The sequence below is a fragment of the Theropithecus gelada genome, chromosome 5 (genome assembly GCF_003255815.1).
Source record: "Theropithecus gelada isolate Dixy chromosome 5, Tgel_1.0, whole genome shotgun sequence".
Classification (NCBI taxonomy): Eukaryota; Metazoa; Chordata; class Mammalia; order Primates; family Cercopithecidae; genus Theropithecus; species Theropithecus gelada.
Genome location: NC_037672.1, coordinates 135,588,945 through 135,733,123, shown reverse-complemented (window position 1 = coordinate 135,733,123; position 144,179 = coordinate 135,588,945). Strand labels below are relative to the sequence as shown.

The 144,179-nt window shown below is 37.4% G+C and overlaps 1 long non-coding RNA gene and 1 other non-coding gene across 2 annotated transcripts; both read right to left on the bottom strand.

The window, feature by feature from the left end:
• Window positions 1-29,832: 29,832 nt before the first annotated feature.
• LOC112625453 lies at window positions 29,833-143,124 on the bottom strand. Its single transcript, XR_003119598.1, has 3 exons — window positions 142,988-143,124; window positions 93,555-93,656; window positions 29,833-30,123 (listed from the first exon to the last, which is right to left on the bottom strand). It is a non-coding gene; the product is annotated as an uncharacterized LOC112625453 (long non-coding RNA).
• Window positions 114,863-114,924, bottom strand: LOC112625587. Its single transcript, XR_003119671.1, has one exon. It is a non-coding gene; the product is annotated as a U7 small nuclear RNA (small nuclear RNA).
• Window positions 143,125-144,179: the final 1,055 nt, after the last annotated feature.

The following is a 144,179-nucleotide window of genomic DNA, read 5'->3' as shown; positions in this document are numbered from 1 at the left end:
CTTGCAATAGGAACATGTCTTTCCACTATTCTAGCTCCAATTATGGACACATTTCTTTTTTTTTTTTTTTTTTTTTTTTTGAGACGGAGTCTCGCTCTGTCACCCAGGCTGGAGTGCAGTGGCCGGATCTCAGCTCACTGCAAGCTCCGCCTCACGGGTTCACGCCATTCTCCTGCCTCAGCCTCCCGAGTAGCTGGGACTACAGGCGCCTGCCACCTCGCCCGGCTAAGTTTTTGTATTTTTAGTAGAGACGGGGTTTCACTGTGTTAGCCAGGATGGTCTCGATCTCCTGACCTCGTGATCCGCCCGTCTCGGCCTCCCAAAGTGCTGGGATTACAGGCTTGAGCCACCGCGCCCGGCCATGGACACATTTCTTATGACCTATGGCAGGCAGGTGGAAGGAAAAGCGGAGAGCGTCAGAGGTATAGACAGAGGGGAGGCATCAGAGGTATAGAATGGAGAGAACGGGATCTTCCATTGAGGAGGGAGTTGTTCTCTTTCCAGAATGACTCCTTCCTTAAAAAACTTTGAGGTTTTCAAGACATTTACTTGCAGCATAACACATTGCATATTCAACGAGACGAAACAAGAAAAAAAAATTTCCTTAAGGTAAAGTCCTGCAAGGGATTGACTTTTATACCAGAATCCTGACTTTGGTAGACACGGAGGATGCATCAGTTTTCTACCCCAAAACTTAGTGGCTTGTAAATAACTTAATTGCTCACATTTCTGAAATGTTTACTAGGATCAACAGGGTGTCCCTTCTGAATGTCTCACCAGCGTCATTGATGAGGCTGCTGTCAGTTGTCATGTTGACTGGGAGTTCGCTGGTGCCAGATAGTCTCGGTAACATGGCTGGGGCCTCAGGATAGGGGGCCAGGTTTTTCACAAGATCTCTCTCATGGCCCATCTCCAGGAGGCTAGTCTGAGCCTTTTTATATGTCAGTCTCAGGGCAGCAAAAGGGCAAGAGAGGAAGCTGCAAGGCTTTTTGAAGTTGAGGCTCTGAAGTTACACAATATCACTTCTGCTGCAACTATTAGTTATAGCAAGTCACAGGACAGGGTTAGCCTATATCAAGAGGAGGGAAAATAGTTCCATCTGGAGAAGAGTAACCAAGTCACCTTCCAGAGACATGGGCTTCTAGGAACTGGAGAAATTGATGCAGCCATCTTTGCAAACAATCTGTCAGAAAGGATTTCCCATAATCTATCAATATGTCTACAGGTAACAATACTTAGAATTTATTTATGGTTTTAAGAACAGGTCCTGCTAAGAATGACTGAACAGGCTATAAGAAAGACAACAACATTTACTGCATGTATATGGTGTATATATTTTGTGGTATAATGCAATATATAAGATATACAGTTTCTGTTGTCTGTCTCCCATTCCTCTCCTTTAAGAAATGGGATCACTGGTTTTAGGGAATATGGATAGTCCAATTTGGATTCAATTCTTTTCTCATGTCCCACATTTTTCTTGTCCTACACAGTTAAGCTGTTGGCAGAGCCATTTCAGAACCCTGTTTCTATAATATGATGTTTACTTAAGCACTTATTTGAATTCCATCTTTGAGTACCCAAAGTAATACCATAATGCAGTAGCATTGTAGTGTTAAAATCTAACCTGAGAGTTTTGTGTGGATGTTCTCTGTTGGGATCAGATTATTGTGCTCTGGCACAGCTTTCTTTTTTCATATTATGAAAAACAGGAGTGATTTTAAAAGATCCTGTGATGTGAAGAATCTCTTCCTGTTTGGAATCTGAGCTGCAAATAAATCCTGCCTCTGCCCAGAGCTGTGACAATTCCACTGTGTATCTGATATAATGCTTTGGGCTGCAAGTAACAGAGTACCTGGTTCAGATGGGCTTAGACAATAAGGACATTTATCATCTCCTGTAGCCTCAGGTTTGATTCATTTAAGAACTGAATGGTGGGCTAAGTTTCTGTCTCTCAAAGTGTTAGCTTTAATCTCTTGTTTTTATCTAGCAGGAGAGAGAGAGAGAGAGAGAAAACTTCTCCCCTAGCTGTGGTCTTCTTTCATTCGGTCATCTTAGGTCATGCATCGACTCCTAAAGTATCAACATGTCGCTGGGAATGCCCCAAGCTGATTGAATACTGCTGGAGCTGGGAATGTCAAGTTGCCCAGAATCGTGAATAGGCAGGGGATCTCTGAATAAAATGTGGGTTCTGGTAGGAAGGCAGAATAAGGAAAGGAAGCTGAGGAGGTAACAAAAAGTGTCTTGCATAGTAGGTAATTCTAGTAAACATCCTCTGGAGAAGAATAGCTCTGAATGATGTGGCAACTGTAGAAACTAAAATCAGAATGGGGATAATAATAATTATTAAAGGGCAAATCACCACATTATAAAAGATAATTCAAAAGATGAAAAAAAAAAACCCCTGATATTCCTGTATTCCACTTTTTTATTATGTAAAAATTTCCAACACATGTCTCCTCTGTCTTCTTTTTCTGTCTCTCAATATTACATATGCAGCCACAAATGCACACAGATGATGTGGTGGGTGATTAGATCCCTTTGAAGTGGTATGTGACTCCTCAACATTTCAGAGGATAGCCCTGACTTATTCTAAAGTGTTTTCCTTCTGAAAGAAGGCTATTGTTGGCGCCTACTGTAGCCCACCAATGAGGGTGGTTGGGGTTGAAGAGATGCAGTCAAGGGAGAATCTGAAGGTGGATTAACCTTTCTTGATCTCACCTCTTCCTCTCCCTTAACCTTTATAGGTACTTGAAGTTAAACTCCCAGAGAGCAGTGTCTGTTTGGTTTACTGTTGTATCATTAACAGCTAGAATAGCACCTGGCACAAAGTAGACACTCAATAAACCATTGCTGAACGAATTGTTGCAAACCCTCCCAGGAATAGCAGTGAAATGAGGCCAGAATTAGGAACATAAATCTTTCAACATGTACGAGCCGCAAGGGGACAGAATGGGAAGGAAACACTACCTGCTCAGTTGTTTGTTTGCAAAGTCAGGACTGCTTGGACTGCTTCCCCTCAGATTGCTAAGTTCTTGTTTATACTATTAAGAAATACAACTAAGCAGTTACTCCTTCAGAAAGTAAAACATCCCTAGTTAATGTCTAATGGTGGTGTGTTAAGGTGAAATTTAATTAGGGTTCATGGATTTTTGTCATGTTTCATGTAGCCTTTAGCCTTTCCTCCGGGAAACATATTAGACATGAAGTGAGTGTAAAGCACCCCTGTGTGCTTTGTTAGTTGGTGTTGATGTGAATGGCTGCCCTTTGATGCTAGTACTGTGGAATTTGGATATAAACATTTTGATAATGGCTAAATTCCCAGCATCTTCACAACCCTTTGATGCTTCAACATTAAGTGATTGAGCTCCCTTGGTACAGGGCAGAGATGGCAGATAGGTTGGCTGCTTCACTTTGTCGGAATGACTCCATTGGACGCCAGAGCCATTTCTTTTTTGGAGGGGGGCCAAGGGAAAGTCCACTGATTATTGTTGCTTGTATTAAGCCAACACCCCCAATTCCCGGGCTGCCTTAAAGGAGGTGTAGTTTCTTGGGATTGTTAATGGTGACAACCCAGAGCCTCTGTGTATGCGTCTGTCAGAGCAGGAAAGGCATTCCTTGTGAGAATTATCACAGCTGTCCTTAAGCAAGTAAGGGCAATTAGTGACAGATCTCTGCTGGGCTCATCATATACTTTTTTGAGTAATTTTTATAAAAATGCTACAAAGTAGGTGTTTATTTTACTTCCATCCTTGCCCTCCTGTAGTCTACTATTATCATTATTATTTTTTGAGGTGGCGTCTCACTCTGTTGCCCAGGCTGGAGTGCAGTGGTGTGAACTCGGCTCACTGCAAGCTCCACCTCCTGGGTTCACGTCATTCTCCTGCCTCAGCCTCCCGAGTAGCTGGGACTACAGGTGCCCACCACATTATGTCACTCCTCTGCCCAGAACCTTCCAGTAGCTTCTTGTCTATCAGAATAAAAGCCAAAGTCCTTGCTTTAGCCAACAAGTCATATGATTTTCCTCTTTCCTTTTTCATTTTTTGAGGGGGGCCAATGAAATCTCTGATTTCATCCTCCTTCCCTCCATTCATTGCTTGGTGAATCACACTGGCCCTGTGCAGTTTTCTCATCACTCCTGCCTCAGGGATTTTGTACTTTCTGTCCCATCTGTTTGAAGTGGTCTCTTCCAAGATGGCAACACAAGGAGCAGCCCACTTTCTTCAGGTATTTACTTGAAAGCCACCTTCTTGCTAAGGATTTTCTTAGTAATCCTAACTAAAATTTCACCACCTGCTCCAACACTCAACATTTCATATCCTCCTTTCCAGTTTTGATTTTTTTTGGGTATCAAATTTGCCCATTTGCTTTGTTAATTGTCTTTTCTATTAGAGTATAAGCTCCACAAAGGAAGGGATTTTTCTCTGTTTTGTCCCATCCCCACCCAGCAACTAGAAGAGTTTCTGGACCAGATGAGGCTTATAATAAATCTTTATTGAATGTGGAATGATTTCATTCTTTCAGTCATCAAATATTTATTCTGCATTTACCAAGATATGGGTATTATTCTGGACACATGGAACACTAAAATGAACCAGAAAGATAAGGACTGTAACCTGGTAGAACTTAAAATTAAGAGAGAAAATAATTAAGCAAGTGCCTGTTTAATACATGTAAACTGTAAACTTCATAGAAATTAACTAAATTCCTTAACATTCACTGTTCTGAAGTGTCATTGCAGGAATAAACACCCAGAAATTTTAAATTACAATGTTAACCCTCTTTTCTTTATGCTTTGCTAGAATTGACTTAAATACTCTTCTATGTAAATTACTAATTCACCTCTTTGTGCTTACTCACAATGCCCTTCATTGAGCCAGAATGTTGTTGCTGTTGGGATCTATTGAGATTGTTCTCTAAGGTATTAAGGATTATCATTAGATGAAGCTCATCAATCATTATTATAGTAGATAAGCTTCATTTGATCTGCCCTTCAAGAACATCAAAATAAGAATAACAACTATTTCATTTCACTTGTTCTAAATGAAAAAAAATACATTAGCTTATTATTTGCATAGGACAATGTGAAAATAAAATCTGCTAAGTGACTTATTTCATGGTTCACACTATAAGTTCTTTTTGAAAAGGTTAGGTTGCCTATTAAATTTTAAAAGTTTTAATAAATAGCTTTAAAAGAGTAATTATGTATTTTTAATTTTGATTTTTAAAATCAGAACGGATACTTAGCCGAATGCAGTGGCTCATGCCTGTAATACCAACATTTTGGGAGGCTGAGGCAAGTGGATCACTTGGGCCCAGGGGTACAAGACAAGCCTGGGCAATATAGTGAGACCCGTCCCTTAAAAAAAAAAAAACTAAAAAATATTACAAAAATATAAAAAAGAATGGATACTTGAAATAGGGATCTATTCAATTTTTAATGTTAACTCTCTCTTTTTTTTTTTAGATTGGAGATTTTCACAGAGAAAGTAAAGCTTTTTAAAAACTTATTTTTATGTATGTTTTAAGAAAAAAAAATACATCTCCCAAACAACAGCATCTAAATTTTAGACAGACATTGATTGGTGTCTCAGGAGATAATTATATATGTTATTATGTATATGTTGTTCTGCAAGTATGACGGAAATCTCTACATTTGGAAATACATTATATCACAAAGGAAGATTTGTCATCTCGATGGCTATTTGATGGTGTAGACTTGAGGTCATGGCTTTCTCACTGTCATGAGAAATAACAGATGCTATTGATAAAAGTTCTGCCAGGTTCATGCTATGCCTTATTGAATGCAAAAAGGCCTGACTCTTATCTGATCATTGTCCTTTTTGTACTTTGTGGTTTTTGATGAACATGCCTATGAATAGAAAATGATTATCTATCTCTTCATTTCTTTACTTATTTAATCGTTTCTATTTCAGTCTTGGTGAGGAGGGATCTTTTAGTGTATAAATGCTGTGAGCATTAGTAGGAGATAAACTTTTTTTTTTTCTTTTGGTAAATGTTGGTCTCTGAAGAAGAAAGACCTGTTGTTCTTTTCTCAGGTTGAAACTAGGAAGGGTCAAAAGGCTAGATTCAGGATGTTAAAAGAAAAACTTCAGTCAAATTAAATTTAAATACATTTAATTGAGCAATGAATGATTCATGAATTGGGCAGCCCCCAGAATCATAGCCAATTCAGAGAGACTCCAGGGATACCTCGTAGTTAGAACAAATTTAAAGACAAAGAAAGAAAACTGGTGTACAGAAATCAGCAGTGAGGTAGAGAAACAGCTGGATTGGTTACAGGTTGGCGTTTGCCTTAATTTGAACACGGTTTGAACACTTTGCAGTCTGTAAATGATCGAAGTATGGCCACTGGGATTGGCCAAGACTCAGCTATTGTTACAGGCACAAGTTCCTAAGTTAGGTTTTCAATCTTGTCTGATTATTAAGCGAGGTTACAATTTGTCCACAAGGACCTAAATATAGAAATATAAACTCTTTCTCAGGCCATATTTAGTTTGCTTTAGCAAGGATAAAGCCAGGACCCTGGAGGAGGGACAAGGAAGTGGGAAAAGAGGAAACCAATGGAACGAGACTTCCAATCGGCCCTCCTAGATTCTGTCCATACATGCAGAGCCTATGTCAATGACATTACATGGTGGTATACTTGTTACTACCCTGTCCTTAGGCTCCCAGTAAAGACATGGTAATCATATAACATGAAACTTAAGGGCCGGGGACTTTAGGAGGCTGAAGCAGGAGGATTGCTTGAGCCCAGGAGTTCAAGATCAGCCTGGGCAACATAGTGGGACATGACCTCTACAGAATTTTTTTTTTTTTTTTTTTTTTTAAATATCAAGACATAGTGGCATGTGCCTGTAGTTCCAGCTACTTGGGAGGCTGATGCGGAAGGATCACTTGACCCCCCTGAGGTCAAGGCTGCAGTGAGTTGTGATTATTCCACTACACTCCAGCCTGGGTGACAGAGTGAGACTTTATCTCAAAAAAAAAAAAAAAAAAAAAAAAAAGTTATGTATACTTCTTAAAAACCTGAAAGACAAGTGCAAATGCATTGGCCTAATCAGGGTAATAGCAAGTTTAAAATGATGACACAAATAAATGATAATTTTATATGATTTTTTCCCAAATCATAGTAGTTCCAGTAGTAGGAAAATTGTAAATGCTTAGGGATGGGTGAAATAGTCATCCCATGTTTCTTCATTGTCATTAGCACTAGCATCAAAAACATAAATGCCCAGATAAGTTCTATGGAGTGCTAGGTGAATACAGAGTGAGATATACAGCCCCGGCCTTCATGGTGCTATACAGATATGGGACTGCTGAGATCATCCCTTCTCTAGGTGAGAAAAAGCATAGTAGCATATTTTAATTTTTTTAAATTAGTCAGTTTGTAAGTATGTTGCTCTTAGAATGAAGGTCTCCAAAGTCTTCTGAATGAAACAGCATAATCTCTCATTAATGTAATCTTACACATTCAAAGAAAATGCAACACCAAATTTAAAACAATATTTTTTTAAAAGATAAGACATTCTGACTGGGCACATTGGCTCATGCTTGTAATCCCAGCACTTCGGGAGGCTTAGGCAGGCCAACTGCTTGAGCTCGGGAGTTCAAGACCATCCTGGGCCATATGGCAAGGGTCCTGTCTCTATTAAAAGTACAAAAAAAAAAAAAAAAAAAAAGACCGGAGTGGTGGTGAGCACCTTACCTACTCCAGAGTCTGAGGTGGGAGGATTGCTTAACCCTGGGGAGCCGAGGTTTCAGTAAGCCATGACTATGCCGCTGCATTCCAGCCTGGGTGACTGACCGAGACCCTGTCTAAAAAAAAAAAAAAAAAAAAAAAAAGATGACATTCTAAATTGAATTCTAAATCATTTCAAATGATCAACTCTGAATACAGAGAATGGAAAATCTGAATTATTACAAATGTTTAAAAATAAGAATAAATGCTCTTTGAGAGGAGGATCTATTTTGTCACACCTACTTTAGTTCCCCTGAAATTGGTCTTTTCTGCCTAATTTTGGTTTTGTTAGGTATTATTTCTGGTTGAATAAGGCAAAGACATAGCTGAATTCTGTGTAGGTAAATTGTTTCTGTGCTTCTTCATGTTAATTAAATTCATCTATATATTTTTTCATTACTTTATTGGAAATAAATTTAACCCATTATGTAACACTAAGCTATCTAATGGTATACACAGGATTCTCAACAAAATTTGAGATTATAATTACTTGGAGAATCTCAGGAGATCAGTCCTGCTAAAAACTTTTCCAAGCACATGTTTTCTAGAGTAGCCTATGTCCAACATTTTCATCACTGTGTACACATCTATGTATTTTTAATAACTTATAAATCTGAAGTCTGTAGTCATCCCGGTCCTGAAACAATTATTGATGTCCACGAAACTATCAATTACTACCTGAATAGCAGGATGACAACGTGCTGCTTACATTTAACTTGCTCTTATTGGCCTTGAAGATAGATGTTAATAGTTGTGTGTGTGTGTGTGTGTGTGTATATGTATATATTTCCATAACCCAACAGGAAGGGGACAGAAATCATTTTATACACCAAAAGCTTTGTTTGTCAGTCTTAATTGAGACATTGCTGGCAAGAATGCTTTCAACTTCTTCCCCGTAATACCTAGATAGAGCCAAACTTAGAAACCCTTCAACTCTCTGATGAGTAAGGTCGTTAAACAGATGAAAAATAAGAAAGCATCTGGAAATGATATCATCCCTGCCAAATGTTCACACTCAAGAAAGAGTAATTCATGTAACATCTCTGTATTTTCCTCTTGAGATACAAGAATGAAAGAGAAAACTCTATATGGCTCTAGGGATGTAGAGATCATAAGAATTTTACATAATGATATACACCCAATGGCAACATAGATGAGCATTCCTGAATCAGCTGCAGACCATATGTTTTCAATAAAGAGCATTTTCATAAATGAGTATCCTTGAGAAAACTTTAATTTCTATTTTGGAAAGACAATAAATTCATGTCTTGGAGGTGGGTGTTTTGAAGTGGAGATTTTACCCTCCCTCCCTAAGGAACTTCTATTTCATCTAGTCTCTAAGGGTTTTCTTAGAAAACACTGCATAAATGTCTTTCACCCCATTGCTGGATGTTTTCATTGAGAAACCAAGCTTATCCATCAATGGTTTAGTGATTTGAAATGAACCTGGAGGCACCTGCTTTAGAACACATCCGTATTTAATTTCTGAGTGACACACAGCTTTCCCCAAAGTGTAGAGATTTCTTTCTATACTTTCTACTCATTAGAATATTTGAGGCCTGATGCAGTGGCTCAAGCCTGTAATCCCAAGACTTTGGGAGGCCAAAGCAGGAGGATTGCTTGAGCCCAGGCGTTTGATACCAGCCTGGGCAATATAGCAAGATGACATCTTTGTTTATTTATTTTTAAAGAATATTTGAAAAGAGCTTTACTTAGTGGAGGTGCACAGGATTTGGAACCAGAAAAACCTAAGCAGAAATGCTGTTTTTACCATTTCCAGTTAATTATTGAGCCTCTGTTTTATGATCTCCAAAACAGATGTAGTAAGAAAACTTACTAAAAAGGGTTTTGTTACTGTAACACATTATCACCGTGTTTTTGTGTCCCACCCCGTCCTCCTAAGATCTAGTTTTTACAGGTGTTTTTCCTTCCTTTGTTAGTGCTCTGAAATTGTAAAGCATGTTTTCTTTTGGAAAAGCATTTCATAGTTAAGTTTATCTTAATAAGTGTGTTGGGTAGGTAAGTGTATTAGTCAAATATTGCCATAATAATGCTGTGTAACAAACCACCATAAAAATCTCAGTGGCACAGATGAAATCCTATTGTTCTCACCCATGAGATCAGCTGGCTAAAGCTGATTTATGATAGGCTCAGTTGGACTTGGATTAAGGTTAATGGTTGAGTCCTGGCTTGTGTGTATTCCTTCTTGTTTTTGGGCCAGCAGATTCCAGAGGTATGTTCTTCTCATGGACAAAGGCAGAGTACGAGAATGCAAGATCACTTGCATCACTGTACATTTGCTAACATCCTGTTGGCCACAGTAAGTCACGTGGTCAACACCAAACCAAGGGACAGTGACGTATATCTTACCTGCTATGTTGTAGGTAAGATGTGTACTGTTTATTTCAGGGGATGAAGGAATTGAGAAGAGTAATTCAATTTTTTGATTAAGGTCTTTAGGTTACTTGCTTCTTCTTAAAAAGAAAGATAATGCAGTTAGGAACAGCCTTTTTTTTTTTTTTTTAAAAGTTACAGTAGATCTAGGTATACATTTGTATTACAAGTTTAACATTTATTTTTCCTGTAAGCTGTAGGCACCACTTCTCCTCCAAAATTAGGCTGGAGTTTACAAATGAAACTTGAAATCTTGACAATATATGGATCTACTGATCATTATTTTGATGCCATTTCCCTTGGTGTTTTATCTTTAAACTTGTAGATCAACAAGAGTAGAGGATATGAATATTTGAATAATAGTAAATATTCAGCATTAGCAATTTCTATTAGATTTTGAGAGTCTCATTCCCATATGCTCTGTGGTAAACCTAATCAGTGGTAAACCAGTCTAGATCTCTGAAACATATCCTTCAGTGATTTCTCACATTCCTGAAAGCACACAATCACAGAATGTCAGAGTGGAAGGAAATTTACAGAGTGCCCAGGACAGTACCTTAGATTTTGTGAATGGCATGGTGCGTCCAGATGTCCGAAGGGCCTTGGAAGATGATGCAGCTGATGTGGCTCAGTGAGTCCTTAGAGTGAATGTCTGCTGCATACACATTGCTGCAAAAGCAACAGGAGTGAGGTGGATAGAGTTCACGGTCTTTAAAATTCTGTTAATATTAAAGATATTTTTTTCAAGTTTCAGGGTTGGCCTTCAAGACTTTTAATTCCAGAAAAGTAGAAATAGACAGCTGCTGGAATCCTAATCTGTACAGCAGTCACATCTTTGTGTGATATTCCTTGCCAGAAAGAAGTGGGACAAAGTATATACAAAGAATGAGAGGCAGCTTGAGAGAAGACAAATCAAGTACTTGCTAGCTTTCCCTTCTCTCTCTCTCTCTCTCTTTTTTAATTCTTGTTTTTAGAGATGGAGTCTCGCTCTGTCACCCAGGGTGGAGTGCAATGGCACGATCTCGGCTCACTGCAAGCTCTGCTTCCCGGGTTCACACCATTCTCCTGCCTCAGCCTCCTGAGTAGCTGGGACTACAGGCGCCTGCCACCACACCGGGCTAATTTTTTTTGTATTTTTAGTAGAGACGGGGTTTCACCGTGTTAGCCAGGATGGTCTCGATCTCCTGATCTCCTGATCCACCTGCCTCGGCCTCCCAAAGTGCTGGGATTACAGGCATGAGCCACCGCTCCTGGCCTAGCTTTCCTTTCTCTTATGCAGGTCAATGATTATTGATTGAATTGATTATGGGAAGATATATCTCAGGAACATAGAGATGAATAAGTGAAACACTAGTTTTGAGTCGGAAGTCTTGAATTTGAGGCCTACCTCTAAACGTTATTGCATATGTAATCTTAGGCAGTTCTTAAAATACCCTTACACTTTGAGCTGCACTTTCTCTAGATTTATTTATTTTTATCTTTATTTCTAATATTTGTTGTCTCTGCCTCTCTGTGTTTTCTTTCTGTACCCTTGATCATTTTTGTCTAGAGGTTACAACTTTTGTCCTTATTGATCCTCTTCCATTTTATTTTCAGATTTTCAAAATATTTATTGTTTCTACACTTATTTTTATCTTTCCTTATACTTTCTTGGTTTTATTTTTCTAATCCTTAAAGTTAGAAACTTTAGTTATTAATTTTTTCAACTTAGTTGTCTCTCTTTTTAAGTTAGTTATCTAGGTTATTAATTTTTGACCTTCTGTCTATTCTAAATATGTACTTTGGGCTTTAAATTTACATCTAGATATTACTTTCATTAATTCCACAAATTCTATGTTGTCTTTTTATTTTAAAAATTTTATTATTTTAGTTTTGAATAGCTAATACATGCATATAACCTAAAAATCAAAACTATAGAATAACTGTAGACTGAGGAATCTTGTGCCTGCCTTTCCTTACCCACCCTATTCCCAGACATTCTGTGGGTGATGACTTTTTTTAATTTTGCATGCATTCTTCCACTGTTTCTTTATATAAATACAAGAAAATATGAACACCTATTCTTGATTTTTCTCTTTCTTACACAAAAGGGAAAATATACTGTAAACTTCTTGCCCTTGTTCTAGACAGAGTACCTTATCTATAGAAAATTTCATACAAAGTTCCTAATCCTTATTATGGCTGCATAATATTCCATTGTGAGGAAGAGTGAAAACTTGTTTTACAGGTTTTCTATTGAGAGACCTGTGCTACTTTCTATCTTTTGCTACAGTAACTAGTACTGTAATGAATAATCTTGTACATAAGTCATTTTGTACATGAGCACATGCATAAGAAAAATTCCTAGAAATGGAATTATTGGGTCAGGTGGTAGATTTATATCTATTTTTATTAGTATCACCAAAATTGCCTCCATATGGGAATTGCTTTGTTTTAACATCATCAGAGTATGAGAGAGTCAGTTTCCCAACAGTTTCATCAACAAGGTGAATTTTTGGAATTTTTGAAAACTGAAATATACTTTTAACATTTGTTAAGATTTCTTATTTGTTCCTAAGGTATTTAGAAGTGTTTGGTTTCCCAATATACGTGGATATTTTGCTTGTTCACATGTTTATTGGTTATTGATTTCTAACTTAATTGCACTTTGGTCAGTAAACGTGGTCCATATTGTACCTTTTTAAAAAAATTGTTGAGACTTGCTTGTTACAGAATATACATTTTTTCAAGCACAAAAAACATTGACAAATATTAATCACAGTATGTTAAAAATGTATGTTCTGTAATTGTTGGGTTGGGAGTTATATCTCTGCCCAAATAGATCAAGCTTGTTACTTCTGTTATTAAAATCCTTTATATTTATATTGACTTTTTTGTCTGCTTGATTTCTCATTATTGTGAGGTGATTATTGAAATCTATCATAATAGTCGATTTATCAATTTCTTTGAGTAGTTCTATCATTTTTATATTTTGGGGCTATTTTATTAGATACATCTTTCTAGTTTTCAGTAGTTTCACATGAAAATTATAAACACACATAGCTAAGAACGTAAAAACTACAAGAAACGCAAAGAATAAACATTACTTTTCAATCATTCTGCCACTCCAAGGTAATCACTATTTATTTAACATGATGGCATGTTTCTCTTTCTTTATCTTTGTAATGATAAACACTTACATTGAAAGACCTATAAAAAAAGAGAATATTTTTGCTCTACCATTCCAGGTAGAGATGTTACAGGCCAGATGTTTAGTTCAACCCTAGTACAGTTGTGGAAGCTCTTTCTTATGACTCCATAGGATATCCAAGAGCTCTTTTGGTTTTATATTGATCCTACAGGATGGTGAAAAGAGATATCATTATAGACTAGAACTGATAGGAGTTGACGGATGGTGTAGTGGATGGGGGAATGTGAGAAATAGGAATCTGAGAAAATATCTAGATTTTTGCCAAGACCAGGACAAGGAAGCCAGAAGAACATGTATGTTGGGGGGTTGTAAATTAAGAAATCTGTTTGAGATTTATTAACCTTGAGATTGCTGTTGGATATGCAAGTGGAGATATCAAGCAGGCAGCTGGATGTGTGAATATTGGTTTCAAGAAAGAGATATGTATGGGGACATAATTTGGGGACTCATTAGTATGGTGATAATATTAAATCCATGGCACTAGATAAGATTGCCAGAAATAATGAATACTTAGTACATGGCAATTCAAAGTCAGATAAAGAATAAGGAACTAGCAAATAAGACTGACAAGAAGTCAATTAAGTAAGAGGTACATTAAAGTGATAGATACTAGAGAAGATCTCTCAATGAGAAGAAGTATAAATTGTGGTATAAATTTCTTGAACAAGGGGAGTGGGAATTAGGGTCTGGAACAAGGAAAGCAGGATTGGCTGTAGCCAGGAGGAAAGGTAGAACTCTAATTGCCAGAAGAGAAGAAGAATCAGTATAAGTATGATAGAGTTGTAGATTTGTTGGCAAGAAAATATGCCTTATAATTTCTGTTTTCTCTGTGAAATAGAAGGCAAAGTCAGATACTAATTTTAACTTAGAGGAAGGGAAGTTTGGAAGAGTGGTTGCCAGAGTTTTGATGACAGTGGAGAAGGATTATGCCAGTCCTTCTCCATTATGCCAGCCAGAAGAATTATGCCAATTAATACTCCAATTAGCAATACAAGAATGTCTATGACACCTACCCTTGCTAACATTGCATATTATAATTTAAAAATATAAACTTTCTGCTTGAATGAGAAAAAAACCCTGCATTTTAAAAATACCGTATTTCTTTGATTACTGGTAAGAGAAAATATTTTTATGAGTTTATTAATGATATAGATATGCTAATCTTTTTCAATTGTCTTTCAAGTCCTTTACCCATTATTCTATGGAGTTTTGAAATTTTTCTTATTGATTTACATGTGCTATTTAAAATGTGTATTAAATATATAAACTGTCTGTTATCTGTGTTTCAAATATTGTCACCCTTTGTTTTTTTGTTTTAACTTTGTTCAAGGTGCGTTTGGGGGCATACAAATGTCTTAAATTTTTGTGTATTTTAAGATCATGTATCATTTCCTTTCAGGGAGTTCTCTCCAATTGTTTGCTTAGACAAGGCACCCTCTTACTGACTACAGAAATATAGTCATCTGTATTTTCCCAAAATTCTTTTGTGGCTTTGTTTTTTATGAATAAATATTAAAACTTCCCTAGATTCATTTGAAGATAAAATGTGAGGTATTGTTTAACTTTGTTTTTTTTTTGGTCATAAATTGTCAAACAGCTATCTCAATATGAGTCATTGAATAATCCATTTCCCCCCACTGACTTAAAGTAATAAAAGCTAATATTTACTGAGTAATTATTGTGTGGCAGGCTTTGTGCAAGTGCGGTACAGACATTGTCTCATCTATCTTCAGAAAAACCCATGAGGTTGTACTGTTATTATTACCCCTGTTATAGATATGAAGACAGGCTGCAGCTCAGGGGTCTCCAAGATAACCTTCATGTTGAATGATATGCTAGAAGAGCCCACAAGCCTTTTAAAAGCTGTTATCCAAATGTTGATAGTTTATTCCAGCAAAAAGGTAGAGATTAAAATTGGCCAAGGAAAGGGACACATAGGGCAGGAACCAGAAGGCACCAGGTTTAAGCTTTCAGCTCTCCTCTTGCGGTGGAGTCATGTGGACAGTGTTTATTTTTCCTAGCAATGATCTGTGGCAATATGCATGGTGCGTTGACAACCAGAGATGCTCACTTGAGCCTTGGTGTCCAGCGTTTTTATTGGAGGTTGGTAATATAGATATAGCTGACTGCCCACATGGGTGATCTTAGTTCTAGCTCCCTCAGAGGTCAAGCTGATAGCACATAGCCCAAGTTCCCCACCATAAATAATCCTGAGACATGGACCAAGACCTCTGGGTAAGCAAAGATACTCTTAACAGGCAGAAAAAATCTTAGACATTAACTCCTAGGAGCTGGGCAAGGAGTACACTTTTCTTTGGGCAACCTTAATTCTTTAATCCATGGAGATCTAGAAAAGGGAAGGATGTTCCTCAGTGTTATGCAGCCAACATATAGAGGCAGCATTTAAACTTCAGCCTTTTCTAGGTCCAGAACCTGAGGTCTCAGCCACTGGGATTTAGCCACTGGGAGGAAAGAGGTGAGAACCATTTTACCTTTGGTAGGTGAAATAAATAATTAGGCATAGAATTAGATGTTTGAGGGTTTGACTGTCTTTTGAAAAATCATATTGCTACTTCATCATCATATGCCTGTATACCAGTGTTTTATCATTTGCTAAATTTTTGTAAATAATTACCTATCTCTCTAGATTTAATATTATGCTTATTGTTATTGGTGTCTATTCTTGTGCCATTTCATACTTCTGTAATGATTGTAACTTTATTGTATGCTGTAAAATCTGATAGAGTGAGTTGATGGCTAGACTTCTTTTTCTTCCCCTAAGTTTTCTCACCTACTGTCATTTACTTGTTTTCTAGCACTTCAGAATCATTTTGTTAAATTCCAAATAACTTCTTTGGAATTTTATTCTAATCGCACACCACTAATTGGTTGAACTCTGGGGAAGAATTTAGGTATTTATATTACTGAATCTTCCAGTCCAGGAACATAATCTTTATTTTCATTTATTTAAGACATTTAAACATTTTCCACAAGGTTTTATAGTTTCTAGTACATTTTTAATTAACTTCATTCCTTCATAATTCCTTTTTTGTGGATATTTTGAACTGTATTGGGAGCATGACTTTTAGCTGATGTCTAGAATGCATTCTCCCCTTCTTCCTTAACAGAACTCTTGATTTTTTTAAATAGCTGTACACATGGCTATTTTGGATAAAGACATTTCTTACCCTCCTTTGACATTCAGTGTGGCCATGTGACTAAATTTTGGCCAATGGGATATGAACAGAATGCCATATGTCACTTTTGGACAGTGATTCTTAAGCTTTGCTGTCTGGAATGCAGTGATTGTGAGATCCAGGAGCCAACCTGACCAGGCTCCCTAGGAATGGTAGAGTAGAAACCTGGAAGAAGCTAGCTCCCTAAGGATTTTGTGGCCTTGTCATCTACCTCCACACTCTTTATTTGAGAGCATAATCTTTGCATGTGTAAGCCACTGCCTATTACAGTTGCCTTATCATTTGCAGCCATATGCAAACCTAACAGCTACAGTGTTTTTTCTTTTTTTTGTTCAGGTCTTTAAGGTAATTTTACTGAATTATATACATTGAGCAATAATGCTGTGCACAAAGAAAATAATTTTTCTCTTTTCCTTTGCAGTGTTTATACTTCATTAGCTAGAAATTTCAGAACAGTGCTATATAAGGATGACAAAAGCAACATTTTTCTCTTATTCTTGACTGTAATGGGAATGCTGCTACAGTTTTACTATTAATTATGGTGTTGCCTGTGGTGATTTTTCAAATTTAAAATCGGGATAATGACATCTGTTTTACTTTGTAAAATTGTTATAAGGATCAAATGCACTAATAAATATCAAAATGCCAAGTAATTGTAAAAAGCTATACCGTATTTGTCTGGCATATAGCATGCACTCCACAAACTTTTTCAGTATTATTATTGTTGTTGATAATTAATAACCTCCTGTGTTTAATGGCATAAGAAACAGAACTATGTGTTCTATAAAATATCTCATTGGTGTCACTATACAGAAATAAGTGGGTCTAATGGACCATTGAATAAATTTTTATTTCTTAGTATTTAGGTCAAAAGTTAGAAAAGTGACATGCTTTTCATTACAAAGAGAAGTGACATATAGATTGAAATGTTGGGAAGAAATGATCATTTGAAAGTAGAGATAGTTCCCATGAAATGAGACATGCAGAAACATACATATAATTTAGTCATCAGGAAGCCCTCCTTCCACATGCTTCTCCTCTTTCTCCTCTGACAACTGTGTTAAAAAAGTGTCCCTTGTGGATATATATAAGTCATTTCATTTGTCCACATTTCCAGTCTGTTCTTGGAGCAATACCTTATATGTGTCTACTGTTTTCTGCGGAAGCCAGACACAAATTTATATCAAAAAATATTTTGCTGTAATTTAAAAAGTGCTCTTTTTTTCCAGATGTTCCATAGTAGAATTGCTTATTCTAAAATTAGTCCATTTCACTCCTTGTAATCAGTTCCAGAGGAGGACTGTGGAGAAATAAATTGAATCTGTTGACTTTAATATATTTTTGATGTTATCCATTGATCTATCACTTCTGGAATAGATGAAATGTATGATCTATAGCTTGACGTATAATATATGGAATATTATTTATATTTAGTAACTTTACATATTATTTTGCATTTCTTTTATTTTTTGTTACATAGGTATACATGTGCCACAGTGGTTTGCTACACCTATTAACCCATCATCTAGGTTTTAAGCCCCACATGCATTAGGTATTTGTCCTAATGCTCTCCCTCCCCTTGCCCCCCAGCTCCTGACACGCCCTGGTGTGTGTTGTTGCCCTCTCTGTGTCCATGTGTTCTCATTATTCAACTTCCACTTATGAGTGAGAACATGCAGTGTTTGGTTTTCTGTTGCTATGTTAGTTTGCTGAGAATGATGACTTCCAGCTTCATCCATGTCCCTGCAAAGGACATAAACTTATTCTTTTTTATGGCTGCATAGTATTCCATGGTGTACATGTACCACATTTTCTTTATCCAGTCTATCATTGATGGACATTTGGGTTGATTACATGTCTTTGCTATTGTAAACAGTGCTGCAATAAACATACACGTACATATGTCTTTATAGTAGAATGATTTATATTCCTTTGGGTATATACCCAGTAATGAGATTGTAGGGTCAAATGGTATTTCTGGTTCTAGATCCTTGAGGAATCGCCACACTGTCTTTCACAGTGATTGAACTAATTTACATTCCCACCAATGGTGTAAAAGTGTTCCTATTTCTCCAAAGCCTCACCAGCCTCAATTGTTTGTTGACTTTTTAATGATCACCATTCTGACTGGTGTGAGATGGTATCTCATTGTGGTTTTGATTTGCCTTTCTCTAATGACCAGTGATGATAGCTTTTTTTCATGTTTGTTGGCCACATAAATGTCTTCTTTTGAGAAGTGTCTGTTCATATCCTCTGCCCACTTTTTGATGGGGTATGTTTTTTTCTTGTAAATTTATTTAAGTTTCCTTATAGATTCTGGATATTAGACCTTTGTCAGATGGGTAGATTGCAAAAATTTTCCCCCATTCTATAGGTCATCTGTTCACTCTGATGATAGTTTCTTTTGCTATGCAGAAGCTCTTTAGTTTAATTAGATTCCATTTGTCACTTGTGGCTTTTGTTGCAATTGTTTTTGGTGTTTTCATCACGAAGTCTTTGCCCGTGCCTATGTCCTAAATAGTATTGCCTGGTTTTATTCTAGGGTTTTATGGTTTTGGGTTTTACATTTATGTATTTAATACATCTTGAGTTAATTTTTGCATAAGATGTAAGGAAGGGTTCAAGTTTCAGTTTTCTGCATAGGGCTAGCCAGTTTTCCCAGCACCATTTATTAAATAGGGAATCCTTTCCTCATTGCTTTTTTTTGTCAGGTTTGTTGAAGATCAGATGGTTGTAGATGTGTGCTGTTATTTCCGAAGTATCTGTTCTGTTCCATTGTTCTATATGTCTGTTTTGGTACCAGTACCATGCTGTTTTGGTTACCATAGCCTTGCAGTATAGTTTGAAATCAGGTAGCGTGATACCTCCAGTTTTGCTCTTTTTGCTTAGGATTGTCTTGGCTATACGGGCTCTTTTTAGGTTCCACATGAAATTTAAAGTAGTGTTTTTCTAATTCTGTGAAGAAAGTCTATGGTAGCTTGATAGGAATAGTTTGTATTTCTGTGGGGTCAGTGGTCATATCTCCTGTATCATTTTTTATTGTGCCTATTTGATTCTTCTCCCTTTTCTTCTTTGTTTACCTAGCAGTCTATTTTATTAATTTTTTCAAAAAATCAGCTCCTGGATTCATTGATTTTTTGAAGGGTTTTGTGTGTCTCTGTCTTCTTTAGTTCTGCTATGATCTTAGTTATTTCTTCTCTTCTTCTGGCTTTTGGATTTTTTTTGCTCTTGCTTCTCTAGTTCTTTTAATTATGATGTTAGGGTGTCAATCTGAGATCTTTCCAGCTTTCATAAGTGGGCATTTAGTGCTATAAATTTCCCTCTTAACACTACTTTAGCTGTGTCCCTGAGATTCTGGTACATGGTCTCTTTGTTCTTACTGGTTTCAAAGAACTTCTTGATATCTGCATTAATTTCATTATTTACCCGGGAGTCATTCAGGGACAGGTTGTTCAATTTCCATGTAGTTGTGTGGTTTTGAGTGAGTTTCTTAATTCTGAGTTCTAATTTGATTGCACAGTGGTCTGAGAGACTGTTTTTATGATTTCTATTCTTTTGCAATTACTGCGGAGTGTTTTACTTCCAAACATGTAGTTGATTTTAGAGGAAGAGACATGTGGCACTGTGAAGAATGTATATTCTGTTGATTTGTGGTGCAGAGTTCTGTAGATGTCTATTAAGTCCACTTGATCCAGAGTTAATTTCAAGTCCTGAATATCCTTGTTAATTTTCTGTTTTGTTGATCTGTCTAATATTGACAGTGAGGTGTTAAAGTCTCTCACTATTATTGTGTGGGAGTCTAAGTCTCTCTGTAGATCTCTAAGAACTTGTTTTATGAATCTGGGTGCTCCTGTATTGGGTGCATATATATTTAGGATAGTTAGCTCTTCTTGTTGTGTTGATCTCTTTACCATCATGTAATGCCTTTCTTTGTCTTTTTTGATCTTTGTTGGTTTAAAGTCTGTTTTATCAGAGACTAGGATTGCAACCCCTGCTTTTTTTGTTTGTTTGTTTTCCATTTGCTTGGTAAATTTTCCTCCATTCTTTTATTTTGAGCCTATGTGTATCTTTGCATGTGAGATGGGTTTCCTGAATACAGCACATTGATATGTCTTGACTCTTTATCCAATTTGCCAGTCTGTGTCTTTTAATTGGTGCATTTAGCCTATTTACATTTGAGGCTTTATTGTTATGTGTGAATTTGATCCTGTCATCATGATGCTAGCTGGTTATTTTGCATACCAGTTGATGCAGTTTCTTCATAGTGTCATTGGTCTTTATATTTTGGTATGTTTTTGCAGTGGCTGGTACTGGTTTTTCTTTTCTATAGTTAGTGCTTACTTCAGAAGCTCTTGCAGGGCAGGCCTGGTGGCGATGAAATCCCTTGGCATTTCTCATTCAGAAAGCATTTTATTTCTCCTTCACTTATGAAGCTTAGTTTGGCTGGATATAAAATTCTGGGTTGAAAATTGTTTTCTTTAAGAATGTTGAATATTGCCCCCACCATCTTCTGGCTTATAGGGTTTCTGCTGAAAGATATGCTGTTAGTCTGATGGGCTTCCCTTTGTAGGTGATCCAAACTTTCTGGCTGCTCCTAACATGTTTTCCTTCACTTCAACCTTGGAGAATCTGAAGATTATGTGTCTTGGGGTTGATCTTCTTTTGGGGTATCTTAGTGGTGTTCCCTGTGTTTCCTGAAATTGCATGTTCACCTGTCTTGGTAGGCTGGGGAAGTTCTCCTGGATAATATCCTGAAGTGTGTTTTCCAACTTGGTTCCATTCTCCTGGTCACTTTCAGGTACTCCAATCTATCATAGGTCTGATCTTTGACATAGTTTTACATTTCTTAGAGGCTTTGCTCATTCCTTTTCATTCTTTTTTCTCTACTCTTGTCTGCAGGCCTTATTTCAGCAAGGTGGGCTTCAAATTCTGATATCCTTTTTTTCTCCTTGGTCAATTCAGGTATTGATAGTTGTTTATGCTTCACAAAGTTCTCGTGCTGTGTTTTTCAGCTCCATCAGGTCATTTATATTCCTATCTAAACTGATTATTCTTGTTATCAGCTCCTGTAACCTTTTATCAAGGTTCCTAGCTTCTTCACATTGGTTTAGAACATGCTCCTTTAGCTCAGCGGAGCTTGTCATTACCAATCTTCTGAAGCCTACTTCTGTCAATTCGTCCATCTCATGCTCCTTCCAGTTCTGCACCCTTGCTGGGGCGGCATTGCGATCATTTGGAAGAGAAGAGGCATTCTGGCTTTTGGAATTCTCAGTGTTTTTGTGCTGGTTTTTCCTCATCTTCATGGATTTATCTACCTTTCATTTTGAGGCTGATGACCTTTGGATAGGGTTTTTGTGGGGGGTCTTTTTTGTTAATGTTGTTGTTGTTTTCTGTTTGTTAGTTTTTCTTCTAACAGTCAGGCCCCTCTTCTGCAGTTCTGCTGCAGTTTGCCAGAGGTCCACTCCAAACCCTGTTTGCCTGGGTATCACCAGTGAAGACTGCAGAACAGCAAAGATTGCTGCCTGCTCCTTTGGAAGCTTTATCCCACAGAGGCACCAGCGTGATGCCAGCCAGAGCTCTCCTCTCTAAGATGTCTGTTGGCTCCTGTTGGGAGGTCTGGTCAGAAGGCACGGGGTCAGGGACCCACTTGAGGAGGCAGCCTGTCCCTTAGCAGAGCTGGTACGCTGTGCTGGGAGAAACCCCTTTGTCAGGATAAGCCACTCTCTTCAGAGCCAGCAGGCAGGAACAATTAACTCCACTGAAGCTGTGACTACAGCCACCTCTCCCCACAGGTGCTCTCTCTGACGGAGATGAGAGTCTTGTCTGTAAGCCCCTGACTGGAGCTGCTGGATTTCCTGCAGAGATTCCCTGCCCATTGAAGAGTAATGTAGAGGAGCAATTCTGTCCAGTCCAAACTTCCCAGTCTCCTTAGCACTGTCAGGGGAAAACCACCTACTAAAGTCACAGTAATGGTGGTTGCCCCTGCCCCCACCAAACTCATTGACCCAGGCTGACTCCAGACTGCTGTGCTGACAGCAAGAATTTCAAGCCAGTGGTTCTTTGCTTGCTGGGCCCTGTAGGAGTGGGACCTGCTGAGTGAGACTGCTTGGCTCCCTGGCTTCAGCCCCCTTTCCAGGTTAGCGGATGGTTCTCCTGTCTCACTGGAGTTCCAGGTGCCACTGGAGTATGAAAAAACTCCTGTGGCTCAGTGCCTGCCCAAACAGCCACCCAGGTTTGTGCTTGAAACCCAGGGCCCTTGTGGTGTACACTCATGAGAGAATCTCCTAATCTGCAGATTACAAAAATCCGTGCGAAAAGCATAGTGCCCCAGGCAGGTAGCATAGTCCCTCACGCTTCCCTTGGGTGGAGAAGGGAGGTCCCCCAGCTCTGTGCACCTCCCAGATGTAGCAATGCCCCACCCTGCTTCTGCTTGCTGTCCGTGGGTTGCACTCACTGTCTAACCAGTTCCAATGAGATGAACTGGGTACCTCAGTTGGAAACGCAGAAAACACCCATCTTCTGCGTTGGTCTCCCTGGGAGCCACAGATCAGGGCTGTTTCTATTCAGCCATGTTGGCTCCTTTCCTGTTTTGCTTTTCTTAATGAGAAAAATACCTTAACTTTGTGTATATACAAGCACTTAATATATGCAAAAATTGAAATTAGAGATAATCTGGAAAATTAAAACAAATCAATCAATAAATTAAAACCCCATAAGCATTGCTTTATGTTAGCTATGTGAAGTCTTCTCTTTTCTATTTTTTAAATAATTACCTCAAAAAAGTTTCTCAAATAATTACCTGAAAACAATTGGTTTGTCATGAGATTCATCTAACTTCAACATTTACTGAAAAGCTATTAAACACCATGTACTGTGAGGTGATGATCATCATCATAATATAATAACCTGTATAGTCTTTTATAAAAATCCTTATTTTATATAATTTGATCATCATAACAATCATTTGATATAAGAAATATTGTCACATCCAAGGAAACTGAGGCACAAAGAACAAGAGTAAGGCATCACACATGAAGTAAAACTTACAACTCTGACTTGAACCCAGAATTTCTGACTATAAATTTTGAATGGTTCCCCCTAATCGTCGCTGCTCTTTGTCATTTGATTTAAAGCCTATTCTTTGAAAAATATGCGGTAACTAACACTTAGTAAATGCTAATTGTGTGTTGGATACTGTTCTAAGTGCAGTAGCTGTATTAGTTTATTTAATCCTTATTACCTCCTTTGATGGTAGGTGCTGACATCAGTCTCACTTGAGTGAACTGAGGTCCAGCGAGGTTGAGTAATTTGCCCAGGGTTAATATAGCTTAATATCTAGTGGAGCTAGGATCGAACCCAAGCATGTAACTAGAAAACCGCTTCTTTTAAACCATTAGGTACTGTGCCTCTTTTTTAGCAATGCACTCATTCCCTCCTTGTTAATGTTAATTTTGCCCGGTTGACCACTTCTTGTAGCAGGAAAAATGTTCATTAGAAACAAAAATCTATCTGAGTTTACCTGTCTTATATCTAGAGAAACCTGGAAAGTGACCCATCTCCTCTAGGTTTTAAATTCTGAAAAAAGACTACATACTGACTTTTTGGAGAGGTAATAAGTTTTCACGCACAAATGTAGACGTTTGCAAAACTGTTTGATTCTTCAAGTCGATCTGTTCTTTGCTACTGTGTTAATGGAAATAAACGGTTGGGACTGAATTTTACAGTCCACTTGCACACAGAAGCAATGTGTAGATTCAGCCCATATCCAACTATTCTTGGGCTTACTTTTATTGCTTTCTTTGGAAATGCCTCCAGTGTTTTCCAATTATTACACACCTTGATATCCAGCACTGACCAGAGCTTTGTAGGTGAAATTCTGCTCAGTCTCAGGAATCCTCTGAGCTTACAGCAAAATTACATTAGTTTTTTCTTCTTTCATCCTTCTGTTTCTGTATTGTAGTGCAAGCCCATATATCATCTGTTATCCTTTCTTTTCTCCAGGTCTTTTTTGTCATTACTGCCTTCTCGGTGTTTTGGATTATTTTACCTAAGATACATTGTTTGCTTTGTCTGAAGCAGAACATTATTTTCTTATTTCCTTCCTCGTTTCTCATGACCACTCCCAAATTTATAATTACTTTTAAGTATATGTTGTCATAGCCTTTTTCCACATCATAAAGAAATGTAACTTAAAACATTAACTATAACTGACTTATTGGGATAGGACTTAATTTGGTTTTGGTCAGAATTCAGTATTTTCTTTCTGTTTTTGTTTGTTTGTTTGTCTTTTGCTTTGAACAATTTGAATCATTCACTGACTATCTTTTGTTAACTAGAAACCTATTATGTACATGGCATGGTACCATGAGAAACAAACATGAATGATGGTCTCTCTTACTTACTACGTATATGACTGATCCTCAGCTTCCTCAAAAGGGCTGAGTAAAATGAGTATAGCAATACTTTAGGGAGATTAACCATGGCAAGGTGTATGGATTAAAAACAGGGAGAGACGAGAGACAAGGAACTTTGTTGGGATGCCATTTCAAGCAGTACAATTCGTAGGTAAGTAGTGACCTGGATTAGGGTACTGGCATTGAAAATAAAGGAGGAATGGGAAGTAAAATATAAATATGTCATGTTGGGAGAGTTCACTGAATTTTACAAAGGTCTATAGGAAGAAAAAGAAGTCAGAAAAGTTTGGTAGCTGCTTGGGTATGCAGTGATTCCTTTATAGTTTCCGTTAGGAATGAAGTGGGAGCATTTGGTTTTAGATATGTCGAATTTGGAAACATGGGGAGTTTTATGTAAATATAGATGTGCAGCAGTCCTTTGGGACTATAGAACCAGAACTTATGAGAGACATCAGGTTTAGTGGTGAGCACTCCAGCTGTGAGACTGGATGAGATTTCATAAATTACAGAAAAGAAAAGGGAAAAGCAAGCTACATTTTATAATAATACTTACAGTTATAAAAAGTAGTAGTTCAAAAAGATACTTGGTGAGTGTGTACTACGTATCTCATATTGTGTGAGATACTTTTACATATATTATCTCAAACTTCAAAGGAACCCTGAGAAACAGTCAGCATTATTCGAGATAAAGAACGGGAGGAGAAATGTTACATTATCTGCCAAATAAATCATTTATTCATAAAAAAATACATATTGAGTTCTTCCTGGGCTCCAGACACTGTGCTAGATACTGGGAATACAATGGTGGATAAACAGGCCTAGTTTTTGCTCTCTTGGAACTTTGCATCTATAATTAATCTGGTTATAATTTTTATGTAAACTGCTGAAATCAACAAACATGTTAGAAATATAAGAAAGAATAAAATACCAGTCTTTCAAGAGCTGCAGTTGAGAGAGGAACAGCAATGAGACTCTCAGAAAATTTTAGCAGTCGATGCTTATATGAACTAGTAACAATCATTTTGATACTTCATAAAATTACTGCATGTATTTACTGTAGTTTTATCTTTAATACCAGACCACTTCAACCTAATTATTTAGCTCATGAAGATATCTAGGAAAACATGGTATGATTTGCCACATTTAAAGGAAGCTATTATTGATTTAGTTAAAATCTTAAAAGACTGTGACAATACCATGTCCCTGGGGATTTGGATCTACTCATACATTGTTGGTGCCAGTGTAAAATGTTATTATCACTTTGGAAAATTTTCTGGCAGCTCTTTTTGTTTTTTTAATTAAACTTGTATTTACTTATGACCCAGCAATTTTATTCCTGGAAACTTACCCAGAAGAAACCAAAGCAAATATCCAGAAAAAGACTTATATTAGAGTGTGAAAAGAATAGTTTTAGGGTATCCCTAATAGCCCTAAACTAGCCATGGAAAGGAGACTGGATAAACAAAAGTGTTATATAAATACAATGATACAGTGGAATACTACTAAGCAATGTAACTGAATGCTCTTGTGATGCATAAAGCAACATTATGCTGAGTGAAAGAAGCCCTATGCAAAAATGAATACTGTGTAATTCCATTTATATGAAGTTCTATGTTAGTCAAAGGCAATGTGAGACAGTCAAAACAGCAGTTGTTCGTGTACATGGAGAGTAGAAATTGAGAGGCAGCGAGAGGGAGCTTGCTAGGGTAATGGATAGTGGTTTAGTTGCTGGGTTGCATGCATTCTCACAACTTCTCAAGTGGTACACTTCTGTTTTGTGTATTTCACAGGTAATAAATTGTTAATGTCACAAAAACCCCAATAAAAGTGGTATTGAAGGGTTTCAGGGTGATGGGCATTGGTATCTCTAATACAACCTACTTTTAGATGCATCCCCAATTAAGCCAGATTAATGGATAGAAAATGATAAAAACAATTAGAAAAATATGAAACCAAAACACATTCTAGGTAGTAAGTATGTAGATGAATACTATACAATTCTTTAAACTTCTCTGTAGGTTTGAAAATTTAATAATGAAATACTGGAGGGAAAAAAGACTGTGTAAGTGGTATAACTACTTTATTGTTCATCTCCTCATTCCCTCAGCAAATTAAATGCTTTCCTGTACCACATCCTGGTCTCATGAGCACTTCCTTAAAAGCTAGAATCTTTGCTTGTAGATAGCATGAGAATAGGCATTTGTTTTCATCCCATTTGAGCTATGGAAGAAATCTTGTTCTATCTCAGTAAATTTCATGGATGCATCAATTAAACCAGAGAGCGATAACTGTGGAAATACAAGATTATTTAAATAGGACAGAGATGCTGAGGATAAAACTCTGAAACTTGTGATCTTACTGAAGTCTTGGTTCTTAAGGATGACTTTGCTGTGCATTTATTTATGGCTTGTGTGTTGGAGGTGTAGACAAAGAGTATGTTGATCCAGTTAAGCAGAATCATAAAATAAAAAGAATGACCTACTAGGTATCTCTATCAGGGGAAAGGCAGACATATTTTAAATAGAGAGGATGGGGGGATTAGTTGAGAGTTATGGGCTACATTTAGAAAATGTTTTGTGTTAAAAATTGGGAGTAAAGGAGAGAGTATTATGGAAAGTAGTAGAAATAGAGCAGATTTTATAATGTTTTCGAATGTGTTGAATATTTCCTGATCTTACCTCTGCCATCCTGTCCCTTGGTGGTAGAGAGTAAGAACTGGCATCACTTTCATTTACAATTTTTCTCTCGTTTGAAAGTTATGAACAAATCGGGCTGAGTGAGGCTCCACATGGAGATGGATTGCATTTTTACAGTCAAAAGAGGAGGACATTCTAAAAAGTGAGAGCAATTTGAAAAAAGAGGAAGAGATGAGAGTCACAGGTTATGCTAATCAGAAAATAATTACACTTTTCTAGAAAAAGTTGTAATTTATATCAGAAACATTTGGGCAATGAAGTTATTTAGGTGCATTGATTGCAGACTGATGAACTAAGATGATTATGTTGAGAAGCTGACTTTTAATATACTCAAGAACTCTGAAAAGTTCCCTTATACTTATCACTATAAGCTTATAATATTATGAATATTTTACTTTATTTTTTGGAGCTATTCTAAATTTTGCAGCAGTATGTAGGATGCACAGTGAGATGGAGAGCCTCAAGCATGCAGGAAGCAATTATAAAAATTTATTTCTGAAAGCATGATGTTTGTACTAGCATGTTGACAGTATGAAGATGAAGTGAAGATGCAGGTGAAAATTGTCAAGGAAGTGATGAGACCAGATGATGAAATAAATAATTAAGGAAATGAAGAGTCAATGACAGCTTCCAGGTTTTGAGCATGCGGAGAGTGGGACAGTTGGGCAATATTAACTTCCTGAAGTATGTCATATTTGAACTGAGAGTTGAATTATGAAAATATATAGTTGGATGAAAGGAGGGTCAGGGGTAGAGGAGGTAGGCTGGTTCATCAAATACAAACATCATGTTATGAGTTTGGAGAATTAGGCAGAAGCAAGACTATGTAGAATTTTATACACCATGGTCTATTAGTCAGGGTTCTCTAGAGGTACAGAGTAATAGAATAGATGTATGTATGAAAGGGAGTTTACTAAGGAGTTATTATTGATTCACACAATCACAAGGTGAAGTCCCACAATAGGTCGTCTGCAAGCTGAGAAGCAAGAAAGCCAGTCCAAGTCCCCAAACCTCAAAAGTAGGGAAATCAACAGTGCAGTCTTCAGTCTGTAGCTGAAGGTCCAAGAGCCCTTGGCAAACCACTGTTGTAGGTTCGAGAGTCCAAAAGCTGAAGAATTTGGAGTCTGATGTTCAAAGGCAGGAAGCATCCAGCATTAGAGAAAGATGAAGGCTGGAAGACTCAGCCAGTCATGGCCCTTCCATGTTCATCTGCCTGCTTTTATCCTAGCTGCACTGGTAGCTGATTAGATGGTGCCCATGTGCTTCTTTGTCTTCAACTGACTCAAATGTTAATCTCCTTTGGCAACATCCTCACAAACACAACCAGGAACAATACTTTGCCTCCTTCAATCCAATCAACCTGACACTCAATATTAACCATCACAAGTGGTAAGAATTTTGGTATTTATCCCAAGGCACTGGGAATCCAATGAGGGGTTTACACAGAGGTTGATCTGATTGCCATTAGGCAAGGTTATTCTGGTTTCAATGTAGCCACTGGATTTTAGAGGTTGGGTGGAAGATGGTAATGTGGGGTGACAGGAAGGATATTACTGGGGTAGTCTTGCCTAGAGGTGATGATGGCTGGAACTAAAGCAGAGAGGGGTGGAAGAGATTGACAGTGGGTGATCATAGCATGAGGAAAGAAGAGAGTCTAATGATGAACTTTGAAGATCTAACAGTTAAAGACCAGGGAGATCAGAAAGAGCCTTCAAGAGTGACAGATAAATGGTCAGAGAGACAGGAGAACAACAGGCTGGTATGCCCTCAAAGGAGACAAGGAAGAAACAGTTGAGTATGTAGTCATGGAGACAAATGAAGAGAGGCTACATATGTTTCTGTACAGCCATTCATCTTGAGAAATGCTTCTAGAGAAAAAATTCTGGCCCTGGTACCATCACCACATCATGCCTCCGAGACAGCACACCCTGGCTGGCCCTCTGCCATTGGACACTAGATGCCCTTGCCACTTCTAGAATGGATTTGATCATTAACTCCAGATGCAATTCCCTGATGGTTGTATCTTATTGACAAAGGTTAGTTCATGTTCTTGTAACTTTACCTCCTAGAGTCAGAGAAAGCAGGTAGCTGGCCTTTTTTCTTTCTGTAATTAGTGGCAGGGTACAGCCTCTCACAAGACTCAACTGATGGCTAACTCTCAAATTTAGGAAGGAGAGGTCAGATGAAGTGTATAAAAATTGGAAATATCCACTATATTAATCTTAAAAATCATTTTATCTCAGAAGCTTTCCTTGGTCCTGGTTTTCATCTTGGCAGTTGATCTTGGAGTTGATTGCCTCCTCTGGTTAACACTGGGTCTCATATGCATCAGTGCTACTCCATTTATCCACAGGATATTTTACGTAGATTCCCACTTGCATCATGCGTTGTGTGAGGAGTTGGGTATGTGAAATAGAAAAGATGTAGTTCCTGTTCTCCAGAAGCTTGGAGTTTGAAGCAGGAGGTCCTACTGTGAATACAAAGGTTGAGTTTCAGGGTCACTCACTTGTCTTGGTCCCATTCAGGTCTCCAGAGGGGGCCCTAGGAATGGGTTCATATGGTCATACATTTAAAACTATTTTGCAAAAGTAGGCCAATTAGCCTGCATTTGGTTAAGAACTTTTGACATCTAATTCTGAATCCTCTGAAAATTCTCTTCCTCTTGGGTGGTGTTTAAATGGCTACTGGCATTTTTGCATTCAGCTAAGGGGGAGTTGAGTTGGGATACAATTTGTTTGGGTTTAGCAGGATATAGTTACCTGATTTGTAGATACTTCCGTAAATGGTTCAATTACAGCGAGTGAGGAAATCTGCTGAGAAGGGTCTGGTGAGGCCTTGGAGACTGCTCTGATCCCAGGATGACTCTTACCCTCAAAAGTCAGGAAACTGGGAGCTTTTAAGGTGAATTATTTTATTACTAAAAAACTATAGCTAATTGTCTCTTCCTTTCTCAGGAACCTCCCTTTGAAAGGTCATATCTGCCTGAAAGTCATTTTCCCAGGGTGCTATATACAGTAAAGATCAGGGAGAAAGACCCTGTTCCTGTCTCCCAAATCGTGGTGCTAACTCTGCTCAGTGGGAGGCGCTGGCATCTGAGGCCAGAGCCACTCACTCCCCATCATCTGGTGGCTTCCCTCCCTTCCCCCTGCACTGCTCCCTTCACAGTTTTAGAGACTGTGGACTACTTCAGTGGACAGTTTTGTCCTTTTTTGCATTTCTCTTTCTTTGCTTGGATAGGGCAAACATGGATTGTCTTTGGAGGCTGTGGTTAATGGGATGATTTGAATTTTAAAGTGGTTTGTGCCTTGCAACATGTTTTTAATGACATAAAGACACTTGAAAGAAACCAAAACACTATGTAGATTAAAAAAAAAATTGTTCAAAATAATTTATAAAGATCAAATACTCCATTTGAAATGCATTTTGGAAAAATGTTTTGTACTGATTCAAAAAACACTTCTTTCATCATCTTTAGATTTAAATTTTAGGGAGCTAAGAGGATATTCAGATAAAGATGGAATATCAAAAAACAAACAAACAAACAAACAAAAAAAACTGGACGGGTGCTGTGGCTCACGTCTGTAATCCCAGCACTTTAGGAGGCCAAGGTGGGCAGACTGCCTGAGCTCAGCAGTTCGAGACCACTCTGGGCAACATGGTAAAACCCTGTCTCTACTAAAGTACAAAAAAAACACAAAAAAACAAAACACAAAAATTAGCTAGGCATGGTGGTGCATGCCTGTAGTCTCAGCTACTCGGGAGGCTGAGGCATGAAAATCACTGAGCCTAGGAGGCGGAGGTTGCAGTGAGCCAAGATCGCGCCACTGTACTATAGCTTGGGCTACAGAGTGAGACTCCATCTCAACAAGAAAATAAAAATAAACTATTATATTTAAATAATCACATCCAAAGCAGTAATTGATTTATGGGAAGAGATACATTTTGGGTAGAGATAATAGATAGGGTTTTAGATTTTTGATAATCCAATTAATGGACAAGAATGAAGCATATGAAAACATCGGAAAAATATTTAGATTTCTTGGCATTTTGACATAAATATTGACATAAGTGGAAATAAAATAAACCTATGCACAGCTACAGTGAGACCATCAACTTCAAACTAGTTAAAAAGATTCAACAATCTGGAGTATTTAAGATTATTATTATTATTATGTATTTTATTCCACAGCCAAACTCAAAACAGTTTCACTTATACAGCAGCTTGGCCCAATTTCACAACAATCCTAAAAACGTACATTACCAATAATGAAGAGTGAAGCTGAAAGAAACTTTTCTAAACAATTGTTGCTTATTAAATTGTTTTAATTGTGCTAAAAATACATAACATAAAATTGAAGATCTTAACTATTTTTAAGTGTACAATCCAGTAGTGTTAAGTCTGTTCATATTACTGTGCAACTGATCCATATCATTGATTTTAATTATAAAATAAAAGTGAGAAAATATTGATTTTAGAATTTATGTTACAAAATAATTGTCATATGAAAGATAACCAAGGCTATTTGTATTGTTATAGGAAAATCTTAACAACTCTTAAGTGTAAGTATGCGGTAGTTCCTCCTATGTGACCCTGTGCCTAACACAGATGCCTGGGGTCTTTGCAACTGTACCGGGTCTCTTGTAATGGAGGGTACAATGATGGGTTCTAAGGACTTTGCCATGCTATCCTTAAACAATCAGAACTTCTTGTCTAGGAATCCCCCCAATATAGAAGATGCTTCTTTTGCTGTTTAGCTCTGAGAGTCCCTCGGCATTTGTTTCTTGATTTATTAGGCTCTCCTTTGACTTGCAAGCAAAATAAAGGTCTTATTTTATTTTCAAAGTTGATCTTTAGTTTGTCCTTCAAGAGCTTTTAAAATCTGTAACTTATTTTAATAGCTTTACTCTTTCAAAATACATGCTCATTTTTGTAGCTAATTGTTTTCATAATTTTGTGCTCTTGCTAAGCCCCACTTCCCTCTGCATGAAGTCCAGGAGATTTTGATCTTCCCAGTCTTTGGAGTCATGACTGTTTTATGCTTGTCCATTAAGGGTTTGCCATGACCCTGCACTGTGTTTGGAGGTAGCTTTTTATTTTCAGGTTTTGGTATAAGAAGGAACTGTTTACTCCTAGTGACATAAAAAAGGTGTTGGGTTCTTCCATCCTCACTTTTTCTTTTGTTTCTTTCTTTCCCACTTCCTTATTTTGTCAGGTAAATAAACTATAAGTGACTTTTCAAGGTCACATATAATTCATTTCAGAGTTAGGTGTAGCACTTAGTTTGCTGTCTCTTATGCTAACATTAGTTTCAGCATTTCTATCTATTCCTTCACTAAAATATTACAAACATACGCAAATTTCTTTCTATAGAGCTTAGTACTTACCCCAAGCTCACTATTAAGACTATATTAAAATCCTCAGCCTCTTTACATAAAATATACATTATTATAGAGAAACTCACCTTCAGTTTTAATAATCTCCTTACAATTAGATTCTAAAAAGGGCATGTAAGGTAAAAATCACATGAAGTTAAACTTACCAAATTACCCTTGAAAGTCCCTTAAATAGTCTATAACAAGTGAGATGCTCAAGAGACAGAGGAAAACTGAGCCAAGGTAGGGGTGAGAGCAGATTCACATTCCTCATCCCACACTCACTCTGGGGCAAATGCTCCCTGACAACGGGAATGATGCCTATGGCACTCTTCAAATAGATACTCAGCTATGATAGGTTTATATTCAAGTTAACAATACTTCTTTTTCTCCACTCAGTCTCTCCTGAATCAGACCACATTAAGGATAAAATTGGCATATGGTCCCAATTGAATCCTTAGGATTTTATGTAGCATCTAATTTGACTAGAATAGAAGTCTGTGTGAAAGAATAACTTGGCCAGGTTAACAAAGTTGAATTGCAATTATTTCTCCCAAATCCAAACAAAATGTCATTTTTTTTTTCTTCTCAATCATTTGGATAACTGTGATCTTAGAAACTGGTCTATGATTATTGGCATACCTGAATGTCAACTCTAGCTGTTTGCCATCTGAGCCTAGGCATATCTCCATTAATTCTAAACTCACAATTATCAATGTGTGTTAAAGAGGCATTTGGGCATTTGGGGGTATGTGTCAGCTATGAAAATTACTTTTGTGCTGAGATAGAAGTAATCATTGTATAATAACAAAATGAATACTTAAATGCTTATTTAAAATTTTTGTGTAATGTGGAAAGATTTCAACATTTGCCATTTTTTTTTTCTACAATGGTTGATTTGCTGCATTTATTCTTTATTTGTCTTCCCTGTGAATACATTTATTGCCAGTGTTTTTAGTTGTATTGTTAGCTTCATTGCATAATTAGTGGTATTCAGCTGCTGCTTTTTAGCCTGGAAGAACTGTAATTAGTTTTCATTCACTGGTGACATTTATGCAGTATCAGGGTCATTGTCAAAAGGTATAAAGACTGTAATTCTATTGCTAGGCTTTAAATCCCTAAAAATGTACAAATCTGTTTTATTCATCTCATATAATAAAAGAAGGTATGAGCTACAACTGATAGAATTTCATTCTGCTTGGAAGAAATGGATATTATAGGATTTGAATGAGTTATGTGTTTGGGTACAAAGTATTAAGATGTTTTCTGTCCCAAAGCAGGAAATTCTATTCCCACTACTTAGTGGGTTAATTTGGAATAACTCAAGTCAAGTTTAAGAGATCTGTTGTTTTAAGCCAGGGATAATGGTTCATGCCCGTAATTCCAGCACTTTGAGAGGCTGAGGCGGGAGGATGCTTGAGCCCAGGAGTTCAAGACCATCCTGGGCAATACAAAAATTAGCTGGGTCCTGGTGACACGCACACCTGTAGTCAAAGCTACTTGGGAGGTTGAGGCAGGAGTAGAAATGTGGGCTTGTACAATCTAAGTCAGCCTGAGTTCAAAACTCACTTCATTCACTAAATAGTCCTCAAAAGGTTAATTGTGAAGATTAAATTCAATAATGTTTGTAAAGCATTTAAGATAGCATTCATTACCAGCAAGTCTTTCACAAGTTTTTTATGGATAGTCAAAAGACTCTCTCCAGGAGGCTGGAGGTCAGAGGGCCTTATTATAGGGTCAGAGAGTTCTGGAATTCTAAAGAGGGAAAACACAGATTGAAGTCAGTATCAAATGAAAGAATGTATCTTGAAGAGTGTTTAATACTGGCTGAAGTAATATAGATCTAAATCAGTAGAGATATTCTTAAAATTTTGCCACAAGCCTTTGTGTTCCAGTTTCAGCCTTTTCCCTTCTTATTGCTACAAAAACTTTTGGCAGTGTGTGTATGTGGCAGTGGTGTTGTGTGTATGTGTGTGTGTGTTGCCTGGTGTATGACATGTGTATGTATGTGTGCATGTGTGTTTTCTGTGTGTGTTGTGTGGTATGGGGTACAGTATGAATGTATGACTGTGTGCTTAGGGTAAGGAGTTCTGAAATCATTGGGGACATCTTAGGAATCACTTTATCTTCAGTGGAGCAATGCTCTGCACATCTGTCCAACGAATCCAGTCATTCTGATAAATGAGGTTTCTTTCATTTAAGTCATCATCCAATTTTGGGACTATTACATATTGGCTTTATGAACCCAGTATAGTCACTCTTCAATGTAAGTTCACGTACCTGTGATGAATTCAGAGTTTGAAAACAAAAGTTCTGGCTGTGAAGCAACCTTGAAGAGAGCAAGAATTAGGAAAGAAGAATTAAAAATGCCAAATGCCGACAATCTGATAATATGAGTCTTACCTACACTTAGGAAGGTAGCCCTTGTTCAGTGTGCCAGGCAGTTACAAGACTTTTATATACATGACTTCATTTAATCTTCACAACAACTCTGTGGCAAAAACTTTTATTATCCCTATATCGTAGATGAGGAAACTAAGGCAACATAGAGAAGCATTGGAACTAGGCACATGATTTCTACTCTTCATTGACATTCCACACTAATGTATGTAGTGCTTGTGGGAAATTTTTTGCCCCCTTTCTGCTATGTTTGGACGGCCAGGGATGTTGATTTTTTAGCTTACCACTAGCCAATAAATGAGAATTAATCTGTAAGTCTTCTTCGTTACATATAATTTTTTAAAAATTAAAATATGATTTGTATTTTATTACCTAGCAATCTCTTGAGTTAATTACACTATTGAGATATTATTCTGGATGGCTTTTATATGGAAATAAAGAGAAATATGTAGTTTAAACAATTATTTGGATTATTAAAGCAAAATAATATAATCTGTTGTTGAGGAAAATGTGTTGAGATTTTGGATTGATTTATGAAAATCAAAATTGCTGAACAATTAATGTAATTCTATGTTAGCAGATCTTGAAGTCAAGGTACTTTGCTCTGAAAGCATTTCTTATATGTTTTTTTCTTTAATTTTAATGCTTTAATTATATACATTTAAAATATGTTGCCAGGAATGTAAAGGTTCTTGTTTTTCTTTCTAGCTGTGGGGGCCAGAGCTGTCAGAGTTGGGAATTTTTTTAATTAGGGAAGAGGAGTTTGGAAACAAGGGGGCAAAGTAACAGAGAAAAATAGACTAGAGCATAATTCTAGCTGCTACTCTTCAACTAATTGATGATTGACTAAAAGCTAGTGAATTAATTGTTTATTAAAATGACTCATCTTTAGTCAGATAAAATGTCTATAATTAAACATTGAAGGTCTTGCCAAAGCCCTTGAAGGAATTATCATGGGCTGAATACAGGTAGTCAGTGGGCCTCAACTACACACAGCATGAGTTGCCTTTCTTTCCTCTTTGTGTGTGGTTTTTTTTTTGCTTTTTTTTTTAGATGAAGTTTCGCTCTTGTTGCCCAGGCTGGAGTGTAATGGCGCGATCTCGGCTCACCACAATCTCTGCCTCCCGGGTTCAAGCAATTCTCCTGCCTCAGGTCCCCAAATAGTTAGGATTACAGGCATACGCCACCACGCCTGGCTAATTTTGTATTTTTCGTAGAGATGGGGTTTCACCATGTCGGTCAGACTGGTCTCGAACTCCTGACCTCAGGTGATCTGCCCACTTCAGCCTCCCAAAGTGCTGGGATTATAGGCATGAGCCACTGTGTCCGGCCCCTCTTTGCATTTTCTTTGGATAACATCAAACTACGGTTTTGTGTGCAGACAAGGAGTGATTAAAGTCAGACATTGGGTTGCAAGCATGGAAGGCGGTGTGGTACAGCAGGAAGTGCGCTAGACTTGATATAAGAATGCCTGAATCCTTATTCTTGCCGTATCACTTATTATTTGTGCTCCCTTGGGCAAATCAAGGCTTTCAAATGGGATAATACATGTGCTACCAACTCTACAGAACTGTTATAAAGGAAGAGAAAATAAAGTAAACTGCTATTTCAGAAGCACTTTGAAAAACTGTTAGAAACAGAAGAAATAGAGGGCATTGTGGTGGAGTAGGCATCGGGAGGGGAATGCCAATGGTAAAATGCAACAGAGACTGTCGCACGAATGAGATAAGAAGTTACTCTAGACCAGCAGCTTAGTCTTGACTGCACATCCCTGGGGGAGCATTTAAAATATACGAATACCTGCTCCCACGTCTAGGGTTTCTAATTTAAATATTCTGGGGCAGGCCCAGCCATATATAAATTATTTTCTCTCCAAATTCCCTAGGTGATTCTAAACAGCAGTCAAGGATAATATCCCTGCTGTCAGGTTTCTGAAACAAATTTTACAATTTTGATAAAATGAACACTTTCCCATTTTTAGTTTGAAAAATTAAATCTATCCTGTTACAAATAGGTTTAATGTAAATGAACTTCATGAAGATACAATGTTGACAAAAAAAGATACTTTAATCAGAAATATTGTCAAAGAAATAGAAAATATCTTTCATAGTTGGTAGTTCTAAAACCAAGTAAAACCACATTTGCCTAACTTTTAAGATAATTTTTCACATTAATGAGCCTTAGAAGCCAGTTTCATGGAGCTCCAATTACTGAAAGGGCTTCGAAAGTGTGATATCATACATCATGAGAAAATGCAATAACTCTGTTAAAAAGAGGTTTGAGGTAATAAAATTATCATAAACAACTTGATTCAGTCATGCAATGGAACATCTAGTGATTAAAAACTTCTATCCCTCTAGCTTCACAGTTTAAATTCAATTCACTTATATTTTTGCACTTTTGCTAATTGTATTATTTGAAAATTCAATGATATGTAAAATATAAAGGCAGCAATTTAAAACTAAATGTATATCTGCTCTAGGATATCTCAATTTGCTACTTAATTTGAATAAATTTGGGGACTGTTAGAAAGTTGCTAAGAAGAATTAGTTTAACACATTTGGGACTATTTTCCCTCAAACATAATGATGCTTAAAATAGAAAAGTGCTGGAAATTATGAAATTTTATGTTCTGGCCTCCCATGGACTCCAAAATGAAACTTCTCTGTAAATGACCATGACCTTGTTAACTGAGCAGGGAAATTCTTTGGATGGGACCACAGATTATCTTGCCCAGTTTGCAGCAGAAGAAACCAAGGCCAGGAAACACTAAGTGACATTCCCAAAGCCACACAGCTCATTAGTGGCAGAAGCTGAACAGATCTCTTAGCTCTCAGCCTTGTCTGTCTCATTCTAGAGAAGCTTGATAAATATTGATTGGATATCATCTGGGATGGACGTTGCACTTGGCAATGTATGGCTGGTTTTAATCTCATAAATGTACCAGAATCCTGGGAGAATCCTGATGTGTCTATACTTCTGGCAGCTGATGAGTTGAAATTTACCTAGCTATTATTTGGGGTCTTTTGAGTAGTCTTAAAGTATCTATACAATTTATAATTTAAATATTGGGGTGTGTTTAAGATTCCAGCAGCATTCTCTGAAGAAATGACTTTAGCTATCAATAACCTAATCAGCCTGAAGCCAGTAAAGGTTATGGTGAATGACAGTGCAAATGAAAGTTTGAAGCATCATATCATTAAAAAGGTTGTTCATATCAAATTTGACTCACTGCACATTTGATATCACTGATGATCTGATAATTGTAATACCAATGTCAACTAGAATAAAAGTTATGTCACTATCTTTATACTTCCAGATGTATTACCCTGTTGGTTCATATTTCACCTCTATTTGGCTTCCCAAACTCCCTACTCTCAAAGGAGGCTGCATGGCACTAGCCCTGCCGTAGTTATTATGATGCCCAATTTACTAAATTGAGAGAATAGATTATGTTGGTGGACAAGGATAGAAAAATAATAATCAAGCGTGAAATATGTGCTTTCCAATTCCGTGTGTACCTGTTTTATAATTACTAGTGGCTACATGGGACATTTTATGTCACCCAAAATGTGGCAAGAGAAATGTGAAAAGTATGAAAAAACTAGGACTACAGTATTTTCAATCTGAGTATTTGAAGATACATTGTTATTCTTTAAGAAATTGGACACATCTTATCAGCAAGTAGTGAATTTGTAGTGCCTTGATTCACAGATATCTAGGGAAAATTAATGCAATGGGTAAAAGGTGAGGCTAAGTAAAATACAAAGTCTATTCCAAATGACGTTTATCATTTGAGCCATCAAAGGTAATCCATTTTTATTTTCTAACATGGTTCCAATTCTTTTATTTTCAGAGATTGGCATCATAAGCACTACCGGCTTCAGTAGAGTGAGTTTCATACTCCTCTCAGAGCCTCAGGTACAGAAGAGTTGACAGTGGACTTTCAGGCTCTGCCTCAGGCTTGCATCTTGACAAAAGAGCTAGGTACACCAGGCTTTAAGGTTGCCATCTCCTGTGTATTTTTTTTTTTTTGCTGTGACAGAACTGTGACAATTTTAAATAAATTATTTGGAATTAGGGTTTTCCTCTGACAGAGATTGGGATGTAGGATGGCAGCATGGCTATGAAAGATCATTAGTAATTTTAGATAAGCTTTATTAATCACTCTATTTGTCTTCTGGCCCAGTCTCCAAAGACTTTTCTCTGAATCCCAGGGAAAGGAGGCTAATGAAGAAGGTGAGCCAGAGAAGGCATGTACATGTGCAACCAGGATCCGTGGTCTTGTGGTGGTATTGCCTAGTAACTGAGCTCAACCACTGGAACTCAGATGAATTACAGAACCACTATGTCCTCAACACAGAACGTATCTCTGCAGGCCAGAGTTCCTGGTTTCAGTCAGACTAACAGGCCCACCAAGAGAAGCAATAGCTGTCACGGGAATATAATCACATGTGCAGAGAGCTACTTGAGGGAACAATAGAGGAAATCGAGGATACAAATCAGGGAAGATGGTGGCCACAATCATGTGGTAAAATCAAGCAAAAGAACCTGGAAAGCCCCTTAATCTAGTTGCAGAAGGCTTTATAATGAATTTCCAGCTACTTTCACACTGTGCTGAGCCAAGGAGTAATTTTTACTGGGTCAGTTATGCTGTCCTGCTTGATGTGGCATTGGTAAATACAAGTTACAGGTTTATTTGTTTTTATTTTTCATTTCTTTGAGACAGAGTCTCACCCTGTCATCCAGGCTGGAGTGCAGTGGCATGATCTCAGCTCACTGCAACCTCTGCCTCCTAGGTTCAAACGATTCTCACGCCTCAGCCTCCTGAGTAGCTGGGATTACAGGCATGCACCACCACACCTGACTAATGTTTGTGTTCATAGTAGACATAGGATTTTGCCATGTTGGTCAGGCTGGTCTCGAACTCCTGGTCTCAAGTTATCCGCCTGCCTCAGCCTTCCAAAGTGCTGGGATTACAGGCATGATCCACCACACCAGGCCTATTTGTATACTAAAGGTAGTTCATTGTAGTTAGTTATAGAGTTATTAACAGGTAAAAGTTTTTGGATTTACAATTACTATCACCATTATTATTTGTCATCTCTTGACTGTAATACTTTCTTGTGGTAATGATCTGATAATAAAAAATAAAGTCGAATGATAGAAATCCATGAAGTAAAGCTGGACAATGGAAATCAATGAAACTCTCTTTTCAAATCTCTTTTCAAATAGTCTGGGTAAATATTTTCCAGTAGGCTCTACTTTGAAGTTCAGCCAGGATGTTCTTAAGTAAACCATTCTGGAATACTTTGCAGAGAGTTTGCTTTTAGATATTGTTTGATACCAAAGCATATTCTTACCATTTGCATATCAAGAGAGTTTTATTTTATTTTCAAATAGGAAGCAGCTTCTACAATCAGAACTTCATAGCACATGTTCAGTCAAAAATTCAACTAACACAAATTTCCTTAATATTTTACTTCCTTGAACAAAGATCATGACTCCTTTGTAGATTTTCAAACAGTACTGTGACCTCTTTTTAATGTTATTAGTTTCCCTTTCAAATAGCATTTTGAAGTTTGTTAACTTGTGAGTACCAGGGCCATTTGAGTGTCATGAGGCCGTTACTCTCCTGTGGACCACAAAGTAGCTCTTAGAGAGGGAGCGGTTAAGATTTGCCCTCATATCAAAGTGAGTCATGCAATTGATGTGGGAGCCCTGAGGTATGGTAGTTGCCTAGCTTTTGGTTGGTGGGCTCATTCTTCCTTCAGTGAGTAACTGATATAGTTTGAATACATATCCCCATCAAATCTCATGTTAAATTGTAATCTCCAATGTTGGAGGTGGGGCCTGGTGGGAGGTGTTTGGATCATGGGGGTGAATTCTTCACGAATGGCTTGGGCCATCCCCTTGGTGACAAGCTAGCTCTTGCTTTGAGTTCATGTGAGATCTGGTTGTTTAAAAGTGTGTAGTACCTTGCCACCACTCTCTCTAGCTTGCTCCTGTGTTTGACATGTGATGTACCTGTTCCCCCTTCACCTTCCGCCATGATTGAACACTCCCTGAGGTTTTCTCAGAAGCTAGGCAGATGCCATGGCCAGGCTTCCTGTAAAGCCTGCAGGACTATGAGCCAATTAAACCTCTTTTCTTTATAAATTACCCAGTCTCAGGTATTTCTTTATAGCAATGCAAGAATGAACTAATACAGTGACAAAACTCAAAATTCCAAAATTACAAATCTGCATGCTTCCCTTCTTTCTTCCAAAACATCTTCAAGCCAATAGATTTTAAGATTGTAAACAGGAACCTGTATCTAACTCCTTATAGGCACATAGGATGATACCCTTGAATAATTTTTAAAAGTACTTCTTAATCCCCCTGTCCATGATTTATTGTTTAAAGATTAAAATTTTACAAATGAAATCAAAGCTTTGTGGGGCCATTATAGACAATATCAGAGAGCTAAACCATCTGCTCAACTCTCAAATTTCAGAAACATTTAGGTAACGTGTTGTAGGAATACCCTGCTGGTGGAGTTCGTGACAAAGGCTTCCACTGATGCCTCCTACTAAACCAAATTTAGTGTGTTTTATGGCCCAGAAAATGATTCTGGTCAGGGAAACTGGTTGTGTAAATGCCTTAGAAATTAAAGGAACATTTCCCAATAGAAATGTTGCTCACAATGCAAATGTGCTCAGTAAAACCCAACACCAGCCCATCTTGGGAAACCTGTAAGATGTGCTTAAATAGTCACTTACTACCCAGCTCGAAAGTGTTGGATTAGCAAGTCTGCTTGAAACCAGAGTAACGATTACAAAGTGAACAATTTTGCAAAAATGAAAAGTACTTTGAAATAATCCGGCATTCAAAACATTTTATAATATTGTTGGCCTGGCGCAGTGGCTCACGCCGGTAATCCTAGAACTTTGGGAGGCCAAGGCAGACAGATTGCCTGAGCTCAGGAGTTTGAGACCAGCCTGGGCAACACGGTGAAACCTCGTCTGTACTAAAATACCAAAATTAGCCGGGTGTGGTGGCATTCGTCTGCAGTCCCTGCTACTTGGAAGGCTGAGGCAGGAGAATTGCTTGAACCCGGGAGGTGGAGGTTGCAGTGAGCCAAGATGGTGCCATTGCACTCCAACCTGGGCGACAACACAAGACTCCATCTCATATATATATGTATATATGTGTGTGTATATATATATTTATAGCAAATATTCATATATATATGTATATTTATAGCAAATATTAAATAGCAATATACAACATCTGCCATTTTGTGATCTTGATAGTTTACATATTCATATTCAGATAACCCCAGGCTTGATGCTTCTGTTTAATTCAATATGTGGAAACATATTCATTAATGAGGGAAATAGTAGCAATACAGGACAACACCTCCTAAGCACTTACCGCACACCTGACAGGGCCCTAACTGGTTCCCGTGTATTACTTTGTTTCCTCTTCAAAACAACCTTTAGAGGTAGGGGTTATTGTCACCCTCATTTTATCCTTGTGGAACCTGGGGCGTAGAGAATTTCAGTGAGGTAACCTGCTAAGGGTCACATAATTATTCCAGGCAGAGCTGAGTTCTCAATCTAGCCATTCCAACTCCAGCATCGGTGGTATTTACCATATCCCTTCATTCGTTAAGTGCCTACCTTATCCTCTGAGCTCACAGTCTAGTGGGGGTGAAAACAAACACTAAACAAATACATAAATAAATGTCAGGGGTTTGTAACTGTGATTTAAAAAAACTGGTAGGGCCGGGTGCGGTGGCTCACGCCTGTAATCCCAGCACTTTGGGAGGCTGAGGCGGGTGGATTGCCTGAGCTCAGGAGTTTGAGACCAGCCTGGACAACACGGTGAAACCCCATCTCTACTAAAATACAGAAAATTAGCCAAACGTGGTCGTGGGCGCCTGTAATCCCAGCTACTCAAGAGGCTGAGGCGGGAGAATCGCTTGAACCCAGGAGGCAGAGGTTGCTGTGAGCCAAGATCATGCCACTGCACTCCAGCCTGGGTGACACAGCAATACTCCATCTCAAAATAAATAAATAAAAGGTAAAGGGATAGCGAGTAAAGGAGTTATTTTATAATGGGTTGTCAGGGAAGTCCTCCCTGATAAGGTGAGATTTGTGCCAAGACTTGAATGAGGGAGCAAACTACGTGATATTTGGCAGAAGAGTAAAGACAGAGGCAGGGGGAACTGCAAGCAGAAACATTTGAGCTGCAGGAAGCCAGAGTGACTGGAGCCGAGTGGGCAAGAAGTCAGGGGCAGTGGAGGGGACAGAGAATGAGAGGGACTGGTGGCCAGGTCACCTGGTTATGGCATATTATAATTGGTACATGCACCCTTCACAAATGTTTTTAGAACATCATCACTAAGATGATAAGCTCAATGTCCATCATTCAAGATGATTGTGATGATTCAGTTGATTCAGTTGTGAAGACTCCCTGTCACAGCAAGGGATTACAAATATGAATCTCTTCAGCAGGAACTGGTTCCCTTAGTTGGATTTCAGTTCTGAGAGTCTGATGTTGAATAAACTTAACTCTGGAAAATTGTTCAGGGGTGACCAAACATCCTAGTTTGCCTGGAACTGTCCTAGTGTTAGCACCTAAAGTCCTATATCCTAGGAAACTCTTCAGTCCGGTACAAACTGGGATGGTTAGTCACTGTCCACAGTTTCTTAAAAGTGTTCCTTAGGAAACGAGGGAGAAAACAGTGGCATGCCATCTGGCCTTCTGCATTGAACCGATTCACTACTTGGTCATAGTTATACCTTTTATTCGTAGATAAACCATGAAAGTGAAAACAGAGAGACTTGCAAGTGACCTTATAAGTTTAAGAAAAATAATCTTAAGCTTCGTTCTCCATAACCAAAGCTCAAAATACCACTGAACGTGTGTATTTATAAACAAGATACTCCCAAAGACAATCTCAGATCATTCTAAAAAGTAAGACATGTTTCTGACCACATTTCCCAACTGCAACACTTTAAAACAAAAAAGAAAAGGAGGAAAATGAAGGTAACAGCTCATGTTTTAACAGGTAACAGAGAAAAATCGATGAATATCTCAATTAGTGCTACAAAGACATTTGCTTGAATTCAAAACTATTTCCGATATTTAAAAAACAAATTATGAATAGATCCAAGCTTCCATAGCAAACTAGCTTGCATTTATTGTAAACCAATACAAAGCAATTGAGATTTCACTATTGTAAAATTAGGCATTATATCCAAATAATCAACTATAACTAGCACTAAACTTTATGTTACAAATAATTTTTGACATGAAAAGTGTGAATGATATGATAGTAAGTAAAAAGTAGGATAGCAAATATATATGCAATAAGAATTTGACTGTACTAAAGAGCAAGAATAAACCAGTGACAAAAAACCCCAAAATTATTTTTCTGCTTTTTAAAAATTACACTTTTTAACATATTCCACGATGTGCCCCTATTGTTTTTGAAATTTGGAAGATAAAGTTAAGACAATTTTTTTTTGGAACAATTTTGGTTTTCTGATAGGTCTTCCAAAACTGTAAATTACTGCTAAGGAAATAAGAATGATCAAATTGCAGGTGAAAAATTTACGCTTACCCAAATGATCAAGGCAAGTGCTTCAAACGTGGAAGTAATGAAACACAGTAGTTTTGTTTTGATGTAGAATCGGAATGGAGGAAACAAAATCTCCCTTTAGTGGAGCAAGTCATAAGGAAGAGGGAGAATAAAATGTGGACATTCAAAGTTACTTCATAGTAAGCTTTCGGTCCCTCTTTTGGAGAAGTGGACACAGAAAGGCAAAAGAAGAAAGAACTTTGAAGAGCTAGAGAAACTCAATAGGTTATCCCATGGCTTGAAAAGTGGTGATTTGCTTCAGGAGAGTGGATTTGGGGTTCATCAGAGGTCTTTGTGATTCAATATTAAATGGCCCCTTTATTTCTTTGAATTGTTATTTGTTCTTTGTAGCCCTCTATATTTACATATTAGGGTAAACAGGGCATGGAGAACTATGTGGTCCTTATTTATAGCATTATACATTCTTTTTTCTATTACTTTCCTTGTTCTTTACTGAAATATAATTCCTCACTGAAACACTGTAACAAAAAGAATAAAATAATCACCATTTTAGATTACTTGTCTTTAGAATTTTATGCTCACTGTCTTATTGGATCCTCTTGATAATTTAGGAATGGCATTGAATTAGTATTATTTGAGCTTCCTAAAGATACATAGGCTGTGTCAGAGTAAACATCTTGCACATCTGAAATGGGATGGAACAAGACTTATGCCTCTCACGAAGGCCCATGGCCTCTAGGATTGTTCTATTTCCTACAGTGTACCACCTTGGAGATGTGATTCCCAGGGAAAGAATAGGCAATTAGAAGTTTCTATTTAAAACAAAACAGAGCAAATACCCACATTTCTTGCCCATACATAGGCAATATTAAAAAATAGATCACCTGTTTCAATGGAGTTAAACAGACATTAGATTGGGAGAACATGCCTACTTGGTCTATTCTGAGGAATTTACATATAATTTTGGAGTTGCAATATTATTTCAAAACTTTCAGAGCACAAATCTTTTTCTTGAATAATACTGCATCCTTCTTTTGATTTTCATTTATTCATTAAAAAATAAATGCTAAGGATTAGCCAGATGGCTTTCAAATCAACAGTGAACAGTCTCATGAAACTACAATTTTCCACCTTAGTTTCCCCAAAGGAAATTAAAGTTATAATCTTATAAAATATTCTACATAATTTAAATTCTTGGTTTAATATTGTCATTTTATGCCTTATGCTTACACCTGCATTTTAATAAATGCAACTCAGCGTGTACCTCCTGACATGTCTCTAGGGATATGCTTTTTATCCTTTTGTTATTTTGCATTGATTTAGAGTTACCTTTTCTCTGGTCATTTGTGGCGTCATAAGTTCTGTCTTTAAGTGATGGCAATAATACAGAGAAAATTTTCTGTTAAATGCCAAGCTATTATTTAAAAATGATAATAACAATTCTTCATGAGACTCTCTACAACACCTTCCTGAGAGGCCAGCAAGAGACATTTTAGATGATTCCTTTTTAGCAGCTTGGGGACATTAAGAGACTTGTAATTTGATGCCTTCCTATGTCCATAGGTGCAGATGAAACACGATGGTGTAATCAGTAATCCTTGACAATGATGACAAGGACGTGTGTTCTGCCTGGGATAATTTCCATGAATTCAAGGGCTGTCATTAAGTTTGGCCTGGGCATGACAACTTCATTCTTGAGGAAGCCATCCTGTACCCTGATATCACCATTTTCTCTTCCAAGAAACAGCTGTTACATTGAACAGAGATGACTTGTGGAATATAGTCAAGAAGTAGCTTCAATGTTCTCTCCCTCTATCCTTTTAAACGTAGTTTGTGAGTTTAGCGTTTTCATTTCTTTGTGAAAAGTTAGGCAAACTCCATGATGTTTCTGGTCACTGTTGAGTAATACAGTTTTGTCGTTACTTCAGATCACAGAAAACTGCCCCGGTTTAGTAATTTAACTGCCAGAAGCGTGTATTTGTAAAAACTTTGATCTTGTGTTAAAGTTGAGGTTTTTTTTCTTTCTGGCAGCTTGAGTCTGCTGTGAGTGGGGAGCCAGAAGTTGAAGTAGGGGTGGAAAAGATTTATTACCGAATCTAATACTCCTTCTACTCCTTCTCCAATTCACCGGCAGAGTTTTCTGGCTCTTCAAGGATTGGCGCTAGGAAGGAAGAAGAAGTAAGAAAGGCAGCAAAGATGTTACTTCACAGCTCCTTGTGAGGTGCTCTAGCATTTTGGCAGGTGTTTACAGCTGACAACTTGACAGATGGTCACAGCAGACTCTTTTGTGGGGGCTTTTGTGAATTTTCTGCAGTTCTCTGTAAGATCTCAAGCAGGGGTCAGGTTTCTCTTTGCAGTATGATGAGTAAATGTGTCTTCCTCTAGAAGCAAATGATCCCCCTTTTCACTTTGTGGCGCATCCCATGAATTCTATCTAGTGCCTGATGAATGTGTGATAATCAATGGATGACAGATAAAGAAACAGTACCATAAACTGAGTTGGTTAATCAATATAATGAAAGAGTTTATACTGACAGGATGTATGGGATAGAAGAAAGTACAGATCAACACAATGATAAATAATATTAATATTGTAAGTAGGCAGGAGTAGTAATGATGGAGTTGAAGTCATCTACAAGGCGCAAAGATAAAAAGGTAAATAAGAAAGAAGGGCATAGAGATAAAATTGTATTGTCAAGTGAAAAGAAAATATGTTTAGGATTGTCTGACAATCGAAAACTGTTGAAATGTAAAAGAGGAAGTTATACCAGCATATTGCATTTGTGGTTAGGTAGAAAACAATTTCACAAAAACTTATGACTTAATAGGCTTGAATAGCACGAAGTGTCTGCCCAAATACTACTAAGAATTTAGGCAGTCAATAATACAGGGAAGAAAAAAGTCAATGGACAGCATTACTCTTTTCAAGAGAAGCTTTATGTGCTTCTTTTAAAAGAATGGAAGTATGTTATAAACAGAAATTAAATGGTTGAAATAAGGTTTAATTTAAAGACAGTAAGACCATTAATATGCTCATTAAATACAATTTGGCTACTCGAAACCTGTTTAATGAGATTTACCAACCACTAAAACCATCATGTCTATCAGTTAAGAAGCCATTAAATATCAGTAATTTTGTTCGCTATGGAAAATACAGTTAAATTATTCCAAGAGAGTCAGAAAGCTACAAATAATAACAATGAGTAATATAATATTTTTGAGTGTTTATAGCAAGCTAGCCACTACTCTAACATTTTCCTGAGCACAATTTCCTTTAGTACTCACAGGTCATGTCACTGTGTCCTATTCATAGTTAGGAGAACTGAGGCCTGGGCAGTGTAATTAACTTACTTAGGGTCACACAACCAGGCAGTGGGTTGAAGCCTGAACTCAGGCAGTCTGACTCCAGAACCCACATTCCTAACCAATGAGTTACCCAATGGTACCTGTCATAAAAAATATCCAGCAGTCTTAGGGCAAATCTAATAGCAGCAGCCTTACCTGCTAAAGGCTGGTGATCTGATTTTCAGCCCAGACCTCCATGTGGTCTTTGTCACACTGGTGGCAGGAGTCAGATGATCTCTTGCAGAAAGTACTATGAGAGAGTCACCTGTCACAGGCCCTCGCTTTCACTTCTGCACAGTTTCAGCCAGATCAAGGACTGGAGACAGGAAAGCAGGGCTCCTGAAGTTTTGACCCTCCTAGCTCTTTCTTTGTCTCGGATTTTTAATTCTTTCATCACCTGCGGTCTCTCAGATCTACTTTCTCTTTGGTCACTACCCAAAGCTCTCTTTCTCACCATCCTGGATCACCTCGTTTTATATCTTCCATTTTGCTTGTGGCCTGGGGTGCAGGTAGGCAATGGTTTAGGGAAGAGCTTGTCTCAAATATTCACTGATTCCTGAGGGCAGAGTGTGTTTGCAGAAGGCTGAAAGTGTGCATGAGGACACCCTGAATGTTTTGCATCTGTGGTATTGTATTATGGTTAACATTTTGGGGTCAAATTGTGAATGGTGAAAGCTTAAAAAAAAACCCCAACTAATTCTGAAAGGGAATGTTGAGCTTACATAATTATTGCTTGTCAAAACCGCACTTAATAAATACAGCCCATAGCAGGATTTTATTATCTGCATCACAGTTAATAATTAATCCTCTAAACTTATTGTCTACCACTAATAAACACATACCAAGTTTATTACTCTCTCTAAATTCTTGCCCAATATGTCAACTTGTTTCCATCTTATTTCTTTTCTCTTACCCCTAATTTTTAAAAGTTGAAATCCATATTATTTCATACTACTCAATAATGCTTCTAGAAACTTTTTTTCCTAGAGTTTTTCTACCAATAGAAGTGTTGAATAATAAAATCATAATCATGTCTTTATCTTTCACTTGGCTAGATTTTGGATTATGCCCTTAGGTGAAGAATTGTATCTTTTGCACCTCAATACAGTGCCAATCACATTGCTACACTTTACAACTAAATAACAACCTTAGTACCAACATATATGAGATCTTATTAACCTTAGCTCTGAACTTATACTTTTAAGGAAATAATTATGCATACACACTAGACTATGTGGGAGTCGAAAATCTGGAAAAAATATAGCTAGACCTTTATGTAAGATACTCAACCAAACATATTCAGCTAAAATAAAATACCCGATTCTAGAAATACCATATAGTGGATGACAGCAGTAAGCTAAACCAGATGGCATGTATGACAATGTCCCCTGTTAGAGATTCTGAAGTCACCCTTTGGGAACCTATTTCATTGCCTAATACTGAAGTTGGAAAGAAGCTCCTTGCATCTGATCTTTATTTTCCTTTATGCAACCAAGTTTGTTTCTTCTTGGACTGTCTGTCTGGGAGGTGAAAACAGTTGATTCTTAAAATAACTCCTACATTGGTCAGAATAGTCTTATTAAGTCATGTTTATATTTCTTTCTTTAAGCTAAAAAACTTTTGTTATTCATAGTCGCTGATGGGCTAGTTTGCCACATGTATGAAGAGGGCCACACAATGCAGTACATGACGTAAACTTCACACCTGGGATCTGTGGATAAGTGAACAGGTTCCCAGTATTTTCTGTCACCTGGAATGTGCTGATTTAATTGATGAGATTTTCTACCCTGGCTTTCAATTTCCCAATTTTTAGAAATCCACAGCAGATGATATTAAAGAACCGAAACAATGGCGGTGATAGAACTAACATAGATGTTTCAAAGAGGAATAGTTTATTCTTTATGGCACAGACTGAAGCATGTTTTTAGTAGATCTAGTTGATTACCGACCCACAAGCTTTATGTTTGCTTTTGCAACTGTTCTATCCAATGTCAAAGCCACTAGACCCATGTAGCTTTTTAAGTTTAAAATAGATAAAAGTAAAAATAAAATAAAAAATTTGGTTCTTCAGTCATGGTAGCTACATTTGATTACATGAGGGTAATGGCTGACATACTGGATGGTACAGTTATGGCGCATTTCTAACATTGCAGGAAGTTCTGATGGAGGGTGCTCCTAGTGCAGAACAACCCTGGTCTTCTGCCTGCATGCTTGTAGTGACACAGAAAAGTACCTTTTAAAGATCTCTACAACCTAAGACCATGTCCTTAGGTTGTTCAGTACGTGGCAAAAGAATATTAGAGATGGGGAAATAATTTCTACCCCATACACATATTCTCAACAGTAGGACAGACTTAACACGAGAGGGACTTACAGAGCTTCTCTCTGGTCTCAGAAAATAGTCTTTTCCTGCGTGACTGCTTATCCATATGGTAATTCTCTTGTTAGGAATTAGGAAAGCCACTGAGTTTTTTACTTTGTTTGCCTTATATTTTCAACATCATTTTATAATAAGTACTTTCTCATATTATTTTTTATTTTTATTTTTCATGACAGGGTCTTGCTCTGTTGCCCAGGCTGGAGTGGAGTGATGCAATCTTGGCTCACTGCAGCGGCACGAAATCAGCTCACTGTAGCCTCCACCTCTCAGGTTCAAGCGATTTTGCTGCCTCAGGCTCCCAAATAGCTGGGATTACAGGCACGTGCCACCATGCCCAGCTAGTTTTTGTATTATTAATAGAGATGAGGTTTCACCATGTTGACCAGGCTGCTCTTGAACTCCTAGCCTCAAGTGATCCGCCCACCTTAGCCTCCCAAAGTGCTGAGATTACAGGTGTGAGCCAACATGCCTGGCCTGAAATTCTATTAGAGAACATTCACAACCTCCATAATAAAGTAGCTTGCTGTTATTTACAAGTCAACTGAACCAAGTTTTAATATTCATTTCTGTGATTTAAAATTCTACTTTCTTCATAACCCTTTAAATGTATGAAAAAGTGGGATTTTGTGGATTCTAAGGTAACATCATATTAGTAGAGAATGATTTTACTGTTTTTACTTTTGGGTTCCTATATGATATGGTTTGGTTCTGTGTTCCCACCCAAATATCATCTCGAATTGTAATCCCTAGGTGTTGAGGGAGGGACCTGGTAGGAGGTGATTGGATCACGGGAACAGTTTCCCCCATGCTGTTCTCACGATAGTCAGGGAGTTCTCATGAGATCTGGTTCTTTGATAAATATCTAGCAGTTTCCCTGGTGTGCTCTCTCTCTCTCTCTCTCTCTCTCTCTCTCTCTCCCCTACCACCTTGTGAAGAAGATTCTTACTTCCCCTTTACTTCTGCCATGATTGTAAGTTTCCTGAGGCTTCCCCAGCCATGCAGAACTGTGAGTCAATTAAACCTCTTTTCTTTATAAATTACAGAGTCAGGCAGTATCTTTATGGCAGTGTGAGAGCAGACTAATACACCATATATATGTATTAATCTCAATGCTTTATTGTAAAAGTAAGTGTTAAGATTATTTATAGGTGCTTTTCTCCTTCCCACATTTGGTGACAAGGCCCCTCACTGGTATCATGGCAGGCTCTGTACTAATCAAGATATTAAGATGAAAATTTCGTATTGATAATTAGAATAAAAAACGTAAGCAATTGTTTGTCAAGTGAGTTACATCTGAGATTGCTCTCCTTAAATTTTTTTTTTTAATTCAATCTTGGTTTCTATTGAATAACCCTATAGAATTAGTAAATTATTTAAATAAGATTTAAGTAGACTTAAATACATTGCTGTTACTTGAAGAAAAAACACCCTACTCAAGAATAATTTAATTTTTTCAAAGATAATATTTACGATGGAGGAGTTATAAAGGAACATATATCTTTGATGTGACTTTAATACTCAAAAGTTGGCTGTCTAAAATCAAGATGAAAATACAGCTGTATTAATTTGACTCCTTAGTAGCCTCCGTCACTCTGCTTAGCACTTCCAGAGGTCTGTTTTCTTTCTTCTCTTCTCAGGTTGATGAACCCATTGTGACAAATATTAGGGGGTTACTTAAATCCTTTAAAATGCTTCTCTGCAAAATGTGGTTATTCTTCAGATCCTTAGCTACTGGTAAAACTGTTTACATCTGGCCAAAATGTTGCCTCTGGGAATCCAGAGGGTTGAAAAGATGAAATGGCCAAGGGCAGCAGCCTCATGCATTACATTATCACCTGTCACTGTGTCTTACGTTCTCTGTAAGAACAAGATGGCCCTCCCCACTCAGGCCAAGACCTTGAGCACCGGCCAGATGCCAAGCAGCTTGTTTGACCTCATTAAAATTGAGCGATCATGTAAATGTTTGGGTCTGAGGCCAAATCTCTTAGAGCTGTTTAAAATTTCTGAGGATATTATCATAAGACATTTGATTTGTGATCTTTTCTTAGTATTTTCTAGCAGAGCACTCTGAATGGAAATAGGCCAAGAGGGAATTAGATCAGGAAATTAGGATTAAAAGCAAAACATGTACTACAAAAAACACAGCCAATACATGGCTACTTATCTCACTCTTTTTTTCTCTAAAAACAATTCATGTTGTAAAAACTTAGCAAATATAAAGTTAAAAATCATAGTTAAATGAAACTTGTGAACTACAAAATATGGCATTAGCTGGCCAGACAAGCAAATGGTGTTTATTTTCAGGGAGTAGGGATTTGGGGTCCTGACAGCATCTATTTGATACTATGCTAACCCACAGTCATGACCTCTGCCTCCAATCCTATTCTGCTGAAGGTCAAAAAAGTGAATTTAGATTATATAGAAAGTGCAGTACAGGAGAACAGTGCAATTTCTCATGGCTTCATCAAGATCACGTGGGATTGGTAACTGATTAGATTTTCTGAAGGCTGCAGATTTTCTTGAATATAAATCAAACTTTCATCTATGAAGGATAAAGTTTTTACTTCCAGTTTAATTATTTACTGCCAAAGGACATGCTTTCACTATTGCTTTGGTTCCCGTGAACTTCCCTGCACAGTGTTCTGTCAAGTTGGTGCAAATGCCTCCACTAATTGGTGTCCTGCCCTGTTGTCCTCATGCTGAGTTCAGCATGAAGCTGGTCTCTCTCAACGAACAGCCTTAGGGTGATGAAAGCTATGCAGCACTACACAGCACAGATGTGCCATGCCTGAATGTGTTTGTTCAATCAGCATGGACACTTTTCAAGCAAAATAAAACAGGTGACCAAATTTGACTGTTATTTGTAACTTTCATAGAAATGATGTTTGTGCTCTTACAGATACCTATTGGCCATCAATGACTCCAGTACTGTTTCTTAAAACTATCATCAGCCACAGTGGTAGCCAAAACATTGAGAAGGAATCCTCACTCTTCACTGCCTACTGACTTCTTATGCTTATGGCGAGGTCCTTTTAGGCATAACCTTAGTCATATCATTTTATATCTGTACCTCTGTCTCCTTGTCTATAATATTATGATTTGGGACTACAAAATGACAAATGTTCTTTCCATATCTAAAAGCATAGGGTTATGTGACATAACTGGGTTACAGGATGGAAGTGAGAACTTAAGAAATAAGTTGAAAATATTGCTACTTTGATTCATGGAGATTTTATTATCATGAATTGACTTTTTAAGTCATTCTCTTTTATAAGGAATTAAAGTGAGAATAGAAGAATAAGAATAGCAGCTTTCACCTCATCTTAACAAAATCATAACACCTCACATTTACACAATAACTCCTAACCTTTTTCTAAGTATATTACAATTTGTGAAGCACCATTACATACATGATGCGAGTTGAACCTCACAACCACCTGGTCTAGTGGGTGAATAGAGCAGCTATTGTCCAGCATCTCAGAAAGGTCAAGTCAGAGAGATCAAGTGGTTAGTGGTAAGCTTGCATGAGTCCATTTCTTTTGTTACTAACACAATGACTGTTCCACGGTATGACCCTACCTTTATGCTTTATTTACTGCTAATAACCCTTCTAATACTTTTTCTGACTTAGAAAAATATAGAACCTTGCTATATAAAAGATGTGCATTTGCTTTTAGCTTCCTGAAACCATGTTTCGTTGGCTTTTCAATGTATTTGACTTCTAGTTATATTTTAAAACTCAGATTGTAAAATTGTTGTGGAAGCTATTTTGCTTTTACTTTGTTTTCAAAGGTATGTGGAAAATGTTAACTTCTTAGAAGTATAAGGGGAAAAATCCTACATGTCTATTATTATATTGGGTGACGGTCCTAAAAAAGAATATATATATATGGCTAGTGGGTAGTGGGTATGGGCAATAAATTGCCTGTCAAAATCAACCTGCCTTTTTAAGTGTGGGGAAACATTGTCCCCTTAAGACATAACTATAGGAAAGAATATTGAGGTCAGAATTACAGACTCCAGAGGAATGCGTAGACTCTATTCTTTTTAGAAAACCACTCATGAAAACATAGTAATTAAACATTGAACAATCTTGGAAATTTTTCTTGCTATGTAACTGTTATTTCTAGGAAGCAAAGAGGAAGAGTCAAATGTGAACATTCATGATTCATTCAGAAATCTAGACTCTGAGTGTTCACAATTTTTATATGACTTCTCAGGAAGTTTTCCTTGTAGCTGTGAAAACAAATCACAACTGACACCTCAAATACACTAGTTCCCAAATTAAAAAATGACTATTACAGTGCTTTCATGTGAAGGAATGTTTGACTTTCTAACAACCAATCTTTGTGGAGCTAAAAATATTCTAAGCAAGAGACAAGCATTTATGTGAGTTTATTAGAATCAAGCAAAATTTTCCCATGTAATTTTAGTTTCTTGAAACTCTGGGGCAGAACTTTTGTTCCTCTAGGTTTAGACTCCTTATAGTATCATGGCCACTGTGTAAATAAATAAACACATTGATAAATAATATTTTCTGTTTTCAACCCCCTCCACCTAAAAGACATCTTCTTTAGGGAATCCAGTCTGGCTATTTTGAATGGCATTAACCCAACATATTGATTCATTTTCTTGACTGAGTTGCCCTTTTTTAGTTTGGCCAAGTCAACCTTATTTTGAGATTCAGGGAAAAGACTTTTATTCTTGTTTTGAAAATCTTGCTGATTTGCTGAACAAGCCTCCAGCCTGATCTTTTTCTTTTGTAAGTTACATAAGTCGTGCTGTGTGAACTAACATCTTGTCACTCATTGTCCTAAAGCAAAAACCAAACTGGTAAGAAACCACCTACTGCTGAATATCAAGCCGGTGCCAAAAAGGCAACAGCTACATGCTGTTCTGTTGTGCCCTGAGTGATCAAACAATACTGAGAGCAAACAGGAACTTCAGCAGCAAGAATCAAAGGACTTCCCTAGCGCAGGAGAGTGGAGAGGAGCAGGGGAGGGATTTTCTTTAGGTGAGGTGACACTATGCAAATAAAGGCACCTGTACTTTGTTTTCTGTTCGGGATCTTTGAGTACCATTAGAGGAGAAAACTTCAAGGTGATGCAATTTGTATTTAATGGACAGAGAAACAACAGAGGACCGCTGTTAGAATGTTTTTGCTTTGTATTTGGTGTTTACGTGTATGTATTTATGTTTAACTTCTTATTTTTAAACATTTAAACATTTTCTTCTGAAAAGAATTTGAAGTATCTCATGTTTGTCTCTTATACACACACAGACATGTGCATACACACATACACACATTACACATTTTTATTTAAGGCCTTCCATATTATCTTTTATAGATAAAACCAGACAAAATGTTTTAGGGTACTCATCTTAACAATGCAGTTAATAAAAACAATTGTATTAATGTCCCTTCATCCCTTCAGAAGTTGTTTCTGTTGGCCAAAACAAAATCTTAATTTTGCTGGAAGTTGAGAGGAAATGTTTTGGCAGAATTGATCTTTCTTTTTGAGATGGAGTCTCGCTCTGTCGCCCAGGCTGGAGTGCAGTGGCATGGTATCAGCTCACTGCAACTTCTGCCTCCCAGTTTCAAGCAATTCTCTGCCTCAGCCTCCCGAGCAGCTGGGACTACAGGTGCTGTCACCAAGCCCAGTTAATTTTTTATATTTTTAGTAGAGATGGGGTTTCACCATTTTGTCCAGGCTGGTCTTGAACTCCTGACCTCATGATCTACCTGCCTCGGCCACCCAAAGTGCTGGGATTACAGGCGTGAGCCACCGCGGCCAGCCTGATCTTTTTTTTTTTTTTTATAATATAGTCAACAATTAATAACTTTAAAACTATGTCCACTCACATTCGTAAGAATGATTGTTTGATGATATAGAAAATAAAATTTCTATAACTGTATACCACTTTAAAACTTTCACAGTAACACTGTGGTTTAGAAGACACTAAAAAGGAATAGACAGGCAGAAGGGATGGTTTGTTGCTTCTAGTTAGTATTATTCATACTATTTCCATCATTTAGCCATTATTCGCCTGCTGACTCTTGGTAACTTGTATATTCCCTACAGAATGAAAGCATCACCAACATTTGGTCACAGGCCTAAGAGTATTAAAACTCTGATTATATTTGGTATAAGGAATAAGTTCTTCATATTGTGGTCATGATGTCTAAAATATACAGAATTTCTGGTTTCTTGTTTTCAATATGTCTTAATTTGGGATGCTATAATAAAGTATTATAGACTAGGCTTTTAAAATAACAGATATGTATTTCTCGCAGTTCCGGAAGCTGGAAGTTTGAGACCAGGGTGCCAGCATGGTCAGGTTCTGGTGAGGGCTCTCCTCTGGGTTGCAAACTGCTGACTTTTCACTGTGTCCTTACATGGTGAAGAGAGAGCAAGCTCTTTGGGGACTCTATAGGGACACTAATCAGGTTTATGAAGGCTCTAATCTCACAACCTCATTTAATCCTAATTACTTCCCAAGGACCCTACCTCCTAATAACATCACATTAGGAGATGAGGTTTCAGCATATGAATTTTGAGGAGATACTAGCATTCAGCCCACAACACAGTGCTTTATGAGATGGCCTCTCACAGCCTCATCCTCAGCTACATCTGTTTATATGTACTTTATTTCAGCCATGTCAACTTATTGAAGGCTTCTCTCTCATGTCATGCCACACTCTTCCATGTCTGTGCATTTGCACAGTGTTAGGGAATAATATTTCTTTCTCTAGTCTGGTGTTTCTATGATGAGGGAGGAAGTTCTGCTAGAATAACATTCCTGACTTTATTTCCCTTTTCATATCCTCACACTCTTCACTCCAGAGCAGGTAGATTGTGGCTTCTCTAGTCGGAGGGTTTGGAAAGAGAAAGTGATCATGAGTATGCCAGCTCCTCTTTCTTTTTGTCAGGAGCTGGTCCATTCTCCTTGACTCCTCATGTTCTCCTGGTCCAGCATTGCCTGCAACTGGTTGTCTGACCAAATCACTATTAGAGTCTAGAGTCTGTTTGCCCACACATGCCACCTGTATCCTCCACCTGAGCCTCTTTTTAAGGTTTTCTTCGTGGCTCCTGTCTCAATCAGTTGGGGGTGTTGTAACAAACTACCATAGACATAGACTGAGGGGACTATAAACAACATAGATTTGTTTCCCACAGTTCTGCGGGCTGGAAGTCCGAGATCAGGGTGCCAGCACAGTCAGGTTTTCATGAGGGCCCTCCTTCAGGTTGCCAATTTCTTTGTGTACCATTACATAGAAGAAAGGGATGAAGAAATTCTCAGGGTCCCTTTTGCGAAGACATCCTATTTATGACTCCTCCACTCTTACGACCTAATCACGTCCCAAAGGCCCCACCTCCTAGTACCTCCTAATGCCATGCCACTGGGGGTTAGGATTTCAACATATGAATTTTGAGGGGGAAACACTCAGTTTATAACAGTCCCCCTTTGCTGTCTTCTTTGGATTATGTCTCAATTAATTATTATTTTGAGAAAAGGGGTGTTATTTTGGGGCTCCCATGAAACTACAACACGTGTTGTCTTTTCCTGCTGTGTCTTTTCCTTTCTTTTTATCTTTTAAATATTCATCTCAGGCATCATTCCCTCTTGGTTTTCCTCCTTTCTTCTCTGTGCTCCTGTGGAATCACACGCTTCCTTCTCCATAGCTTATTTTCTTGTCTCTCCCCCACTAAACTGCAAGCTTCTTGGGTGCAGAGACTGATGGGTTAATCTTTGTCTTCCCAGTGCCTATCACACACAGAACCTGGCATACAGTAGGTATTGGATAAAGGTATTTGGAATGGAGTAATGAATTATGAGAAGATCTAAGAGCTAAGATCAATTTTTAATCCACCAATACTGAATTATAACAGTTAAGTCTTATAGTCACAAAGAAAATCCATGAGTGTGTTTTCTTCTTCAGAAACTGTTCATCTTCCATGCCGCTGTCTTATACCACTTTATATACATCATAATTATGAAGCTACACCCCCAAGGGTTTTTTCTGAAAATTACTCAAACCCCAACTCCAAATGCCCTAGCAGTATATAAGTATTGGCACCAACGTTTCCTTCCTAATGTTATTATTTTGATTGATATGTCCAGTGAATATAGAGATGAGTGTGAGTGTGTGTATGCACCTTGGGAATGGAAGTCTGTAGTCGGGGCTTAGCAGCAGAACACTGGGGATGAGAAGCTGAAAATCTGATATATATTTTGTGGCCCTGGCTGCAAATAAATCCTGGCCTACACTAATAAAGTGGCTCATTTGAAGTCAGTGATTTTGAGATGAGGGGCACAGTAGCAACCAGTGATTGACTCAGCAGGCAGCAGATCAGGTCTTAAATCAAAGGGCAGCTTTCATCCTTGTTTCCTATGGACCCAGGCACCTGCCATTCATCAGCTGCTTTATTCCCACCTTGCACATGATTGACACCTATTTACTGTCCAGTTTAGTATCTTTTCATGTGTGTCAATCCTATCCTCCTAAATGGGTTGTAAGCCCCTCTGGAGCAGTGTGACAACAGGGATACACTTCTTTGTAGATTTGTAAGTCTGTTGCACAGTGCCTTGTATATACTTGATGCTCACAGAAGGTTTTTTGTGATTGATTCTTTGTAACACTAACAGCAAACATAACTTTCAGCATGTAAAACATGCAAATAGTTACAAATCTCTGTCTTTAATCTCTAAAAGGTAATGGAAACCTTTAACTATTTGATCCTCTCATTGTCTCTCCTTTACTTCCCCTTTTATGACAAAATAAAGCAGATTTTTTTCCTGCTAATTTACCTAAGCAAAGGGTTATTGCAGCTGAAGATGAAATAGTTGGAATCCTGGAATGTTTTAGTGACTCCCAGGTTCAATATCGGTAAATAATGTGGCATTGCTGAGTTCTGGGAGAAAATAAATGCTTTAGCTTCAAAAACTAGCTGTTAAACAGAGACAGGTGTATCATGTTTACAAGGAATGTGACATTATAAACTCAGTCAAAACAACCCATCCAGATGTGCAGTGATCTGTATCCATGATCTCAGAGAACTCTGTCACAGGTTTTATGGGTAATTTTTGTTTGGGAGCATTTAGACACCTTAGCAGCCAACTGGAATGTGGCCAGTATCAGTAACAACACACAGATGAAAAACCATTATCTAATCAACTCCCATCAAACCAGTCAGTGGTAAAACAGTGCTTCTCTGAAACACTTTTTACAGATAACATTTTGGTTGTTAAATTTATGAAGTGTAAAGTTACATAACTTCTTTTTTGAAAAAGTCAAGGCTGCATTTTCATACACACATCCACCCACAAATACAGTTCGGCAGTGGAAGTACTAATAAGGTCATTGACAAAAATAAATTACATAAATTGTATTTAGCAATTTTCAACACTCACTGAGAAAGTCCACGCAGGGGGCATGGCCTTGCCAATTATGAAAAATGTTATCCTGAATAATCAGCAGAGTGTGTTGACAAAAATGTCAGCATGAGCGGAGGCAGTGTACTTCATCTACTGGCGTGTGAGATACACCTTTTTGAACCCAAAGTTTTGCTAATTTAACGTGTTTTCATCTTACAGGCACACTGTATATTCTTACTATAAATTTGGTAAAGGTAGTCCTTGTCTTAAAAGAAACTGTTTCTATTCTATATCATGGTGTATATCATGGGAAAATGTTACTGCATCAATCATTTGGTTGGGAGAGGGGTGACTATCTTTCTTCTGTGCTTCAGACATTAGGTGCTCTCTGCCAAAAGAATAAAGAAATGCCCACAATTTACTTGAATGCCCTACTAGAAGGGCACTGGGATCACCTAGATTATAGATCTCTGTTCCTACCAGGATAAAATTGAATTTCCTGGGTCCTTTCTGTTCTCAACCTCACTGGATTCAAGGTGTAGGGAACCCTAGCCCTCTAGTACACACACACCTGAGCTTACAGAGATGGATGGGCATGTTGGCCATTAACTGCTCCACTAACATGCAGTTACTTGGGCTACTTTGAATATACACCCAGGAGAAATTACAGAAGTGAAGGTGTGATGGGATATTGGATACTTCTTATTGGAGAGTGCCATTATTTTAGTTTCCAAATGTCAATTTTTGGTTTAATAAATTTCAGAATCAAAAAGATTTTTGAGATACGTGATTTTAATTGCTCTCTTAGTCATTCTTCTGAAAGTACTTCCTCCGTGGTCACAAGTTGCCACCTAACATGAATCCAAAACCACTTCCTAAATGGAAAGACCCCTTTTCTCACTTTGAAGGAGTTGGCCCTGACTGCTGACCTGTTCTATCTGTCCCATGCCTCCTGTGGGCATCTCTGCTTTTTCTCTTTCCTTTGCTAGCTTCTCTTTTTTCCTTCATTTCTTTAAATGCAGGAGCTTCCTAAATTGTGTCTTTACTCTTTTCCTTCTTGGTGTTCATTGGTAATCTCATCCTCTCACATGGCTCCAATTACGATTTGTGTGAAATAGCTCTCAAGTTTATGTCCTCCCTCCGGAATTACTGGAACACACTCCCACGGTGCTTGTGTGTTTCATATATATCATACTTCACTCACCATTTTGAAGTTCCTTAAAATTGTCTTCTCATTCTCGATTCCTCATTCTTGTTAACTGAAGCATCACTATTATGGTTAGATGGGATCTGAATTTCAAACTTTGTCTTGACTCTCCTTTTGCCTCAAGATCTAAAGATTCATCAAATTATGTCGTTTCCTTCTTATTGTTGTGTCTTAGATCCTCTTAGATCCCCTCCTTTCTCATTGTCAACCCTCAGTTCATGTTTTTATTGTCTTCTTCTCAGAAAGTTAATACAACCTTTTAACAGGGATCTAAGTCTCTTTTTGGATTTCAATTCATCTCATAAAATACTTTCAGATTTATTTTTGTGAAAAAAATTTTTTTCAGTATCACTTCACTGTTTTAACAGTCATCTGTCTCACTCACTAAATATTCATCGAGTAGAACTACATATGACTAAGGAATCCCTTTGTTGGATATGTACCTAAAGAAAATGAAATCAATATCTCATAGAGATATCTGTGCTGCCATGTTTACAGCAGCATTATTCACAGTAGCCAAGGCACGGAAAGAACCTGTGTCTGTTGCTGAAGAATGGATAAAAATGCTGTGATATACACACAGAGAAGAGTATTTTTCAGCCTTAAAAAAGGACATACTGACAACAATGATGAACCTGGAGAACATTATGCTAAGCGAAGTAAGCCAGACCCAGAAAGACAAATGTGGCATGATCTCATTTATATGTGGAATCTTAAAAAGAAAAAAAATCAAATACATAGAAACAGTAGAATAGTGTTTACCAGGAGCAGGGAAGCAAAGAAAATAGGGAGATGTAGTTCAAAGGATAAAACTTGTTGTTATGTACGATGAATAAGTTTAGAGTGCTAATGTGTTGCAGGAGGACTATAAATAATATCGTATTAAAAATTTGTTATGAGAATATATTTTGCATGCTCTTGACACTCACACACACGCATACACACACACACACACAAATTAACTATGGAAGGTGATGTAAAATTTGCTTACTTGTTGTAATCATTTCACTTTGTATATGAAAACATCATGTTATATACCTGAAATATATACAATAAAAATATGTATTGAGTTTGTACTATGTGCTTGGGACTTGCATAAATTCTGGTGTACAAATGTGAAACATGATCTTGTCTTCAAGCAATTCCTAAGCAGGTAACCCATAACTATAATGCAGGGTGATTTGTATAATGATATAAGTATTTTCCTACCTCTAAAGCAGCTGCTTAGCATTCCTTTCCTTTTTATACTACACAATTTCTTGCCATTTTAAAGACCTAGATATAATACCATCTACATTATGGTGTTTTTCCTTGTCTCTTTGATCATATTTCCTTCATTTGAAGTACTATATAATTTATTCTCTGAATCATTTATTTGGAAATTAATCACCCATTAGTTTGTCATTTCTTCCGATATCAATTTTAACTGTAATTTAATGTTTAATATTTTGTCTTGTATTCTCATTTAGGTTGTCCATGTTCCAAGATTAGCGATTAGGTCTTAAGCTTCTTTATAGTCTCCCCTAAACTTTATACTACATTGCTATTAGGTATTCAAATGAAAACATGTTTCAAATGATAAATATTAAGTACATTTTACTGGGTAAGTTAATATCTTCTTTTCTACCCTGATTTAACTCCAATACTGACATAAAATGGTTTCAACTATTTTTATACACAAATTTTTGAACAATAAAGTTTATTTTTAAGTGGGCATTTTCAACCTTCTATCCTATTCAGACTTGTCCTTGCAATTTTTAAGTCCCATCTCTTCTAACAGTTCCCACAAGAATTGTTGTTAAAAATGAAATTCAATGTAGTCTCCTGAGAGATGAAATATGTCCTTCAAAATAATTTCACCACAATACATTTTCTGACTCAGGAGATTTTGATTTTTGTCAACTTGGTCTCAAGGCAAACCTTGAGTATTAATATAAAGAAATAAAACGCAGTGCTAATGATACAGAGACTGCAAATTCCATTAGATAATATTCTCTATTTATGTGGAATAATGAACTAATTCAATATTTTAACATAGTAAAGTATTAAAAATTAAATTACTACAGTGATTGCATCATTTCTGATTGCTGCTATAACAACCACAGACTTAGTGGCTTCAAAGAGCAGAAATTTATGTGTATTTACAGCTTCATAGATCAGAAGTTCAACATGAGTCTCTCAGAGCTAAAATCAAAGCATCTGAAGGCTGCTTTCTTCCTGCAGAATGTAGGGGAGATTTTATTTTCTTGCCTTTTCCAGCTTTTAAAGACCACTGGCATCACTGGCCCCCTCCTCCAGCTTCAAAACCAGCGACGGTGGGGGCCAAGTGAATCCTCCAGTCCCAGTCCAGTTTTGGGATGACTCAGTGCTGGCTGACATCTAGATTGACATTGACATTGTGACACAGGACTCTGAGTCACAGTGTGGGGTATTTTGTTACACAGCAATAGAAAACTAATGCATCATATGATCTACCACTAAGTCTGTGGTTATTTGTTATAACAGCAATAGGAAACTATGTAATCACTGCAATAATTTAAATTTTAAATACTTTAGTATATTAAAATCTTGAATTAGTTCATTATTCCACATAAACATAGAATATTAGCCAATGGAATTTGCCATCCCTGTATCATTATCATTGCATTTTATTTCTTTACACTCAATGTTTGCCTTGAGACCAAACTGACAAAAATCCCCTGAGTCAGAAAATGTATTGTGGTGAAATTATTTTGAAGGACATATTTCATCTCTCAGGAGACTACACAGAATTTCACTTTTGACATGTGTTCTGAGGGTCACTAATTCAATTAGATGCTCTTTTAAACAGTGATTCCTTGTTCTAATAACATTAAGGAGCACTATATACTCTATGCCTACTCTTGGATAATTAAAATATACATTAGTAGGAAATAAACTTTCACACGATTTAACTCAAATGTGAAGTACATTAATTTGACCGTGGGTCACCCCCTGCTACTTCCTCCCCTGCCACCTATTTTCAAGCAGTATCTACTAACAGCCTTTAGGATACCTTTTGCAAAATTTTGGTTTACTCTAATTTTCCTATACTTTTTAAAATAAGAAATTGAGCTGGGCATGGTGGCTCACTCCTGTAATCCCAGCACTTTGGGAGGCCGAGGTGGGTGGATCACCTGAAGTCAGGAGTTCGAGACCAGCCTGACCAACACGATGAAACCCCGTCTCTACTAAAAATACAAAAAATTAGCCGGGCCTGGTGGCAGGTGCCTGTAATCCCAGCTACTCAGGAGGCTGAGGCAGGAGAATCACTTGAACCCGGGAGGCAGAGGTTGCAGTGAGCTGAGATCGTGCCATTGCACTCCAGTGTGGGCAACAGAGTGAGACTCTGTCTCAAAAAAAAAAAAAAAAAAAAAAAAAGAAAAAAAGAAATTGAATGGTAGAGAGATTGGAGCTTTCTCAAAGTCTCTTAATGTGGGCAGCAAAATGAGTTTAGAGCATAACAAAACTAGAACTGAGGCCTCCTGGTTCCTGTGTCCTTTACCTCTGCTGATCAAAGTTTGCTTTAGGGGAATACGTGAGCAGATGGTTAATAGCATCAAGAGGCAAGGCCTGAGATATCATCTCACATCAATCAGAATAGTGATTATTAAAAAGCCATGAAGCAACAAATGCTGGCGAGGTTGTGGAGGAATAGGAACACTTTTACACTGTTGGTGGAATGGAAATTATTTCAACCATTGTGCAAGACAGTGTGATGATTCCTCAAAGATTTAGAACTGGAAATACCATTTGGCCCAGCAATCCCATTACTGGGTATACACCCAAAGGGATATAAATCATTGTGTTACAAAGATACATGCATGCATATGTTCATTGGAGCAATATTCACAATAATGATGATATGGAATCAACCCAAATGCCCATCAATGATAGACTGTATAAAGAAAATGTGGCACATATACACCATGGAATACTATGCAGCCATAAAACGAAACAAGATCATGTCCTTTGCAAGGACATAGATGAAGCTGGAAGCCATTATCCTCAGCAAATTAATGCAGGAACAGAAAACCAAACAGCGCATGTTCTCAATTATAAGTGAGAACAATGAGAACACATGGATACAGGGAGGGGAACAACACACACTGGGGCCTGTTGGGGGAGGATGTGGGGGAGAGAGCATTAGGAAAAAGAGCTAATGCATACTTGGCTTAATACCTAGGTGATGGGTTGATAGGTGCAGCAAACCACCATGGTACACGTTTACTTATGTAATAAACCTGCACATCCTGCACATGTACCCCGGAACTCAAAAAATAAAATAAAATAAAAGAAGAAGCAATGCCTGTTTTTCCCTTCTTGACTCACTTCTCCTGCCCTCCCATTATACCATGACCTGAAGCTCAGCCATCAGAGTGTTTGTAATGGAAGCTTCAGTACAAGTGAAAAAGTCTTTAGGAGGAAAAACACTTTATTCTGTTAGCAATTGCTTGCAATTTAGGATGAATTAAGTATTTACGGTTTTGATAGCTAGGCGTGGTGGCACACACCTGCAATCCCAGCACTTTAGGAGGCTGAGGCGGGTGGGTCATTTGAGGTCAGGAGTTCGAGGCCAGCCTGGCCAACATGGTGAAACTCTGTCTCTACTAAAAATACAATAAAAAAAAAAAAAAAAAATTAGCCAGGCGGTAGTGGTGCATGCCTGTAATCCCAGCTACTCGGGAGGCTGAGGCAGGGGAATTGCTTGAGCCTGGGAGGAGGAGGTTGCAGTGAGCTGAGATCAGGGCAGTGAGCTGAGATCAGGCCAATATGCTCCAGTCTGGGCAACAGAGTAAGACCCTGTCTCAAGAAAAAAAGAAAAAAAGTTATGGAAAAATATGTAATAACTGAGGATCCTAGGTCACTGAAGAGGAGTATAGTGCTTCCCTGGACTCTGTTTTTTTTAGAGGTCCTACTTTTACTTTCTCTGGCCACACCACCCCTGTGGGGTGAGACTTGTGCAGTGGCCAATATACCTTTTCCACCCAGAGCCCACATTTCCCCTTTAGACCATATTTCAGCTACCAGAGAGCCCAGAGTTGCCCTGCTAAAGGGCCTTGCCCCCATTCCTCAGATGCGGGCAAGTATCTTCCCTGGGACCACCCTTCGAAGGCAGACCATGCCACGGCATCCATGCAGTGGACCCAAAGGGTGGCCAAGGGATGGTGGCTGTTTTTGTGGGGTGTACACAATTCCCAGGCCCGTCATAGTATAAGCTGAAGTCGAAGTTCCAAAGAGAAGGTGAATGTCTTGAAAGTGGGGAACTGCTTTTCCTAGAGCCTCAATATTTAGGCACAAAGCACTGAGTCTGCATATTCTGAATTAGAACCTGCCCTGTCAAGTTGTTAGGAAACTGTATTTATCAAGTTAAGTGGATAGAGCATATTTTATTTAGTAGTTTTTAGCTGGATTTATACCTTTCAACTATTTAGACATGTGGTATGTGGGCTTCCGTTTGTGCGCTTGTCCCTGCCTGCCGTGCGGTTTCCCGCTGGGCTGGCAGAGGGTGTGTTTTGTGTGTACACATATGCACACATTTGTTGAAGAGGCACACAGTGATAACAGGAGTGGAGGGGGTGGGGATGTAAGACAAATCAATTTTCCAGCATTACTCTTGGACCTGTCATTCTTTGTCGTCAAAATAAAATCGATTCTTCGGTACATGAGATTAATTTTAGACATTACATCTGGTAAGTATTTATTAGGTAATATCTAGAACAATTTAAAAATATTTGCTGCCTTTACATAGTACATTCATCAGCAGTTAAATTCCTTGATTGAAATTCTCAGTTCAGCTAGATTCCGAGGAACCCAAATATTGACATATTTCAGTTATTGACAATCTCCTTTGTCCCAATTCTTTTAGCCCAGTGTTTATAAAGGGTGATTACAATATCAGCAGCACCAACCACCTGGGAACTTGTTGGAAAACAAAATCTGGACAGTCAGTCCCCAATCCCTAAGCCTAACCTAAAACCCCTAAGGTGGGCAGATTCAGAAGTCCACTTAAGCAGCTCTCCGTGTGATTCTGAAGCTTGGCTGCAGGTAAGGGTTGGGAACCAGCTCCTTGGCCTATACTGACTTGATAAAGTTGATTAGAGGCAAATATGGCTGAAAATTTTTTTTGTTCCTGGTTATATTGGTTCAACAGACCCAAATACACACCACTGGGAAAAACAGCATAATTTTATAATTGAAATACAGAGAGCTTTCACTTTAAGTATTTTTTTTTTTTTTTTTTAGAAGAAATGAGTGCACTATTGTAGTTTAGATATTGCAGCAATTGCAAGATTTTGTCTGCTTGGTGCTTTTGCTAATACTTGCTCTCTTTTGGATTTCCTTATTTTTATATTTACCAGTAGTTTCAAGTCGCGGTTTTGGATATTGTTTTCCAGGTTCAAAACCTGAGATGTGCTTCATTAAGTTTTGAAATGCCGTACAACTGAATCAATAACTTGAAACTGAACTTCAGAGTTGGAAAGTAGCAAAAGAAAAATGCCACTGTTTCTCCACATGTAATTTAACTTCCATAAGGAAAACAAATCTGTTGCTTGGTTTGTTTGTTTTTTTTTTTTTTTACAGTTTCATTAAATTCTCTGATCACAGTATTAGTGAGCAAACCCACTCTGATATTCACTGTAATTGAATAATAATAAAAAAAGGAGTGTTTTTATCTAGTGGCATAAAAAGAAGATGCAAAATAAATTGTACTGATTTCTGGACTTTCAGTGAGGGTTAATACTTATTTACTAATTGATATTTAATATAATTTTACTTTGTATTTGCTTAGAAATAAAGTGAATTGATATAAAACAGAGAGGAAAGCAAGAGAGGATTGAATATAGAAGTGCTCCAGGATCAAAGCTGGTGTGTCATGGGACAACTTTTACAAGTTAGTTATTGGTCATCTTTCTGTCTTTATTAATCCACTGTTTCAATATGAACACTGTAGCCAGTGAGACTGCTTCAAATGAATGTGAAAGAAAGCTGAGCCTCATCTGCTGAAACCTGCGAAGCCTACTTGTAGGCCTTGCTAACCTGTGAAACCACCTCTATTGTTAGCCATCGTTTTTTATTTTTATTTTTTAAAGGACTGATGTATTCAATAGGTAGAATTAGAATATGATTTGCACCTCTTGACTTCTTATTTATAATTCTTCTTCCTCATTTCTGGGGTCTATGTTTTGTCCCTTCAAATGTACATTAAGCTTTTTAAGATCCAGGGTCTTTATTTCATTTGCATTTCTACCAGCACCTAATAGTTTTCTACTCTTAGTGAAAACTAAATAAATTATTTGAAAATAATTAACATTGTAGCTCACTCGAGTAAAGTCAAATTGATAGTGCACCAGTGTTACAAAGGGATATAGAACATACATGGTGAAAAGTGAACATCTCACCTAATTCCAAAGCTTTGTCTTTGGACCTTCATTTTTCTTATTTTATATAAAGGGTTTCTATAATATACGTTAGAATTCTTATTATTAACATTATTTTTAAGTGACAAATAATTGTATACATTTATGGGGTACAATGTGATTTTTGATATATGTATACAATGTGGTTGATTAAATCAAGATAATTAAAATATCCATCATCTCATTCACCCATTGTTTTCTTAGTTATTTGAAATTTTTTCTTAGTTATTTTAAAACTCAAACATTTATATTAAAAATACAGGTTGCCTATGGTTCCATTCAGAGAAAGGAAGTAGCAAGTAAATTCTTGCATTTTTTTACAGAAAAGAAAGAGAAACATAATGTTGCAGGATGAGAAAATTCTAAAAAAGAAAATATGATGGTTGGGGGAATATATATATCAAAAATTTTCTTGATTTTATACTTACAAAATAATTTTCAAGTTTTAATTTTTATTTACTTGAAGATTTTTATGCACATTTGAATATTAATGTGTTTCTTCTCAAAATGAATATTTGAAATTAAAAAATAAGAAAGGATGATGTCTATATCTTTTGCAATCTGCAGTAATTAAAACGAGTCCATACCTCAATTCTACTCATTTTGAGAAAAGTAAATTTCTCAATATTATACATTATATGCCTACACTATGACATTTTATTTTATATTCTTAAAATATGTACTTTAAGAAATGACTATTAAAAGAAAAGAGAAGTAAATACAGCTTCATCAGATTGTATCTTGGGCTTTAGATTTGCAATTGTTTAAAACTCGTAGAAACAAGAATATGATCAAATAGTTAAAACTGAGCAATATGAATGGACGACATTCTACTCACATAGCAACACAACGTACTGAAAAAGGCATATCTTGCATTTCAGTCCAACTATTTTTCAAGTTTGCCGTGAGTATGTATTATTTGTGTACCATGTGCAAAGTGTCTTTCTAGGAGCTATTGCTACAAACGTGAATTTTAAAAAATTAATTTTCCTGCTCCAAAGTAGCTTATAGTAGAGAGAATTAAAAATACAGAGATAATTAAATATAAAGTTATCTATGACCATTTTTCACTAACAGTTTGATACTAACTAACTGTCACTGGGGTGCACTCAGCAAAATTTTTAAATTTTAATATTTAAATATGAAATCTAATTAATGTGTCACGAACAATGGTAACAGAAACTGGTAAGATGAAAAAGTGTTAGTCCCACTTATACTGAGAAGCAGGTTTAATGAATCTGCTCTTGCTAGATATAAAATAATTAGCTAACCTACATTGGGAAGGTCAGGTATTTTGTAATGTCTAATAAATATAGAGGATATATATCTATGATTATAAAATAATACTGCGATTTTGCACCTACAAGGTTAATTTTGTATTACAAAAGTAAATTGAGACCTTGTATGTCTCAACCTTGTATGATTTAATATGCAATCACTGAATCATATTTTTAGCTTGGTCTTCAGCTCATCCTCAGGAGATTCTAAAGAGGGATGTTGGATGTATGTTGATATAGTATCTAGACAGGTAAAGGTAGACTGTGGTGTGTTAGGACCACGAATGTGTTATAAAAGCAAAGTGAAGGTACTGCAATTTGTAGATCACAACACCATTTGTGAACCTCCAGACACCCACATTTAATCCTCACCTATCCTTCTGGGGTAAGATTGTAGTGTGCAGTTTTATTGTGTTTTACAGGTGGGATAAATAACTAGTTTCACGTTGTTTTTGGAGTAGGGAATAAAACAGAGCTCTTTTTACTTCTTACCCTGTAATTTGGCTATTGCTTTCCCTTAACAAGTCATTATATTCTCTTTCGCAAGTGTCTCAGGTTATTTCTTATTTTGAAATCCTGTCTTCTCAGTTAGATTTGGGACTGGGCCGCTTCTTCCATATCGTATAACACTGATCATACAGTAAATGCTTATAGTCCTTGATACATGTTTTAAAAGTTTTTAAAATTTTGTATTTTATAAGAATTGCTGATACTGAATGGAAAAATTAAACATCACAGGAATGCTGATTCACAAGTATCCTCTGACTGCTGGCACATTGAATACTGACTTTGGCTTTGAGGGGCCTGTGCCTTCCTAACACATTTTTTCACTTGCAATAACAAAGTTGCAGTTTTCTGACTTTTACAAATGAAAAGTGCTGTAGAATAAGCAAAAAATGGGTTTTAACTCCTCTGAGAAACTTATTATGTAAATATACATTATTATGATAATAAATAATAATAATCTATTTTCTGAAGCATCATGCCAGTGCAAAAGTCATTTGGGGAGGCAAACATTTGTTAGTTGTATGGAGGTTTCATCAAATCAAGTCTCCATTCCATGATAATAGATACTTAAATGGATTTTTCTATTTCAGGAAGGCACTTCAAAGTTTAGAAGCAAATGCATTGTTAGAAAGATCAGATAATAAAAACGATAATTTTTCAAAAATCTTTATGGCCTGCCAAATTTGTTGCATGAAAAGAGCAGAACATCACAATCCTTTGGAAAATTGAATTTGATTCTTTTTAATTTATTTGTTCATTCCAGTTACAAGTCCAATCACAGGTTTCTCAGACTTGCTGAGCTTGGGCTTTTATTTGACTCAAGGTGTTTTAATTTTGAATGTAGCTTTTATAGTTTTTGCTTTTAGGGAAAAGAAAGTTGCCTGCCCTTTTTTTTTTTGGTAAGAGACTATTATAAAATTCAACTATAAGATTAAAATAGAATCAGTGGTTCTCATAGTTGGGAGATATTTGTGATGCCTTATTCATCTCTGTTAATAAAGAATTTCAAAGTTATGTTAATGAGCTGCACCTGAAGGAACTAGGGGATTCTTGAAAAGCTGGAACTAAAGGAGGATGCAAAGACTGTAATATAGTTGAAAATTATAACATGGAAGAGGACATAGTCTTGTTCAATTTTGAGCCAGAAGGTAGAAATGAAAAATTTAGGTGTAAGTTATGGGAGAGTGCTTTTTAATTCAACTTAAGGAAGGGGTTCCTAGTAATGATCCTAAATACAGAAAGTATTCATACTTCCCTGAGGAATACTATAGAAAGGATTCCTGAATCCTGTTGAGGACTTGAACCCGTAGGTCCTATAAACCCCTCAACTCTTAACATTTTGGCAGTTCCATTAGAATCTGTTTTTACTGCAAAATCCGAAATACAAAACTCAAGTAGTTCTCAAATGGATGCCTGCCTCCTAATTTTCCAAGTTTATTGATTAAAATACCACTTTTCCCAATTCCAAGTATCAAAACGTTCATCTTTTTCATATTTATTTCTCCTAAAATCTCTCATAACTCACCAGTCACCTAAGCCTACCGGTTCTTGTTTCTCAGTGTCACTCTTAATTATTATGTTATTTGTTCTCATCTGTCCAGTCAAGGCCCTCATCAATTTAGACCTGTATTGCCACAACTTCTTAACATGTCTTTCTAATATTTGCATATATAGTCCTTAATCTGTAATTTCCTTTCGTATACTTTTATGTCACTCTCATTAAGAATATAACACTTAATCCTTTCAATGCGTTCAGATTTTCTCAATCCAGTATTTAAAATCTTTCTTAATGTGGCCCCAACTTATCAATATTTTCTCTTACTGCTTCCAAATGTCAGCCAGTTTGTTCCTTTTGACTCCCCTTAACCCAACACACAAGCTATAGGTACAAGTATAGGCAAAATCTTACAATCTCTTGTGTCCCTCCAAGAATGTTTCTTAGACCTAACTTATCCCACAATAACCTTTCTTTTATTTTGAAATTAACTTAAAACCCACCATGTGATTTATGTCAAAAGAATATCCACTTTTTAAAATAGCTGTCCACTAGTTTGTTTACATGTGTACGTAAAAGTTACAAACATCACTTTCCTATTTTAAAATCCATGACTCTATATTTCATTTTATAATTTTCCATTGAATCTAAAGCAGTGTATACCATGAACATATATTAAACACACATCAAATTCCTATCAAATGACGAAATAAAAAATTATAAGTAGTATATGTTAAATGGAGAAATGGATCAAAGTGACTTCTCAGGGAAAGACCTCTAAGATATCTGTGGGTAGATGTGTTTATACTGATTCTCTTAGAATTGGAAATAGTTGTGAGTGCCAATAGAGTCAGCCCTGATTTAACACATGTCTTTTCTCTTGGTCCATTTTGATGAGCAGTATGCCATGGGCTATTAGCCCCCAAAACATTTTGCGTTAAATAAGATATCTCACTGCACATAATTCTCATTTTGCAGTTAGAGCTTTAGGCTTTATTACATCTGAAATACCATGGAACACATAATCTTGACTTTGATTTTTTACAATGTATTCAGGACGAACAGAGATTTTAGTGAATTTGATTCATATCATCAGTTCATTTATTAGAAGATATAATGACAGAACCATAAACCTGTCACCCGAGGTGGCACTAATGAACTACTTTTGTGAGCTCCCTAAGAAATAAGGGTAATATTTGAATTGAAATGGACATGGTTCTTTATTTCTAGAGGTGCAAAAATTGTACTTGTAGGTGTGAGATCCTGTCCTTGCCTGTGATTGATGTGTTTTTTTGATGAAAGAATGCCATTCTGCTGAAATTCCCAGAATTTTTATTTTAGTCTTATCCTCATCTCAATCTTAATTTCCTATACTTATTGGACGTTTCAGGTGTTCTCTTTCCTTTAAAGTAACGAGAGAAAGATAAATAGCAAATATAAATATGATTTATCTATAGAACTTTTTGTTTTTAATGTCTTAGCCTTAAAGGAATCTATCACAGAACTACTAGTCCCAGGAATGTCTGTCTACACAACATTAAATAATTAGCAGTTCACCAACATAATACCACCACCAACATCACAAATCATATAATTGAGAGTCTGCAGTAGAAGCAGACATTAGTAATTATAGCAAAGGTTATTTAATTACAGATGAAATAAGTGCTATGAACAAAATGAGTACATAACAGAGACCTGATCAGTCTGGAAGGGACAGGAGAGTTAGGGGAGGAGCAGGGCCAGGGAAGCTTCTCTGAAGAAGTGACATTCAAAGAGACAGGAAGTGTGAGTAGAAGAAAGGAGTGGGTTAGGTGAAGATCGGGGACTGAGTGGGGATGGGGCTTTTAAGCGAAGGAAACAACTTGTTTAGTGGCAAGAAGTTACTTAGCTCTTCAGAGTAATGAAGGAGTAATCATGTGCCTTGAACATAATGAGAAAAGAAAGGAGGATATGTGAGGCTGGATGAAAAAGTGAATAGAGGCCATATCACACAAAAAATGTTGTTAGTAAACATAAGGAGTTTGAATTTTATTCTAAGAGAGTGGGAAGCCCTACTCTAATGACATGATCCATTTTAAAGATTACTCTGATTTTTGAAAGGAAAAAGACCGGAAGCAAGAGATTAGCTAGGAAGTTTTAGCAATACTTTCAGAGAGAGAGAGAGATGAAGGTACTTGAGTCAGGAGAGAAGGGGATGGATTTGAGATGGATCAGAGAGGTAGAACATGGCGATTGCTGTTAAGTAGAGGATAAGAGAGAAGAGCTGTCCTTCAAGATTTATGGTAGAAACAACTTGTTGAATGGTACTGTCATTTACTGAATGGGAAATGGTAGAAAAGAAACAGGTTTTTGAGTTTAGTTTAGGCCAGGTTGGGTCCTGAGTTGCCTAAGGTGGGGCTGGGAGGAATGCAGTTGGATAGTCAATGGATAACTGAGACAGCAATACTGAACAGGACACAGAATTTGAGCCACTTTTGTTCCTAATTCTCTCCAAATGAGAGCAGTTTCAGCATACTTTTGTACACCAAAACTAAACAGACAAAAAATAAAAAGTACCCCCGCACAAATTCAGTTTCAGAAATGTTGATGAATAATATGCATTTATTAGCAAGGTTTTGGGAGGCAAGAAAGGATGTTCATGGCATAGCAAAGCTTCTCATTTAGCTCCCTTGAAATATTTTAGCTCTTTCCCAAGGGCTCTTTCTCAACAGCAGCTGCTTCATCTCTTACCCTCTTTTTCTACAATCCTCAACTTCACCCTTACCACTGCCTCACCCCCATCTTCCACAATAAATCTTTATTTCTGTAAGTTTAGCTTTCCCTTATTTCCTGTCATCAATAGAGTCACCACTCACCTTCTCATCAAAACAAAGATCCAGTTCAGAAGCTACCTGCCAAAGAATGGTGAAGTTTGAAAGGACAGGGAAGACTGTAAAGAGTAAACAAATACTTTCCTGCAAAATAAACATGTTAATTACATATTCAGGATAATGTAAGCTATGAGTGGAATTTCAACTTGAAAAATTTACTACTGGAGAGAGAGATATTAAAGGAGCTATTGTCTAGCAACTTGAAAGGGAGGAGGAAATCCAAAAGACTAGAGGTTCCCTAAACAAAGGAAAAAGAGATTTACAAAGAATGTAATGATCAATTTATCAAATCTGTCAAGAGGTAATTTGCATATTTAAAAATACAAATGAGGCTGAGCATGCTGGCTCATGCCTATGATCCCAGCACCTTAGAAGGCCAAGATGGGTGGATCACCTGAGGTCAGGAGTTTGAGACCAGCCTGGACAACATGGTGCAACCCTATCTCTACAAACAATACGAAAATTAGCTGGGTGTGGTGGTGGGCGCCTGTAATCCCACCTACTTGGGAGGCTAAGGCGGCAGAATCACTTGGACCCTGGAGTCAGAGGTTGCAGTGAGCCGAGATGGTGCCACTGTACTCCAGCCTGGGTGACAGAGCAACACTCCATCTCAAAAAATCAAAACAAAACATAAAAACAAAAATACTACAAATGATAACATTTTACTTTATAAAAAATCTGCTATATATACTTTCAGAAAACAGAGAAATTGACAGGCCCGAATTTGTGCCCCAAATCTTGCTATGAATTTCTTTTGTCTAAACATGGCAACATTATTAAGTTTTTTTAAATTTAATGTTTAAACTTAATGTTTAATTAAATTTAAAAATGTTTGTGGGTACATAACAGGAGTGTATATTTATGGGTTACATGAGTTTTTTGTGTGTACATAATAGGTGTATGTATGTATGGGATACATGTGCTATTTTGGTACACTCATACAATATGTAATAATCACACTCGGGTAAATGGGATATCCATCATCTCAAGCATTTATCCTTTCTTTGTGTTATAAACAATCCAATTATATCTTTTAGTTATTTTAAAATGTACAATAACATTGTTGACTGTAGTCATGCTGTTGTGCTATCAAATATGAGATCTTATTCATTCTATATAGCTATATTTCTGTACCTATTAACCATCCCTTCTGTCCCCCCACCCAATAGCCCTTCCTAGCCTCTGGTAGTCATTATTTTACTCTCTATCTCCATGAGTTCAATCGTTTAAATTTTAGCTCCCACAAGTAAGTAGGAACATATAAAGTTTGTCTTTTGGTATGTGGCTTGTTTCACTTAACATAATGTCCTCCAAGTCCATCTATGTTGTTACAAATTATGGTATCTCATTCATTTTTTATGGCTGAATAGCAGTCCATTGTGTATATATATCACATTTTCTTTATTCATTTATCTGTTGATCCATTCAATTTAAGTTGCTTCCAAATCTTGGCTATTGTGAATAGTGCTGCAATAAACATGGGAGTGCAGATATCTCTTCAACATACTGATTTCCTTTCTTTTGGGTATATACCTAGGAGTGGGATTGCTAGATCATATGGTAGTAGTGCCATTTTTAGTTTTCTGAGGACCTCCAAACTCTTTTTCCTACTGGTTGTACTAATTTACATTCCCATCAACAGTGTACAAGGGTTCCTTTTTTTTAACATGCTTGTCAGCATTTGTTATTGCCTGTCTTTCTGATAAAAACCATTTTAACTGGGGTGAGATGTTACCTTATTGCAGTTTTGATTTCTATTTCTCTGATGATCAGTGATGTTGAGCACCTTTTTATATACCTGCTTGCCATTCATGTCTTCTTTTGAGAAATGTCTATTCATATCTTTTGCCTATTTTTAAAATCATATTATTAGATTTTTTCATATAGAGTTGTTTGAGTTCCTTATATATTCTAGTTATTAATTCCCTGTCAGATGGATAGTTTGCAAACATCTTCTCCCATCTGTGGGTTGTTTCTTCACTTTGCTGATAGTTTTCTTTGCTTTGCTGCAGCTTTTAAACTTGATGTGATTGCATTCGTCCATTTTTGCTTTAGTTGCCTGTGCTTGTAGAATATTACTCAAGCAATCTTTGCCCAGACCAATGTCCTGGAGAGTTTCCCCAATGTTTTCTTTTGGTACTTTCATAGTTTGAGGTCTTAGGTTTAAGTCTTTAACCCGTTTCGATTTGATTGTTGTATATGGTGAGAGATAGGGTTCTAGTTTCATTCTTCTGCATATGGATATCTAGTTTTTCTAGCACCATTTATTGAAAAGACTGTCTTTTCCTCATGTATACTCTTGGTAACTTTGTCAAAAGTGGGTTCAATCATTTGTATAGATTTTTTTATGGGTTTCCTGTTCTGTCCCACTGGTCTATGTGCCTGTTTCTTTATGCCAGTACCATGCTGTTTTGGTTACTATAGTTTTGTAGTATAATTTGAAGTCAAATAATGTGATTCCTCTACTTTTGTTCTTTTTGTTCAAGATAGTGTTGGCTATTCTTGGTCTTTTGTGCACTCACGTAAATGTTAAAATTGTTTTTTCTATTCCTATGAATAATATCATTGATATTTTAATAGGGATTGCATTGAATCTATAGATTGTTTCAGGTAGTGTGGACATTTTAACAATATTGATTCTTCCAATCCATGAACATGATATAGCTTTCCTTTTCTCATGTGTCCTCTTCAATTTATTTCATCAATGTTTTATAATTTTTATTTTAGAGATCTTTCACTTTGGTTGTTAATTTCTAGGTGTTTTATTTTATTTGTAGCTATTGCAAATGGGATTACTTTCTTGATTTCTTTTTCAGACTGTCTGCTATTGGCATATAGAAATGCTACTAATTTTTGTATGCTGATTTTGTATCCTGCAGCTTTACTGAATTTTTTCATCAGTTCTAATAGTTTTTTTGGTGAAGTCTTAGTTTTTCCAAACATAAGATCATATTATTTGCAAACAAGGATAATTTGACCTCTTCTATTCGAATTTGCATGCTCTTCATTTATTTTTTTGTCTGACTGCTCTAGCTGAAATTCCAGTACTATGTTGAATAACAGTGGTGAAAGTGGGCATCCTTGTGATGTTCCAGATCTTAGAAGAATGACTATAGTTTTTCCCCATTTAGTATGATACTAGCTGTGAGTCTGTCATATATTTCTTTTCTTGTGTTGAGGTATGTTTCTTCTACATCCAGTTTATCCAGGTTTTTTTTTTTTAAATCATGGCAGAATGTTAAATTTCATCAAAGCCTTTTTCATAATCAATTAAAGTGATCATATAATTTTGTCCTTCATTTTGTGGATATGGTGTATCACATTGATTGATTTGAGTATGTTGAACCATCCTTGCATCCTTGGGATAAATCCCACTTGGTCATGATGAATATTCTTTTTAATTTGTTGTTGAATTCTGTTTGCTAATATTTTTTGTTGAGGATTTTTGCACAATGTTCATCAGTGACATTGGCCTGTAGTTGCCTTTTTTGATGTGTCTCTGTCTGGTTTTGGTATCAGGGTAACACTGGCTTCAAGGGACGAGTTTGAAGTATTCCCTCCTCCTCTATTTTTTGGAGTAGTTTGAGTAGGATTGGTATTAATTCTTCCTTAAATGTTTGGGTAAAATTCAGCAGTAAAGCCATCTGATCCTGGGTGTTTCTTTGCCGTGAGACTTTTTATTACGACTTTGATCTTGTTACTTGTTTTTGGTCTCATCAGGTTTTGAATTTCTTTATGGTTCAATCTTGGTAGGCTCTGTGTGTCTAGGAATTAGTCCATTTTTCTTCTAGATTTTCCAATTTATTGCCATATAATTGCTCAGTGTAGCCTCCAGTGAGCCTTTGAATTTCTGTGGTATCAGTTGTAATGTCTTCTTTTTCATCTCTGATTTTATTTATTTGGATCTTCTCTCTTTTTTTCTTAGTCCGGCTAAAGATTTGTCAATTTTGTTTATCTTTTCAAAAAATAACTTCTTATTTTGTTGATCTTTTGTATTGTTTTCTTCCTTTCAACTCTTTCTGCTCTGATCTTATTTCTTTTCTTCTACTAATTTTAGGCTTGATTTGCTTGCTTTTCTAGTTCTTTAAAATTCATCAAGTTGTTTATTTGAAGTTTTTTGACTTTTTAAAAAGTAGGTGCTTGATATGGTTTGGCTGTGTTCTTACCCAAATCTCATCTTGAGTTGTAGCTCCCATGATTCCCACGTGTTGTGGGGGGGACCCAGTGGGAGATAACTGAATGATTGGTGCAGTTTCACCCATACTGTTCTTGCGCTAGTGAATAAGTCTCACAAGATCTTGTGGTTTCATAGGCATTTCCCTTTTCACTTGGCTCTCATTCTTTCTTGCCTGCCACCATGTAATATGTGCCTTCCACCATGACTGTGAGGCCTCCCCAGCCATGTGAACTGTGAGTCCATTAAAACTCTTTTGCTTTATAAATTACTCACTCTTTGGTGTGTCTTTATCAGCAGCATGAAAATGGACTAATACGGTAAATTGGTATTGGGAGTAGGATGCTTCTGAAAAGATACCCCAAAATGTGGAAGCAACTTTGGAACTGGGTAACAGGCAGAGGTTGGAACAGTTTGGAGGACTCAGAGGAAGACAGGAAAATGTGGGAAAATTTGGAACTCCCTAGAGATTTGTTGAATAGCTTTGACCAAAATGCTGATAATGATAGGGATAATGAAATCCAGGCTGAGATGGTCTCAGATGGAGATGAGGAACTTCTTGGGAACTGGAGTAAAGGTGACTCTTGTTATATTTTAGCAAAGAGAATGGCAGCATTTTGCCCCTGCCCTGGAGATTTGTGGAACTTTGAACTCAAAAGAGATAATTTAGGGTGTCTGGTGGAAGAAATTTTCAAAGCAACAAAGCATTCAAGAGGTGACTTGGATGCTATTAAAGGCATTCAGTTTTAAAAGGGAAACAGAGCATAAAAGTTCAGAGAATTTGCAGCCTGACATTGCAATAGAAAAGAAATACCCATTTTCTGAGGAGAAATTCAAGCTAGAGGCAGAAATTTGCATAAGCAATGAGAAGCCAAATGTGAATCACCAAGACCATGGGGAAAATGTCTCCAGGACACTTCAGAGAACTTTGCAGCAGCCTCTCTCATCACACGGTGATGAGAGGCCTAGGAGAAAAGAAAGGTTTTGTGGGCTGGGCCAAGGGTCCCTTCGCTGTGTGCAGTCTAGGGACTTGGTACCCTGTGGCCCAGCTGCTCCAGCCATGACTAAAAATGTCCAAGGTACAGCTTGGGCCATGGCTTCACAGGGTGCAAACCCCAAGCCTTAGCAGCTTTCATGTGGTGTTGAGTCTGCGGGGGCACAGAAGTCAAGAACTGAGGTTTGGGAACCTCTGCCTAGATTTCAGAGGATGTATGAAAATACCTGGTCCAGGCAGAAATTTGCTGCAGGGGTGGGCCGCTCATGGAGAATCTCTGCTAGAGCAGTGTGGAAGGGAAATGAGGGGTCAGAGCCCCCACACAGAGTCCCCATTGGGCACTGCCTAGCAGGACTGTGAGAAAAGGGCCACTGTACTCCAGACCCTAGGATGGTAGATCCACTGACAGCTTGTACCATGCACCTGGAGAACCTGCGGACAACACCAGCCCATGAAAGCATCTGGGAACGAGGTTGTACCCTGCAAAGCCACAGGGGTAGATCTGCCTAAGACCATGGGAACCCATCTCTTACATCAGCGTGACCTGGATATGAGACATGGAGTCAAAGGAGGTTATTTTGGAGCTTTAAGATTTGACTACCCCACTAGATTTCAGACTTGCGTGTGATCTGTAGCCCCTTTATTTTGTTCAGTTTCTCCCATTTGGAAGGGCTATATTTATCCAATGCCTGTATCCCCATTTTATCTAGGAAGTAACTAACTTGCTTTTGATTTTACTGGCTCATATATGGAAGGGACTTGCCTTGTCTTATATGAGACTTCAGACTGTGGACTTTTGAGTTAATGCTGAAATGAGTTTAGCCTTTGGGAGGCTTTTGGGAAGGCATGATTGGTTTTGAAATGTGAGGACATGAGATTTGGGAGGGGCCAGGTAGGATGATATGGTTTGGCTGTGTTCCCAGCCAAATCTCATCTTAAATTGTAGCTCCCATGATTCCCACGTGTTATGGGAGGGACCCAGTGGAAGATAATGGAATCATGGGCACAGTTTCCCCCATATTGTTCTTGTGGTAGTGAATAAGTCTCATGAAATTTGACGGTTTTATACGTCATTTCCCTTTTCACTTGACTCTCATTCTCTCTTTACTGCTGCCATGTAAGATGTGTCTTCCACCATGATTGTGAGGCCTCCCCAGCCACATGGAACTGAGTCCATTAAACCTCTTCTTTATAAATTACCCAGTCTCAGGTGTGTCTTTATGAGCAGTGTTAAAACAGACTAATACAGTGCTTATAGGTGTAAACTTCCCTCTGAGTACTGCTTTTGGTGTATCCGATAGGTTTTGGTATGTTGTGTTTCCATTATCTTTTGTTTCAAAAAATTGTTCAATTTCCTTCTTTTTTCTTCATTGACCCACTGGTCCTTAAGAAGCATATTGTTGGCCGGGCGTGGTGGCTCAAGCCTGTAATCCCAGCACTTTGGGAGGCCGAGGCGGGCGGATCACAAGGTCAGGAGATCGAGACCATCCTGGCTAACACGGTGAAACCCCGTCTCTACTAAAAACACAAAAAACTAGCCGGGCGAGATGGTGGGCGCCTGTAGTCCCAGCTACTTGGGAGGCTGAGGCAAGAGAATGGCGTAAACCCAGGAGGCGGAGCTTGCAGTGAGCCGAGATCGCGCCACTGCACTCCAGCCTGGGGGACAGAGCAAGACTCCGTCTCAAAAAAAAAAAAAAAAAAAAAGCATATTGTTTAATTTCCATGTATTTGTATAGTTTCCAAAATTCCTCTTGTTATTGATTTCTAGTTTTATTTCACTGTGGTCAGAGAAGATACTTCATGTAATTTCTATTTTTTGAATGTTTCAAGAGTTGTTTTGTGACCTAACATATGGTCTATCTTTGAAACTGATCCACATACTGAGGAGAAGAAAGTGTATTCTGTACTCATTGCATGATATCTGTTAGGTCCATTTGGTCCGTGGTGCAGATTAAGTCTGATGTTTCTTGTTGATTTTTTGTCTGAATGATCTGTCCAAGGCTGAAAGTGGAGTGTTGAGGTCTCTAGCTGTTATTTTATTGGGGTCTATCTCTCTTTTTAGCTCTAATAATATTTGCTGTATATATTTAGCAAATATTATTTGTATAATAATATTTAGCAAATTATGTATAATAATATAATAGCAAATTATGTAGTGACCTTCTTTGTCTCTTTTTACAGTTTTTGTCTTGAAGTCTATTTTGTCTTAGCTACTCCTGCTCTTAATAGGTTTCCATTTGCATGGCCTATATTTTTTCATCCCTTTTATTAGTCTATGTGTGTCTTTATGGGGTGAAGTGTTTGTTATAGGTGACTGATATTGGGTGTTTTTTGTTAATCCATTCAGCCATTCCATATCTTTTGATTGAAGAACTTAGTCCATTTGCATTCAATGTTATTATTGATAAGTAAGGACTTACTCCTGCCATTTCGTTATTTATTTTTTGGTTGTTTTGTGGTCTTATCTTTTTTTTTTCCTTCCTTCTTGTCTTCCTTTTCATGAAGGTAATTTTCACTGGTGACGTGTTTTAATGCCTTGCTTCTTAGTTTTTGTGTATTTGTGCATGTTTTCTGATTTAAGGTTACCATGAGGACTGCAGATAATATCTTATACTCCCATTAATTTAAACTGATGGCAATTCAACACTGATTGCACAAACAAGCAAAGAAAACTAATGAAGACTCCATATTTTAACTTCATCCTCCCACATTTTAATGTTTTGTTGTTTGTATTTATATCTTATTGTATTGTCTATGTATGTCTTGAAAAGTTGTTGTAATTTTTTTCGAATTGGTTCATCTTTTAGTCTGTCTACTTAAGATATAAGTAGTTTATATATTCACAATTACAGTATTATAGTATTCTGGGTTTTGTTGTGTACTTACTATTGCCAGGGAGTTTTGTACCCTCAGATGATATTTGTATTGCTCTTTAACACCATTTGCTTTCAGATTGAAGTATTTCCTTTAGCATTGTTTATAGGACAGGTCTGGTGTTGATGAAATCTCCCAGCTTTTGTTTATCTGGGAAAACATTTTTCCTTCATAAAACATTATTTTTACTTTTTAATTTTTTTCTCCACATAGAAGGGGTTGGTGATATGAATAATTTTAGTTCTGTATTTCCTAGTAATTCTGAGATAAAAGGACGTAGTTGAACTTTAAATGTTTTAAATTAAAAGGTGGTCCAATAACAAGACTGAATTACTAAATAGAAAGCTATGTTTGTCTTTTGTGAATGGCAAGAGTCCAGGTCTTGGTAGGGAACATACGATTCTAAAAGGAGGTCATGATTTTGAGTAGAAAGGCAAAGCAAGTTTGATACAACTCTTTCAAATGATTTTAGATTCTGGAAAAGGAAAAATGGGCAATTAGTTATTCTTTGTGTTAAAGTTAGTATTCACCATGCTGTTTTGTTTTGCTTTATAAAGTTTCCTTGAATCACCAACCTGGCTTGCCAAACTTTTTTTTTTTTTTTTTAACTTTCTGCTCTCAGTTATCCAAGAGGAAAACATTGATGGATAAAGTATATTCTTCATCTTGATATCTCTTCAAGAACACAGAAAATTGTCTCTTACCTTCCTCATTCCACTTCCAAATCTTATCACCGGAAATTTATGGCAGTTGTCATGGAGGAAAAAGGAAAACCCAAATAGGCCATAATGATGACTTGGGGCAGACTTGGGAATGTGGATGTGCCCCTGGAAGTTTTATCAAGCACCACAATTTTGACTAAGTTGGATCTAGCTCCAATAGAAAACTAGAAACAATAAAATATAACCCCCACATATCTTTAAAGAGATGCAAACAATCTTTGCTCCAAGCAGTAATTCAATCTAGGCAGGTAGCATTTGCTTTGCTACATCTTATGAGCTTGGTAGGGTGATTAGACATTTTAATTCCTTCTCTGCTGAATGTTTAAGTTCATTGCCTGTTCACTAACATTTCCTTTTAGATTACTGCTGGCCTGCTTGGGGTTCAAGATCAGAATTGTAATTTGAGGATTATGAGAATAAGGCTGATCAATGTTATTTTTCAGATTCTTTTCTGGTTATCTTTCTTGAGCTTCTCTCAGACAGGGCCAAGGAAGGGAATGAGATATTTTGCTGTTTAGGTGAAACAAAGAAAGGAGGGAAAGTGAGATGAATGGAAGAATACATCTAGATGTAGTCTGTCCCTTTCACTGCTACTATTTTCCCTTTCAAAGAAAGATTGTGTAAATCAAGCTTCCTTTTGCCAATAAAATTATGATAGTTTGCCACATGCTGCGCATCATGCTTTATCATGATAAAGAAACAGGTAGTTTTAAATGAAAGCATTTGATGATTTGTCAGGCCTTTGGCAGTTGATCAGCCACATTGTGAAAGGACAGTAATATCGCTGCTATGCTGAGGCTGCTTAAAGAATATGAAATGTGGATCATGGCACTGAGGTAGTTGACGGTAAATCAGATTTGATTTCCCCTCTGAGAGCACAAAATGAACCTTGTCGTTATCAGGAAGAGAAATGAAATCTTTAAATATTTCTCAATGTTTTGTCATCTCTGCCTGTCGGCATGATTTAACATAAAATTTCCCCAAAGTAGGAAGTGCAGGTATTATTTCACTTCATTTCAAAGATAAACTTCACAGTTTTCCCCTATAAATTACTTGAAAAGCCCCCAATTTGCAATTGTGGAGGTAACTTAAGATCAATTGCATTTTAAAATAAAATAGTATTAGTAAAAAATGTGCTTTGTGTTTTGTCCCCTGCCAATAGCCTGGCAGTCCGTAACCACAGTGATATCCTAGTGTTTATGGGAAAATATCAGAAGGGCCAAGAGAAGTTGCTTATAAATGGTTTAACTGTGCTGCCAAAACCGTTTGTTTATTGAACTTTTGACTGCACATTTCTTATATGACCTGTGGTCACCTATTTTCAAGTGTTAAACTCCTGTTTTGTTTTTTACCTTTCCCCCTTATTCTACTTATTTAATGGTAATAAGACTTTGCAGACAGTTGCAAAATTTCTATGACCCCAACATCTAAAATGCAATTTTAAAGAAAAAATACTTTTTTCTTTTTATTATTAGCATATGAATAATGCATGCTCACTGCAGAAAAAAAATAAAGATATCAACAACAAACATCGCCCATGACCCAGAGAGAACCACTGTTAACATTCTTGTTTACGTTCCTGTGAACTTAATACACGAATATATTTTATTTAACATTGGATCATTCATTCTCAATTATGGGGTATTAGAGAACGAAGCCTTGCAAATTTCTGTTTTTTGGTCTCAGGGTTAAAATCTGAATATTCAAATTAGTTTATTTGCAAGCTCTGTTCAGTATTTTACTGCAAGGGTGGAATATCTTTTTTTTTTTTTTTTTTTTCATTTCCACTAAAGAAAGAATAAGATATATAAACTGCCAAGTGTAACCTAAGGTATTTGGGTTATGTCTGAAGAAAATTTGCTTGATATTATTATTAGTTACTGGAACAAATATGTTATTGATCATGAATACTTCCGCACTTCCAGCATCGAGCCAGGCAGCAATTATCCTATTTGTTGACTGGATGACTGACTTGACTAAATGATAAGCAGAAGAGGCTTTTCCTAAATCCCTACTTAGTGTGGGACAGGCTGACGCAAATAAATAAACTTCTCAATGAATTGCAGCCCACGACAATGTTGTAGATAAAGAATTAAAAAATTATAGATAGCAGAATAGTAAATTCTGAGAAAGGCTAAAATTAATTAATGCTTTATTTCTCCTCCGTGTTTTTCGGTCTTCCATAGACTCTGTTTGGAAAGAAGCAGATGTTGAAATCCTTATAGAAAGTTTGAGTTCAGGCTGACTGAGATATCCCAGAATGCCACATGCATTAATATTTCCCCTCATACTAATGTAGTAAATTAGATTCTATTATTATGTCCACATTACAATTAGAGTAACAGAGTGAGGTTTGTTGGTTCAATAGTTAGCATCTACTATGTTTAGGAAATGCACTGAATACTGGGATATGGCAGTGATTTCATGGAAGAAAATCCTAGCCCCCTTGGAGTTTGTATTCTAGTAGGGGAGGTAGACAACCAATGAGATGAATAGATATATTAAGTGCAAGAAGGTAGTGAGTATTATGGTGAAAAATAAAGAGGAAAGGGCTATAGAGAGTGTTCTGATATAAGATTTGACAGGTCTCAAATCTAGGTATTCTGTCTTCAAACCCTCTGCTACTCTGATTACAGTAAGATACAAAGAACCAGAGATTTTCATCTGAAGATACTGCCTGAGATGGATTCATAGGAAAGAATAATTTCTGTGGTTCATGAATTACTCTTAAGATAAGCAATAAATCTGAATAAGTGTCCCGGAAAGAAGAAGGGCTGCAGTATCATCACAAATAAGGAAGCTAGAGGAGTTGTTTTCAAACAAATAAAAGCAAGCACTGCTATTTGGCCCCTGTTGAAAGGCCAGAGTTAGAATCAGTCAGCGTTGGATTCCTGTTTACTTCTAGCATTGTGTCAACAAGCCTGTGGAGTACTCAAAACACCAAAGACCAGCAGATGTTTCTGACATATTTACTTTGTCGAAAAGTCAACATGTATTATTTTTCATCTTGTGAATGTGTCCTCACCTTCTGCACTCTGCCCTAGTTTTCCCTCATATCAACCTTTCCTCAAATCCTCCCTTCTAATTTAGCCAAGCTTGGAAGAAATTTTCTTGTGGAGAATGTGTCTTGGGTAGAGTGCACTGAACACTGAACGGATCACAGTAAAACTGCTAATTCTTTATCTATATGAGTTACCGCAATTTTCAGAGAAAAAGCGTTTTAGAAATATTGGGGTGAAGAAGGAATGTTACTAGAATACAGAACCAGAAGATGATCTTGTCTGAAGTAGTTCATCTCTAAGTGTTTCAGTCAGTGTTCAGCCCAAGAAGCAGAACTAGTAGAATGGATAGATAGACAGATAGATGGATGATAGATAGGTTGTAGATAGCTAGAAAGCTAGATGGAATGGAAGAAAAGAAAGGGAGGGAGTAAAGAAGGGAGGAAGAGAGATTTATTACAAGGAATTGACTTACTGGACTGTGGGAGCTGGTTAAGTGAGTCTGAAATCCACTGGGCAGGCAATAAGGAAAGGAAGCTCATGGGTAAGCTCCAACATATGGGGCATGAGTGGGAGCTACTCTCCATAGGCAGAATTTCTTCTCTTTCTGTGCAACATCAGCCGTGCTTTTAAGTTTTTCTAGCTCATTCAATCATGCTCATTTAGATTACCATGGATAATCTACCACACTCAAAGTCAACTGGCTAGGAGCTTTAATTACAGATGCAAGGTTCCTTCGTAGCAACACCTAGGATGGTGTTTGATCAAATAACTGGACACTGTAGCCTAGGTAAGTTGACACATCAAAAACAAAACAAAAACAGATGAGTCACCTTGTAAATCTGATTTTTGAGAATCTTAATTGGGATATGTATTGCAAAGCCCTGAAATATGTAACTTTCCCTTTAAGGCTTCTAACTTAAAAAAAAAATTTTTTTTTTGTTTCAATGTGAAAAGTACACTTTTGTCTTTTCAGCTGTCAATATTTGTCAAAACCAGGAGAAATGTATTTTTAAATGTGATGATTAATGAATCAGTGCAGTGTTTCTGCTATGTCTTTCAAATTCATTTCATATTAAAAATAAAGCAAGATGAAACAGATTATCTGTTAGTCAAATGCAGAGTTTTTTGCCCACTGAAGAACAAACTACATTCCTTCCCTCGTTTTTGCAAGCAAATTCCAACTTGTTTACTTTTGGTGGCAGGGGTTAGATATTGTATCCAGCCCCAGTGGACATGATCAGTTAAAACCAGTCATGGAGATCTTTTTGCTAGTAACTGGGCCAGGAATGGTCATGTAACCCAGTTTTGGCCAAGGGAATATAAATGGAGATCAAATGGAAGCTTTTCAGAAGGATTTAGCATCCCTATGAGAGAGGCACAAAAGAATGAAGCTCTTTTGGTCCTGCCCTCTTCCTGCTTGGGAAGACTTTGGAATGATACTGTAATGCTTGAAGTTCTGGAGACAACACGTGATCATAAAAGGATACATTATTGGCACTTTGTGGATAGCAGAGCAAAAGGGAAGAGCCATATTCTGATAATACCCTGGAGCTACTGAACTAACCTGCATATTCCACCATCAGACTTTACAAGTATGGACCATACTATAGTGCCAGAAAATAAGGAAATGCTCAAAAAACTCTACAATGGTAGAGGTATGTCAAAGAGACACAGAAGCCAACTGAAAAAACTGTCAATAGCTAAAACTGAAAAAAAATTGGAGCAATAAAACAAATGAGACAATATTGGGTTATAATCCTAAATATTCATGAATATCCATGAGCCCATGCTGATGTAAATGACTAAATAAATAAACAAATGGGGGAAGATAACCAAATTTCTTCTACAGAAGAATTTCAAAGAATTTATGTAGCTGCTCCAGCCCCAAGGAAGTGGAGGATAACTCCTACTCCTTAAGTTTGGCTGTGCACACAGTAGCCTCTTTCCAAAGAGTAAAGTATGGAAAGAGGTTGAAGAGAGTAACTTCTCAGTGGAAAAGCCCAATGTATTAGTTTTCTATTGGTGCTGTAACAAGTGATCACAAAGTTAGTGATGTAAAACAATGATACTTTATTACCTTACAGTTTTGGGGTTCTAACACTGGACTAACATCAAGGTCTTAGCAGGGATGTGGACAGGACTACATTCTTTTTGGGGGGCTCCAGGAAAGAATCAGTTTCCTTGCCTTCTCCAGCTTCTAGAGGCTGCCTACATTCCTTGGCTCAAGGTCCCCTTTCTCTATCTTTAAAGTCATAAAACAACAGGTCCAGTTCTTCTCACATTACGTCACTTGGACCTGCTTCCTTCATCTGCTTTCTTCTTTTCCTCTGACTCTCTCTTCTTCCTTTTGATTGCATTGGGCCTACCCAGGTAATTTGGGATAGCTTTCCTATCAGAAGGTCCATTGATTGGAAAGCTTAATTCCATTAGTAATCTTAATTTCTTTTTGTCATGTAACCTGACATATTCACAGATTCCAAGGATTAGGGCATAGAAACATTTGCTGGGAGCAGGGGCTAGTATTCTGTCTACTATGTCTGGCTAATGTTGCCTTAGCCAGGTGGTCAGGGCTCACAGCAATAGTGGTAAGTCATGCTGATAAATCATGTACATTTGATTGGTGATGAGAGTGTTACATTACCTCTCTGATGTTTCCCCCCTCCAACCCAACCATACCCAAGTCTAATCATGAGAAAAATATTAATACCAGGCACATCCATTGAGGGACATTCAATAAAATAACCTGAACAATACTACTCCAAACTATCAAGGGTCATTGCAGTAGGAATGTGAATGGTCCCTAGGTGCTGGAAAAGACAAGGAAATAGAGTCTTCTCTAGAGCCTCCAGAAAGGACCAAGCCCTCCTGACACGTTGATTTCAACCCAGTTAGACCTGTATTAGACTTATGGTCTACAGAACTGGGAGATAATACATTTAGATTATTTTAAGCCACTGAGTTTGTGGTGATATTTTACTACAGCAAAAGAAAAGTAATACTGTCATCAAAAACAAGAAAAGTCTGAGAAACTGTCACAGCCAAGAGGAGTCTAAGAAGATTTGACAACTAAATGAAATGTAGTATCTGGATGGGATCCAGGAACAGAAAAAAGAGCATTAAGTAAAAATTAAGGAAATCCATACAAAATGTGGATACTAATTAATAACAATATATAAATATTAATTAAGTAATTGTGCCAAATGTGCAGTGTCAATAGGGAAAGCTGCGTGTCAGGTACATGGGAGCTTTCTGTACTATCTTTGTAATTTTTCTGTAAACCTAAAACTATTCTAAAATAAAACATTTAACAAAGAATAAAAAGTAAATGTCTTAGTATATAAGCCACTATTAAAATGGTGTTCCAATGTTGTAGGTAAAACTATCCAAATGCCAAATGGATGATCCAGGTAATACTTTATTAAGTATCTACCATGTACAGGGGAACCGTAGGGTATATAAAAATGAATCTTTCAGGATCCCCCTTCTCAAGGAACCCAAGTTCTAATTTGGATGATAACACATTTGTGAGTTGCTGTAATAGTGAGAAAATGCATAAAAGCCACGAGGCTAAAGTTCAAAGGACACTTGGAATAGAAAAATGAACTTCCACTTGGGGACTTTGTGAAGGACGTAGCATTTGTATTCTGCCTTGAAATATAACCAGAGCTTGTACATGCATGCTTGAAGGTGAAGCAGAAGACTGACAAGCCAAAAGTATTAGAACAAAGGCCTAGGAAAAGAGGATGTTAGCAGAAGTATGTTGAATTAAAGTGCCTTGAACACCTGAATTATGTCTGCCTTTTTCATCATTATATCCTCTTTACGTCCAACAAAACATGCAGCAATTGCTCCACAAATATCTGTTGATTAATGGAAGGAAAAATAGATGGAAAATAAGTTGTGAAGATCTCCGATGCCAAATTAATGAGTTTAGCCACTTAAAGTTTTTAAGCAAAACAACATGATTTGAGCTGCTCTGTGGAAAGATTAATCTGGCAAAAAAAGCAGTTCAGATGGAAAGGGAGATGAAGGAAAATATTAAACTTGTACAAGTGAGAAATTATAATTATAGTAATCTTATTTGTTTGCTAAAATAATCACTAGGCTCTTTTTATTAAAAATTTGATTTTTGTTTATGTCAAATTAATACCTTATAAAAATCAGTGATTTATAATGAAAAATACCAGTCTCCTGTTCAAGCAGAACAACCCCAGTATCTCCGTAACAAAGATAGCAGCTTTCAACTCTTTTAACCATTTATTCTAATATTTACCTCCTTCTTTTTAAGTTTTAAACACATATGACTAGTTCTTAATTTTGAAATTTTATGTACTATTTTTTGACTCTCCACTCTGAAAAATGAGCATTTCACTTTCTCATACTGCATCATAATCCCTTATACTCACTCCCATAATTCCTTTTCCCCATCTGTCTAGTATAGATATAGTAATCATTTTTGCTAATCAATATTTGATGTTTACGAATTTATCATAAATAATGGCTAGACCAATGGCTAAGCCATATGGTCTACTGTGATTATCACAATTTCTTTCTTATACAACTTTTTGTTTTTGTTGAAGGTAATAATTGCTTTGTTTTTTATTTACTTAGTTTTCCATAGGTCTTTCAGTGTGGTTAAGCACACTATGAAGTCTAAGGCACCAATTTGGAGCAAATATTTTCTAAGATCGTTCTTAGGATAATATATTACTATAAGACATATTGTCTTTGAAATTCTAACTGCCTTTTAAAGAAATGGACACTCTTGTTTCTTTGATTACATGTTTTTCTCTTTATTCTTTGGTTTTCTTGAAGTATGTTCTCCAAGGAACTTACTCTGATATTTGAAAGGTAATAGTCTTAAAAGATTATATGTCTATATGCTATTTTTCTAATTAATATATTAGATGGATATAAAAGTCTAGTTCGAAATTAGTTTTTCCTGAGAATTTTGAAGACTTGCCAGTTATCTTCTAGTGCCTAGTGGCATGCCTTTTTGATTTCTAATTTCTTCCATGCAGCATGTTTGTTATCCTTGGGAGTTTCTGAGATTTAAAAACAATCCATGATGTTCTGAAACCTCACTAATGTATGCCTTGGTGCAGGTACTTGATATGGTTTGGGTCTATGTCTCTACCACATCCCATGTTCAATTGCAATCCCCAGTGTTGGAGGTGAGGCCTGTTGGGAGGCAATTGTATGATGGGGGTATATCCTTCATGAATGGTTTAACACCATCCCTTTGGTGCTGTTCTCGTGGTAGTTAGTAAGTTATTGTGAGATCTGGTTGTTTAAAAGTGTGTAGCACCTCCCCTGCCCTCTCTTTCTCCTGTCTCAGCCATGTAAGACGTGCCTGCTTTGCTTCACCTTCTGCCATGATTGTAAGTTTCCTGAGACCTCCCCAAGAAGCAGATCCTGCCATGCTTCCTGTAGAGCCTGCAGAACCATGAGCCAATTAAACCCCTTTCATTTATAAGTTACCCAGTCTCAGTAATTTCTGTAAAGAAGTGTGAGAACAGGCTAATGTGGTACTTCTTCCTTATTTTCCATGTAATTACATTTTTGTTCTATTTTTGACAGTTGTTTCCTCTAGCTTTAATTTCTAATACTTCAAATGAATACAAGTATTATATACTCTTAATTATCTTATGTTATTTATTTTCTGAAGATTTTTACAAACAAAATTTCTGTTCTCATTTCATGGATATAATTGTTCCTTTCTGAGAATATTAATTACAGCTTTGGGGAAATTTTTTACTCAGAGTTCTTCTTCTCATTTATTTTATTTAGTATTTCATATTCTCAAAGGTCTAATGATCCTTGACTTCTATTCAGTGTGATTTAAGGTTGATTCATTCTGATTTATTCTTGGCTGAGACATCTCTATAGGGCAAATAGACAGCATTCCCAGTGTTTTGCATAGGAACCCTCAAGTGTCAACTGTATAGGTCTTTTATTTTGGGTCAACTCAGGGAAAATTCCTCTAATCTGCAATATTCTGCCCAGAGAGCATAAATCCAGCTGCTCTTTTCTATGAACCAAATAGGGGAACTTGGATTGACAGGGTTTTTCACTCTTCACTCTGTAAACTTCCACTTAATTCTCCTGTTTTAGAATGGTACCATACATTATATTTGCCATTGGTATGCAAGGGCTCACAGAGATTATGACCTCTCAGACTCAATTCCACCAAAGAATAAGCCTCACCCCCTGTTGGGAGGCTGAGCAGTAGAGGAGAAATCTTGGACTAGAAATTTCTCATTGCATAGTTCCATAATCGCTTATCTGAAACTCTTTGAGCCAGACATGTTTGAAGATTCAGATTTTTTTAGAGTTTAGAAAGTAATATGCTGCAGAACTGATATAAATTTGGTCTTTGAACAATACATGAGTTAGGGGTGCTGAAACCTAAGCACCAGAAAATCTACCACATAACTCTGACTCCCCCAAAACCCTATTGTTGACCAGAAGCCTTACTGATAACATAGTCAATTAATGCCTATTTTGCATGTTATTATGCTTATAAGAAAGTAAGCTACAGAACAGAAAATGTTAAGAAAATCATAAGGAAGAGAAAATATATTTATAGTACTTTACTGTATTTATCGAGACTATAAGTTTATGTTGCCTGTTTAGAAGATTAATCATCTGTCTGAAATGGAGGGCGGGGGTGATAACTGAAGCTGCAAACCTCAATCTATGGTACATATCAAGCAATTCAACTTTTTCTTGTAATGTCATGCCTTTCTCTGCTTCTTGGGAGCACCTCCAGCATCACTAGTGGCACTCTGAATGGGTATCATGGTGTAGTTCAAGGTTTACGGTATTGCACTAAACACAGTAAGAAATACTCAAGAACCATGAGAGATTACTTTTTAGTGTGATAAGCAATTTACTGGAGAGATGAACTGCTCACACAGAGATGATTAGCATCACATGGCGTTCTAAGCAGATACTTGCAACACTTGAGCTCACTGCAATAGCAACAGGAGGTGACTATGAAATTATTACAGCACTACAGCATTACTACAGTTAATTTTATTCAGCTATGGTTTAATACTGCAACTTTGTTTGTTTACATTTCTCCTGACTGCAAACGGAACCCTGTACAGTCTGTAAGCATATGTGTAAGTTTTGATAAATTTTAACTCTGTATAATAGATTTGTGAATACTTTATGGTAGTAAATCACAAAATAGACTCATATCTACAAATGTTTTATGCATTCATGAGATATATAACTTTTTATTAATTTTTGATATTTCTAGGTAATGGGGGTTCATCTGTGAGTCTTCAGATTGTCACAAATCTCCAAGGAACTTTCCAAGATATTTATTGAAAAAAATCTACATATAATTGGACCTGCACAGTTCAAACCCATATTGTTCAAGGCTCAACTGTATTACCTAGTGGGACCTGTAGTAGCCTCCTTAATCAAACACATTGAATTTCCTGCAGAGGAGCATGAATATTTATACTAAGAGGGGTAAATCAAGACTATGAATTAGCTTTACATATTTTAGTTCACATTTTGACAGCAAATTTGTCTGGATAAAGTAAAATTGTGCTGCCAAATAAGTTTTATAAAATTTTTTGGGTTTCAGAAATTTTGGATTTAGGAGCTGCAGGAAAAGAATGATTGAATCTCCCTCTGTCCTTCAATGGTTAATGATGCCTCCAATTCTCCAGCTTTTCTGGAAATTGAATTCATGTGCATCTTATTGGCTTCTCCCTTTGCAAGATTAGGGTTGTCTTTTTCTGCCCTGTTGAATCTGATACCACTTGTCCATCTGCTTTCCATCTTCCAAAATATGGCTGATATTACTTTTCTCCTTTTGTATCTTCTACCGTAATGTTTGAACATGTATGTCTTTACCAGTTTTATTACTTAGCGGCCTTCTTAGTGGAATTCCAGGAATGAGCAGAGATGTGTGCAATCTGCCATGTTTAACTGTAATTCACTGGCCAAGGGTTAACCAGAACCCTGAGATCTAGAAAAAAATGGTTTGCTGAGTTAATACAACTCTATATTCTACAATCACATCTCAATTAATTAAGAGGAGCAAGTTGCAGGGAAAAGGTAAAGGACAATGATTTCTTTCTTTTTATTTTTTCAATTATACTTTAAGTTCTAGGGTACACGTGCACAATGTGCAGGTTTGTTACATATATATACATGTTCCCTGCTGATGTGCTGCACCCATTAACTCCTCATTTACATTAGGTATAGCTCCTAATGCTATCCGTCCCCCATACCCCCACCACACCACAGGCCCCAGTGTATGATGTTTCCCACCCTGTGTCCAAGTGTTCTCATTGTTCAGTTCCCACCTATGAGTGAGAACATGTGGTGTTTGGTTTTCTGTCCTTGTGATAGTTTCATCAGAATGATGGTTTCCAGCTTCATCCATGTCCCTACAAAGGACATGAACTCATCCTTTTTTATGGCTGCATAGTATTCCATGATGTATATGTGCCACATTTTCTTAATCCAGTCTATCATTGATGGACATTTGGGTTGGTTCCAAGTCTTTGCTATTGTGAATAGTGCCGCAATGAACATACGTGTGCATGTGTCTTCATAGCAGCATGGTTTATAATCCTTTGGGTATATCCCCAGTAATGGGATGGCTGGGTCAAATGGTATTTCTAGTTCTAGATCCTTGAGGAATCGTCACACTGTCTTCCACAATGGTTGAACTAGTTTACAGTCCCACCAACAGTGTAAAAGTGTTCCTATTTCTCCACATCCTCTCCAGCACCTGTTGTTTCCTGACTTTTTAATGAAGGCCATTCTAACTGGTGTGAGATGGTATCTCATTGTGGTTTTGATTTGCATTTATCTGATGACCAGTGATGATGAGCATTTTTTCTTGTGTCTGTTTGCTGCATAAATGTCTTCTTTTGAGAAGTGTCTGTTAATACACTTCACCCACTTTTTTTTGAGTTTGTTAGATTTTTTCTTGTAAATTTGTTTAAGTTCTTTGTAGATTCTGCATATTAGCCCTTTGTCAGATGGGTAGGTTGTAAAAATTTTCTCCCATTCTGTAGGTTGCCTGTTCACTCTGATGGTAGTTTCTTTTGCTGTGCAGAAGCTCTTTAGTTTAATTAGATCCCATTTGTCAATTTTGGCTTTTGTTGCCATTGCTTTTGGTGTTTTAGTCATGAAGTCCTTGCCCATGTCTATGCCCTAAATGGTATTGCATAGGTTTTCTTCTAGGGTTTTTACAGTTTTAGGTCTAACATTTAAGTCTTTAATCCATCTTGAATTAATTTTTGTATAATGTGTAAGGAAGGGATCCAGTTTCAGTTTTCTACACATGACTAGCCAGTTTTCCCAGCACCGTTTATTAAATAGGGAATCCTTTATCCATTTCTTGTTTTTGTCAGGTTTGTCAAAGATCAGATGGTTGTAGATGTGTGGTATTATTTCTGAGGGCTCTGTTCTGTTCCATTGGTCTATATATCTGTTTAGGTACCAGTACCATGCTGTTTTGGTTACTGTTGACTTGTAGTATAGTTTGAAGTCAGGTAGCGTGATGCCTCCAGCTTTGTTTTTTTGGATTAGGATTGTCTTGGCAATGTGGGCTCTTTTTGGTACCACATAAACTTAAAAAAAAAAGCTTTTTTGGTTCCATATGAACTTTAAAGCAGTTTTTTCCAATTCTGTGAAGAAAGTCATTAGTAACTTGATGGGGATGGCATTGAATCTATAAATTACCTTGGGCAGTATGGCCATTTTCATGATATTGATTCTTCCTATCCATAAGCATGGTATGTTCTTCCATTTGTTTGTGTCCTCTTTTATCTCACTGAGCAGTGGTTTGTAGTTCTCCTTGAAGAGGTCTTTTACATCCCTTGTAAGTTGGATTCCTAGGTATTTTATTCTCTTTGAAGCAATTGTGAATGGGAGTTCATTCATGATTTGGCTCTCTGTCTGTTACTAGTGTATAAGAATGTGTGTGATTTTTGCACATCAATTTTGTATCCTGAAACTTTGCTGAAGTTGCTTATCAGCTTAAGGAGATTTTGGGCTGAGACAATGGGGTTTTCTAAATATACAATCATGTCATCTGCAAACAGGAACAGTTTGACTTCTTATTTTCCTAACTGAATACCCTTTATTTCTTTCTCTTGCCTAATTGCCCTAGCCAGAACTTCCAACACTATGTTGAATAGGAGTGGTGAGAGAGGGCATCCCTATCTTGTGCCAGTTTTCAAAGGGAAGGCTTCCAGTTTTTGCCCATTCAGTATGATGTTGGCTGTGGGTTTGTCATAAATAGCTCTTATTATTTTGAGATACATTCCATCAATACTGAATTTATTGAGAGTTTTTAGCATGAAGGGCGTTGAATTTTGTCAAAGGCCTTTTCTGCATCTATTGAGATAATCATGTGGTTTTTGTCTTTGGTTCTGTTTATGTGCTGGATTACATTTATTGATTTGCATATGTTGAACCAGCCTTGCACCCCAGGGATGAAGCCCACTTGATCATGGTGGATAAGCTTTTTGATGTGCTGCTGGATTTGGTTTGCCAGTATTTTATTGAGGATTTTTGCATCGATGTTCATCAGGGATGAAATCTCTATTGGTCTAAAATTCTCTTTTTTTGTTGTTTCTCTGCCAGGCTTTGGTATCACTATGATGTCGGCCTCATAAAATGAGTTAGGGAGGATTCCCTCTTTTTCTATTGATTGGAATAGTTTCAGAAGGAATGGTACTAGCTCCTCCTTGTACCTCCGGTAGAATTCGGCTGTGAATCCGTCTGTCCCTGGACTTTTTTTGGTTGGTAGGCTATTAATTATTGCCTCAATTTCAGAGCCTGTTATTGGTCTATTCGGGGATTCAACTTCTTCCTGGTTTAGTCTTGGGAGGGTGTATGTGTTCAGGAATTTATCCATTTCTTCTAGATTTTCAAGTTTATTTATGTAGAGGTGTTTATAGTATTCTCTGATGGTAGTTTGTATTTCTGTGGGATTGGTGGCGATATCCCCTTTATCATTTTTTATTACGTGTATTTGATTCTTCTCTCTTTTCTTCTTTACTAGTCTTGCTAGCAATCTATCAATTTTGTTGATCTTTTCAAAAACCAGCTCCTGGTTTCACTGATTTTTTTTTTGAAGGGTTTTTTGTGTCTCTATCTCCTTCAATTCTGCTCTGATCTTAGTTATTTCTTGCCTTCTGCTAGCTTTTGAATGTGTTTGCTCTTGCTTCTCTAGTTCTTTTAATTGTGATGTTAGGGTGTCAATTTTAGATCTTTCGTGCTTTCTCTTGTGGGCATTTAGTGCTATACATTTCCCTCTACACACTGCTTTAAATGTGTCCCAGAGATTCTGGTATGTTGTATCTTTGCTCTCACTGGTTTCAAAGAACATCTTTGTTTCTGCCTTCATTTCGTTATGTACCCAGTAGTCATTCAGGAGCAGGTTGTTCCGTTTCCATGTAGTTGAGTGGTTTTGAGTGAGTTTCTTAATCCTGAGTTCTAGTTTGATTGCACTGTGGTCTGAGAGACAGTTTGTTATAATTTTTGTTCTTTTACATTTGCTGATGAGTGCTTTACTTCCAACTGTGTGGTCAATGTTATAATAAGTGCAATGCGATGCTGAGAAGAATGTATATTTTGTTGATGGGGTGGAGAGTTCTGTAGATGTCTATTAGGTCTGCTTGGTGCAGAGCTGAGTTCAGTTCCTGAATATCCTTGTTAACTTTCTGTCTCGTTGATCTGTCTAATGTTGACAGCGGAGTGTTAAAGTCTCCCATTATTATTATGTGGGAGTCTAAGTCTCTTTGTAGGTCTCTAAGGACTTGCTTTATGAATCTGGGTGCTCCTGTATTGGGTGCGTATATATTTAGGATAGTTAGCTCTTCTTGTTGAATTGATTGCTTTACCATTATGTAATGGCCTTCTTTGTCTTTTTTGATCTTTGTTGGTTTAAAGTCTGTTTTATCAGAGACTAGGATTGCAACCCCTGCTTTTTTTTTTTGTTTTCCATTTGCTTGGTAGATCTTTTTCCATCCCTTTATTTTGAGCCTTTGTGTGTCTCTGCACAGGAGATGGGTCTCCTGAATATAGCACACTGATGGATCTTGACTCTTTATCCAATTTGCCAGTCTGTGTCTTTTAATTGGAGCATTTGACCCATTTACATTTGAGGTTAATATTGTTATGTGTGAATTTGATCCTGTCATTATGATGTTAGCTGGTTATTTTGCTGAGTACCTGAGACTACAGGTGCATGCCACCATGCCCGACTAATTTTTGTATTTTTATTACAGATGGGGTTTCACCATGTTGGCCAGAATGATCTTGATCTTCTGACCTTGTGACCACCCGCCTTGGCCTCCCAAAGTTCTGGGATTACAGGTGCGAGTCACTGCATCTGGTCATCTATTTTTTATTTATTTTACTTTAAGTTCTGGGATACATGTGCAGAATGTGTGGGTTTGTTACATAGATATACATGTGTCATAGTGGTTTGCTGTACCTATCAACCCATCATCTAGGTTTTAAGCCCCGCATGCATTAGGTATTTGTCCTAATGCTCTCCCTTCCGTTGGCTCCCAACCCCCTACAGGCCCCAATGTATGATGTTCCCCTCTCTGTGTCCATGTGTTCTCACTGTTCAGCTCCCACCTATGAGTGAGAACATGCAGTGTTTGGTTTTCTGTTCCTGTGTTAGTTGCTGAGAATGATGGTTTCCAGCTTCATCCATGTCCCTACAAAGGACACAAACTCATTCTTTTTTATAGCTGCACAGTATTCCATGGTGTATATGTGCCACATTTTCTTTATCCAGTCTATCATTGATGGACATTTGGGTTGGTTCCAAGTCTTTGCTATTGTAAATAGTGCTGCAGTAAACATATATGTGCATGTCTCTTTATAGTAGAATGATTTATAATCCTTTGGGTGTATACCCAGTAATGGGATTGCTGGTCAAATGGTAGTTCTGGTTCTAGATCCTTGAGGAATCACTACACTGTCTTCTACAATGGTTGAACTAATCTACACTCCCACCAACAGTGTAAAAGTGTTCCTATTTCTCCACAGCCTTGCCAGCATCTGTTGTTTCCTGACTTTTTAATCATCGCCATTCTAACTGGCATGTGATGGTATCTCATTATGGTTTTGATTTGCATTTCTCTAATGACCAGTGATGATAAACTTTTTTCATTCATATGTTTCTTGGCCACATAAATGTCTTCTTTGGGAAAGTGTCTGTTCATATCCTTTGCCTACTTTTTGATGGGGTTGTTTTTTTTTTTCTTATAATTTGTTTAAGTTTCTTGTAGATTCTGGATATTAAACCTTTGTTAGATGGATAGATTGCAAAAATTTTCTCCCATTCTGTAGGTTGCCTGTTCACTCTGATGATAGTTTCACAATTGCTACAAAGACAATAAAATTCTTAGAAACACAACTTACAAGGGATGTGAAGGACCTCTTCAAGGAGAACTACAAACCACTGCTCAAGGAAAGAAGAGAGGACACAAACAAACGGAAAAACATCCCATGCTCATGGATAGGAAGAATCAATATCATGAAAATGGCCATACTACCCAAACTAATGTATAGCTTCAAGCTATTCCCATCAAGTTACCTTTGACTTTCTTTGCAAAGTTAGAAAAAATGACTTTAAATTTCATATGGAACCAAAAAAGAGCCTGTATAGTCAAGACAATCCTTAGCAAGAACAACAAAGCTGGAGGCATCTTGCTGCCTGACTTCAGACTATACTAGAAGGCTACAGTAACCAAAATATGGTACTAGTACCAAAACAAATATATAGATCAATGGAACAGAACAGAGGCCTCAGAAATAATGCCACACATCTACAACCATCTGATCTTTGACAAACCTGACAAAAACAAGCAATGGGGAAAGGATTCCCTATTTAATACATGGTGCTGGGAAAACTGGCTAGCCATATGCAGAAAACTGATACTGGACCCCTTCCTTACACCTTATACAAAAATTAACTCAAGATGGATTAGAGACTTAAATGTAAAACCTAAAACCAGAAGAACCCTAGAAGAAAACCTAGGTAATACCATTCAGGACATAGGCATGGGCAAAGACTTGATGACTAAAACACCAAAAGTAATTGCAACAAAACCAAAATTGACAAATGGGATCTAATTAAACTAAAGAACTTCCACACAGCAAAAGAAACGATCATCAGACTGTGAATTAGCTTATACATAATTTAGAGAAATTTGTTCTTCTTTGTGGGCCTTAATTTTAATCTTGACAATTGGGGATGGTGTTGAATGATTTTTAAATACCTTTAAAATGTCACAATGCTTTATGCAAATATTAATATAGTGGTGAGGAAACTGATCTCCCTCTACATGTGTATATATCTATATATCATTCATATAACGAATATGTGAATAAATCCCAAGCGGAACTAACAACATTATTGCTACCTTGGGGTGCATTTAAAAAGAAAGAATTTTTCTTGCTTTTTCTTTTTAAATAGTATTTAGATGTGCTTACATATGAAAGCAAAAACATATTTCCTATGGGCTACTTGCTTGATTTGTTAGGAATACTTAATCTAAGTTTAATTTTTTTGTACAGAAGTTTTGGTGTACCTAATTTAGTCTACTTTGCAGACATTTATATTAATCTTATAAAGAGATTATGTACAAATCATATTAATACTTCTTTTAATCTTCATTTTTGTTGCCTAGATGGTTGTCTATGTTCGCTATAAGTCTTTCTTAATTTAAAATTTAATGGTTTGCTGATTCAATCACAGAAATTTTAAATGTTCATGAAAAACACATTTATCTTTGTTACTGTAGTTAAAGGACCTTTGTTCTTCTTGCATAATATGTTATCACAACAGTCTTGGGCCTTATTTCTTTTTATGCTCCCAAGGATTTTTTCTTTTTTTCTTCTTTTTAAAAATCATTTAAACAGTACTTTCTCATCCTATCTAAGACAACAGAGCCTACCCATTATCTTTTCCAACTTTCTTTCTAATGTAGTGTTCAAATGCCAATTCAGGTATGACTAATGCTTGCTTATGAAGCACTCACCATGTTACATATGCTTTTCCAAGTTCATCACTTTTATTAAATACTTGTGAGGGAGGTACATTATCATCATCTTCTCTCCACTTCATAGATAAGAATGAAGCTCCAAGGGGTTAAATAATGTACAAAGAGTCACATAATATTGAATGGACGAGCTAGGATTCCAAGCCCAGCAGTGCGTCTCCAAAACCATGCTCTGAACCACTAACCCACAGTGGTTCTTACTGTCTGAGGGACTGTCTACACTTAATGGATATTAACCTGCTATGCTAATGGAACTGAACATCAAGACCTGAAAATCTTGGTAGGGCTCTCCTGCATAAGAGGTTTTTTGGAAGTTTTCGCTTTGGTCATTGAGTAACTGTGCTTTATGTGTATATGTGTGTGCTAAAAATAGAGAAAATGTTAATCCTACGAACTCTGCTTAGTTTTCTGACATTGTGGAAATCTGCAAATAAATCAAGCACCAACAGATACGAGTTTTCCAAGATATTAAGTCATAAGAATAACCACATTTTTATCTTGCCTCTCCACCTCATCCTTCACTCAGGCTTTGGAGTACCTTACTGAATGCTCCCAAGGGTTCATGGAAGTTCAGGTCAAGAACAGGCCAGTATTTTCATCTTTCCAGTTTTCACCTCAACCAGAGGAGGTGCCATTCCCATGACAGAGGTGAGCTGCCCTGCATGTGACGTTTCCGAGGAGAAAGGTTTTAAAGAAAAGCAAATTTTCTACTAATGCCAGCAAGTGTTCTGCAAATAGGGATTGTCAAGTTTCAGATCAAGATTGTTTTGTTCTGGACTATTGAGCCTTTGCAGTCTGTGTCCTGAGTGAAGCTGGAAGCATGGTACCTCTTCTCTTCAGTGACTTCCCCCATGTGCTTCCCAGCACTGCTTACCTGGACACGAAGTGCTCAAAATCAGAAACTGCCTCTGCCTTCCAAGAGAGGAGAAACAGGGCAAAGGACAGGGAATTAATGCAGGCAAAGTGAGATCCTACATCTTTGTGGGACTTTTTTGTTTTACTCGGGCTGAAAGAAAGGAAGATGAAGAAAATTGTGCTCTGAAAATCATATCACAGAATCTTTTGCACATTTGCTCTGCTTTTGAATTGGCCAGTGGAATGGAAGAAATGGGATCCTGGGCACAATTACAACTATCCAGGATTTAATAGTACAGGTATTTTTCCCATGTTGGTCAGAAATTTATTTTCATCATTAATTCAGCTTTTATTTTTGACGGGTGCTCAAAGCCCCCATTATTCCTTTAGCAGTCAGTCACTTAACATCTATTGAGTACCTACTATGAACACACCCTTGAAGGAGACTAATGAGGTTTTCTAGTGTTTGTGTTGCTCCCAAACTTTGGGAAACTGTCTTAGGGTAATGGGCAAGTTCACGTTCGTAAATATGTCTAAAGCCCTAACACTTGTCTTTCCTTGGGGTGTTCACTCACATCTATGTAATAAGTGAAATAAAAGGTGCATAAAAGTGAAGCTAGGTTATGATCAATCTTGTGATACTGTGTATGATGTTACCATAAGTATGTGCTTTATACCTCATTATTCATGGTTTCTAGGGACTAGGAAATACCTATGCTAAGGAAGACAGACATTAAACAATTAAGGGACATTCAAAAATCCAAATTAATAAGCGCTTCTCTGGAACCCACTGTCTGCCAAATATCATGCTAGATTTTGGGCATCCAAAAATGACTATGTCCCTCCCTCACAGAGTTCATCATCTACCAAAGAAGCTCACATGCTAGTTTTGTATGAACTAATTCTAGTATCTTCATAATAGTGTCTTTATTATTTTTTATTTCAATAGCTTTCGGGGTACATGTGGTTTTTTTGTAACATGGATGAATTATATAGTGGTGAATTCTGATATTTTAGTGTCCCCGTCACCTGAGTAGTATACATTGTACTTAATGTGTAGTTGTTTTATCCCTAGCCCCCCTCCCACCCTCCTCCTTCTGTGTCTCTAAAGTTCATTGTATCACTCTGTATGTCTTTGTGCACTCTTAGCTTAGCTCCCACTTCTGAGTGAGAACATACGATTTTTGGTTTTCCACTCAGGTGTTAACTTCATTTAGAATAATGGTCTCCAGCTCCATCCAAGTTGCTGCAAAAGACATTATGTTGTTCCTTTTAATGGCTGAGAAGTGTTCCATAGTGTATATAGACCACATTTTCTTTATCCACTCGTTATAACTGTCTTTATTAAAGCAATTGTGCCACATGCAGGGTTAGGGATATTACCGTATAACAATAAGGGGTAAAAATTAAAATATTGGGATCCAAAAGACACCAAAGGCACTCTACCTCCGTGTGACATCTGCCATCCTGCTAACTTGCACTGATGTGCGTGCGGCTGGCTTGTGAGTCATTTTCTCTTACTTCCTCACAAGATTTCCTTTCAAACCATGTTCTTAGAGAGGCTGCTCTTCTAGTCATGTCCTGACCTTGAATGAAGTCTTTGTAATGAGCTGAATTCCCTCCTTTTACCTCTAAAACAATCTCAAGGTCCATTCATGAAGAACAGAGTCCTCATTGTTCCAAGTCCCACAAATGATATGATGTTTTTTAAATGGCCAGCAAACAGCTGGAAACTTCTTAAGAGCCCTTGGTGGTCCTGTGGCCTTTCCTTTAGCTAGATTCTCATGAGGTAGAGAGGATCTGGGTTGTGTCTACTAATAGAACTTATGCTAAGGTTACTTCAGAGGTATACCTAGGTGTGGTCCACAGCTAACTACTTGGAATTGCAACTCTTTTTCATTAAGGCAAGAAGCAGAAATCAAACTCTCTTGATGATACTTGGTGGAAAGTCAATTCACCCAGGAAAACTCAGGGACAAACCAGCTACTCTCAGATTAAGGAAGTGGAGAAGAAACTACAAAGCTTCCGTAGCATAGACTATGGAAGTTTTCAAGTATCTCATATTGCACCAGAGTCTGTAAGATGATTGGAACAACCATCCATACATAGGCATAAAACAATATTCTTTTGAATATGCCACAAAGTACTTTGGTTTCAATATTTGAGAGGCAGTTAATGTGATCAGGAAGATGATGTGTTTCAGGATGTTTACTTATTGCAAACACACATTTAAATCAACATTCCCACCCAGGATTCACTGTGTACATGGGTTCAGGTGCATTTTGCTTATGGTGTTTGAAAGTTAATCAAAAATTACATTGTCAAAAAGAGGTGAAATTCCATACATTTGTACTATCCATTTCAAGACCTGCTTCTAACACAGAATAAGCATTTGTGAGCTCTTTTAGTGTGGTAGAAATATAATTATAGTCCAGAATTCTGCACTTTTATTCTGAAAGAAAAATATCCTAAGCTCTGCTAGTTGAAAATAACTTTTTGTATAGTTCCATGTGTCAGAGCTTCTTCAATTACACAGCTGTGGCAGATTATACCTTAGTTCTCCAGAGAGGCTATACAGGTTTTGCTGTACAAACAGACTTGCCACGGAGATTGGAATTACCGTGCCTTTTGAGATTTATAGCATATTACTCAATTTTAAGAAATATAAGCAATTTTCAAATATTTTAAATATTTACTATTTCACATGTAATTAATAACTTAGTACCTCGGCCTTAATTAAATTACAGCTTCTGGTATCATTTTATATTGAAGGCTTTGGTATCTTTATGCATTAATGGCATAAGCTAGGGTGCAAAATTCTTGAATTTTATAGTAGCAAATTATAGCTAGCTTGCTTTGTGCCTGGAGATATGTTTCAGTTTTCTTTACTTACATAATTCATGCATTTCTTGTTGACCCACTTTATAGTCTTGTCCTTTTAGGTTGCAGAGTTATAATTAAGGATTACTTGGAGGTCAGATTCTTTGTTCTTTTGCCTATCTGTCTGGCTGTTACTTTGTTTGAAGAATATAACGTTCTCATCATTCCTAGTCTTACCAAGTATGTAATTCAGTCCTTGTCTTTGGAAGCCCCATTGCTGTTTTCTGTTAACCTCTAGGATCATTTGGCAGTGGCGTGGAGGATATAAAGCACTCTTCCAAGTGTGACCCATCTTCTAGCAGGGAGACTCACAATCTAAACTCCATGACAGACTGTTTGCGACCTTAAAACAGAATCAAAATAGCCTTTGTTTGCCTGCATTTGGAAATATATTTTGGACTGTGCGTACAATATGCTTATTGCTCCAAACACACAATTGGGACAGAGTCTTGCATTCCTCTTCCCTACTCTTCCAGAATTTTAAATTTATATAAAAGTTGTAGTGGCTGCATATTCATTTGGAAATCTGCCAGTCAAAAATCATTCACATCTGTGTTTCATGAGTGCTGGACCAAGCTAGGATGGACAGATATTATCTTCATCATTTCAAGTTCTGAATTTTATATGCAGGTTACAGATAAAGTCATAAGGACAAATAATGTTAATCCATCATTACCACTGATAGTCCACAGCATTTTCTATTGCATAGAATTAAGTTTCAGGTTATGTACTTACTATAAATAAGAAGAGGATAAGAGCTAACATTTACATGGCATTTCCCAAACATTAATTAATTCAACAGCAAAATAAATATTATATCTTGTGACGGAAAGCTGCCTAAATTTTATAACTAAATTATTTATTACTTGGGAAATGTTTTAGTTGTATGGCAATCGGATAAGCAGAAAAAAGGAGACTGCAACACAAGGTGTTCTTATTGTTCATGTATGCACTGAGATAATTTGATGGGCCTAACTGTTCATAGGGAATACACCTGGTAGTTTAACTTACTCCAGTGTTAGTTACACAGCAAGTAGGCACACAATGACTAGCTTATAGTACTGTTTAAATAAGTTGCAAATAACAAGTCAAGAAAACTATAAATAAAGCATTAGTTAGAGGTAAAAAAATTAGAAGTGTGGATGAATCTGAGAGCAGGGATTTGCTGAGAAAGGATAAATGATAAGAGCATTTGTTTCCCAGGGCAGCTGTATCAAATTCCCACAAACTCAGTGGACTCAAACAATACAGATTTATTATCTTACTGTTCTGGAGGTCAGAAGTCTGAAATGGGTCTCACTGGGACAAAATCAAGGTATTGCCTTGACTATATTCTTTTCTGGAGGTTCTAGGGAAAAAATGTGATTTTTTTTTTCCCCCAGTTTCGAAGGCTGCCTGTGTTCTTCCATTTCTGGCTCCCTTCCATTTTCAAAGTCAGCAAAGGCTGTTCAAGTCTCACCTTGTATCACCGTAACATTGACTCTTCGGCCTCCCTCTTTCAAGTTTAAGGGCCTTTTCATTACATTGGGCCTACCTGGATAAATCCAAGATACTATCCCTATTTTAAGGTTAGCTGGTTAGCAACCTAATTCCACAAGCAACCTTAATTCCCTTTGATAGGTACCCTAACATATTTAGTTTCCAGGATTAGAACATAGACATCTTTGGAAGACCCTTATTCTGCCTATCACAGGAAGGTAATATGATACACTGATGTAATATAGCAGAGTGTCCACCTCGTAAAGTCAGGACTGGCTCTAACTTGATAAATATAAGGACCACCTTGATCCAAGCCACAGCTCATGCCTCTGGAGTTTCTACTCTAATACAGCTAGAGAGAATTACCCAAGTCAGAAACCTGAACATCATCCTCAAAGCCTCTCTTTCCCATCATCTGATTTTGTTATCAAGATCTGTTAATTTTGCCTCTTAAATATCTCCTGAAATTCTTCCCTTTGTTGCATTTCTTACCTTATCTTGTTAGCTCAGGTTCTCATCAACTTTCACCAGAACAATTGCACTTATCTCCCAGCAGGTGTTTGTGTTTAAAGTCTGAAGTTAGCCCATCTCTATTTCCCACATAAGCATCAGGGCGGGCTTTCTAAAACACAAGGCTGTTTAGGTCATTCTCCTTTAGTAATCACGTAATGGCTCCCCATCCTTCATAGGAGAGATTCTCATCTTGAGAGAATAACAATCTTTCTAAAAAGGCATTTTGAACTACTCAAATGTAAATTTTCACTCACCTAGCCCAAGTTTCTAAGATGTTGCTTTAGGGATCATACCCCTTCCCCCTCATTGATCAACCATTTGAATACCATTGTGTAAGTATCTGGTACACAAATAAGCACAACTATTAGATACAGAGTGATTTTTTTTTTTTTCCTCTCCATGGTCCCTTAATGCTTTGTCCTGTGGGGCTAGTTTTCTCTCTGCTCTTGATGAAAACTCCACCATACCACTGACCTTTGTAATTAATCTTAGGTAATACAAAGTCATAGGATCATCAAATATATATAGCTGGGGAGAGTTACACAAGGAGAAACCCAAGCATGATATTCAAAACCCTGTCTTCCTCACCACCTACATAAAATATGTTCATCAAAAGCCTTCAGTTATGCCTCTTAGACATCTCTTGGATTTGTCTAGTTTCATATTACAGGTAAAATGTCCAACTGCACTCAGATTACAGCTATTCTCCTTCTCCTAACTAAGGCTGAATGGTGGAAAGCTTGCAGTTGGGGGAGTGGATGTGGTCAGCCTTTTCATTTTGGACAAGTTCTTCTCTCAAGTTGAAAAGTGTAGTGGAGGAAGTGATATGTGGACTGGAAATATCCTACTTGACTGGTACATTCAAAAGTTGATTTCACACTCTCAGGACATGGCTGAAGTTAAAAGCCGCCTTCTTGGGTGCTGAAATTGTGGTTCTCTTTAGAAATCTCAACACTGGGGAGTGCTCATCTACATTTCCCTTGATGCAGGTGATATACTTTTCTCTGACTCTAGGAATGCTGTATTTAAGTATCATTGTGCTGAGGCCTGTTTGCCCCTATGGGTGACCCTGCAATAAAGCAGTTCACATGTAGCCCAAATCTAGTTATGGCAAACACTCTTGCATGCTTTGTGTCAACCAAAGTTGGGAGTCAGGCAACTGAAATATGCTCCCTCCCCTTCCTTCCTCCTGCTTGGAAGAGCTAGCCAGTCCCACTCTGCTTTTTGAATTTTCCCTGTGGGAATCAGACTTCAATCCACTGCATCACTCCAATAGCAAGGACAGCTACCAAGCTCTCGGTTGAAGCTCTCTCATTAGGGTCAAGGTGAGAGGTGAACAAATCCTTTCCCTTGGAGCTGGTGTTTCTCACAGTAGAATAACCTATAAGTAGCTTTCTCTAAAGTCCCCACAAATTCTCTCCACAACTGCTGTCTAAACTCTTATATTCTTCACATGTGTGAGAGGTTTGAGTCTCTAATTAAGTACTCTTTTTAGTTTTTACTTGGTGTGATGGTTAGTTTTATGAGTTAACTTGTCTGGGCTACAGGTGCCCAGATATTTGGTCAAACCTTCTAGGTGTTTCTGTGCAGGTGTTTTGGATGAGATCAGCACTGAAAACAATAGGCGGAGGAAAGCAGATTGCCCTCCCTAATGTGGGTTCATCCAGTCAGTGGAAGGTCTGAATAGAATAAAAACACCAACCCTCCCCTGTGTAAGACAGAATTCCTCCTGCCTTGCTTCCTTTGGAACTGGGACATCAGCTTTTTCTTGCCTTTAGACTCAAACTGAAACATTAGCTCTTCTTGGATCTTGAGCCTGCCGACTCTCGGACAGGCGCTCCACCTTCAGCTGTCCTGCATCTCCAGCTTGCTGGCTCTGTCTCTATCCACACACCTAGCCTATTGGTTCTGTTTTCCTGAAGAACCCTGACTAATATACTTGGTGATCTATTTTGCAACTCATTTTGGTTTCTAATGCTTGTTGCCATATATTCACAGTCAAATTTCCACTTAAACATCCTGCTACACATCTCACATGTAATGAAAAATGTATCTAATTGAGTGTATTGTGCATGTGGACAGTATAGATGAAGAAAAAAGATAAAAAACCCTTTCTTTCTAAATCTACACTGTCAAATACAGTAGTCATGAGTCATATTGGCTATCTAAATTTAAATTTAAAACAAATAAAATTTAAAAAAATTGAGTTCCTCTGTGGCACAAGACACATTTCAAATTCTCAATAGGTACATGTGGCTAGTGGCTACCATATTGCACAGCACACACATGTTGTCCATGGGCCAGTTCAGGTTCCTGATTTCACCACACAAAGGAATTTGAGAGTGAGTCCAAATAAAAGTAGACAGTGGAGGCCGGGTGTGGTGACTCACACCTGTAATCCCAGCATTTTGGGAGGCTGAGGCGGGTGGATCACCTGAGGCCAGGAGTTTGAGACCAGTCTGACCAACATGGAGAAACCCCATCTCTACTAAAAATACAAAAATTAGCCAGGCGTGGTGGTACATGCCTGTAATCTCAGCTCCTCAGGAGGCTGAGGCAGGAGAATTGATTGAACCCAGGAGGCAGAGGTTGCGGTGAGCTGAGATCGCACCATTGCACTATAGCCTGGGCAAAAAGGGTGAAACTCGGTCTCATAATAATAATAATAATAATAATAAATAGATAAAGGAGTTTATTGGAAAGTAGAAGTACACTCTGACAGCTGATCAGAGTAGGCTGCTCAAAAGAAAGACAGCACCTATTGATGCTGGGGAAACTCCCTTTATGTGAGTCTTACATGATTTTCATGAAGGGGTGGGAATGGGCATTGTTGCAATGCATGTTGTGGGTACTCTTCTGGACACATACGCGCTATTGCTGCCATGCTAGTACATATACTGCATGCCTCCTTAGCATCTTAATTCTCTACACAGCAGTGTTTTAACTATTATAATGAGCATAGATCAGCCCAAAGACACTGTTCATGGGCTTCTGTGCTTGCAAAAATTTGGGCACTTTCTCCCTTTCTCTTTTACCAGCTTGTGGCAGGATGTTCTAACCATGAACCCAGGATGTGGTTTGTGCACTGTTGGGTGGTTTGTTCCTCTTTAAGAGAGGCTACGACCACCTTATCTAACCCACCTCAGACATAGAAGATTTCCCTCATTGCAAAATGTTTTATTTGGCAGCGTTACACTAGATACGTCCAAGTGCATTAGAGAGTACACCAGGTCTTTCCTTCTTCTGACCAAATCATCATTATTCTCTAGCTTACATCTTCATCTAGGCATACAGCCACTTTTTAAACTTCACCTAGATTGCTTCCTCTCTCGGAAATGGTCTTTCTTCGTTTTTCTTCTTCTTGCTCAACTTCTTATTTCACTGAAGTGTCCTTTATGCTGTGGAAATTTCCTTATTTCCAGGAAGAATGATATAGTTACCTTTGCTCTTCTAATGCACTGTCTATTCTTCTATGGTTGTGCTTATTTATTATTACATTAAATTTGTACAGTTCATGGTCTTTTCCTGGGTATTCACTGGGTTCTGAACTTCTTCAAGACGGGACTGTTGCTGACGTGTACATCTCCTGCCACAGTATCTGGCCTGAAGAAGATGCTCATCATGTTCTTAAATGACTTAGCCAGTGGCGAAGACCCCCACTGGATTAAAAACCACCATAGGATGCATCTACTTCTGGATCAACCAGGAATTTGTTTGTAATACAATTTCCCCTAAGGTCCATGATTATTCCATTATATTCTCCTATATTATTTAATTCTTGACATGGTGTTAGGAGTTGAATTGTGTATTCTCAAAATTCATATGTTAAAGCTCTAACTTCCAGTACCTCAGACTGACTGTATTTGGAGAGTCTTTAAAAAGATGATTAACTTAAAATAGGGCCATTAGGGTGGACCCCAAATCCAATCTAACTGGTGTACTTACAAAAAAAGGACATCTGGATACACAGAGAGATGCCAGGGATACATGTGCAGTGGGATAAACCACGTGAAAACACTGCAAGGGGTGGTCAAGGAGAGAGGCCACAGAAGAAGCCACCCTGCTGCTCCCTGGTCATGGCCCTCCAGCCTCCAGGACTGTGGGAAAATACATTTCTGCTCTATAAGCCACCCAGCTTTTGATATTTTGTTATGGTATTCCTAGAAAACTATATACATAGGAATATATCTGATCCAGTCAAGTAATTTTTCAAAGTATTACTATGTATATTAAGATAACATATTTTAAAAATAGAATAATTTTATAAAATTTTAGTACTCAAGAAAATTCTTTAACAAAACTATTCTTGTATTTTTTGTGATCTGATGTCATATGTTACAAAGAACATCAACTCTTCCTGGATCTTGGGCCTCCTGACTTTTGGATAGGAACTATATAACTCATATGTACACATTTCTATATTCAACACTATAACTAGTATCTATTGCACATGTAAACAATGCCCTTGGTGGCATTATGTGAATGTTGTACTGAGTATACATATTTTTCCTTTCTTTTTTAACAGAACTGGAGAAAAGTGAAAAATGTTGGGTTCCGTGATAGGATTACCTAAATAGTCCCAGCATTTGTATATACCCAATGTCCAAGCTCCCCAGATTGCCTTAAGATAAACTAAATTTTAGAAAATTTTTTTGGTTAACTATTTCTTCTGTTTATTGGCAATGTGTATTTTATTTGTGGTAATTAACCGCCTAGTGTACTTTGTCCATCTTTCTTTTTTTAATTTTTTATTTTATTTTACTTTAGATTCTGGGATATATGTTTATTTAACCAAAAAAAAAAAAAAAAAAAAGCAAATTCAAAAGACATGTTTTTACTTCTGAAAACCTATAGGCATAACTGATTTTACTCAAGCTAGTCATTCTGATGATTACTCTAACTTCTAGTGAGAAAGTATTGGGATCTTTTCTAAAATTGTGATCCTCATTTTCTACTACCTGATGCAGAAATAGCCACTGTTAGGAAGAGTTCTTTGGCTATTTAATTCAGTTGCATATAGAAGGGCTTCTAAAAGTCCCAGAAATCAGTCACAATAGTTTTCCATCTTGGGAAAAGCTCACATTTGCTTTATAATAACGTGCAGAGGCTATCATATTGGGACACAAACCTGAATTCTCTAGTTCTCATCTTTTGATAATAAAGAGCTATATTGAGTTCATTCACTCTGTAGGCTTGCCATTCTATGAGTCTACATGATTGAATTTTCTGTTCCATTGATCTAGTGAGGAAAGATGCTGGTAGGAATCTGGCATAATCACCAAAAGACCGTCCTAAAATTTATATTTTATTACCGTCTTTTTCTATGTCTGGTAACCACCAAATGGTCATCCTAAAGAATGCTCGCTTTCTATACATTTTTATTCACAGTGGAGAAATATATGGACTGAGTGAGGTGTGTGTTTACAAACATATATATATATACTTGTGTGTGTATATATATATAATTGCATGTGTATTTATTTTTCATAGAACACATAACTTATAGTTTATGTACTACAGACTCAAACTCATGTAAAGAAGGAGTTGCTTTACATTTGAGTTCATTATCGTATTCCATCCTCACAGACACTTTATGAAGTAGATACTAGTAATATCTAAGTAATATTCTGGATCCAAGGTCACTATAAAATCAGGCTGACTGCAATTAAAACAATTCTCTATGACTTAGCCCAACAAAGGTTAATACTCACCCACAAATGTTAATGCAGAATTTCTAGTTGGACAGCTTGACTCCAAGGGGCTAGACCTGGGCCCCTTCCATTAAGTGACTTTACCCTTTCTAAAATTTTCACTTCCAGATGCATGGACTAAAGAGAGTGGGTTTGGGAAATTTCTTGGAATATTTTAGGAGTAGGGTGTGAATGAGGCTTCTATCACTTCTGGCTGCATTCCAGGGCTTGCTGTCAGTCATATGGCCAACTCAGCTGCAAGGGAGCCTGGGAAGTAGAGAGACACACACTCTAATAGTTCCTGGGCCTCTCATGCAGTCAGTAAGTAGAAAAACCCCAGAGACTACAAAACCTACGTTAGAAAACATGTCTGGCAAATTACTTTGAAATCCTGTAGGTGTTTTAGGACAATTCAAGAATATTTCCAAACTTCTTCATGGAACTTTTTGTTTATCAATTTGTAGATCTTAAGGTATTTCATATAAATATAAATAATATATATATATAAATATATAATGTATATTTTTGTTTTGAGATGGAATTTCACCCTTCACCAAGGCTGGAGTGCAATGGTGCAATCTCGGCTCACTGCAACCTCCTCCTCCTGATTTCAAGCGATTCTCCTGCCTCAGACTCCCTAGTAGCTAGGATTACAGGTGTGTGCCACCAGGCCTGGCTAATTTTTGCATTTTTAGTAGAGACGGGATTTCACTACATTAGCCAGGCTGGTCTCAAACTCCTGACCTCAGGTGATCCACCTGCCTCGGTCTCCCAACGTGCTGGGATTACAGGCGTGAGCCACTGTGCTAGGCCAGCATTTCATAATTTTACTGAGACAGCAATAATCAAAAAACAAATGTAACCTTGGCTGGCAAAATCTTCAAGGGTCCCCACTCTTGAAATTGAGAACAACCTTTAATAATGAAGTCAACAGTTAATTGTGCTTTTACAAGATGAAGGTTAACTGATGAGGATAAATGAGCTATGAATGTATTTATTGGTGCTCAAAGCAATATTGGTATCACCATGAAATTTTTTGGTAAGAAATTCAAGGAAGTTGTTTATTTGCTATACTAATGCAGGGACTAACAACTGTAATACTCCTGCTGAGTATGTCACTGACTAGACCACAAATACCTGACACTAGATTTCATGCTTTATTTATTTATTTGTTTTTGATAGGGTCTCGCTCTGTTGCCCAGGTTGGAGTGCAGTGGCACAATCATAGGTCGCTGCAATCTCAAACTCTTGGGCTCAAATTGTCTCTCCTCCCCCACCTCAGTCTCCCTAGTGGCTAGGACTACAGGTGTCTTCCATCACGCCCAACTAAGTTTTCGGGTTTTTTTGTAGAGACAGGGTTTCACTATATTGCCCAGGCTGGTCTCAAACTCCTGGCCTCAAGCAATCAACTCCCAAAGGGTTACGATTATAAGTGTAAGCCACTGGGCCTGGTCTAGGTTTCATACTTTAAATATTGCCTTTATTTTCCTAGTGAATACCATGTACTTTCAATTATTGCACTTGTTACTGGTAATTTACAGAGGACCATTACATTTCACATTACTAGTAACTTGAAAAATTATCAGATTTATAGCAAGTAAAGCATATCATATCTGTCCCAATTGGTGGTTGTGGCCTAGTAGAAGTGACTGGGTTTTGTTGTTGGTGGTGTTGCTATTTGGTTTTATTTTTGTGGGAGGTTTTCTGGTAAAAACTAGAAATCCTGCTAGACAAATTCTGAAAGAGCTGCAACTCTTGACTATGGTATTTATTAATCTCGGCCTTATTATTTTTGCTGTGTAATTTTGGGCAAATTATTCTAACTCTGCAAGTCTCAATTTCTTCATCTATAAATTGAGGATGAAAATATTGACCTTTTCTGGAAAGGTTCCTGTAAGATAATACAGTTAAAGGACTTAGTATGGTTAACTGACATATTGTTCCTCCAAATGTTAACTCTAATAGTAATAAAAACAATCATTGTAAGTGTTATTACTATTATCTTGTCCCAATTTATTTTTCTTTAAAATGAAGACAATAATATCTGCACTGCCATGAGAAGTAAAACAGTTACATATAAAATGTGTGATATACAATAGTCAATCAATTGAAATTGTTTCACTATCCCTTTCTAGCCAAAACAGAACCCAGATTTCTCTCTACATTCGGTTACAGGACCTTTAGACTCATTAATAGTCCTTTGGATTCTGAATTTTAAAGACTATTTTTGTAAATGTCGAATGAGAGATACTTGGTGTTTAGTATTTCTTTGATCAATTTCCACAACTTTCTCCATTTGTGAGTTATTGAGTTGGTTGTATCTGTTATAAACCACTCAAATTGTGAATATATGGATTACCTAGAAGGCAACATAGACTCTTCATGTGTTTACATGGAGTTAGGTTTAGCTGACCTAAAGCCATGACTTCTCTAATTCTAGAGATAGATTTGCTTCTTGTTTTTTGTTGCTTGTACATAGAAGATCTATTATCTGTTTTGACAGCCATATATACAAATATGTTCTGATTTATCAAGAATCTTAGATTTTCTCTGTGCTGTATTCGGATTTAGCATTCATGTTATGCTACCCTGGGTAATGGCCATGGCCATTGCCCAGGGATATAATTAATAAGCATTCAATCATTTGACAACAGTATTAGACACCCAAGTCAGCAGAGTATCAACTACAGCAAGTCACAGGACTACAGGCATTGACAGTTCCTATATCAATGTTAAATCTTCGAAAAGAGGATTTAACTAATGATTTGAAGTAAAGAAAAGAAGTAATTCCTTTGGGAAAATGTCTTCAGACCTTCTGAATTTAAATATAGTTAATGCAATAGTAAACTGATTTTTCCTTCAGAATCGGTGGTGTTTTCTACTGAACTGTTGGTTTTGCAGCACTAGATTAAATTGAAATCCTCAACTGTATTGAAGAAAGAAGTAGAGGATCTGAGTAAGTTCAGCTGCATCTCTACTTTATTCTTGGGGTAGAGACTGCTCTTGAAAGAAATTCCTGCTGCCTTGACAATTTCCCTTTCTCTTTTGGATTATGGAAATCACTACTACAGTAGACTTGTTATTCTTGTTCTGCATTGCAGTCTTTCTCCCCATCTGTGTTTCTTTCTTAATTAGGATTATCTGCCATCTCTCACTACTAAAAGTTAGGTAAAAGTCATGATTCTCCAGGCTTCTAAGCAGCAACATGATCAGTAAGACCAGCTTCTGGCAGGAAAATGAAATTGTTTTTAATGTTAAACAAGGTAACTGCAGGATTCCACCTGCAGCCCAAGTATCACTGGGAACTGATAAAAGATGAAGTCAGGATATTACTCTCTGATCAAATGGATTGCCTTTCAACATAGCTTTTTAAAAAGAATCTCATCCCAAAAGCCACACAGCTGTAAGCCCAAGATGTAGTAAGAAATGAGCCGCTTATAGGAATTGGAGATTAGCAGAGCCTCATTAGGGATCCAGGCAGGGTAAGCCACAGAGAGGCAGCTGTATTTTTCTGCGGATGGGCCTGAACCTTGGAACGGATGCATTTTGGGGAAATGCAATTTTATTTTGGGCCCCATTTGCCTAAGGAATAAAATGTTCCAAGAGACTCCAAATACCATTTCAGGGAATTTTAATGTACTAACCTAAATTAGCTAACTTATTGGGAAAGAGGCTCTGTTCGTATTTACTGAGATGTCCAGCCTCAACTCTCAGAAGTGTCTGGAGGAGATATGTATTACTGTAGTGAACTGGGAAGTTGTGGGAGGCTGGAGAATGGGGGCAATCTGGGGAAGATTACATCATGGTTCATCTCTCTCAGGTGAGGCTGATGCTTACTCTTCTTAAATTGCTACCGTGCAGGAATCAGCACGGTTGTGCCCTTGTAAAGTGAATGAAGACATGCAGAAGTATTAATCTTCAAAGGGCTTTCATTTTCTCAACATAAAGACTACCTTTCCTAGGCTAAAATTATGGTCTCTTAACCACACGAAGACCCGTGCTTTCCTTAGTAAAGCCTGTATTTAAGGAATGTTGACAAAGGTTAATGTCATGTGCTTATGTGTGTTTATTTTGCAAAACATCAATTTAAATATATAGAGCAGTAATATCTGTCCTAAGCAGTATGCACATAGCCCTCAGGAAAGTCGTTTTGCAACCCTACAAGAACATTCCTTCTATGGATCAATAACACACTTGGAGAGATGATTTCGATTCAAGTCATTTTCTTGCCTTTGGTTCCTCCTTTTCCAATGTGGTTCAAATGTACCGCAGCAGTGTTGTTGATTACACACACACACCACACACACCGACACCCACATCCACACACACTCAGAGTCAGTGAGAAAGTCTATGGGTAATTTTGACTTACAGTGCACTTCTTTCTTTCCCTGCAAAAGTTGCCAGGTGATCATACACAGCAGGAAAACATTAGAATGTGTAAATCGTAGAGAAAATCCACAGGGTAATCATTAACCTCAGGCAAGCAGCAGGCCTGTCCCTCACATTCTCGCATGCAATGCTGATGGAACAGGTGGTGTAAGACAGTTACCGCCATGGTGGAAAGTAGGGAGCACATCTTAGAAGAAACCATGGTCTGTAATTATTTGGGGGCTGACAGTTGCTGAACAACTTCCCTAATGATACCTGACGCATGTCTTAATGCTTTACTCAGGCAGAAATTAAACCACTTTACAACCACAGTAGGCACCATAACTCACTGCCAGCTTCCTATTTCATAATTCCTGGCGCTGGGTATGGGTGGAACATGCCAGGACTCTGTATTTATGGTTAACTTTTTAAAAATTATTTAAATTCTTGAAATAAGTCTTCATGTATAGGTATAATCACTTTTTGGAATATGGTGGTTAGGGAGGAGAAGTGACGGGGAGCCTTCTAGCCTTAGAAGAATTTGGATTCCTTCAGAAAAGTGCCCTATAAATTCAAAGGATAATCATGTGGGTCATTTTTGTCATTATTTCCATCTAAACAAGTTTCTAGATGTATGGTTGGACATAAAAATAATCTTGTGGAATGTAGTTCTTGGAGCCATGAGAAATGTGGGCAGACCCTGGGAAGAAATAGCATCCTATTGGTGATGTCTTCAGGGCTTGCTGACCCAGAAACTTTCAAAATGCAGAGCACAGGGAAGCTGTGTGAGATCCAAGAACCCTCTTCACTTTGCACAACTGCTTCCTCATATATTTGTGCCATCTGGTTGAACGTGATTACTGTGACTACCGACGAAAATAATACCCCAAATTATCCACTTAGCTTCATTTGTCAGAATAGAGAAACAAAGCAAAAAGAAAATTTGCATTATTTCATGAAGATTACATGTATCAATGCGAGGTGATATGGTTTGGCTGTGTCCCCATGTGTTGTGGGAGGGACCCGGTGGAAGGTAATTGAATCATGGGGGCAGGTCTTTCCCAGGCTGTTCTTGTGATAGTGAATAAGTCTCACAATATCTGATAGTTTTAAAAAGGGGAATTTCCCTGCTCAAGCTCTCTCCTCTTGTCTGCTGCCATGTGAGACATGCCTTCCACCTTCTGCCATGACTGAGAGGCCTTCCCAGCCATGTGGAACTGAAAAGTCCAATAAACCTCTTTTTCTTCCCAGTCTCAGGTATGTCTTTATCAGCAGCATGAAAACTGATGAATACAGTAAATTGGTACCAGTAGAGTGGGGCACTTCTGTGTGGCGCCCTTGGTGCCCTGCATCCCAGCCGCTCTAGCTGTGACTAAAAGGGGCCAAGGTATAGCTCAAGCTGTTGCTTCAGAGGGTGGAAGCCCCAAGCCTTGGCAGCTTCTATTGGTGTTGAGACTGCGGGTGCACCGAAGTCAAGAATTAAGGTTTGGGAACCTCTGCCTAGATTTCAGAAGATGTACGGAAACGCCTCGATGCCCAGGCAGAAGTTTGCTGCAGTGGCAGGCCCTCATGGAGAACCTCTGCTAGGGCAGCACAGAAGGGAAATGTGAGTTCGGAATCCCCACACAGAGTCCCTACTGGGGCACTACATAGTGGAGCTGTGAGAAGAGGGCCACCATTCTCCAGACCCCAGAATGGTAGATTCACCAACAGCTTGCACTATGTGCCTGGAAAAGTCACAGACACTCAATGTCAGGAAAGGAGAAGCCAGGAGGGGGGCTATGCCCTGCAAAGTCACAGAGGTGGAGCTGCCCAAGGCCGTGGGAGCCCACCTCTTGCATCAGCGTGACCTGGATGTGAGACATGGAGTCAAAGGAGATCATTTTGGAGCTTTAAGATGTGACTATTGGCCGGGCGCAATGGCTCACGCCTGTAATCCCAGCACTTTGGGAGGCCGAGAGGGGTGAATTACGAGGTCAGGAGATGGAGACCATCCTGGCTAACATGGTGAAACCCCATCTCTACTAAAATACAAAAAAAAAATTATCTGGGCATGGTGGCGGGCACCTGTAGTTCCAGCTACTCGGGAGGCTGAGGCAGGAGAATGGCGTGAACCTGGGAGGCAGAGCTTACAGTGAGCCGAGATTGTGCCACTGCACTCCAGCCTGGGTGACACAGCGAGACTCCATCTCAAAAAAAAAAAAAAAAAAAAAAAAAAAAAAAAAGATGTGACTATCCCACTGGATTTTGAACTTGCGTGGGGCCTGTAGCCCTTTTGTTTTGGCCAATTTCTCCCATTGGGAATGACTGTATTTACCCAATCCCTGTACCCACATTGTATCCAGGAAGTAACTAACTTGCTTTTGATTTTACAGGCTCGTAGGTGAAAGGCACTTGCCTTATCTTGGATGAGACTTTGGACTGTAGACTTTTGAGTTAATGCTGAAATGAGTTAAGACTTTGGGGAACTGTTGGGAAGGCATGATTGGTTTTGAAATATGAGGACATGAGATTTGGGTGGTGCCAGGGACAGGATGATATGGTTTGGCTGTATCCCTACCAAATCTTATCTTGAATTCCCATGTGTCGTGGGAGTAATGCAGTGGGAGGTGACTGAATTTTGCGGACAGGACTTTCCTGTGCTCTTCTTCTGATAGTAAGTAAGTCTCATGAGATCTGGTGGTTTTACAAAGGGGAGTTTCCCTGCACAAGCTCTTGTCTCTTTTCTACTGCCATGTGAGATGTACATTTCACCTTCTATCATGATTGTGAGGCCTCTCCATCCATGTGGAACTGTGAGTCCATTAAACCTCTTTTTCTTCCCAGTCTTGGGTATGTCTTTATCAGCAGCATGAAAACTGACTAATACAGAAGGAGAACATCTCATTCAGAAGACTACCTTGATAAACCTTAGGGATGAGGAGGATAAACTGTGGTCAGTGTGTTTTAGTAGCCAAAGGTCTTGGCTAAATTGTATTCTCAGAAAGGCAGGAGCTGTTTGAGGCTCTGTTTGTTTGCTGAACATGACTGGAATGTGTTTGAATATAAAAAATATGCAATAGGTGCTGAGGTAGTGAATTGACTCCTCATGTAAAGGAAAGAATGAGAAATTTTTGAGGAAAACCTGGGGGAGAGGACAGAAGGATCCAAAGTCAAGATATTGCAGTAAGAAAGTGAAAAGTCAAAAGAAAATAATCTTCCATGGAAGTTTAGCTGAAGCAGGGTTTTAGAGGCAAGAATATCTGATAAATTTTAAATTATTTGATGTAGGGTGCAAAATGTTAACCTTCTTCTCCATCTTCTTTATGCAAATGTTAGAAAATCTGTCAGAGGCATTTAAACCAGAGCAACTCCATCTTGAATTGGGGCTAGGTAGAATAAGGCTAAACCCCCTTGGCTGCATTCCCAGATAGATAAGGCATTCTTAGCCACAGGATGAGACAGGAGGTCAGCACAAGATTAGAGACCTTGCTGATAAAACAGGTTGCAGTAAAGAAGCTGGCCAAAACCTACTGAAACCAAGGTGGCGACTTCAGTGGCCTCTGGTTGTCCTCACTGTTATACTCTGACCAGTGACATGACAGTTTAGAAATGCCATGACAATGTCAGGAAGTTACTTACATGGTCTGAAAAGGGAGGCATGAATAATTCACCCCTTGTTTAGCATATAATCAAGAAATAACCATAAAAATCAGCAACCAGCTACCCTTGTGGCTGCTCTACTTCTGGAGTAGCCATTATTTTATTCCTTTACTCGCTTAATAAACTTGCTTTCACTTTACTCTGTGGACTCACCCAGAATTCCTTCTTGAGTGAGATCCAAGAACTCTCTCTTGGGGTCTGGATCAGCACCACTTTCTGGTGACAAATCTACATTTCACACTTATGGGGTGTGTGTGTGTGTGTGTGTGTGTGTATTCCATAAGACCACTCAGAGAAGTAACAAGTTCTGCGCCCAAGTTTTCTCAGAGAGAGCAAAAAGTGCATTAACTGACCACCTCAGTATCAAGAAGATTAGGAAAAAGCTAACCTAATTCATTCAGTTACTGGAGAGAAATCAAACCAAAGCAAGTTTTGGGGGGCAGGGAGGATACTAACTCCAGCCTGAGAAAGAAAATGCCTAAGTGCAATTAAAATGAAAGACCCTGAAGGAAAGGAAAGAGATAATAAAATTATTTTAATTATCATTATTGTAATTATTTTTAAATAGAGTCAAAGATTTCCACATTGCTTAATTGTTTCAATGTTGTCACTATTTTCTTTTCTAAGCCTCTTCTGATTATCTTAATACTTCACACATCTGAACTCAGAACTCTCCTTTTATCCCTCTAGAGATTTTAGTTTAGAGTTGAAATAACAATCTTGGTGCTATCATGATTTGCCAACTCAAACAAGATGAGAAGAGATCAAATACATAATAGCCAAGTAGGATATGTGGAGATGTTTATTGAGTTGCATCACATTCTGGTTTTCTGTTGATGTTCTTCCTTTTGTTTGTTTTTGAAGACTAGGGGACTTCTTGGCTCATCTGACAGAGGCAGCCTGTGGATCAGCAAATCCTAAGAGCTAAAAGGACCTTAGAGATTATCACCTTCTCAATCTATGCTGGAGACTTACCTGTTCTCTCACAGTCTAGAATAGAGATTTAGTCCCGACTTGAATTATTCAGGGGTTCACAAGGCTGATAGTTAAATTTTCTGAACCTCTGAATTATTGAAACATTTTTAGGTAAGCCAAAGGATGTTCAATAAAATTATTTTCTGTTGTCTCCAGCGGCCCAAAGTTGGAGAACAAAACATTCTAAATCATGGCGCTAGACTTGCAAAGGGGGTGATCCTAAATTGGGCCTGCCTGCAGTAGTTATCACTCATTCACAGGCACCTATAAAAGGCCAGGGTTGAAAGCCTTCCAGAAAGACATTTCTTTGGGGAGCATTTTCTGTGTCACTAGGATGAGGGGAGAATTAAGTACTTTCCATCCCACTCTAAATGAGAAGCCTTCAAGGAAGAATCAGGCCAAAACCCTGAAATAATGTTTTGGTCAAGCTCTTGATGTGTGAAGATGTGATACTTGAGTTACTCTTGGTCTAATGGGAGAGGCTGTGGCTGGAGCTGTGCCTTGCTGGTGACAAAAGGAAGAAAAATGACTTTGAGAGTGAGGTATAGAATGAGCTGCACTTGCTCCAGCTGTAGGCAAATGCGTGTCCTTACTAGTATCTAGATTTGAATCCCACTGAAAGGAATTGGCTGTAGGTCAGCTTGAAAAGGATTCCACCCAAAAGGACTGCCTGAAGGGACAAGGAGAGCACAGCGGAGGGACCCAGCAAAAGTCCAGATTAGTCCTAAGCAGCCGGCTGGAGGAGCAGCCTTGCCCAGGTTGACCGGCAGTAGAGGAATCCTCAGTAGAAGAGTTTCTAGGAATCTGCAGAAACACTGTTGAGAGACACTATCAGCAAAAAAGCCCTGAAAGTAACTCAACCAACCACATACAACTGAGCCACTTTTGCCTAATCTTCTCTTACTACCTGGGTCTGACCTGGGAGCCATCAAAGAGTAGCTAGGGAGTGAGGGGAAGAAGTGGAGCTGGGAAGAGAGAGGAGGTCAATCACTGATGCACTTCAGATTTCCAGCCAGATACAGGGGAAGGGAGAAGCTTCAAATAGGATAAGATTCAAAGCTTTTTATATTATTGGGTAGGGCTTTGAAAAGTACTGAAATGAGACTGTTCTTGTGACTAAATGGGGGCAGAGAGGCTTGTCCTAGATGCCAACAAATGATGGGGAAAGAGAAACATCCTAGGGATATATATGAAAGGTAAGAGGGCAAAACCTTGCTTGCTTGCTTGCTTTTTCTTTCTTTCTCTTTCTTTCCCTCCCTCCCTCCCTCCCTTGTTCCTTTCCTTTCTTTTCCTTTCCTTTCCTCTTTTCTTTTCTCTTTCTTTCTCTTTCTTTCTTTCTTTCTTTCTTTCTTTCTTTCTTTCTTTCTTTCTTTCTTTCTTTCTTTCTTTCTTTCTCTTTCTTTCTTTTTCTTTCTTTCCTTCCTTCCTTTCTTTCTCTTTCTTTTCTTTCTTTCTCTTTTCTTTCTTTCTTTCTTTCTTTCTTTCTTTCTTTCTTTCTTTCTTTCTTTCTTTCTTTCTTTCTTTCTTTCTTTCTTTCTTTCTTTCTCTTTCTCTCTTTCTTTCTTTCTCTCCCTTCCTTCCTTCTTCTTTCTCTTTCTTTCTTACTTTTCTCTTTCTCTCTCTCTCTCATTCACTCACTCTCTTGTTCTTCCTTTTTGTATCCTACTGAGTCTAGCTGATTCAATAAATTAGTTATACTTAAACTGATAGCAATTGATTTTCGTTTTCTTCAGCTTTGGTTTTATTCCTGTCTCTGAAGACACACATAAATCATTTATTCATATGCTAAATTCAACACCTTCAAAGATTTGAAAATAGCATTAATGGGGCCATTGAAATTATTGATATTCAAGGTCCAAAATCCTCTGATTCCTTAGCCAGTTTTAATTTAACTGTATTTTTATCTTACACCTGGTCACCCTCTTCCCCTGTCATGCTAGGTTTATATCATTCCTCTTAAAACTGAGACTTTTCTTACAAATGTACTCTGAGCATAGTGAGGCTGTTCCTGCCATAGATCCTGTCAGGCCGCACTGCATAGTGATCATAAAACTCTATAATGCAACAGGACCAGCCAGGAATAGTTAGCTTAATAGTTATGAGAAAGTAAAAATTAAAAGTATAATTTTCAAATAAATTGGTGCTAAAGAGTCAAATTTGAATCAGATGCATTTTAAAGATAAGGCCATTCTTCTGTTTAGGTGGAATAGTTAGATGGGTGGCAATATGGTATGATTTGATTGTTAACAGTATGCAAAAAGTGTTTTTCTACACTGGCACCTAAAATGCTAGTGAATTATTTGTTTTCCAATGACAAGATTTAGAACACTGGAGAAGTCCCTTAAGATTACAATGCACTTTTTTTCCAACGGGGAACTAGATGAGAATGAATTAAATTCTTCATTTATTGAGCAAATACTATAAATAAGGCACTATTGTATCATATAATCAGCTCGATTTGTTCTTGAAACTAGTCCAGAAGTGAGAGGGAAGATAGACAAATGTCCAGCTAACACTGGTACAGAACAAATTGAAATAAGATAAAAGAATTCAAGCACCATGAAGGTATATATTGGCTCTCAAAAAATATTTGTTGAAAAATTGGATGAATAAGCTACCACACACAGTGAAACCCAAGGAAGAAGAATTTGTGTCCCTTCCTGTTTTATAACTCAGTGATTCTTGTACTGGTCCCCCTTTTAAAGAGTTTCTTCCCTTTGTCTGGTATTATTTAGAAATTTAAATATTCCTAAGATGTAACTTATTACACAAATAACACTTTTTTTAAAAAAAATGAATTATCGCGGCAGTCACAGAGAGCTGAAGAATACAAAGCATCTTGCTGGCAGGGAAGAACAGACAAGAAGAGGGAGAAAACAAGATTTAGAAAAGGTGACTGTGGACAGACAGGAGTGAAACTCTATTCACTTCTCAAATATCCTAAGGTTGTTCATTCAGTACGACATACCTGGACCCCGAATGGCTTGGAGTGTTTGTTCCTCAAGCACTGTGTTTGTTTTGAAATTTCATTGTAAGTCACAGAAAGTTTGGGATAGTGAAGCTGGAGCTGAGATCAAAGTTTGAAAATTTTTATTCATAAAATGGAAACTAAATAGAACCTGTTGGTAACAGATTCTAAGTGAGAATGGAAGGTCTCCAAGAGCCAAACGTTTGACTGGGGTGAAATAAAGAAGGAGAATGTCACAGCTGGGTTTTCCCCAAAACCCTTTGTAATTCTAACCACATAGGTGTCACAGGAAGTCACTGATGCAGGTCTGAATTGCAGGGAAGTACTAAGTAGGGAATAATGTGAGCTGATATGGTTGAATAAAGCATACATTAGGGAATCAGTTTAAGTCTAGCATGTAACTGGAGGGGTTGAGATTGAGGAGGAGTGCTATTGTACATGTATTTAGAATATTTTAAATAGTACAAAATAGCTTTTTTGACTCAATAGTTTGGACATATGCAATTACATAAACTCAAAGTTATATTAGCATATTGGCAGGAAAAGGAAAACGTGTTATCTGATGAAATTTAAAAAGGATAAAGTAGCTATTATTCCTCTCTCTTGAGTTCATATAGCTCTTGGCATGTAATGGATGGAAATTATGATCAATGGGGCCATAAGCTATGCAGTGGGTGGTAGTGCATGTTACAGGGATGTGATCATGAACATTCCACATCTCAAGAATGATTGCAAATTGTTCTCATTTAATCTTAGTTTTTATGTGTGCAGCTAATTATTTTCCTGTAAGAAATAGGTGCTAAGAAAGTTAGTTGTCTGCATGAGTCATGTGCAGTAAAACTACTTTCTCCTTTTTACTTTTTATCATTTTAAATGTATTCAATATTTCTTAACACAATTATTGCATTTTTTATTGCCCCTATTCTTTAAGTTTTTTAGCCTTCCATGTTTGCTATTTTATGCTGGTTTTTGGCCATTTGATTCTCATCTGCATTCACCTGCAAACCAATTTGGTGAAAGATATCAAATTGGCCGGGTGTGGTGGCTCAAGCCTGTAATCCCAGCACTTTGGGAGGCCGAGGCAGGTAGATCATGAGGTCAGGAGATCGAGACCATCCTGGCTAACACGGTGAAACCATGTCTCTACTAAAAATACAAAAAATTAGCCGGGTGTGGTGGCGGGCGACTCTAGTCCCAGCTACTTGGGAGGCTGAGGCAGGAGAATGGCATGAACCCGGGAGGCGGAGCTTGCAGTGCCGAGATCGCACCACTGCACTCCAGCCTGGGTGACAGAGAGAGACTCCGTCACAAAAAAAAGAAAAAGAAAGAAAGATATCAAATTAACCATTTTTATTATTTATCTCCAAAAGTTATTTGGAGAGATAGCTATTTATACTACAGCCTAATTTTAGTTTTCTGAATGATTTATTGATTTCAGTGATTATGCTTTTGGGTTTATTACTCATGGTCACACTCTGTATTAATGAGCCAATAATAGCATATTACTTGTAATCAAACTCATCTGGCTTCCCTCACCAAGAAAACAACAGAGAAGATAGACACTTCTCTGCACAATGTATGCTTCTTTTTTTAATCTTTAAGAATCAAATTTCTGATTATAGATGTGGTTGGTATGCATTTGCTTTAACAGAAATATTGTTATTCTACCCTCACAATTATGTATGTAAATAAATATGGAGCTATTTCAGCTTCAGTCTTGAGGCCCTAATATAATAGATGCTAACAATACCCATGTTCCAAAAGGAGATGCTGTTAATTGTATTTCAATAAAACTGATTAAAAATGTGATTAAAAAAATGCTTATTGCGTTTTAAAAGCCTGTAGTACTTAGTCTTTAGTCACTCAAGAAGACCAGAAATTAATAATTGGAAACACACAATTCCAATCTTGGAAAATGATCACGAAAAGAGCCTTAAACCAGAAAGTGAAAATCCCTCAAGTTTAATGATATTGTAGATCTTCTAGAAGTGTTCTTTTCCTTTCTTGGGTGAAAGGTGATTATTTGAATTTCTAATAAAAAAATAACTGAAGTCAGAGAGGAATAGTGCCTCCATGTATCAGCTTGAGGATCCAGTGGCAGTAGAGCACAGGGCTGCCATTGGGTTGGTCAGCCTATGTGATGGGTGAAATTATGAGATTCAAGATGAGAAACAAAGACACATAGGAAGAAAATGGACACGTGATGGCAGAGGCAGAGGTTGGCATGATGCACCTGTAAGGCAAGGAAGGCTGGCAAGCACCAGAAGCTAGGGGAGGCAAAGATTTTCCCCTACGGGTTTCAGAGGGAGCATGGCCCTGACATCCTCTTGATTTTGGATTACCAACCTCCAGAACCATGAGACAATAAATAACTTTCCCTTGTTTGAAGCCTCCCAGATTGTGCTACTTTGTTACAGCAGCCCTAGGAAAGTAATACAGAATGTAGTTAGGCTCCAAGTGATACAAAATATAGGCAGTTTTCCTTGGTCAGGTTGTGAGACATATGAGAGAAAGAAAGAGTGCTCCAGGGTCATTTCAGATCTCGTTCAAATGGACTACTTGGTGGTGCAAGGAAAACTCAACAAAAAGATGTTGAAAGTATACCCAAGAAGAGAAGAGTTCTGAGTAATGCTCTAGGGAGTGCTTCCACTGAGGCCTGCTAGTTAAAGATTTTCATGATTTTCCCAGAACTTCAAGTATAATAAAACAAAAATGTAAATAAAAAGATTTTCATGATTTTCTGTGATGAGGGTTTCCCAAGAACCCATGAGTATTTTCATAAGAGAAAGGATCTGCTTTAAATCTCAACACAACCATATCAGGGCCTAAGTAAAAACTCTCCTGCCTTTTTATATACTTTACCTCCTGTTTAGATCCTGGAGAGGTAACAAATCCGCAGTAGCAAGCTGAAGAAGGAGATGCTGAAGCACAAAGAGGATAAAAGGGAAGAAGGCAATCATTCCTTCTCTCTTCTCCCACTGTAGGTGGTCAAAGTTAATCAGGAGCGAAGCTTTAACACTGAATTACATCCAGGGTTGGTATTACATTGGGCAGAACATATTCAACGTCCCAGAACAGCTTGGGAGAGTGAAGACTTCTTAATTTTTTGAGTTTGACCAGAAAAATCATGGGACCTTCCCTAGATTCCATATAAACTGGTTATGTGGGAGGCAGTGAAGGGTGGAATAATCAGCTGTGAATTGATATGTAAAGGCAGATTGATAAATGAATAAAATTATTTTCCATTCCACCTCATGAGTCTTGTTCATTCTAAGTATTAGAAACACTAAACATTTTATACAAAGAGCTCCTTTTAGATATTATTTTATTCTGTTCTCATGAGAGGCCTATGAAGTGCACAGATACTGGTGATGAATAGCTGAAAGAGGTGTAGACAGACTTGCACACACTTTGACATGGAGATATTATTCCTCTCTGATTTCAGTGATAGTGATTTTAGGTATTTTCTCCTCACCATTAGGAAACACACTATCTTTGAAAATGTTGTTTTTTTATTAGAAATTCAAATAATCACCTTTCATCAAAGAAAGGAAAAAAAACACTTCTAGAAGATCTACAATGTCGTCAAACTTGAGGGATTCTCACTTTCAAGTTTAAGGTTCTTTTTGTGATTATTTTCTAAGATTGGAATTGTATGTTTCTGATTTTTGGAGTCCTCTTGAGTGAATACGAACTACCAACTATCACGGGCTTTTTAAATACAATAAGTATTTTTTCATCACATTTTAAATCAGCATTATTGAAATGCAATTAACAGCACATATTAAAAACATACAATTTGATAAGTCTTGACATAGACAGTCATCTTTGAAACCATCATCACAATAATAAACATAGCCATTAATTTCCAAAAATTTTCTCCCTTTGTAATCTCCTCCCCATCCCCAAATACATAGCACTTCTCTCTGTGAGAAGGTTTTTTAAATTTCAGTTTTCATTTCTTTAGTATATATGAGGCTATATACTAAAGTATATGAGACTATGCAAGCCATTTCTTCTTCAGTAAGTGTTGTTTGTTTCTCAAGGAAAGTGTCCATTTTTGTCTGTCATCAAATTTATTACCATAAAGTTATTAATAATATCCCTTTATAATTGTTTTAATATCTGCACAATCTGTAATGACATCACCTCTCTCATTTCAGATATTAGTAACTTACGTGTTTTCTCTTTTTTTTCTGATCAGTATGGTTAGTTTATTGATTTTATTCATCAATAATAACCACATTTTGGTTTTCATGATTTATGTTCTTCGTTGTTTCTTTGTTTACTATTTTATTAATTTGCACCCTGATCTTTGTTATTTCCTTTTCTATATTGAAGTACTTAATTTTCTTTTTTTTAAGGTGAAATCTAAGACCTTTCTTCTTTTGTAATGCAGGCATATTCATGCTATAAGTGTCCCTCATATATTACTTTGGCCATATTAGACAATTTTTGATATGTATATTTTCATTTTCATTTATTAAAAAATACTTTCTAATTTTACTCTGATTTCTTTTTTGACCAATAGGTCATTTAGTAGAGGGTTATTCAGTTTCCAAATATTTGGGGATTTTCTAGGGATCTTTCTGTTGTTGATTTTGAATTTAATTTCATTGTGGCCAGAAACAATACATTGTAAGATTTGAACCTTTATTAGTTCTGTCAATCTTTTCTCTTCCTACACTATGGCCTGGGAATTCACTTTAGAAAGTGAGCTGGAGCATGGGAGGCATTGTTTCCCACATTCTAGCGATCACTGTCCTTTGTTGCCTGAGGGCCAATGTCTTAAGCACTGTTGTTTTCTATATTTGGTCCAGATTTTCAGTTGTTTCAGGTAGGAAGGTAAATCTGGTCCCTGCTACTCTATCTTGTTTAGAAGCACAAGTTTGTATTTAGGTTAAATATTGTTTTTATGTGCTTTCAGTGAAGCTACTATATAGGAATTCTTGATTCAGCTCTGTGTTTGTAAACAAAATAGTGGCAAAGTAACAGGAAGAATCCACAGAAAGTGGGCAAAATATGTGCTTGGTTAATGTCTGCCAGGAGGAGTCTGGAGTTTGGGGGAAAAAAAACATAGTGAGATATACCAACTGTACAAAATCAGACAACAAAATGGTTAATAATAATAATTAGACTTCTAAGGACACCATGAGTACAAGATTGTAGTTGATTGTAGAAATACAGTGATATAATAGGCAAGCTCAAATGGAGACAAAGGAAGCCTAGGGTTCTAGTTTTTGCATGGACACTGTGAGATATTGGCAAGTGATCTAACCCATCTAAGTATTATTAATAAAAATAATATGGTGACTTGGAAATAGATTTCTGGACAGCATTCACAGAAATTCTGATCTAACACATTTGAAGTGAGGTCTTCAAATCTCTATTTTTGTTAAGTTTTATAGCAGTTATATTGATGCAAAACTAGTTTGGGAGTCTGCTGATAAGATGAGCTCTTACATTGCTTTTCAACTCTAGCCTTACTCATATTTAACTTTTAGTAACGATAATACTAGCTATCGTTTGTTGAGCACTGCATATGTACCGTCTTAGGTGCCTTACATACACGTCCCCTAGCCCCCTAGTCTTACACAGCAGATCTTATTATCCTCATTTTCTGAAAGAAGGTTGACATTTCTTTCTTAGAATGGCCTAGGAATTTGCCCAAGGCCACATATGGAGTCTGTCTAGAAAATAATAAACATAAATTTTATTTGTGACCTGGCACCAAAACTGTGCTTTTTCTATTTAATCATGCTGCCTATCAAAAGACTAATCTGTATATCCTTAATGTTTTAATATTATTGGTTCATGTCAGTCCAGTTTGTCAAAGGTTGACAAAGGCTCTTAAATATTCTAGAGAAGCATGAACAGAAGTGTTCTACAGATAATGGAAAAATAATTTTAAAATACTAGTAGTTTATAGAACACTTATTTACACTAGGTTAAGGGCTATATTACATTATTTATTTCAGTGATTTTTATGTGTTTGAGGGTTTCTTCGGGACAATTTGTCCATTACCTATATATTATAATTTGAATGAATGTATTGACTTAAGCCCTTTGTAATACCTTTAACATATGATACTTCCTGTCCATAGGAAATTTATATGCGCTTACTATTTTCATGTATATCTTCCCTTTTAGCCTCTTCTACTTATCATCTCTTTATTTTTTTCTATTAGTTTCTTTCATTCTTTTGTCATTTTTCCCCTTTTTATAATTCAAGGCAGTGCTTAAGAGAAGTCCCCTCTATGTGTTTATTTCTTGTTTTCAATTTTAAAACACTTGATAATGTTATTTCATATCAGAAATGGGTAGAGACATTCATACCATCCAGGTGTGAAGAAAGTGAGAGAATGTTATATGGATCAGATACAAAGATATTGCTGTGAACCCTGTGATTCAGGTGAATATTTGTATTTCAGAAGTTTTACCAAGATTCGAAGGAAGAATACAATTAATAAAAATGAAAACTTTTTATGTCCTGTCCAGATCTTTCATAAATATTTGTAATATTTATTTGTAAAGTACTTTGAGTATTTGGGGCAATGCTTTGGATTGGGGTCACTGATTTAAATTCTGTCCATTCCCTCTCTTTCCTACCAGTTGCCTTTGTCTCCCCTCTCCCTCTATTTAATTGGAGCTTTTCTCAAACTTGAGCTGATCTGAATGGAGTTACAAAGTGAAATTAACTAATTCCCTTGAAAGAAGTAGGGGTAGCAATACTTCAGAAAGCTTATTAATTCCTCTTTTCACTCTGCCTCCCTGCTCTGCTCTCAGACCTCACTTGGAACCCTTGGAGAAGGAAAATTAACAAGCCTCCTGAAGCTGAACCACTACAGCCTTTCAAGGGAATTGGCTAATTTCACTTTGCTGCTCCATTTGGAGCAGCTGGGGGTACTGATCTTGAGGGAAATAATAGGACCTAGTGCTTGACATCCTTTACATTTTTAAATAAAATTCTACTAAGTTTTCTCATCAAGCTAAAAAATGGTGTTCACCATATGCCTACATCACTGGTTTATATACTGACCCAAGCTATTCATACATCTTCCTCTATTTTCATTTCTTAAGCCCGTTCGAACCTTCCAAATTCTTTTTGATCCCTGATACTGAATAACTTCTTTCCTAAATGTCCAATAATTTTGTTTATCAGTAAGCAACAAATAGTTAAGTCATTTCTTTTTCTAGTGGCGTTCTGACTACAATGCCCTCTGCCCCTACTTCCTTTTCAGAATCCAAGATACGTTATTTGGTCCTTGTTTAGGATATTCAGTCTTGGTCTCTTAAAGCAGAAGTATTCTACATCATGCCTATTTCTATGCTTTACTTAGAGAGCATCACAGAAAGAAATCAGATGGCCCTTGGTGAGGGCTCTCACAATGCTCTCATTCCTGAATTCTCTCAACGCTTCTGTAACATGACCACACTTTCAGATTCACAACACATTCTTTTTCTAGGTTAACAAATTCATAGGACATTAACAGTTTCACACTGTACTCTGGGGGCATTTTAGCATTAACCTCTTTACATTCTGAGCCTTACCCATGTGAGTCTTCTCAGTTCCTCTCAAAGATATTTTAATGATGGAGCTTCATCTTTTGCCTTATGGTGACTACATTTCTTCAGTTCCCACTTGTGTGGAAGTTTCATAAAAATCCTGCTTAGAGTCTGAAATGAATTGCTTTTTGTAGAATGGCCCTTCAAGTAGTTCCAGACTAATGAGAGCAAACAAGATGGACTTGCAAAAGTTAACATTCAAAAATATATAATGTTTAAAGTAACTATCATATCACCCACAGGCACTATGGACAATCAGAGGTAGATGCTTTTTGATATTAACCACATATATTTCTGTGTATCATCAATTGCTGTTGCATGCTTTTGTGTTGTGAATGTATTAAAAAGTATTCTTTTTGAAAATAATGGAAGACTCCAGTTTTGACATCAGAGCCTCTGACAAGTGAATCTGTTCTCATTATCTCAACATCTATCTTGGCTTGTAAAAATCCTGCAGGTTTATGATGCATCACGATATCCTTCACTACCTCCTCTTGTTCTTAAACATAAAGCTGCCACTTGTGCTAGGACAAGCTTGATAAGATTGTCTTATAGATCCAATTCATTTAAAGGGAACATTGCTGCCGACACTAACATCCCTTTGCCACAGCTCTTCTCTGCCTGAGTTAGAATATTATGCTCGAGAGTTAGAAGGATGAAGTGCAGATATACTATATGCACAAAATTACCACTCACTCCTAAAGGGTTAGGGCCTTAAATATCAAGATATTCATTCTAATATGAACAGAGGAAAAGTGCTGTTTTTGCACTTTCTTAAATGAGGCCATAGGCTTCAACCATCTACTATACTATCCTTAGTAAGTGGACAATAAGAATAATAAACCGTGGTTCATTTTAGATGTTAACCCACATCCAAATACCTGAATGACCTTCTCTCAAAGCTGTTTTAAATAAATGGTGTATAAAATACACACCAAGAGAGTCATAAACGGCCAAGGTGATATTTGAGGCCTTATGGGAGGCACTCATTTCAAAAATTCCATGCTCTGTCACCTCTAATGATCTTTGGCTCTTCATTCAGCTGAGAGTTGGCTTTTTAATGAACAAATGCCCTAAGCAGTCTAGATGGCATTCTTATTATGGTCATATATTTTGGAAGTGTGATGGGGAAGAAACTGATATAAGAAGAAGGTGTAAGAGAAGGAAAAGAATACCCGAGAAATGGAGGGCATACATGTCCCCGTCAAAGTGATAATAAATGTGGTGGGGTGGCAATGCCTGTGGTTGTAAATGCCAGTTGATGAATGAAGCCTCATATTTTGCACCCCCAGACTTTAAGGATTCTGGATGTATCCAAGTGTCTGTTGTATATAAGTCTGATAGGCACACAGTCTAGCCCATAATCAGTGTACGTGTATTTTTTTCATATTATAGAAATGTGGATGTTCCCTGGGGTTATAAAAGAATCCCGGGGTCCTCTGAGGTATTCCAGGAAGTGTGGGACCAAGTAAACTGCTCCTAAACGTCTTGGAATGTCTTGAATTCTTGTAGTTAAGAAAGGAAGAGGAAAAACTCTATAAATAATTTGCCAGGTTTCCACTAGTTATCTTGGCCTGAGAATTGTCCCCTTGGATGTAGTCCTAGTGGAGTTTAGAGCACTCTTTTTTTTTTTTTCCCCAACTTCATCAGTCTCAGAAGCTTCTGGACCACACTGGAATCCTGTTAAGAGTTAAATATAAATATCTCAGCAGCATCATGGGCTTCTAAATCAGGCAACAAGAGGAAATTCAAATATCATTACCTCTAACTCAGTTAGCCCAGGTCATGAAGCTCAGGGACATTTGATTATCTTCAGTGATTGATTGTGGCTCCTAAATGGCTCTATTCCATATGGAAGCATCTTTTCCTTACATTTGAAACAAAATATTGGAAACTAAGGTTTATGTTAGCTCCTGTAAGCACACTTTCAAAATTATATTTGGTTTATGTTAGCTCCTGGAAGCACACTTGCAAAATTATATTTGATAAACTTTTGGGTTTTGAAGGAAGCCAGATACCATTTTAAAGCATATTGTGTCAAATGACATGTTTCCAGTTATACCTGGAGGAATTATTCGCTTTTTATCATCAAACAAAGACATTTGCTTTTGTACTATATAGGGACTCTGGACTAATCAAGAAGCACAAATGACACGTGATAATTGCTTTAATATAATTCTATGTGACTTACTTGTCACCCATGTATAGAGTAGACTTGTATGTATATTTTCAGCATATTAAACTTGCTTCCAGTATCTTTTCGATTTTTTTTTTAACTGCAAAATATTTTCATTAATCTAGATGACTGGGAGTTAAAGAAAGGTAGCTTCTGAAAATTCCTTTCCACGTGTAAGTCTGCAGATTCAAATAGTATTTATCAAGTTAATGTTATGTATCAACTTCAGAACCCTGCCATTTCATTTATTTATAGTGAGACATGAGTAGATAGAAATAGCCATATACTTTGTTTTTTATTCTGATATGTGTTTAAAACGAGGTGAAATCAGTATCTGACAAGGGCATTGACCAGGGTATCTGTAATTCACAAGTGATGAGAAGGGAAGAGTTAATGGGATTTTTAATATGCTGAATAGGGCTTTTCTGCTGAACAGCACTACATTGTCTGAGAGCAACAGCTCTTGAATATTAAAAGAGAACCGTTTTGTCTTGTCCTGTTGCCATGGAAGGAGAGAAAGTGATTTTAGAAAAACAAACAGGAGAAGTCTTGAAGAAATTAGATAGATTTGAAAAAAATTTGCCTGGTGGTATTCCTCTTGCCCAAACTGTATATATGTATAGGAGGAAGGCAGGGCAAATAATCCATCCTTCCATTGTTTTGAAGACAGATTAAAGCTCTATTGCTGTCCTTGAGACAATGCAGGATGGGAGTGCTAAGGCAGGATGAAACTAGTATGTAGCTAGTATACACATTAGGACTGTACTTTCATTAGGCATTCATGGGTGCACTTACTGCACCACCTTAGAGGCAGCACAAGCTACTTTTTGCTTTTATGTGGCCATATATTTGTCATAGGAAAGAAAATTTTAAAAACTATTTCATCTCCATGGATTGGAAATCTTTCTTTATGTTATGCTCCATTAAAAAAGAAAAACAAGTTCAAGGTCTCAGTGCTTTACAACAATAACAGTTTATTTCCTACTCTGTCAATGTAGGTTCTAGGAGAGCTGTGGGTCTGCCTCACATATCTTCCTTATTTGGTGATTGAGACTAAAGGAAAGAGCCTTATCTTGGTCTTGTGGCAAAGGGAAAGAACAGTGACAGAGCCATGGGATGGCTCTTGAAGCATCTACCCAGAGGTGGCAGATAGCACTTTTACTCATACTGCATTGGCCATAGTAAGTTACATGGCCAAGTGTGATATAAATGACCTCCTCAGACCATGGAGTATTCACAAAGACAAGCATTTCAAGTCACATGCTAACAGATAGATGCATATAATTTTCTTTTAGGAAGGAGAATGAAAATACATAATTGAGATAAATAATGCCATCTTCATCACCCTTGATCAATTTTGAAGGCTTATGGAAATAAAATGTGATACATCAGAGGCTATAGATCTTGCTCCTTAGGTGTATACAGAGTTAGGCTAGCAGTGATTCCCACAGTTTAGAGTTCCTGAAGATCACCTAAATAAGTTGTTAAAAATGTAAGTTCTTTCAGCCCAATGCCCATCATTCAAAGAGTAAATAAAGAAGTTATGATATATATATATACACACACACACTCCATGAGATACTATTCAGCCATAAAAATAAATGAAATAATGGCATTTGAAGCAACCTGGTTGGAACTGAAGACCATTATTCTAAGTGAAGTAACTCAGGAATGGAAAACCAAGCATCATATGTTCTCACTTACAAGTGGGAGCTAAGCTATGGGGGTATGCAAAGGCATAAGAATGATACAATGGACTTTGGGGACTTGGGGGAAAGGGTGGGAGGGGGTGAGAGATAAAAGACTACATATTGGGTACAGTGTACACTGCCTGAGTGATGGTTGTACCATAATCTTACAAATCACCACTAAAGAACCTAGTCATGTAACCAAATACCACGTGTTCCCAAAAACACATTGAAAAAAAAAAAAAAAGAAATAAACAAAAGGAGGAACAATTAAAAACAAAACACTCCTGTTCTAGAAAAAGGAGTATGAAGCATAACTAAATTAGTGCTTAGGCATGAACATTTGGGTGATAAAATTACAAAGAAAATAAAGACGTGATTACCATAAAGATCAGGACTGTGATTACTGTTGAAAAGAGGGAAGGGACTGTGGTTAGGATAGATGGATGGAAAAAATATATTTTTTAAACCTAGCTGTGGTTACAAGGGTATTTGGTTTATTTTATATAGTCTTCTATATCTGTTAGATTTTACAATAAAAAGTTTTTTTAAACACTGAATAAAAAACAGCAGGTTCTCTGATGCAAGACAAGGATGCCCTCTCTCACCACTTCTATTCAACATCGTATTGGAAGTCTTAACTAGAGCAATTAGGTAAGAGAAAGAAATAAAGTGCATCCAAATAAGAGAGGAAGTCAAACTATCCCTGTTAGTAGATGACATGATGCTATATCTAGAAAACTCCATAATCTTCAGCTGATAAACCATTTCACCAAAGTTTCATGACACAAAATCAATGTACTAAAATCACTAGCATTCTTATACACCAACAACAGCCAAGCTGAGAACTAATTCAGGAAGGCAATCCCATTCACAACTGACAACTGCCACAAAAAGAATAAAATACCTAGGACTACAGATAACCACGGAAGTAAAAGATCTCTACAATTAGAATTACAAAACACTGTCAAATAAATCAGAGAAGACACAAACAAATGGAAAAACATCCTGTGCTCATGGATAGGAAGAATCAATATCCTTAAAATGGCCATACTGCCCAAAGCATTTATAGATTCAATACTATTCTTATCAAACTACCAACAACATTCTTCAGAGAACTAGAAAAAAAATTTTAATTCATATGAAACCAAAAAAGAACCCAAATAACCAATGCAATCCTAAGCAAGAAGAACAAAGCTGGATGCATCACACTACCTGACTTCAAAGTATACTACAGGGCTACAGTAACCAGAACAGCATGATACTGGTACAAAAACAGGCACATAAACCAATGGAACAGAATAGAGAGCCCCAAAACAAAGCCACAGATCTACAGACATCTGATCTTCAACAAAGCTGACAAAAACAAGCAATGGAGAAAAGACTCTATATTCAATAAATGGTGCTGGGATAACTGGCTAGCCATATGCAGAAAATTGAAACTGGATCCCATCCTTAAACCATATGCAAAAATTCACTCAAGATGTATTAAAGACTTAAATGTAAAACTCAAAACTCTAAAAACCCTAGTGTCTTCTAGGGGTTTCTTATAGTTTCTTCTAGATGTTCTTATCTAAGCAATACCAATCAGGACACAAGCATGGGCAAAAATTTCATGACAAAGGCACCAAAAGCAATCCCAACAAAAGCAAAAATTTAAAAATGGGATTTAATTGAATTTAAGAGCTTCTGCACAGGAAGAGAAACTGTTAATAAACAGACAGCCTACAGAATGGGAAGAAAATACTTGCAAACTATGCATCTGACAAAGGTCTAATATCCAGCATCTATAAGGAACTAAGACAAATTTACCAAAGGAAAACAAACAACCCCGTTAAAAAGCGGGCAAAGGGGCTGGGCATAGTGGCTCACGCTTGTAAACCCAGCACTTTGGGAGGCCGAGGCAGGCGGATCATGAGGTCAGGAGATTGAGATCATCCTAGCTAACATGGTAAAACCCCGTCCCTATTTAAAAAAAAAAAAAAAAGTTAGCTGGGCTTGGTGGCGGGCACCTGTAGTCCCAGCTACTCAGGAGGCTGAGGCAGGAGAATGGCATGAACCTGGGAAGTGGAGGTTGCAGTGAGCAGAGATCAGGCCACTGCACTCCAGCCTGGGTGACAGAGTGAGACTCCGTCTCCAAAAAAAAAAAAAAAAAAAGTGGGCAAAGGACATGAACAGACACTTTTTTTTTTAAAAGATATACGTGTGGTCAACAAGCTTTGAAAAAAGGCTCAATATCACTGATCATTAGAGAAATGCAAATCAAAACCACTTCACACAGGTCAAAATGGCTGTTGAGAAAATGTCAAAGTAACTGTTGCTGACAAGGTTACAGAGAAAAGGAAACACTTACACACTGTTGGTAGGAATGTAAGTTAGTGTAACCATTGTGGAAAGCAGTATGATGATTCCTCAAAGAGCTAAAATCATTCTACCATAAAGACACATGCACACAAATGTTTTTGTTTGCTTTTTTTTTTCTTTTTGAGACATAGTCTTGCTTCATCACCAGGCTGGAGTGCAATGGCACCATCTTGGCTCACTGCAACCTCCACTTCCTGGATTCAAGCAATTCACCTGCCTCAGCCTCCCGAGTAGCTGGGACTACAGGCACGCATCACCATGCCAAGATAACTTTTGTATTTTTTGTAGAGACGGGATTTCACCATGTTGGCCAGGATGCTCTAGATTTCTCGACTTCGTGATCCACCCACCTTGGCCTCCCAAAGTGCTGGGATTACAGGTGTGAGCCACTGCACCTGGCCACGAATGTTTAAGCACGATTCACAATAGCAAAAATATAGAATCAACCTAAATGCTCATCAGTGACAGATTGGATAAAGAAAATGTGGTAGATATACACCATGGAATATGATGCAGTCATAAAAACAAACAAACAAACAAAAAAACGAGACAATGTTTTTCGTGGGAACATGGATAGAGCTGGAAGCTATTTGCCTTAGCAAACTAACAGAGGAACAGAAAACCAAATATACATGTTCTCACTTATAAGTGATAGATAAATGATGAGAACTCATGAACATAAAGAAGGGAACAACAGACACAGGTCTGCTTGAGCATGGAGGATAGGAGGAGGGAGAGGAGCAGAAAAAGTAACTATTGGGTACTAGGCTTAATATGTGGGTGATGAAATAATCTATACAACAAAACCCTGTAACATGAGCTTAGCCATATAACAAACCCTCACATGTACCCCTGAAACTAAAATAAAAGTTTAAAAAAATGCAGGTTATCAATATCACCTCTCCTCCATCTCACCCCAACTGTCACTTCTAACACTGAGGTCCAGGAATCTGCATTTGAAGAAGTAACTTGGCAACATTTTCTGAAACACTGACCCAGATGAGCTCTGTCTTCAGTCATGTAGTTGTGCTGTAAGAAAAATAGTATCCAGAGAAATAGTTTCTATGAATTCCCAATCCTTAGCTTTCAGTATTTCACAGTCCATATATTTTGGAATCCCTTTTATTCTTCTCTCTTCTCACTCATGGTAAAAGGAGAATAGAAAAGTAACACATGTCCAGATATGTTATAAAAGAGGATTAATATTATCAAGAGGGCAGTTTATTTGTCCTCCTCTAAACATTCTACCCTAGAGAATTAGAAACACACTGGGGAGTAGATTCCTTCAAAAGACCAAAAGATCAGTTATTTATGCATTCGTTTGCACCATTTCAGGATGCAAAGTTATCAGAAGAGACAACCTCTCTGGTCTCAAGCCAGCTGGAACACCACCAGGATGCGACTGGAATTCTTTAAGGAGTCTTTGAGGACACTCCATCTATCCTGGGCAAATTTCTTGAGACTTGCAGACTGGCTTACAAGGTGTCACAGGCTTCTGTTGTCCCTTGCTGTCTATCTGTAAGTAGTAAAAAGTCTCTTCATGCAGTTTGTTGTATGCACAGGTGTTTTGTCTCACTGGACTCAGACAAGTTGGTGACCAGTACACAGTGAACTTGCTTCACAACAAGAGGAGAAGGAATTCCAGGTAAATTGACCTTCTATTCCTCTGGGTATAACTATGATCCACTATTAGGAATATTATTATATTCTTTTTGGCAGTGGGCCACACTGGTACACAATTTGGGATGTGGTTGGGGGTAGGCTTAGAAATTCAGAGTGGAGCATACTATTAAACTTAAGTTAAACATCAGGATGGGTTTTGTCTACTATTTTGATTCTATTAATGCCCGGAACCTGAAGATAACAGGACCTTGCCATGCCAGTTACTATTTCTCCTTGAAGTGTTTCTTCTGAGCAGTAACTCTAAGGAATTGGCCGAGCATCACCTTGTTGCTTGTGCTGGGAGGGAGAGAGCAATGGCATTCCTGCTCTGAGGAAAGGGGCAGAAGCATCAACTCCCTTGCATTGTTGTCTTACAGAGAAAGTATTCTGTTTCCTACTTTTTTCACTTCACATTGTATCTTTTGCATTTTTCCTTCTTGCTACAATGTATTTAAAACTGACAATTACAGTCACTAAATGTATGTAATATTCCACCTAGTTAGTATATTTTTCTGCCATTTCCCTATTATTTAGTATTTAGAATATTTGCAATACTTGATATTAAAAAATAAATCTAAACATTTTCATGAAAGCTTTTGTCTCCCAAAACCTCGTTCTCTATCATAAATTCTTATTTAATTCCTGTGTTTAATGGAAAAATCCTTTTAAAATATGTGATTATTTTATTTTTGACATTTTAATTTACATGGGGCTATATTTCTGTTCTTTCTCACTCACATTGTCTCCCCTTATGTTTATTCTTAATTTTGTTTCTTGAGATGGAAAGAGGGAAAAGGGGTGTAGTGAGATCTAGGGGCACAGCCTGAAAAGTCAAAGGTAATTTAAATTTCTCTCAGAGCCATTTCTTTACAATGAAATGAGCAAATGGAAATGAAATAAGCAAAAACAAAATAAGAAGAAATAATTAAAAGCAAAGACACAAAAATTCTAAATTAAGAACTTTCTTAATAATTTTTTTTTTTAAGTAGAAAAATTCAAAGCTAGAGTGACTAAACTTTCAATTATGTGGAAGGCTTTAGAGCAGTGGTTCTCAGCCTGGGTGTGTGCCACACTGATATGTTTGGAATGGTGTGGGAAGGAGGATCACGCAGAGAGTGGGGTTAGGAACTAAGCCTACTTCTGAACCTCTTACTCAAATGGCAGCTTAGCCATCAAAATCTTGGGATCCTCATCACAATGGTGTGCATAAAAACATAAGTCTTGCTGATTAAAAAGAAATTAAGAACATTTAAAGGATGAAATTTAAAATACTGGCAGCTCTCGATTTGCTAATTCATATGTATCAATTTCAGTTACCATGGTTTAGTTAAATAACACCAGTCCCTCAATAACATGGTTCACGTTTCATTAACCATGGTATATTAACTGCAATTTCATGAAGTTCTAACCTCACTGATAGCACTTCAGTTCAGAAATCACTACATAAATAGCAGATGCACACCATGATCAGTGACGGATCACCTCAGTATGGCTACTGCACATCTGTTACTCAGTTACCACCCAGCAAAGCATGTAATTGTGTTGCCTCCACATCTTCCAATCATAAACTCACGTGACATTTTACAAAACAGATGATTAAAAGAAGAAATTGTGCAAGAGACCAAAGTACAGTAAAGAAATGAAAAGCAATAATGCTGGATGTGAAATTAGATCCAATAAGAAGACAGCTGACAATGGAATATTGACATTGCTGTCATTTGAGTTTCTGGGTATGAGGCCACGAAAATTTACTGAAAGAGAACTTAACATAAATGAGAAAGGTAGTTGTGATGAACAGAATGAAGATGTCCTAGAGGAAGTAATGCTGGCAGAACATTTTCACATTAGAAAAAACTCTTGGAGGTGTTTCAAGACACTGAAAGAACAAAGAATACAATGCCGGAAGGCATTCTGAACTTAGAAAAGCGTACGACAGTTCACCAGTGCGTAAAGAAAGATGGTGCTCCACATTGCCAGTTACATGACAAGGGGGCAAACATGGTTTAAACTACTTTTGATAAGTTTTTATGAAAAGTAAAACACTTTAGTTTTAAACATTTCTCATGTTTTAAGTTATATTGTACTAGGAATTAGTTTTACTATTTTTATTTCCTTGTACCTTTGTCAATGACAGCAAGAAAGATTTTGATGTTTTGGCAAAACTTTTTAAAGGCCAAGGCCCAATCATTAGTTTCCTCATTGATTATTAAGATTGCTTTGCACAATCATCTTGGCAGTCCCACATTATTGGGCTTGTACTGAGGATTATCTGTACCTTATTTTCTGTTACATAGTAATTTCAAATACTGTCTCCTTTAGTCCTCACAATAACTTGCTGAATGAAGCATGCATTATTATTTGCATTTAACAGAAAAGAGAGACTTTAGAGAGAACAAGAAATTTACACTTACTCTTGGCTGAGCTGTGGTTCTACAGTCGTCCTGTATCCTCTCTTCACTACAACGCTGCAGAGACTCATTCCCCTAAACTGCCCTGTCTGTCAGATGAGCACACCATGCATGTTACATTCCCAGAGTTTCAGCTATATCCTCTCCCACCCAGGGGCTCCTCTATTTTGCAGGTTCACTGTGGTCTCAATCTGAGTGTTGCCTTTGTAGATCAATCGCTCTTCTGTTTCTCTACTATTCAGGGCATATTGTTGTTGTTGTTTTAAAAACATCTGACTCTCACTTTTCTAATGAAACTGACTGTGTGTTTTTCCACAAAGCCAGACTCTCCTTTCTTATGATCAAATAATTAAAAGTAATGAATTAATGGAAGAAACTTGCCGACCCCTCCTAGTGACTATTAGAATCCCAAGACTTAATCCCAGTCCTTTTTCTTCCTCAATCATCAAGCCCATCACTTTTTCCTTCTTACATCTTGTGGATTTGTTTCTGCTCTCAATCTCTGTTTCTAGATATAAATGTAAACAGTCATCTCTGCTGTAGTATATTCATTTATTTTATGAACACTGATAACACTATGTTCCAGACATTCTTTTAAGTGCTTTATAGCTTTACAAATATTAGTTTATTTAAAACCTCTTAACAGCTACCTGAGGCAGATACTATAATTATCATTCTCATTTATAATTGAGAAACTGAGACAGAGGCTTAAAGTAACTTTCCTAAATTCACACACCTGGTAAGTGATAGAGAAAGGATTTGAAACCAGGCAGTCTAAGTGCAGAATCCATGCTTTAAGCACTGTTTTAGAATGTATCTCATTCATGCATACATTCATGCATTTATCCATTTAGCAAACATTTATTAAGTGCTTATTGTATCAAACACTGTAACAGAGAAGAAAGAAATGTGTAAAAAATAAGTGGAGAAATGTTTTATAGATTACGTCACAGGTCAGGGTTAAAGTAAAGACACTAAGGAGTGAGTGGTCAAGTCTAAACAAGAAAGGCAGAGAAGAAATTTAAAATAGATGAGTCTTGAAATATTTGTGGGCAGTTACCTGGGGAACAGAACACTGCATTTTAAGGGCAAAAGCATTTTAAGATAGAGGGAGGGCTGATAACAAAGGCATAGAGGCATAAATAAACTGCTATGTTTGAGCCACTTCCACGTGGTTGAAGCAAGAATTGAGGTA